The 120,613-nt window shown below is 43.3% G+C and overlaps 1 protein-coding gene across 4 annotated transcripts; it reads left to right on the plus strand.

Moving 5' to 3' along the window:
* The first annotated feature begins 31,278 nt into the window (after positions 1-31,278).
* On the plus strand, positions 31,279-101,989 carry LOC142138676 (lethal(3)malignant brain tumor-like protein 3). Of its 4 annotated transcripts, none has more exons than XM_075195520.1 (22): positions 31,279-31,362; positions 35,394-35,498; positions 35,671-35,800; positions 39,573-39,636; positions 56,528-56,696; positions 59,864-59,918; positions 60,057-60,145; positions 61,647-61,751; positions 62,399-62,534; positions 67,657-67,748; positions 67,915-68,066; positions 68,990-69,066; positions 78,169-78,254; positions 85,342-85,452; positions 85,540-85,654; positions 85,836-85,926; positions 86,014-86,178; positions 86,264-86,365; positions 87,642-87,697; positions 95,234-95,400; positions 95,741-95,803; positions 101,372-101,989. In XM_075195520.1, exons 2-22 carry the CDS (start codon positions 35,409-35,411, stop codon positions 101,498-101,500), a joined length of 2,244 nt encoding a protein of 747 aa, XP_075051621.1. In that variant the 5' UTR covers positions 31,279-31,362; positions 35,394-35,408; the 3' UTR covers positions 101,501-101,989. The 4 variants fall into 4 exon arrangements, with proteins under 4 accessions (XP_075051621.1, XP_075051622.1, XP_075051624.1 ...); XM_075195521.1 differs by having other exon boundaries at positions 87,645-87,697; XM_075195523.1 differs by having other exon boundaries at positions 31,299-31,335; positions 35,396-35,498.
* Positions 101,990-120,613: the final 18,624 nt, after the last annotated feature.

The following is a 120,613-nucleotide window of genomic DNA, read 5'->3' on the forward strand; positions in this document are numbered from 1 at the left end:
AATAACCCCAGTCCTGGGGTTAAAGTAGTTGCCAGAGGGGGAAAGCATCTGGCAAAATCAGTAACTGTGGGGACATGACCCTAGAATGGGAGTATCTCCCAGGTAGGGTAGACCTTGATGTGGAAGCAATAGAAGTGAGAGTTACTAGCGGTCTCCATCCACACGCGACCAGTCTTTCTGGGGTCTGGACAAAGGGGCTGAAGTAGCAGTTGAAGCTTGGATGTCCCAAGAAGTTAGTAGTTGAGTACCTTCTTCTACTGAAGCAATCACATTAGTAGAATTATTGTGTCGAATAATATGCTTAACCGGAAAGCCCCAGCAATACTGAATTTGGTGGTCTCTAAGTTGGTGAAATGAGCGCCCTTTAGCCACAGTAGCTGGAGAGAAATCTGGAAATAATTGGAGATTTTGAGGAATCTCTGCAGTCGCCGGAGTTCTGGCCACTCGTAGAATCTTTTCTTTGATATGATAGAAGTGGACCTGCATGAGTGTGTCACGAGGCGCCGACTCCAGGCCCACTCATGGTCTTGGAAGTCTATGGATGCAGTCCAGCAATAGATCAGACGCATCAGGAAGTAATTTTTTAAACAAATCTTTAGCGAAATCCGGGAGCTCCAACATGGAAACGGACTCAGAAATGCCCCTTAGTTTAAGATTGTTTCTCCGGGAGTGATCTTCCACGTCCGCCTGCTTGTCAGACATATTGAAGACGTACGTTTCTAATGTCTCATGTGAGGCAATAATCTCATTGTGAAATTCCACCAGCTCCTGTCTTTAATGTGGAAGGTCCCCCCCGCACACTGCCACTTGCGCCCTGACTTCTCGTATTTAGGAACGCATTTCAAAGAATACCTCGGCCTTAAACGAGTTGAACATCAGTTGCATAAATTTGATGGTAGTTGGAGCATCAGGGTCCATTTGTGACAGAGCTGAGGAAGATAGGGATTGGAACAGAGCCGGCGAATCGATTCTGTCTCCAGAGTCGTTGGGTCCTTTATTTTTGGGAACTACCCCCGCAGAAAGCACTGAGGCTTGAAGAACTGAACTGCAGAAGTCGCCTTTGTGGTCTTGTGTCTTTTAGGAGCCATAGCTGGGTCTAGGCCTAAGAGAGCTTGCAGTTGACACAAGATAGTTTAGATGGATTAGAAGAAGGTTCTAAGGGCTCAAGCATTCAACGTAGTAAGAGGCTAACCAGATATGGTCATGGTAGAAATATTACAAGTAATTATCGAAATCTGAGTGGGTCTCCCATTGCACAGTCAAGCAGGACGCATCTTAGTGCATGACGCGCCTATAGATGTCACATATATGATATAATCTTCGCTGGATGTGGGCTTCAGCAGTCAAGACAAATTTGCCACTTCTGCTTGGATGGGAACCAGCCCTCTCCAAGCAAGCAATAGGCCTGCAGTCGGCCACTCATCTCAGGGGTGAAGAAGGTGTTTTTAGGGTATCAAACGCTAGCTTGGCCATCACAGCTGTGTAGTAGATGGAACTCAAGATGGCAGTAGAGCCCCTCTGAAACCCCACAGATGCCAGAAGCAAAATGGCATGGTTCACTAGGCACTGAGCGCTGTAGGTAGTGGCTGCTCAGGTAGGGGAGGTTGAAGGTGTACCACCAGCACTGGACAGGTATGTATAGAGACAGCTCCCCTCACACTAGCGCGATGTGGCTCCGCCCTCCTATGGGTCCATCAAGCCTATTTAAAGCACATTTGGGTGTGGCTCACAAGCCAGCTCTTGCTAGATGTAAACCCCTATACCTGAGAGGTGCATCTGATTTTAACTTCATTTTAATGGTGTTTAAAGCATATAAGTCAGTGTAGGACCTGCATATATTGAGGTGCCCTTGACGCTGGGATGCAGGCTTAAATGTTTTGATAAAAATATGAACTAATACCTCATGTTTTCATTTTGCTAGATACACAGAGATATGCAGTTTAAAGGATAAGCGCTGACAACTGTCTTTTTTGTTTTGCATACATATATGGGCATTTATATTGCCACGCAGCTGGCACCATATACAATATAGGATATACCGAGAGCGGGCTTTTTGCCACGCAGCTGGTACCATATATACTATGGGATATACCGAGCGCAGGCTTGTTCTTTGTCTGGTTTTGTTTCAAAATATTGCCTTATTGTCATAACAGCTGTCCGTGAAGCCTATTTAAGGCACATTTGGGTGTGGCTCACAAGCCAGCCCTTGCTAAATGTAAATCCCTATACCTGGGAGGTGAGTGCATCTGATTTTAACTGCATTTTAATAGTGTTTAAAGCATATAGGTCAGTAGGACCTGCATATAATGAAGTGCCCTTTACGCTGAGATGCAGGTTTAAATGTTTTGATCAAAATATGAACTAATACCTCATGTTTTCTTTTTGCTAGATACACAGAGATATGCAGTGTAATGGATAAGCACTGACAACTGTCTTTTTTGCTTAGTATACATATATGTGCATTTATATTGCCATGCAGCTGGTACCATATACAATATGGGATATACCGAGCGCAGGCTTATTGCCACGCAGCTGGTACCATAGATAATATGGGATATACCGAGCGGGGGCTTGTTTTTTCTCCGGTTTTGTTTAGAAGGCCAAATGCCCGTTCAATGACCGATCTGGTGGCTATATGGGCCGAGTTGTATGCAACATCACGCTCTGTCTTTAGGGTTCAACATTGGAGTAAGGAGCCAAGGGTGTAAGAGATAAGCGTTATCTCCTATGTAGTGTGAGAAAAAAGACAAAATAACAACACGTTAATAAATCTTTAAATGTCTTTAAATTTTAAAAAAAAGCAAAATATTAGATTAAATTGGAATAATACACACATTTGAAAGCACCTTGACTTATGCATGACCTTGGAGAATTTACTAACTTTATATTGTGTATACAATTAGCTATTTCCTGGATATCATGTAACATTATATTTTATTTATCTGTTTTGAAGATAATGTTACATTAACCAGAGTATTTGTGAACGTGATAAAACTAACAAAAAATTTTAATAAAAAAATTCAAAAAATGTAACATATATCACCTAATATTTAAACATATCATCCGTGGACAAAGATCCCATTCATAGTACAGTCTCTTTGAAGTTAATGATTGACAAAAAAAGGTTGGCAATAAATTGAGTTAATACATTAAGCTAATTACTAGAGATGGACGGGCTCGGTTTCCCGAAAACCGAGCCCACTCAAACTTTCGGTACTTTCGTGATTTTTCGGATTCCAAAACGAGGCAAAACGTCATCATGACATCGTCGGACCTCGGATCTCGAGAGTTTTGGATTCTATAAATAACGCCCTCAACGGTGATCTAGCGCCATTTGAGAGAGGGATACAGAAGGGGTAGGAAAGAGTGTAGAGCAGTTGGGCAGGCAAACATACAGGAGTGAAAGAGGATGGTGGTAGCAGTGTTCAACAAAGCTCCATTGCTAATTATCATTGGTGAAATCCAAATACATGAGTCCTTGCAGGCTTTTTTTCTGAATTTGCACCAAAAAGTGTAGGGTGTTATACATCCAAAGACAAGAGCTCCATTGCTGAATTTGTCATTGCTGAAATACAAATATAATATACCAGACCTTGCAGGCAAATTCAGAAGTTTTTTTATAGGTAACAGACAAAGAGGAGTGCTCCACTGCTAAGAGTCATTGCTGAAATACAAATAGGAGGGTTAGCAGACTTGTCTTCTGAATTTGCAGGCAAATTCTACTGCGTATTATAGGTAACGTTATGGGTTAAAGAGCTTAAATCGACTCTGGAGCTGCTGGGATCTTTAGCTCCTACACTCCGCTGAACCAGTGGTCTCTTCAAACTTCTCTTCTGGAGGTCCCTGTGGTTCTTGATGGCAGTCGTATTTCTATTGGTACTATTCGTCATGGTACTTCTCATTTAACTCTTCAAATTTGATCCTTACACCTAGACCAGATATCCTTTCTTGTTTTACCTTGCACCACCAGTCCTTTTATTCTGTGCCTCCCCTGAATCCAAATACAGCCTCTTCATTTGGACTGGTCTTCTTCTCAGCTATTAGCCTGGGGTTATTCTTGAATATTGTTACAATCTAGTAAGAACTATGTCAATCCCAATTGACACTAGCTGACCAGAGGCATGGACTCTAACGAGTTCCCTGGTTTTTACCAAGAACCACCGCAAGGCAGGATGGGCTTTGCTGCTGGGAATTCGCAGGTTAAGGCCCTCTGGACTGCTTTAGAATGTAACAATAGAAAAAAGAGAGGCACCTTGTGATGTAGTCAAGCAGGGACTGGGACATGGAAAATTAGCAGCCGTAGTCCCAAACAGGCAAGGTTCGTTACACAAGAGATCAGCAGTACTTGGTCAGAAACAGGCAGAATTCGGTACACAGGCAATCAGCAGCACTTGGTCAGACACAAGCAGAGTTCGGTACACAGACAAACAGCAGCACTTGGTCAGAAATAGGCAGCGTTCGGTACACAGGAGATCAGCAGGATTAGATACACAAGGAGTAGTACAGGGAGTCAGTAGCTCGGCAAACTAGTTGCACTGACAATATGCAAGTGTCAGTGCCAGCGTTATATAGGAGAAGACATTTAAAAAGACCACCCCGACAGTGCGGTCATGTGACCCGCCACCCGGAAGTGTCGGGCACGGCTAGGAGAGGACAGTACAGGAGCGTGGGTGACGTAAGTCGGTTACAAATATCTTGCTGCTTACAGAAAGTCACTCCTCTTCGAGTGTTACCTATCCAGATGCAAACTGTTACTTCTTCCCTTCCTACTCAATATTCAAGTTTTGAGGATGTTTTCAACAATCAACATCAGGCATGGGACTGCCCCATTGATCTTCTTCCTGGAAACACCCCTCTGTGGGGACGTGTATATCCTCACTCCCTCCCAGTGCTAGCAGTAGTGGCGGTCGTGGGCACCGCCGCGACTCTGTTTGCTCCTGCTGGCGTCCCGGCTATTGCTATGATGACCGGGACGTCACTTCCGGTCTTTTCGTCCCGGTTGCCTGGGCAACAACTGGGAAGCTCGAGGTTCCCTGCCGTCGGGCCTGGCCAGCTGTCTAACAGCCAGGCGCGCGCAGGTCTGTTAAAGGATTAGCCATTCATGACTAATTAGATATGCAGCTGGCTCTCTGTTTCCTCATTGGCTGGCAGTGACAGTGATTAGTTAGGCAAGTCCTGAGAACACCTTCAGGACTCCCCCAATTGGCTCTTGGCACTACAACTGAGCCTCACTGCCAGTTATAGTGTCCTGTCTCAGTACTGCTGCCTGCTCCTGTGCTATTTTGGTGTTGAACCTTGGATTGATTATCTGTGTATGACCTCTGCCTGTCCCTGGACCCTGAACCATTGCCTGTGGCCCTGACCTTTTACATAGTAACATAGTAACATAGTTGATGAGGTTGAAAAAAAGAAACCAGTCCATCAAGTTCAACCTATTTTGGATCTCCTGCGATCCTGCACTTATATTTGAAATTGATCCAGAGTAAGCAACCGCCAATCTGTTTCAATTGTGAAAATACCCCCAGACCCAATCTTGCAGTCCTATTTTTACCCTATATCCAGTACTATCCTTCATTTTAATTAACGGTCGTATCCCTGGATACACCTTTCCGCTAAAAATTTGTCTAACCCTTTCTTAAACATATCTATTGAGTCTGCCATCACAACCTTCCCTGGCAATGAATTCCATATTTTGACTGCCCTAACTGTAAGAAACCCCTTCCTTTGCTGGTTGTGAAATTTCCTCTCCTCTAACCTTAGGGGGTGACCGCGTGTCCTGTGTATAGTCTTTGGGGTAAAAAGTTTCCATGAATTTCTCTGTTTTGACCTTAAATGTATTTGTACATAGTAATCATATCTCCTCTTAGATGCCTCTTTTCTAAAGTAAATATGCTTAAACTGGCTAACCTTTCCTCAGAACTTAGTGACTCCATACCCTTCATCAATTTTGTTGCCCTTCTCTGAACCTTTTCTAGTTCCCAATTATCTTTTTTATAGAGTGGTGCCCAGAACTGTACTGCATATTCAAGATGAGGTCTTACCAACGATTTATACAGTGGCAAAATTACACTGTCTATCCTTGCATCTATGCCCCTTTTAATGTATACCAATACTTTATTTGCCCTTGCAGCTGCTGCTTGACATTGACCACCATTGCTAAGTCTACTGTGTATGAGCACTCCCAAATCCTTTTGCATTATAGATTCACCTAAACTAATTCCATTTAATTTATAGATTGCGTTCTTGTTTTTGATCCCTAAATGCATAACCTTACATTTATCTATGTTAAACCTCATATTCCATTCGGCCGCCCAATCCTCCAGTTTATTTAAGTCCCTCTGTAGAGAAGCTACATCTTGCTCTGATTTTATTACCTTACACAGTTTAGTGTCATCTGCAAAAATAGAAACTTTACTCTCTAAACCATTACCAAGGTCATTAAAACATATATTAAAAAGGAGTGGCCCCAGCACAGAACCTTGAGGTACTCCACTTAAAACCTTTGACCAATTAGAAAATGTTGCATTTATCACAACTCTCTGTTCCCTATTCTCTAACCAGTTTTCGATCTAAGTACAAATGTTGATTCCTAGACCCAGTTCCCTTATTTTGTAAACCAACCTCTTGTGTGGCACTGTATCAAAGGCCTTTGCAAAATCTAAGTAGACCACATCTACAGTGCTGCCCTGGTCTAAGTTCCCACTTACTTCCTCGTAGAAACTAATTAGATTAGTTTGACATGACCTATCCCTCACAAATCCATGTTGATTCCCACTAATAATTTTATTGCGCACCAAGTAATCCTGAATACTGTCCCTTAAAATATCTTCCAGTAGTTTTCCCACTATTGATGTCAGGCTTACAGGTCTATAATTCCCTGGTTGTGATCTCGTCCCCTTTTTAAACAACGTTACCACATCTGCTATTTGCCAATCCCTTGGTACTGAGCCTGATGAGATTGAATCTCTGAAAATTAAGAATAGCGGTCTAGCTATTTCCGAAAAGGACCCTTGGGTGTATGCCATCTGGACCTGGAACTTTATTTATGCCTGCACCCGGACTCTGAACCATTGCCTGTGGCCCTGAACTTTTGCCTGTACCCAGACTCTGAACCATTGCCTGTGGCCCTGACCTTTTGCCTGTACCCGGACTCTGAACCATTGCCTGTCACCCAGACCCAGCTTGTACCTGACGTCTCCACCAATGCTCGGTCCAGTCCACAGATCTCTGGCCTGTCCCTACTTCGTGTATTACCTCCTGTACCTGTGCGCTGCCGTGTGAACATAAACTTGTACTACACTGAGTGTAAGTCCTGGGGGCATCCGAGTACCTGTGAGCATAACCAGTCTCTACGGGAAAGGCGGCTGCTATAGGTGAAGACCTCTTCTGCTATTTCTACAAGTTTATGCTGCACTGGTAGCCATAACATTATAACCGATCAGTGAATATTGGAGGTAATTGTGTCATGGACAACAGCGACCCAAACCTTTCTCCAGCCAAGGTCCTGGTGTTACGAAGCTGGTAGTTACAAGTCTGATAGTCAGAGCAGACCTGTACACGATCTGATGCTGAGTCTAACTAGGTTCACAATAAGGAGGCAAGACACAGATGTACTTCTTCAATACTTCAATGAGTTGTTAATAAACATATATATAAATTTGCACAGAAGATATCATGCAGGTGTCAATTAGCCGCGACAAAGCGTGGCAAGGATAAACACAATAACAGTCTTGTAATATGCACATGCAGATACTTGCAGCAGGCTATGTATCACAGTAGAGGCACACTTGAGAGAAAACAAGTCTTGTAATATTCACATGAAGATACTTGCAGCAGGCTGTGTCCCAGGAGAAGTGCTCCAGCACTAGGTAGAGAAATGGAACTCTTACACAAGGAAGACACAGGGTCAGGATACACAAGAGTCCAAGGAGTCAGGCTAGCAACAAGTTGCACTGACAGTGAGCAGGTGTCAGTGCTGAGTTTAAATAGAGCAGGTTAGAGTGACCCGCTCTGAGGGCGAGTCATGTGATTCACAGGAAAACAGAGCAGACAGGGAAAGTAACAAAACCTGGTCAGGATTGTTACAGTACCCCCTTCCCTAGGGGTGGACTCCGGACACCTTACGATCTTTTTTTAGGGAATCTTTTTCGAAACTGTTTGAGTAAGCGAGGAGCATGAATGTCTGAAGCTTTAACCCAGGAACGTTCCTCAGGCCCATAACCTTTCCAATCGACCAGGTATTGCAGTGATCCTCTGGATCTACGAGAGTCCAATAGTTGTTTAACTTCATACTCAGTTTGATCTTGCAAAGCAGATGGAGGCAAAGAAGCTGTCTGTCACTCACCGGACTGTGAGTGCTTCTTCCCGGACTATTAGGAACCGTGGACGTCCTCTATCCTGAGGGACTGCGCATGCGCAGCCCTTTCCAAACCTTCAGTGTATGTTCCTTTAACTTAATTGGCAGATCAGGCAACCTCCCTATATTAAGCACCTGTGGTCAACACCACGTTGCCTGATCTTGGAGTCTCATTCCCCATGAGTCTCTGAAGGTGTTCCTGTGTTTCCTTGTTCATTCAGCCCTGCTGATTCCTGTGGTTTCCAAACCACTTCTACCTCTGTGGTTTCCAAACCACTTCTGCTACTGTGGTTCCCATACCACTTCTACCATCTACTATATCATTGTGACTGTGAGCTGATTCCTATCCGCTGCCTCCGTGCACTACAGTCTTCTAATCACTTCAACTCTACCATGTATCATTGGGACTGTTAGCTGATGCCTATCCGCTGCCTCCGTGCATTACAGGCTTCAACCACATCCACTCACCTGTTCATGATTGTGACTGCCAGCTGATTCCTATCCGCTGCCTCCGTGCACTACAGGCTTCAACCTGCAACTCGTCTGTGTTTCATCATCGTGACTGCTAGCTGATTCCTATCCGTTGCCTCCGTGCACTACAGTCTTCAACCTGCAACCCGTCTGTGTTTCATCGTGACTGTTTAGCTGATTCCTATCCGCTGCCTCTGTGCGCTTCAGTCTTCAGTCCTTGTCTACTCTACCGTGTTTCCTTGAGTCTGCTGCCACTATTGCTACCCGCTACTCTCCGTGATCATCTGTTCCAGTTCAACTCTGCTCCGGTGTCCCATCGTTACTGCACCTGCTGGTTGCTATTGGTTACCTCCGTGTTCCCGCAGAGACCCGCTGCTGTTACTTCTCAGCGCTACTCTTCCATCTACTGCTGATCCGCTCTCCACGCCTTCCTGTGTTCCCTGCTGGTCTACCTACCTGTGCGCTGCACCTGCTAGACCCCTGCTTCACCCATCCAGGGACTCGTATCCTGCTGGCCTCCTGCCCTTCAGGTATCTCTGCACTCCTGTCTGACTGCCTTCTCCTGAACCACGGTATGCATACTTCCCATTGACTGTGCTGTGTATTGCATACCTTGCTGGACTGTGTTGGTTCTCCTCTGGAGTGTACTATCCGCTGAGTCTATTGCCATCATTGACTGTGTTGGTTCTCCTCTGGAGTGTACTATCTGCTGACTCTACTGCCATCATTGACTGTGTTATCTCATGCCGGATTACTTCAAGAGACTTTCTATATTGGCAGTGTTGTTCAGTCATTTATACATTTATATTGTGCATATTACTGTGGATCAAAGTCAAGGTGCCCGTGTATATATTGTGTTGCAGGCTCTCCCCGTGCACCTCCTCACATATATATTCAGTAGTACAACTTGCTAGTGGCAGACCACTGACTCCTGTTTACAGTTTCACCTGTTCCAGTATCCTCTCACATAGCAGTGGTACAACTTGCTAACGCAGACCACTGACTCCCCGGATACCTCCACTTGGATTCCATTCCTTCACTCAGACAGCGGTACAACTTGCTATCCGCAGACCGCTGACTCTCATCACCTCCTCGTTTCTGTTGGACATTCCTCCTCACTATAGCAGTGGTACAACTTGCTACCGCAGACCACTGACTACCTTCACGTGTCCTTTGTCCATACAGTTCCTCGTGTATTACTACCTCCATATTGCCAGTGCTGCTAGTCATAGACTTTCCTGAGCATCTCATCATCTGCTATTTCCTGTTCCGTGATCACCCTGCTACCAGAGTACCATATTACCACCTATACTGCTCTGGTAAGCCTATCACCTGGTGATCCCTGGGTAAAGACTCCTAGTGCCCGTGACAGTAAGATCAGGCCATGACAGACCCAGATACGGAACCTACTGCTAAAGAGATGCTGCAGCATCTGGTCAGCCGTGTGGAGCAACAGGATGCTCGCCAACAGCTGTTACTTCAATGTTACCAATCGTTAACCTCCCAAGGAACATCTGGACAGACTGTTACAGCTAGTATTGAAGCTCCTGTGCTTTCCTCCGTTTCCCCAGTGCCATCCCAGGTGTCTACAGCTCCTACGCTTCACCTGCCTACTCCGTCAAAATATGACGGGGACCCCAAAACTTGTAGAGGTTTCCTTAACCAATGTTCAGTCCATTTTGAACTCCAACCTCAAAATTTTTCTACCCATCGTTCCAGAGTGGCCTATCTTATCTCATTGTTTTCTGGACAAGCCCTGGCTTGGGCCTCCCCTCTGTGGGAAAGAAACGATCCAATTCTACAAGATAGTGCCAAATTCATTTCCACGTTCCGAAGTGTGTTCGATGAACCAGGTCGTGTGACCTCCGCTGCTTCCAGCATTCTTCGTTTGCGACAAGGCTCCCATACAGTAGGACAGTATGTCATTCAATTTAGGATCTTAGCCTCTGAACTTCAGTGGAACACTGAAGCATTAGTTGCCGCCTTCTGGCAGGGGCTCTCCGATAAAATTAAAGATGCACTGACTACCCAAGAGCTTCCTTCGTCACTAGAAGATTTGATCTCTCTTTGCCATCGTGTAGACATGAGATTTCGTGAAAGAGAATCTGAGAAAACAACTTCTGCTAAAGCACCTCTTCGTTTAAACCCTCAATTTCGTCCAGTTTCACCTTCTGTGATTCCCATGGAGATAGGACGTTCCAAATTATCTTTAGAAGAGAGGAAACGAAGAGTAAAGAATAGACTCTGTATCTATTGTGCTGATTCCACACATATGCTCAGTTCTTGCCCTAAGAAATCGGGAAATGCCAGGCCCTAACTAGTTCTGGAGAGGTGAAGTTAGGGTCCCTGGAGTCCTCTCCATTGTCTATGAAATCTAAAGTCTGCGCTTTCGATGTTACGATTTCCTTTGCTACCAAATCCTTTGAGTCACAGGCATTGATTGATTCCGGAGCAGCAGGAAATTTCATTTCTAAATCACTAGTGAATCAATGGTCCCTACCAGTGATCACTTTAAAAACACCCATTACTGTGACGGCTATAGATGGATCACGTCTCATCAATGGTCTCATCACCCAGAGTACGTCTCCAGTAACCCTTCAGATTGGTGTACTACACCATGAAGAAATTTCGTTTTTAATTCTTCCTGTTACGACAAGTCCGATTGTCTTAGGCCTTCCATGGCTTCAATGTCACTCTCCCCAGATTGACTGGCGCACCCCTCAAGTTACGTCTTGGGGGCCTGAATGTCACCATCGTTGTCTCTCTCAAGTTATTCCTCTTAAAGTACAGCAATCTTCCATCTCATCGTCCTCCCCGGGACTCCCTCCTCAGTATGCTTCATTTGCCGATGTGTTTGATAAAGCTCAGTCTGAACGTCTTCCTCCTCATCGTTCTTGGGATTGTCCGATCGACCTTCTACCTGGCAAGACTCCTCCCAGGGGTCGGGTCTATCCTCTCTCGTTACCTGAAACTCAAGCCACATCTGAGTACATACAGGAGAATCTCCAGCGTGGGTTCATTCGACCTTCCACCTCTCCCGCTGGAGCTGGGTTCTTCTTCGTCAAAAAGAAGGATGGATCATTACGCCCTTGTATAGATTTTCGTGGACTCAACGCCATTACTATCAAGAATCGGTATCCCATTCCGCTGATCACTGAGCTATTTGATCGCATCAAGGGAGCTCGGATATTTACTAAGTTGGATCTTCGTGGTGCCTACAATTTAATTAGAATCCGTTCCGGTGACGAATGGAAGACCGCGTTTAACACCAGAGATGGGCATTACGAATATTTAGTAATGCCCTTCGGGCTGTGTAATGCCCCCGCGGTTTTCCAGGGTTTCATCAATGAGATCTTTCGGGACTTATTATATGTATGTGTCGTTGTCTACCTGGACGACATATTGATCTTCTCACAGGACCTGCCTTCTCATCACCAACATGTGGCAGAGGTCCTCTCCAGACTACGGAAAAACTCATTGTTCTGTAAATTGGAAAAATGTTCATTCGAGTTACCCCAGATTCCATTCTTGGGGTATATAGTTTCCGGAGTTGGCCTGAAGATGGATCCAGACAAAGTAAATGCTGTACTACATTGGCCTCAGCCAACTACTCTTCGTGCCATCCAGCGTTTTTTAGGTTTTGCCAATTACTATAGACGCTTCATTCAAGACTTCTCATCCATTGCATCTCCCATTGTGGCCTTAACTCGGAAAGGGGCTAATACTAAGCAATGGTCATCTGAGGCTCTCCAAGCCTTTCAAATCCTCAAAGAGTCCTTCTCGTCTGCTCCCATTCTGCGACAACCTGATGTGACACTCCCCTTCTTCCTAGAAGTAGATGCCTCTAATGTGGGCTTAGGAGCTATTCTCTCCCAACGCTCGGAGCAACAAAAATTACATCCTTGTGCCTTCTACTCTCGGGGTCTTCTGCCCGCAGAGAAAAACTATACTATCGGGGACAAGGAGTTGCTGGCCATCAAAGCTGCATTAGAGGAATGGAGATACTTGTTGGAAGGAGCTCGCCATCCTGTGACGATCTTCACGGATCATAAGAACTTGTCATATTTGCAATCTGCTCAATGCTTGAACCCTCGTCAAGCAAGATGGTCTCTTTTCTTTTCCCGTTTTGAATTAATTATAACCTTCAAACCAGCTGCTAAGAACAAGAAAGCTGACGCTCTATCTCGAGCTTTTGTGACGTCCTCTGATGTAGAAGAGGTTCCCAACCATGCTATTCTAGACCCCAAATGTATTTCTCTGGCTGCGTCATCCACCAAAATGCTACCATTTGGGAAGACCCTCGTGCCTCCTACTCTGAGGAGGAAAATCCTTTCGTGGTTCCATGCCTCTCGTTTTTCTGGACACGCCGGTGAACATAAGACCTTTGAGATTCTCTCTCGTAGTTACTGGTGGCCTTCAATGAGGAGAGACGTCAAAGAGTTTATTGCTTCCTGTGATTTATGTTCTCAGTTCAAATCCTCCCGCAGAACTCCAGCAGGGTTGCTGCGACCACTACCCATTCCGTCCAAGCCTTGGACCCATATTAGTATGGATTTCGTTACTGATTTGCCACCAAGTAAGAATCACAATACTATTTGGGTAGTGGTAGACAGATTTTCGAAGATGGCTCATTTCGTCCCTCTGTCCGGTTTACCTTCCTCGTCTACTCTGGCTGAACATTTCATTAAAGAAATCTTCCGCATCCATGGATGTCCGTCTGAGATTGTGTCAGATAGAGGAGTACAATTCGTTTCCAGATTCTGGCGGGCCCTTTGTAAAACCTTGGGCATACGATTAGCACTCTCATCGTCTTACCATCCGCAATCTAACGGACAAACGGAACGAGTCAATCAAGATCTTGAGACTTTTATTAGGATGTTCTCTTCAGCCAACCAAGACAACTGGGTAGAATTGCTCCCTTGGGCTGAATTCGCCCATAACAACATGTACCATGAGTCATCATCCAAAACTCCATTCTTTGTGGTCTACGGTCACCATCCGTCTTTTCCGGAATTTCCTGCCCTCCCGCCCACCCAAGTTCCTGCTGTGGAGACTGCTTGTCAGACCTTCAAAAATATCTGGTCTCAGGTCAAAACCTGTTTAAAGAAGACATCTAACAAATATAAGTCTTTCGCAGATAAGAAGAGGCGGGCTATTCCACCACTAAAAATTGGAGATCGTGTCTGGTTATCTACCAAAAATATTCGTTTGAAGGTTCCATCTATGAAATTCGCCCCTCGTTTTATTGGTCCATATAGGATCATTCAAGTTATCAATCCAGTATGTGTTAAACTTCTTCTTCCTAAGAATCTTCGGATTTCCAATGCCTTCCATGTGTCCTTACTCAAACCTCTTATTATCAATCGTTTCTCGACTCCTCCCTCAGCACCGCAGCCAGTTCAAGTTCATCAGGAGGAGGATTTCGAGATTACTGAGGTATTGGATGCAAAAATTTCGCGAGGAGTCCTCCGTTTCCTCGTTCATTGGAAGGGCTTTGGTCCTGAAGAGCGTTCATGGATCAAAGCTGAAGATCTTAATGCTCCTGCCCTTCTGAAGAAGTTTTATTCCAAAAATCCGGACAAGCCCGGTTCCAGGCGTTCTGTGCCCACCTTTAAAAGGGGGGGTACTGTCACTCACCGGACTGTGAGTGCTTCTTCCCGGACTATTAGGAACCGTGGACGTCCTCTATCCTGAGGGACTGCGCATGCGCAGCCCTTTCCAAACCTTCAGTGTATGTTCCTTTAACTTAATTGGCAGATCAGGCAACCTCCCTATATTAAGCACCTGTGGTCAACACCACGTTGCCTGATCTTGGAGTCTCATTCCCCATGAGTCTCTGAAGGTGTTCCTGTGTTTCCTTGTTCATTCAGCCCTGCTGATTCCTGTGGTTTCCAAACCACTTCTACCTCTGTGGTTTCCAAACCACTTCTGCTACTGTGGTTCCCATACCACTTCTACCATCTACTATATCATTGTGACTGTGAGCTGATTCCTATCCGCTGCCTCCGTGCACTACAGTCTTCTAATCACTTCAACTCTACCATGTATCATTGGGACTGTTAGCTGATGCCTATCCGCTGCCTCCGTGCATTACAGGCTTCAACCACATCCACTCACCTGTTCATGATTGTGACTGCCAGCTGATTCCTATCCGCTGCCTCCGTGCACTACAGGCTTCAACCTGCAACTCGTCTGTGTTTCATCATCGTGACTGCTAGCTGATTCCTATCCGTTGCCTCCGTGCACTACAGTCTTCAACCTGCAACCCGTCTGTGTTTCATCGTGACTGTTTAGCTGATTCCTATCCGCTGCCTCTGTGCGCTTCAGTCTTCAGTCCTTGTCTACTCTACCGTGTTTCCTTGAGTCTGCTGCCACTATTGCTACCCGCTACTCTCCGTGATCATCTGTTCCAGTTCAACTCTGCTCCGGTGTCCCATCGTTACTGCACCTGCTGGTTGCTATTGGTTACCTCCGTGTTCCCGCAGAGACCCGCTGCTGTTACTTCTCAGCGCTACTCTTCCATCTACTGCTGATCCGCTCTCCACGCCTTCCTGTGTTCCCTGCTGGTCTACCTACCTGTGCGCTGCACCTGCTAGACCCCTGCTTCACCCATCCAGGGACTCGTATCCTGCTGGCCTCCTGCCCTTCAGGTATCTCTGCACTCCTGTCTGACTGCCTTCTCCTGAACCACGGTATGCATACTTCCCATTGACTGTGCTGTGTATTGCATACCTTGCTGGACTGTGTTGGTTCTCCTCTGGAGTGTACTATCCGCTGAGTCTATTGCCATCATTGACTGTGTTGGTTCTCCTCTGGAGTGTACTATCTGCTGACTCTACTGCCATCATTGACTGTGTTATCTCATGCCGGATTACTTCAAGAGACTTTCTATATTGGCAGTGTTGTTCAGTCATTTATACATTTATATTGTGCATATTACTGTGGATCAAAGTCAAGGTGCCCGTGTATATATTGTGTTGCAGGCTCTCCCCGTGCACCTCCTCACATATATATTCAGTAGTACAACTTGCTAGTGGCAGACCACTGACTCCTGTTTACAGTTTCACCTGTTCCAGTATCCTCTCACATAGCAGTGGTACAACTTGCTAACGCAGACCACTGACTCCCCGGATACCTCCACTTGGATTCCATTCCTTCACTCAGACAGCGGTACAACTTGCTATCCGCAGACCGCTGACTCTCATCACCTCCTCGTTTCTGTTGGACATTCCTCCTCACTATAGCAGTGGTACAACTTGCTACCGCAGACCACTGACTACCTTCACGTGTCCTTTGTCCATACAGTTCCTCGTGTATTACTACCTCCATATTGCCAGTGCTGCTAGTCATAGACTTTCCTGAGCATCTCATCATCTGCTATTTCCTGTTCCGTGATCACCCTGCTACCAGAGTACCATATTACCACCTATACTGCTCTGGTAAGCCTATCACCTGGTGATCCCTGGGTAAAGACTCCTAGTGCCCGTGACACTGTCACACTTGATTTTGTACCACCGGTTTTAGCAGAGAGACATGAAAACACAATCCGTAGTGAGGATGGAAGTTAGAATCTGAAAGCTGCTGGATTGATTATCTCTGTAGGGATCGATAAACTTGGGTGCTAGTTTCATACTAGCACCCAAGCACTTTTAAACGGATATTTTTTGTGGATAACCAGACCTTATCCCCTGGAAGAAGCGGAGGTGCAGGACACCTTTTCTTATCGAAAAATGTTTTGGCCCGAGCAGCAGAATTCTCCAGATTACTTTTGGTTTGAGTCCAAATGAGAGAAAACTTGCGTAGCAGGGAATCTACTGCAGGAACGGAGGAGATAGGAGTTTGAGAAAAGGTAGGTGGTCTGGCATGACATCCATACATGACGAAAAAGGGTGAATTACAAACAGCTTCATGGAAATGTGTCAGGCGCTGTCCCCGTACTGTGTCCGTCGCACAGGGACGGACGCCTGCTATTGCTGCCGAGAGCCCGGTTGCTAGGCAACTGGGCGCACTTCCGAGTCGGAATGCTTCCCATTAATTCCAGCGGTGGTGTTTCGCGTCACCACCGCCAATGATTGGCTGCTCCCTGTATATAAGGATTACTCTGGTGCCAGAGTATTAGGTGCCACCTAGCTCCAGCGTTCCTGTGATTTTCCTCCTGTGACTCCTGTGTATTACCCGGCTTGTTCCTGACTGCCCCTATTCTGTGCTCCTTGTGAATTGACCTCGGCTTCGTTATTGACCATTCTCTCCTGCGCTCCTGATACCTGACCCTCAAAATTGACGCCCGAGGAGCGCGAGAGACGGTTCAAGCAGAGACTGTGCCTATACTGCGGAGAGTCTGGACATGTGTTAAGTCTCTGTCCTAAGAGACCGGGAAACGCCTACTCCTAAATGGTAAGAGGGAGGCCGCCTTAGGAGTAGCTGTTTCCATTTCCTACTCATCTTCTAATCCTGAGTTTCTTATGCCAGTACTACTGGTCAGTTCTAAGGGACCCCAGCAGACCCTAGCCTTCGTGGATTCCGGTGCCGCTGGGAATTTTATCTCGGCCTCTCTTGCCTCACAGCTCCAGTTATCCATCCTGGACCTTCCCCAGGCACTCACACTGACTGCTGTGGACGGCAATCGCGTCAGTAACGGTACCATCTCCAGCATCACTAGTGCCGTTCAGTTGTGGATTGGAGCCTTACATCAAGAGTGGATCCAACTCCTAGTGTTACCACAATCTGTCAATCCTCTTATTTTGGGTCTTTCCTGGCTCCGGGCCCACTCTCCACAATTTGACTGGGCTCGTGCTGAAGTTATCTCCTGGGGCCCGCAATGCCTTAACCAGTGTATCTCCTCACCACGTCCTCAAGTTTGCCTTACTCAGACCAATTCCGAGAAAATCACATTACCCTCGGTCTACCAAACCTTTAAGGACGTCTTTTCCAAGCAATGATCGGAGATTCTTCCACCCCATCGCCCTTGGGACTGTCCGATTGATTTTATTCCGTGAAAACAGATTCCTCGTGGTAGGACTTATCTCTTATCTTTGCCAGAAACCCAGGCAATGTCACAATACATCTCCGAGAACTTAGCCCGAGGTTTCATCAGAAAATCATCTTCTCCGGCCGGAGCAGGGTTCTTTTTTGTTAAAAAGAAGGACGAATCCCTACGTCCCTGCCTCGATTATCGGCAACTAAATAAAATTACCATAAAAAAACGTTATCCATTGCCCCGTATTATGGACCTTTTCGATAGGATCAGCGGAGCACGAGTCTTCACCAAACTAGATCTCCGAGGGGCATATAATCTGGTGCGAATCCGTCAAGGGGACAAGTGGAAGACAGCGTTCAACAGGCGGGACGGACATTTTGAATATTTAGTTATGCCCTTCGGGTTTAGTAACGCTCCCGCTGTCTTCCAGTCCTTCGTTAATGAGATCTTCCAAGACCTTTTATATCACTCCGTCGTTGTCAACCTGGACGACATCTTGATGTTCTCCCGAGATATTACATCCCATCGCCTTCACGTTAAGGAAGTCTTATCCCGGCTGCGAGCTAATCAACTCTTCTGCAAATTAGTGAAGTGTATCTTTGAGGTTGATCAACTCCCTTTCCTTGGGCACATTGTTTCGGGCTCAGGACTACGCATGGATCCAAAAAAGGTATCTGCCATTACCAGTTGGCCTCTTCCCCAAGGCACTAAGGCCATTCAAAGATTTGTTGGGTTCGCCAACTATTACAGGCAGTTTGTTAAGGGGTTCTCCTCCATTATTGCCCCAATAACTGCTCTGACTCGAAAATCATCCAATCCCAGAGATTGGCCTTCCGATGCCCTGAAGGCTTTTAACCTCCTAAAGGTAGCCTTTTCGTCTGCTCCAGTCCTTTCCCAACCGGATCAATCAGAACCCTTTTTTCTGGAAGTTGATGCTTCCGCTATAGGTATTGGGGCAGTGCTCTTCCAGAAATCCAAACTTGGTGCACATCTCCCCTGCTGATTTTTCTCTAAAAGATTCTTGTCTCACAAGAAGAATTATGGCATTGGCGACAAGGAGCTGCTCGCAATCATGGGCAGCCCTAGAGGAGTGGCGACATCTCTTAGAAGGCTCTCGTCACCCAGTGACAGTTTTAACTGACCATAAGAACCTGCTGTATATCAGTGAAGCTCGGTGCCTCAATCCCCGCCAAGCTCGATGGGCATCTTTCTTCACACGTTTCAAGCAGACGCCCTGTCTCAATCTTTTGACAATACTGAGATTTGCACTTCTCTGAAGCCTCTGCCTATTCTAACACCCACCAGGATTATCGCCCTTACCAACACCTCTTCTAAGACACCCCCTAGGGGTTGTTCCTTCTTGGAGCCTAATCTACGAGTCAAAGCCCTACGGTGGGCACATTACTCCAAATTGGCGGGGCACGCCTGGGTGAAGAAAACCTACGAATTTCTTTGTCGAAGATTTTGGTGGCCGGCTCTGCATTCTGATGTACGAAGATTTGTGGCCTCCTGTGCTACGTGTGCTCGTTGTAAAAATCCCAGGTTGGCTCCATCAGGTCTCCTACAACCTCTTCCCACTCCAGACCTTCCTTGGCAAAGTATATCCATGGATTTCATCACTGATCTTTCCCCTAGCAATGGGTTCACCACCATTTGGGTCGTTGTTGACAGATTCTCTAAAATGGCCCACTTTGTACCTTTGCCCGCCCTACCATCTGCTTCTCAGTTGGCCCTTATCTTTGTTAAGGAGATATTTAGACTCCATGGCTGCCCTCGTGAAATTATTTCAGACCGTGGGGTGCAGGTTGTTTCTCAATTCTGGAGGGCTTTTTGTAAGACGCTTGGTTCCGACCTCAAGTACTCGTCCGGCTATCATCCACAAACAAATGGCCAAATGGAGCGGGTTAACCAGGACCTCGAAGTCTTTCTACGATGCTTCTCTTCAGACAACCAAACAGAATGGGCTAATCTCCTACATTGGGCAGAATTTTCTCACAATTTTCATCTGTCAGGCGCCGTCCGCACGGCCGCCTGACTGCCTGACCGCGCGTCTGGTTGCTATGCAACCAGACGCATCACTTCCGGATTCCCCCTGCCATCTGACCCCTTGCTGTATGACGCGCCCCGTTGCTAGGCAACGGGACGCTATGTAGGATTCCCGGCGGCAGGTATGACAGCGCTGCAGCGCTGATGCTGATTGGATCACCACACTATTTAAACCTCTTCCTGCCCTCTAATCAGTGCCAGAGTATCAGGTCTTCCTGTCTCCAGCGTTTGTGTGTACCAGTTGCTGTATTTGTTCCTGACATTCCTCGTGCTGCTTGTGACCCTTTTGACCCGGACCGTTTGACCACCCCTATCTGGATTCTGCCTTTGTACTGCACTCCCTGAAAGTTACCGACCCGGCTTGCCTCACCATTCTTCTGGATTTCCCTTTGTACCTCCTCTACCTGAACGTTGCTGAACCGGCCTGTCTGACACCCCCTTGTATCTCGCTGTGGACTCTAGGAAGGACCGCGACCTGCGTGTCCCTGCAGCGGAGTCCATACTTCCTTGCGGGGGTTCCTGGTGAATACCAGGGGCACGTTAGACTCCGCGCCTTCCTCTGAGTTGCGCCAACAACAGCAGGTACCCACTACCAGTCATACACCCACTATCAGTCGTGACAGTATACTCTGGCCATGACAACGGAGGGGTCTGGTGAACCGTCTGCTCGTGACCTACTCCTGCATTTGGCTCAACGAGTGGAGCAACAAGAAGCAGCCCAAGCGCATCTTCTACAATGTGTCCAAGGGATTGCTTCCCGCTTCGAGACATTTCAGAATGCTGCACCTGCTACACCAGCCATAACCTCTGCGGCATCCACAGCATCCAGTGTGGTTACGGTCTCTACAGCGGCCTCCGGTGTACGCATCCCGACACCCGAAAAGTTTGACGGTGATCCCAAGAAGTGCAGGGGCTTTCTGAACCAATGTGCCATTCAATTTGAGTGCAACCCAGGGGCCTTTTCTTCAGAACGCACCAAAGTAGCCTTTCTCATCTCCCTCCTCAGTGGTCAAGCCCTTGCCTGGGCCTCACCTTTATGGGAACAAGGGGGTCCACTTCTTAATAACTCCAACTCTTTCATTGAAGCTTTCAGGAAAGTCTTCGATGATCCCGGAAGAGTTGCTTCTGCAGCTACCAGCTTGTTAAACCTCCGCCAAGGTGACCTGTCCGTGGGGCAATACGCAGTTCAATTTCGAACCCTGGCTTCCGAGTTAAAATGGAATAACGAAGCACTGGTGGCAACCTTTTGGCAAGGTCTGGTGGACCGGATTAAGGATGAGCTAATTTCCAGAGAACTCCCGGCTGAGTTAGATTCTCTCATCTCCATGTGCATCAAGGTGGATTTGCGCTACCAAGAGCGCACGCAAGAACGCTCTCCTGGCAAACGGTTCATACCACGGCTAGCACCCCAGTTCCAAAATCCCATCCTGCCAGTGGACGAGCCAATGCAAGTAGGACGCTCTAAATTATCCCTTGAAGAGAGGGAGAGACGCTACAAACAACGCCTGTGTCTGTATTGTGGAGATCCGGGACACCTGCTAAGAGTTTGTCCCAAGAAACCGGGAAACTCTTCCTCCTAAACGGTGGCGGGGAGGCCGTTTTAGGAGAATCCACAGTTGCTCCCTATTCTAAAGAAAATTCCCCAGAATTTCAGATGGCTGTCATCCTGAGCACCCCCAAGGGTACCTTTTCCACCACGGCCTTTGTGGACTCCGGCTCCTCCGGGAACTTCATTTCGGCAGATCTAGCTTCGCAGCTCCAAATACCTCTAAACCCATTGCCCCAACCGTTATCTCTGACGGCAGTCGACGGAAGTCGTGTCACTCACGGCTCCATCTCCTCCGTGACGTCTCCTGTTCGGTTGATGGTAGGAGTACTTCATAGCGAAATGATCCAACTTTTGGTGTTGCCGAGGTCCATTAATCCCCTCATCTTGGGGCTACCGTGGCTGAGAAAACATTCTCCTCAGATGGATTGGGACCACGCTCAAGTTATGTCGTGGGGTTCAGGATGTCGCTTTGAATGTCTGTCTAGAGTCTTGCCTCCAAAATGTCAAGTAATGGCTCATTCCGAGCTAACCCACCTTCCTGAGGCCTATATAGAATTCCAAGATGTATTCAGTAAAGTGGAAGCGGAGATCTTGCCTCCTCATCGTCCCTGGGATTGTGCTATTGTTTTATCTCCTGACCAACCCATCCCCAAAGGGAGGACCTACCCTTTATCTCGTCCAGAGACGTCAGCCATGTCTCAATATATTTCAGAAAACCTGAAACGGGGATTTATCCGCAAATCCACTTCCCCAGCGGGTGCAGGGTTTTTCTTTGTTAAGAAGAAGGATGGGTCTCTTCGGCCTTGTATTGATTATCGTCCTCTCAACCGCATCACTGTCAAAAATCGATATCCACTACCCCTCATCTCCGACTTCTTTGACAAACTCAGTGGATCTCAAATCTTTTCCAAATTAGATCTCCGTGGGGCCTATAATTTGATTCGCATCAAAGAAGGAGACGAATGGAAAATGGCCTTTAACACCAGAGATGGACATTTCGAGTACCTGGTGATGCCCTTCGGCCTCTGCAACGCCCCAGCCATCTTCCAAACCTTTGTTAACGATATCTTCCATGACCTGTTGTACACTTCTGTGGTAGTGTATTTAGACGATATATTAATATTTTCTAAAGATCTGAAGACTCATCGGGAACAAGTAAAGGAGGTCTTACGTAGACTCCGGAAACATCACCTCTACTGCAAGCTGGAGAAATGTGTGTTTGAGATTAGCCAGGTACCTTTCTTGGTTTCATTGTGTCGGGTCAAGGTCTTTGTATGGATCCCACCAAGGTGTCAGCTATTCTGGACTGGCCTCAGCCACAAGGCCTTAAAGCTATTCAAAGGTTCATCGGCTTTGCAAACTATTATCGCCAATTTATTCAGGGATTCTCCACCATTATAGCCCCCATTACAGCTTTAACCAGGAAGACTGCCAACCCCAGGGTTTGGTCCTCGGAAGCCATGTCTGCCTTCATAACGTTAAAGAAAGCATTTTCTTCAGCCCCAGTTCTGTCCCAGCCAGATCAAGAACGACCTTTCTTCTTAGAAGTAGATGCATCCTCTGTAGGCATTGGGGCGGTGCTTTTTCAAGAGTCTCCGGCTGGCTCACACAACCCGTGTGGGTTTTTCTCCAGACGATTTCTTCCAAGTGAATGTAATTATGGAATAGGGGACAAGGAGTTACTGGCCATCAAGGCGGCTCTGGAGGAATGGCGACATCTGTTGGAGGGGGCTATATTTCCTGTTACTGTGTTTACCGACCATCGGAACCTAGTGTTCATTCAAGAGGCTCGTTGCCTTAATCCTCGGCAAGCCCGCTGGGCATCCTTCTTCGCTCGATTTAACATGAAGCTCACATTCTGCCCGGGAGCCAAGAACGGACGTGCCGATGCATTATCTCGCTCATTTGACGATTCCGATCGTTTAAGACCGTTGGTTCCTCAGTATATTATTGATCCTTCTAATATCGTAGCCCTTACTAGGACCAAAACGTCCTCTCCTCCTCCAGGCCGGTCATTCGTGGAACCCCAACTCCGGCTCAAGACCCTGCAGTGGGCTCATTCATCCCGCATTGCCGGCCATGCTGGAATAAAGAAGACAACATCGCTGCTTTGCCGACGCTTCTGGTGGCCTAATGTACGTGCCGATGTTGGTAAATTTATTGCTTCCTGTACCACTTGTGCTCAACACAAAACTTGTAGAAGAGTTCCGGCGGGCCTTCTTCGTCCACTCCCCATCCCCGATGCTCCTTGGGAAAGTGTGGCCATGGATTTTATCACGGACCTACCCCTCAGTGCAGGGTTTACCACTATCTGGGTGGTTATTGATCGATTTTCGAAGATGGCACATTTTATTCCTCTAACTGGACTGCCCACGGCCAGTCGTCTGGCAGATATCTTCATCAAAGAGATATTCAGACTACATGGTTGCCCGAAGGAGATCATTTCGGACCGTGGAGTCCAATTCACATCCCATTTCTGGAGAACCTTTTGTAAGAGATTGAACATAGAATTGAAATTCTCTTCGGGATACCATCCGCAAACCAACGGACAGACGGAGCGAATCAATCAAGATCTCGAGACATTCCTCCGCTGTTTTACCTCCAACAACCAGAATAAATGGTCTCAATTCCTTCCTTGGGCGGAGTTCTCCCATAATCAACACATTCATGAGTCTACCGGATTCTCCCCTTTCTTTATTGTATATGGAAGTCATCCTGTGTTTCCGGATCCTTTTCCAGTGTCCTCTTCACCGGTTCCAGCCGTAGATACTCTTTATCGGGAGTTTTCTCTCATTTGGGCTAAGACTAAGATGGCTTTACTCAAGGCTACTCAGCATCACAAAATCTTTGCAGATCGTCATCGGAGGGCCACTCCTCTCTTAAAGGTGGGAGACCAAGTATGGCTATCCACCCGGGACCTAAGACTAAAGGTTCCTTCTATGAAGATGGCTCCTCGATTTATTGGCCCGTACACCATCATGCAAGTCATTAATCCTGTATGCTTTAGATTGAAACTTCCTCCTTCTCTGAGATGTCATAATACTTTTCATGTCTCATTACTACGACCAGTGGTACTCAATAAATTCTATCGACCTCCCTGTCGTCCCCCACCAATACAAACCTCTTCTGGAACTGAATTCGAAGTCAATCGGATCTTGGCCTCTCGCATTCTTCGTGGCAAACAGCAATTTCTTGTCCATTGGAAAGGATTTGGCTCAGAGGAGAGATCATGGGTGGACAAGCAGGACCTTCACGCTCCTAGAATTCTCAAAAAGTTCCTTCAAACAGGAGGAAGAAGAGGAGGGTATACTGTCAGGCGCCGTCCGCACGGCCGCCTGACCGCGCGTCTGGTTGCTATGCAACCAGACGCATCACTTCCGGATTCCCCCTGCCATCTGACCCCTTGCTGTATGACGCGCCCCGTTGCTAGGCAACGGGACGCTATGTAGGATTCCCGGCGGCAGGTATGACAGCGCTGCAGCGCTGATGCTGATTGGATCACCACACTATTTAAACCTCTTCCTGCCCTCTAATCAGTGCCAGAGTATCAGGTCTTCCTGTCTCCAGCGTTTGTGTGTACCAGTTGCTGTATTTGTTCCTGACATTCCTCGTGCTGCTTGTGACCCTTTTGACCCGAACCGTTTGACCACCCCTATCTGGATTCTGCCTTTGTACTGCACTCCCTGAAAGTTACCGACCCGGCTTGCCTCACCATTCTTCTGGATTTCCCTTTGTACCTCCTCTACCTGAACATTGCTGAACCGGCCTGTCTGACACCCCCTTGTATCTCGCTGTGGACTCTAGGAAGGACCGCGACCTGCGTGTCCCTGCAGCGGAGTCCATACTTCCTTGCGGGGGTTCCTGGTGAATACCAGGGGCACGTTAGACTCCGCGCCTTCCTCTGAGTTGCGCCAACAACAGCAGGTACCCACTACCAGTCATACACCCACTATCAGTCGTGACAGGTACGACCTGGGTGAGGGGGTTAGGAACCGCCCTCCGGTTTAGTCCGTGAACACCGGCTGGTGTTCCCCATAGTGTGTAAGTGAGCAGTTCCGTTGCACCACACCTAGTTAGTCATAGTGGTTTGACTTAGTTGCGTTGCTGACCATTAGAACGTTGTAAGGGTCGGGTCGCTGTTGTAGTCAGTTTAGCATTTGTGGGTGCCATCTTAGTCTCACTGACAGTGCAGAGGGAGGCTGTGTGTCCTTGTCATCCGCAGGTATCGGGGTGGTGCAGGAGAACCGGATCGGAAGTGGGAGTGTCCCGGTGAGTATTAAGCTCGATTCCCCCTTTCGGTTAGGCCCTCACCGGCAGGGGTGTGAGGTACTTGAGGCGGGATTAGTCCTCGGACTAGTCTTGGTCTTAAGTGCCTGTAGTCCCCCGCGTCTTGGCAAGAACAAAGTGAGGAGGCGGCAAGTGAGCTTGGGCTGACCGTGTCCTTGTTCTTTGCCGTAGTCTCGGGCAGCCCTTACCTGGTAGGCACGGCCGTAATCTCTGTCTCTTCCGTAGAGGGACGTGATTGGAGGTGGCGGGTTGCGGCTGCGGATCTGCTGGGATTGGATCGCAGCTGGGATATTGGAGGCGGACTGGAGGTGACCATCGTTTACAAGGTAAGTTCTTTTGTGTTGCGTCTGTCCCTGTCTTTTCCCGCAGGGGGCGTTACAGTTGCTAAAGATTATTCTTTCCTATCCAGTGTTCAGAATGCAATATACACACATATTATATCCTATATACTTACTGTCATTTTTCATACACAGGGCCCTCTTCATACCAGGCACCTCAGGCGGAGTCCCTGGAAATGTCCCCTGAGCCAGAGGATCAAACGACCATCAACCTGGTAACAGTGGATGCCCCTGTGTCTGGCCTCCAGGAAGTTTCACCTGGCCCTGCTGAACAACTAGAACACCAGCAACCTGCACCTCCAACTATGGACCCAGCCAGAGAAATGGCGCTGTCTATTGGCGCTTTCCAGCAGCAGCAAACAATATTTATGCAAAGCCAAACTCGCCACATGTCCCAAATCGCGGGCCAGTTGAGGCGAGTACACCGCTCCACTAGCCAAATCCCTGCTGCAATAAACCGTCTGGCAAGCGCTTTGGAGCAAACGAACGTACAGCTGGCCCAAATGTCTGGGTCTGTGGACGCCATGCATTCCTCCGTTCACGAGGGGAATGCCAATGTTATCCGGCTGGCAGGCCAACTCCAGCAGGAACTCATTGCCCGCTTGCCGGCACCTTTTTCATCGGCCTCCACCAGTACTGCTAGTACGCCGAGCAGATCGACACATAGCACTCCTCCAAGGAGAGGTGCTCGCACCAGGGGTGGGCGAGGGAGGGTAGAGAGTGGGGCTAAGCACAGTGATATGCCAGCGAAAAGACGGCGCTAGGGCAAAAAATGTATTATTGGGGAATGTTTTGTGTAAGCGTTATACTTTTTCTTTTATTATGTTGTAATGCAATAAATGCAGTTATATTTCATTCATTTCATTCTTTCTTTTCTTCCCATTAAACAAGAGTATACTGTTTTCTTTAAAACGATGCACTAATTTCACGTACACATTGACCTCTAACTGTCACTTTCCAGGGATTTTAACAATTACAACATTCACAGTACACACTATCCTGTTTAAAGGGTCCAATTTTATTAAAACATTCCATAAATAAAACCATTGCACTGACATAAAATCAAAAACCAATATGTTTTTTATTGTATGCACTTACATTTAAAGTAGTTTGTAATGACACGGTCTCAAATCTGCCTCCGCCCTGTGTGCTCTGCACATCACCAATGGGACACGGGCCCCTACTTGTTCACTGTGTACTGCAATAATCGGTGGGGTAAGTTGATGTAAAGCTAGATTATGTATCAGACAGCAAGCCAGGATAATATCAGACACCTTAACAGGTGCATACATAAGCACCCCACCAAATATATCTAGGAACCTGGTTTACATGAGTACAAACATTGGTACTACGTCCACATCAGGCAAAGATTCCAGATTCATACGCACTTTAAATGCACATGGAGTGGCCGGTAAACCTTTACATCAGTAAATAGGATTCAATAATACAAGATGGGAAAAAAAAAAAAAAAAAACCTCAAATTACATGCCAGTTTGCCCATTTCCCATATACAATCCTAAAGGAGGAAACTTTGCACAAAATGGCTCTTTATCTTATGTTAAAATTGGCAAAATAGTTCAAACAGCACACTGTTTGAACAATCTCGCTGCTCACAAGCAGCGCTTTCATTTTGGTCTATTGAATGGCGGTTTTCCGGCGGCTTTATAAACCCCCTAATAGTAAATCCGGCTGTTTGTATGTAGAACATTGTTGAAACCGTCATGGCGCTTTATACAGAGGCGGATTTGGAAACATCATTTCTGGCCGTTTGGACGGCGGCTTTAGCCTTAGTAAATCCGGCGATGGCTAAACCGCCGCCAAACCCGCCGAAAGTCGGCGGCTTTACAAACACGCCTGTTAGTAAATCTAGCCCATTGTCTGTTGATGCGGCCGCCGAAATTGATCCTCTACCATATTTCGCTAAAGTGCTAAAGTTTTACAGTTGACGAGCTTGGGGTCAAAATCTTTAATTCTGTTTCGTCTAATGGTACCAACAATAAAAATTCCTTTTGCCATCAAGTTTACTACGATAAGTATAGAGGTAAAATGATTATCCAGAAACAGCTTGTGGTTTTTATCTTCTAATCCGTCACATAGTCTTATCACAGTATCTCGAATTAAACCAAATTCTGTAATCTTGGATTTGGCTTTTTGGTACATTACAAATTTTGAGACATATCTGTCTTGATATGCTCTCACCCATAATTTGAAGCCTCACTTGTTGGGTTTGGATTTTAAGTAGTTTGCTTTTGTTTCTTTGAAAGGGATGATCATTTCTTCAATGGCCTGGAATTCCGTTGCAGTGGTGATGTCAGCAAATGTTTAGGAGAACAGTTCTAACAGTGGACGAACTTTGCTAAATAAATCGTTGCAGCAATCTGGCATGCCACTGTTGTTTTTATAATGTAAGAACTATTAGATTTCCTTGATACGTTTTCACATTGCTAGCTCTGTTTGGCTTTCACTTTATCATAGAGCCAATCAGAGCACAGCCCTGCCACAGTCTCACACTCAGTCAGCTGCCTACATGAGCACTGTGTGTGCAGCATAGCAGCTGCAGCAGTCAGTCACTGGTGGCAGGGACGGAGTTGTCCTGTCCTGCTCCGCCTCTTTCAGTGAGTCACCACTCTGCGGCCTGCCCCTATCCCGCCCTCTGTCCGATCACCAGCAGGCCATGCGGTAGGGTTATTGCGCATTCTCAAACAGGATTTTTTGTGCATGCGCAAATCATATGAATACTTTTTTTCATTAAATTCTTTTGCTTAGTTACCATCATATCGAAAGTTTAAATGGCGGAAGCCCAGCCATCATGTCCATCCCTAGCAAGAATCCACGGGAAGTGGAGACTCATGCTATGGACCGGGTGTGATGTCATCAATAGGCGCCGCAGCCAGACGCACTAGCACAAAACAAAGCTTATAGAATATACACTGACACAAAAAAATACATATGGAATATACACTGACACAAAAATACCCACAATGCCTAATGCCCACAAATGTGGACATTTACTATTTACGTTGAATTAAGTAGACACAATACAAAAAACCTGTAGATGAATACAATCACAATTTCTAAACATATCTAGAGTACGTGCCTGTTTTTTATTGCACAAAATTTAAATTATATTATGTTGACAAAATACACTACTTTACTGTTGCAAATTGTTGCTGAATATTTGTGGATGTGTCCCAATCGAATACACAGAAATTGTAAATGCTTTGTCTGTAAATAGATTTTTATAATTGATTATATTGAACGATTTAGTTATAAACATGTATTTAGTGGAAAAAGTGTAAATATCAACGCACTAGGTGATCACTACCCAGTCAAATCTTATTTAATCATTAGCTATCTCATTATTGGGATGGTGCACCTCTAACATGTGAATCTAATCGAAATAAAGACCAAAGGTACAAAAGGAGGAAAACATGTAATATGAGGGCACTCTGTGATTATGAGCTTATATTTAAAACATACATTTTATTATTCCATTTAAAATAATTGATATTTGTCCCTGAGGTGAAACCTTAGTACCACTAGTAGCGAAATAAAAGAAAAAGAAAATAAAGAAAGTGTACAAAATAACAAAAAATATTTCTAAAATGGCAGATCAACTGCCATGCCTCACTGTGTTGTGTTAGTTGATACACTAATATCTTATTGGTATTATAGTCATAAATGATTCTATTATATTGTGAATCAAATTGCTGCAAAATCAATAAAGTATATTGATAACTATGAGTCTTGTTGTTAATTCCAGACCTTATTGATACAGAGACATAATAGCCACTATTAAGTCAATCAATTTGAATAGAGGATCTAAATTACACGGAGTCACTGAATATCAATTATCCTTAGTATAATATCTTCTCACTATAATCTTGCTTCAGAAAGGTATGCTGCGAAGCCACTATCACGTCCTTATTAATAATGATTAATCAGTCTCCCTTATGGCATTTATCAATAAAAAAGTAACCAGAAATCAATTCAGCAGTTTCTTCAAAAAGATCCTGTCTAGCTAATCCATACCCCTGAGTGTTAGAAAGATCACTATACTCCTAGGTTGTTTCATTATTATATTGATCTAAAACCGTAACATCGGTGTTAGCTAATGGAGTCTCAGTATTTACGTAAAAGTACACATATGTGCCAGTATCCCAGAAGAGGTTAAAACCCAGCTGTTCAGGTTAGCCTGCCCTCCTCTATCCCTCTTCACAAACCATACTATACTATACTATACCTCACCCTCATTCTTTCTCAGCTCTCATGTTCATCTCTCAAGGCCCTCAATCCTTGTGTCCTGTTCCTCCTCTTTACCTTTGCCTTCAGCCTCTTTTCTGCACCTCAAGAGTTGACTCCTGCCCCTGTCTCTCCTCTACTCCCTTGCCTTCACATCTCCATCACTGGCCGGATCCTGTTAGTGGTGCCCATGCTTATGGACACAGGTTCAGCCTCCTTTAGTTCACTCCCCACCTTCCCTTCCCATTTTATCTTTGCCCAGTGCACCTGTCCTCAGCTGGGTTTGTACTTATTGCACTTTGTTATTGTATGGCCGTGTGTTTGTCCCATGCTCTATGTACAGCGCAAGGGACCCTTTGTGGCCCCTCATAAATAAAATATAATAATTTCATGCACTATGAAGAAAATATTTTTGAAAGTGGAGTAAAATAAAGCAGAAAATAAAAGTGGTGATATCTAGAAATTCCAGCCACAATTTTGGACTTCACAAAAATATATATTTTTTCACTTGTACATTTTATTTACCCACTCCCCCCCCCCCTTTTTTTTTTTTTTTTTTTAACAAAAGCCCATCTTCTTGGGACCACGCTGTAAAAGCCTCTTTAAACGTTGTAAGGTCAGAGTATAGAATTGAGTCAGAGTTTAAGCCAGCAGTGTGTTAGATTTGTAAATATCGAAATGGTTAAAAAATGTGAGTAAAAATGTCTATCCCTCAAACACAGAGGTGGAAAAATGGGAGAAAATAATGCATATTGCTGTGATAAACAAGTATCTTCCGGTTTAATGGCTTTTCATGAACATGATATTCCAATCCAAATAAACCGCTATTAAAACTGCAAACGTGCAAGTTTTAGTCACAGTCCGCGTGAGTAACACAGCTAGCCGGCATGAGTCCACGGGCCGTCCGTCACCGCATGTTGATAGGCTATACAGCAACCCAGCTGATTTGGAAGTAAAGGGCTTCGGAGTCGTTGCCGTGGAAATAAGAACAAGGTAGGAGGGGTGCATGCTAGCACCGCCCTTTGACGCCATCTTATGGTGGAAGAGGCGGCTCTGGGACGGCAGAGTGGTGAGGAGTGATGCCCTGCAAAGTGAAAGGGGAGTTTTGCTTTGCAGTTAGAAAATACAAAAATAATGTTTTGCATTGTCAAAGAGATGGGGTAGTGTTCTACACGGAAAAAGACTAGTTCTAGAGAAGCTAGGCTAGCGAAGTCTGCGGAGAGATTGGTGGCTACACGTTAAAAAGAACAATGTTCTGCCTTTAAATACAATAGGGAATTCAACTTTGCGAAATAGAAAGGGAGTGTGCATATATCCATATATGTTATGTGCACTGTATTTCAAATGTAACTCAGTTGCTACATCTTCTCACCTGAGGTAACTCCCGTACCCTAGTGGCCAGTAGTACGACGTGCAGAAGGCTGCCTGTATGGATGTGTGTTACCGTATGTTTAGTAGAGGCCAGAAAATACGGGCTTACGGCAAAGTAGATTTAGTAAATAATGTTGCAACAAGTGGAAGGTTTTACGGTTTTGAAAACGTTTTTGGAGAATATTCAATACATAAATTTAATTAAATGTGACTTTTACTAGTTTTGGTGCGTGTTCCTCCATTGTGTTTTTGTTTTCTTCCACTTTTCAGAATATAGTGCATTATATAGCAGAGTTGATCTAGTGCTTGTTTGCCACAATGCCTGCTTTTTGCGGCATATTTTTATTACTTTATAATATACATATAATGTTAATAAATGTATAGTGTACATAGTTGCAGACTTTTCTGACCCCCCCCCATCCCATCTCGGAGGAACAAAGGTTAGCACCATGAAGTCTGTATTTGGCAAGACTTCATAATGGAAGTCAGTGTGGTAATCCAATGGCGACATGTCATGGTTGGTGGACCATGATGCAAATACTGCTGCTGTGGACAGAGCCAGATGACCTGAACCTTGTGGTCATGCTGCTTCCACCCACTGCTTCTCTGTTGGGCATAGCTTCAGGGAGATTTCTAGGTTCTCTAAAATGACAACCAACTGTGTTTTCTCCTGGACATTCCAGGAGAGTTGATAAATATGATATATAGTGTATATATATGTGTGTGTGTGTGTGTATATATATATATATATATATATATATATATATATATATATATATATATATATATATATGTGTGTGTCAAAAAGTGCCAATTTGGAGCCACAGTGTAATGCCGCCATGGACCTCCCTCGGAAAGGCCGTACCTCTCTTATGACCACTGGCTGAGTTTGTCTGATTTTAAGGTCTATTTGGACTTGCTCTGTAATTGTTTTTCGCTTAACTGTTGGATTTCTTTACACGTTTACATTGGTACATATTTGCATTTGTAAGCATCCGCCTGCTATCATTGTATCCTTTAGTTAGACAATGTAACATAGTTACCGTATATGTTTGCACTATGTGGTCCTATCTTACTGATATACCCTAGTCCGTCACCCCCCCCCCCCCCTCCCCGCACCCACACACATGGGCCCTTTGGGAGGCAGGTAACCGCCTCCCCCCCCCCCAGATATCAGAGGAGTGGAGACGGGGTCTTTGGAGAGTAAGCTTTCACTGTTTGCTGACTATATACTCCTCACGCTCCAGCAGCCAAGAACATCTTTGCCCAACCTGTTCTGCCTTCTCATGAGATATGGCGACCTGTCCGGCTATAAAATTAACATAACAAAATCCGAGGCCCTATTTCTTAATGTGCCCTCACAGGACTGCTGTGATCTCACCTCCCATTTTCACTTTAGGTGGCAGAAGAAAAAAATTTAAATACCTGGGAGTATATATAACCACCTCATACGAATCCCTATATCAGGAGAACTATCCAGCTCTCTTTCACAAACTCAAATCAGACATCTTTTCCTGGTGAACCCTAATCATCTCGTGGCTGGGCAGGATCATTGCTGTAAAAATGACTGTTCTCCCTCAACTTATTTACCTTTTTCAGACATTGCCTGTGAGAATACCCTTAACTGAAATTTACTATATGCAGCAACACCTTTCTAAATTTGTGTGGCGGGGCAGGTCTCCCAGGTTTTGATTGGCACTACTCAAAAAACCTAAGGGCTGGTGAGGCAGGGGCTTTCCCGACCTCAAGGCCTACTACTGGGCGACCCAGCTTAGCTCAATAGTCTCCTCATTTGCTCCTCCGGCATCTCATGCATGGGCAGACTTGGAGGCTGCCTATCTCTCCATAACCGGCCTATCTGGCCTTTGGGGAGTTCCTTCTGATATTCTGAAGGCTCTAACCAAACGTTTTCCAACTCTGGAGTTTGCTGCTCGGATCTGGGAGACCTGCAAGGGCCATCTCTCTATCTTTCCTAACCCTCTGCACATTATACCCTTGTGGAATAACCCCACTTTCCCTCCGGGAATGTCCCGATCTTTCTCTCGGTTATGGACCAGGGCAATGATCCAGGGCGGGATTACGATTTGCGGGAAGCCTTCCTGAGCTAGGAAGGCCTATATCCTATGACGCCCTCTGTTCCAGAGTCTCTAACTTTCACCCGCCTTTCTACCAATATCTGCAGGTTCGGCATTTCTTCCTGTCACTCCTGTCGGACAATTCACCTCACTCCCCCTCCCAATTTGAATCTCTCTGCCTTTCTTCCCCTTTGCGAAGGGGTATGATCTCGTCCTTGTATAGTCTTCTACTGGAGGAATTGGTGCCTTCCGGGAACGCACATGAGTGGGAGAGGGATCTGGGCCCTCCCCCGGAGGAGGATTGTTGGGAGACCATCAGGCTGAATGTGGCCTCTAGTTCCATCTCCACATTAATTAAGGAAAATGGGTACAAAGTTTACTATAGGTGGTATCTCACACCGGACAGGCTCGCAAAGATGTACCAGTGGGTTTCTCCCGATTACTGAAGAAATTGTGGTCATCGAGGCACCTTCGTGCATATTTGGTGGTCATGCCCTTTTATTTCCTCCTTCTGGGATAGGGTTTCGAGACTTCTTTCCTCCCTCCTCCAATGCCCTATTAGGAAGAATCCATGGTCCTTCCTACTCTGTTATCCTATACAGGACCTAGACACCTATTCTGCAAAACTTGCTTCACATGTCCTGGCAGCCGCTAGATGCCTGATTGCGAAATTTTGGAAGCAGGCGGACCCCCCTCGCATCTCTTCTCTTAGATCATATATATGTTTCATTGCCAACATGAAAAAGATCACTTCGCTACTGCGAGACAAAGAAGACCAGTTTCATCAAATTTGGGCCCCCTGGCTTTATGCCTAGGGTCCCGTAGTTTCTTCTTCCTCCAAATAATCTCCCCCCTACACAATTCCATATAACATCGACCCTCTTACTACTTTAAAATACTCCCATGCAGACCTGATAGCGCTCCCTTCTGAAGGTAAACATGCTTTTCTTAGTATACCTCATGAGACGGCCATTCCCCCCCCCCCCCCTTGCCTACCCTACACCCCTTCAATGTCCACTACCTTTCCCTCCCGTCCCTTACCCATTACTATCTTGTTATACTGCAATACATTTTACTGTTGTGTGAGTGACATTGCTGAATATCTGCTTTGTGATTATCTCAACCAAAATGTTTGTTGTTTTCTGTTTGTCATTCATACTTTATTATGCAATAAAATTGAGTTAAAAAAAAAAAGTGCCAATTAATCAGTTTATATAACTCCCAGCTGCTCGCTGTTGACATTGTTACATGCCATGTGACACCACATACTGGCCCCAGCAGTGTGTGAGCGGTTTTTATTTACCCCCGAGCTATAGAATATATTTACAGCCTTGGAGTATTCGTGTGGTTTCCGGTGGCCAGTATGGAGTTTGCACACCATGGTGGAGCACAAGCACATCAAAGTTACATAGTTGCAAAGGCTACAGTTGGGTAGATTTATTGTAATGGTTGGCAGGTAATGTAAATGTTTGCTTGTCACTGTGTTGCTTCCTTGCTTCCTTATTTATTTTTAAATTAGCTTTATAATGCTCATGTTCAAATGTACGCCTAGAGTGAATTATTACAGATACTCAGTGTCCCATCAGAGTTCCAAGCCTGAAACCCAATACCGAGAAATATATTGTATTTCGCTTTTTACTTTGAAACGCTATGGTCTGTATAACAGTTTCTGTCTATCCTCAGGTGGCATAGGGAAATGTCTCAGGGATCTACTTCTGACTTTGACCTGATGAATGCACTAGATTGGAGTGACGGCATTGCGACCCTTCCTGGAAGTCATATACGGGTCAGGCTTGACTACACACACTACATATACTGCCAAACCATCTCTGGGAAATGAACTTTACTTTCCTTCACCTATTTATTATTCATTTTCCAAGCAGCTGTTTCCTGAATCTGTATTACTTCTGGCAAGAATCCTGTCTTGTCTCTCTCTCATAGTCTGTTTATACTTTTAGTTCCGGCTTAGTGAGTTTGGCACCCTGGAAATCATTACAGATTCTGACACTGTTCTGGCCTCCTCCTCTAACACCCAAGATCCAGAGAAATCTGTTCCAAACTCCTCCCTTCCTACCGCTGATCAAGAAGGTAAGTGTATGAGTTCCTCGTCATCATGTGTTAATGTAACTTCAGAAGTTTCAAATGAATGATGAATCACTGATCTTTTTTTTCTCTGTCGCCCTATTGGGGGCACTGCAGAATGTTGGGGTTTAGGGGGTGGTCCTGCAGTCAAAGGTACTTTAAACATTAAACTTGGTGAGTGTAGCTCCATCCTTACTATGCCGCTCATATAGGAAGGACTCTTCAGTTTATTTTTTAGCGCTCCTGGAGTCAGGAATGGTTTTTTTTTTGTTGTTGTTTTTTTTTTTCAGGGCTCCAGCCCTGGACTTTTGCTTTAATTTCAATTTAATTTATTTTTACACTTTTTTTTTTAATAAAAAAACAAAACTTTTAATGTGCTGGACTCAGGGACACTTTCCCAGGGGTAGATAGCCTGTGGTCTTTCAACGTACTGTGCAGGCTGACAGCCGCGACCACAGCATACCTAATGACCGATGCTGCAGTCGCGTTCCTCCTAGACAACGAGCATAGCCCAGTACCAGACAGGGGGAAAAACGGCAGCCACAGCAAATCTGGATTGAATTGGAGAGGACAGCTGTGGCTGCGCTCACTCGGACACAGAAAACGGACCAGAGTGCTGGTCACAGACTTCCTGTTTCTCCATGATGGGAACAGGAAGGGGAGGTCTCACCATCCTCTCTTCCTCCTGGCACTCTTCCTCAGCGGAGATGCCATTTTACAGTTTATACTGCATCTCTACCCTGCTGTGCTCCCCCTTACAGGACCATTTTTTACGTTCTGTCTATGCTCTTCCTGTATAAATACAATATGTTAGTGTTATGAGTAAGCCTGCTAGTATACATGTGAGAGGTATATATGTATAGAGTGACTAGCAATTGTAAAAAAATAATTTTGGGCTCCTGCACATAGATATATTAGTTATATATCAAATACATCTGTATCCATTTTATATAGTTGTGTGTGTATGTGTGTGTGTATATATATATATATATATATATATATATATATATATATATATATATATATATATATATATATATATATATATATATATATATATATATATATATATATATATATATATATATATATATATATATATATATATATACACACATATACACATACACATACACAGTAGGCTCAGGCAATAGATTCCACTTTTGATCGCTCTTCAGATGAAGAAAGTGAATTGCCAAGGAACTCCAGGGAGGAGTACTCGGATAGAGTGAAGGATTTATCCACAGCCCAGGGAATGGATGATCTGGTTTTAGGAGTTTGCCAGACCTTAGCTTTGCGGACCCAAAGACCACAGATTCAGCTGGGTTCTCCCCTTTCAAGAGGCAGAAAAAGCAGTTTATCTGTTTCTCTCCATCTCCCCAACTATTTGATTGATATCTGAGGCAATGAAAAAGCTTGACTGCCGTTTTCATATGCCAGGAAAGTTCAGATCCCTTGATCCCCTTGCCCTAGAGGAACCGGTGAAATGGGAGGCAATCCCCATAGCGGATCTGCCCATTACCTGGTTCACTAGAACTACCACTATCCCAGTGCATGGTGGGTTCTCAATTAAAGATGATACGGACAAGAAATGTGACTTCTTGCTCCGCTCAGCTTATGAAGCTACAGGTAGCTTTTTTTTTTTTTTTTTTAATAGACCTTTCAGGCCAGTCCTAAACCTAAAAACCCTCAACAAGGCTGGTTTATGTCCTAGGCTTCAAAATGGAGTCACTGCGATCCGTCATCACGGGCATGGAACCAGGGAGTTCCTTGCTTCCTTGGACATAAAAGATGCCTACCTCCATGTTCCCATACGGGAGGGGCATCAGTGCCTTCTCCACTTTGTTTTGCGCGACACCCATTACCAGTTCATGGCATTACTCTTTGACCTAGCTACCACTCCAAGGGTTTTCACAAAGGTAATTGCGGTCATGGCGGGTCCTCTCTGCTCCCAAATGGTAACAGTTGTCCCTTACCTGAATTACCTGCTGTTGAAGACACCATCCTCTTCAATCTTGATCTGCCAGCTGCAGTGCAGTTGCAACTTCCTGGAAGCACATGGCTGGACTATCAACTTTCCAAAGCCCTCCTTGACACCAGCTCAGAGGATGTGCTTTCTAGGCCTCAACTTCGACACCAGGCGCGAGGGAGTGTTCCTCTTGGAGGACAAGGTCCTCTCTGTCCAGTCCAGGGCCAAGGACCTCCTGGCAAGACCAGAGTTTTCCCTACTTCACTGCTTGAAGTTGTTGTGCATCATGGCCTCCGTGTTCGAATAAGTGCCCTTAGCAGAATTTTGCGGATGTTCCAGAGGGAACTACAGAGAAAGTGGTCGAAATTCCCTCCTCATCTGAACAAACAGATCATCAGATTGACTGAGACAGTGCACCAGTCCATCACATGGTGACTAAATCAGTTGCATCTCACAATTGGTCACTCCTTCTAGGTGTGATTGAACATTGGGGGCCACGGACGCCAGTTTGTCTGGGTGGGGAGTGGTCATTGACGCTGGGACCCCCAGGAGGTGCTTCTCCTCATAAATGTGCTGGAGCTGCGGTCGGTTCACTGAGTGCTTGTCCAGGTCCAGAGGACAATGTGACAGTGGTGGTTTACCTGAACCATTGGTGGAACACGCACCGCCATGGCCATTAAAGAGACATTCAAGATTGTCTTCGGCAGAACCTCATGTTCCGGTGATATTGGCCATCTTCATCCAAGAGGTGGAAAACAGGGAGGCCGATTATTATCGGTCCTAGCAGAGTATTCAGTTGAATGGTCCCTACACAGCGATGACTTTCTGGTTCAGCATTTGGGTCAGCTAGACATAGATTTCATGGCGTCCCATCTAAACTTCAAGGAGCCTCTGTTCTGCGTGAAATCCCGGAAACCTGCCACAGGATTTGTAGATGCCATAATGATTCCGTGGCCCTTTCATCTGGTGTACTTCTTGCAGGGCGTTCTTCATGTTAAACCCCCCCCCCTCTTTCATACACCCAGTTGAACCATTTGCACCTCTGGAATTGGTGAATCTCTGATATCTCACCTGGAAGGTTGTTTTCTAACTAGATGTTTCCTCAGCGCACTATGTGACGTAGTGCATCTTTCTGGTGTTCATCCGAACTGGGTGTTTTTTTTTTTTTCCTCCCTTCCCCTCCTGATTTGTTTGTGCTGTACGATGTGCAGAAGTAGGGTTGGCCAGTGCCTAAGCTGTCATTGGCTACGTGGATCTCTTCCACTATCCAATTAACCTATATTCACTTGGCTAAGCCAGTCCCGGGGGAACTGATCGTTCAACCACAACTGTTGGTGCTACCTGGCTGGCGCGTCATGGAGCTTCAGTTGATCAGTTGTGCCAGGCTGTTATGTGGTCTTCTGGCCACACTTTTGTGAAATTCTACAGATTGCAAGGCTTTGCATCTCATAATTCTAGTTTTGGCTGCAAGGTCTTGCCGTTTCAGAGCAGTCTACCTCTTAGGGGTAGCTTTGGAATGTCCCCAATGTTTCTGTGTCCGTAAATAGGGGGGCACTGTGCTCACCCTTGCTCTGCGATATGTTAGACCCTCTTTTTGGCTTTGTTATTAAAAAAAAAAATAACTGAAGAGTCCTTCCTTTGGTAGGTGCATAGTAGGGGGGGAAGCTACACTCAACTTTAAATGTTTAAAGTATCTTTGACTCCAGGACCACCTATTATACTCCAATGTTTCGCAGTGTTTTCCAATGGACTAAGAGAAAGGGATTTTTACGAGTACAAAATTCCTATTTTTGCTATGATCTCTCCTAGAGGTCAAACACTCGAGTGACGCAAAACCTGGCGAGATGGAGAATAAGAAAACCATAGAGGAGGGGTAAGTTCACACATAAGCTTTATTGATGAGTTATGGAATTGTTTCTCAACCCAGTCTGGCTGCAAGATTTTTATGGATGTTTTTAAGTGAACACAATGGTTTCGTCACTTGCATGCTTGTGCAGTAACTTGTTCAGGGCTAGTGCTGTGTTAGAGGGAGAAATATATGCTCACATATTTGTAAGAAATATAAACTTTGTAATGTAATCCTTTGGTGTTTTTTTGATCCAATGTTGGTCAGCAACCGCCAAATCGCCTCAAAGGAAATGATACAGTATAATTTAATAATTAAGATTTGTCACATGGCTTTCATATAGTGATTTTTGTTTTTTGTTTTATTCCCAGATTATCATAGCTTTGACCATTTCTTTAATTGTTCACTGTGTTAGTTTGCATTAGAGCTAATTGTTTTAGAGCAACCTTGGAGTGAGACTATTCCAGGGAAATAAAGATTGAAGATGTGGATGGAGAGAGAGACAGCCATAACTAATTATCATATGTAAAGTCATACAAGGAATATTTCGTTCATCCAATCTGGGGGACACTGCAACCAGGGGGTTGTATGAGAGTATAATGTAACTTGTTGACAGAACTCCTCTCCTTTGCAAACCCCTGTAGCTCCCCAGTGTTTTGTAAGTGCCTAAGGAGTTGGGCTTATTTGTGGGACTGCTCTACAATCTGTATAGTTATTTTTAGGTATGTGTGCTGCTCAGTAGCACACATCGATTGAGCAGGGTCTGCTGTGACTTTACAAGCCATGCGATGAGTGATCAGCGGCTTTAAAGCTGCAGTTGGATGATTGCCGCTGCCATTTGACAGAGTGTGCTGTGATTCCAAGAAGTCGGCGAACATCTCTGCGGCTCATATAAAGTCACCCCCCTTCAGTATAGGAGACGGGGACTTGGTTAGTACTTTATCACGGGAGTAGCAATAGCCTGATGGAAGCTCCGGAGATGCGGCTGTTGCGTGCTTAATATAGAAGCCCTCACAAATGGGCACACTTGAAATGTCAGCAGGTGGTGGAGCAGAGAGCATACTGTATTCTATATGCACTGTATATATTTTTAAAAAATACCTTTCCATGTCCACTATTGATATTATCGATATTATAGTTGTGTATATAGGAGTGGTGGGAAAAAAATAAAACGCACAGGTATATATATTTTTTTTTAACTATTTATTTTGAGAAATCGCAATGATATACAGATACAAATCAACAAATTACCATAGTACATTGCAGAAGTAGACAAAAACAAAACAGGAAGCAAAGGAAGACATGAATAAATAACAATGTAACAGAAAATTAAGTAATGGATATGCAAGACATCAACAGAATGCCAATGAGGAAATAGGTAAGTATACCAATGTTACTCAGGATATTCAAACATCAATAACATTTTATAATAGTATAGTGGGGGGTAAGGGAGTGGGGAGGGGGGGGGGGGGCACTGGTCGTCACCTAAAGAAAATAGATAAATAATAAAAATAAAAAGAGAACATTCTTCCCTTTATCTTCTTTTATTGTAAAAAAAAATAAAAATAATAAGTTCGGGAGAGAGTATTACCTAGGTATTTGGGACAGGGGTAACAGCTTCAGGAGTCAGGCCCCCTATGCCCATTACTTAATAGGAAGGAGTTGGTGCAGGAGCTAAGGCTTTATAAGTAAAGCCAAGGAGCCCAAATCTGGTGGAATTTATCGTCCTTATCGTGAAGGTGGTATGTAATCTGTTCCATCCGTGCAATGAACCAAATATAGGATCGTAAGGCCGCCATAGTGGGGGGTTCAACTTGTTTCCATGACTTAGCCACTAGGCATCGCGCAGCTGCAAGGACATGGGAAGCCAATTTCGCAGACTGTCTATCATCATCAATCAGAGGGTAACCGAGAAGAAAAGACCATGGGTCTTTCGGGACGGGGCACGGGAGGAGAGGAGGGCCCTAACTCGGTCCCAAAAGGAGGATATTTTAGGGCAGGACCACCAGATATGTAAGAAAGAACCCATCTGGCCACAACCTCGCCAGCATAATGGAGAAATAGAGGGGAACATTTTAGTAAGTTTGTCAGGGGTGTAGTACCATCTATAGTATATTTTATAAGCATTCTCCACACAGGGATATTTTGAAGTACTACTTTGGCTACAGCCAGGCATAAGTTGGTACTATCTGTTGCGTTACATCCTCACAAAAAAAAAAAATGCAGCCAGCAGATAATAGAATCTGTGTGACTTTTTTGTTTCTGCCTTCTATTGAGTCTGCTGGGTGTATTTGAGCTGGGTGTATTGGGGCAGCACTGTGGCCTAGTGGTTAGCACTTGTGCTTCGCAGCACTGGGGTCATGAGTTCGATTCCCGACCATGGCCTTATCTGTGTGGAGTTTGTATGTTCTCCCTGTGTTTGCGTGGGTTTCCTCCGGGTGCTCCGGTTTCCTCCCACACTCCAAAAACATACTGGTAGGTTAATTGGCTGCTATCAAAAAATTGACCCTAGTCTCTACCTGTCTGTCTGTATGTATATGTCTATGTGTGTGAGTGTGTGCCTATATTAGGGAATTTAGACTGTAAGCTCCAATGGGGCAGGGACTGATGTGAATGAGTACTCTGTACAGCGCTGCGGAATTAGTGGCGCTATATAAATAAATGATGATGATGATGATGAGCTGTAAAACCCTTTACAGGACAATGATTGACAAGAGAAAGGCATCCTGTGTAAAATATTTCACCTCTTCTAAGGGTAAAACAAAGCTTCACAGTAGAAAACAGGGCCCAGGTGCAATCTGTGCAGACTGTGATGCTGGGCCCCATGTAGCGTAACACCCCAGATGGAAGAACCTGTGCGGGCCATCCTGTAGAGATCCCTACACTTGCTGCAACTAACCCTCCTGTTCCAGTCCTTTCTGTGACTATTCTGTTACCGATTGTCTCTGAGGGGGATAGACTGGGCCCATCGTGCTCTCCCACCCTGTCCACCTCATTGATTAGGGGCTTGTACTGGTTGAATAGGTGCGGCACCCTCCACCCCCCCAAGGCATCAGGCACTACGCAAGCACCATAGATCCACCCATCCTCTCTTTCCAGTCTCTGATTTGAAAGGATCATCTGAGTAAGAGGGTGAACTGCTTGAGGACTCTGACTCCCCTCCGATTGAGGACTTGGAGCAGCCTTCCAGGATTCAAGGTGTCGCGGATCTGGTGTTGGCGGTGCGTCAGGCCTTAGACCTTTTTAGATTTAGATGAACCTCAGTCGGCTGACCCAGGTCTCTTCAAGTAACAAAAATGGTGGGTTGTTTCCGTCTGCAGAACTTGCAGATCTGCTGTCCTCTCCTTGGATTGCTAGGGCATGGGAGGCCTGTTTCGATCAACTGGCAGAGAGTCTGCAGGACTCTGAGTTACTTCCCCTGGCTTTGCATTTAAAAGAAGTATTGGGATATCTTTTTATAAGGAGGCGCAAAATGCAGCCTTTGTTTCTTTGTCTGTCTCGGCATCTGCCATTGTGGCCAGGAGTACCGTCTGGTTGCTTTCCTGGAACCACTTCCCTACTTCAGTCCACTTTGTGCCACACTTGGATGACATGGTCTGTCAGGCCACGTGAGGGAAGATTTCCTTCCTCTCGATGAATGCCCCTAGGTCCAGTGTCCCTAGCTCTGGGCTTTTCTTCAGCCTTTTCATTGTGTATTGTCTTCTAGGAGTCAGTGTTCCAGAGGTAGACCTTTTGCAACTGGGGACGCTCCCAGATAGGGGCAGAGCTTCCTATCCGGCAAGACGTACGGGGACCAAGCTCCCTGATATGCCTGCCACCTGAAGGGTCCCTTCCATCTCCTGGGAGTGGGGATTTGCTTACAGCTGTTTAGAGGCCAATGAGCGGTTTCCTCCCAGGATCGGTGGATCTTGGGAATCGTGCACAGAGGTTACATGGCCAACCTTCTCAACTGGGCCGCCCACTGCTTCTTTACCTCCATGCGACCCTGTGAAAAAATGAGCGATTCTCCAATCGGTCGTTTTGCATTTTTACACAGGTGTCATCTACCATGTCCAGGTGGGGCAAATGGGTTGGGGGTTTTCCTCTTTCTGCTTCCCAAGCTAGATGGATCTTTTCGTCCTATCCTCAATCTCGCAGCTCTCAACCTGCATCTTCGAGTGGACAAGATCCGCATGGATTTACTGTGATCTCTAATAAACGGGTTTGAGCTGGACGAGTACCTGGCCTCCATCTATATCTGTGATGCTCATCTCCATGTGCCTGTCTGGAAGAATCATCGGTCCCTTCTCAGGTTTGCAGTAGGAGACTCGCACTTTCAGTTACTGGTGCTTCCGTTTGGCCTCTCCATGGCGCCACAGGTCTTCACAAAGGTCTTGGCAGTTATGGCCACTTGGTTGCTACCACTGGGGATGATCATCTTCCTTTACCTGGATGATTTACTGATCAAGGCAGACTCAAATCAGCTCTTGAGGCGCCACCTGTCCCTCACCATCACAGTACTGGAACAACACTGATGGATTATCAATCTTCCAAACTTCAAATCTGTTCCTAGTCAACACATGGTATTCTTTGGCCTTAACCTGGACACCAAGGCACAGAAGGTCTTTCTCCCAGAGGGCAAGGTACACTCCCTCCAGTACACGGTGAGGAGAGTTCTGGCTGCATATCACTTTTCAATGCTCCTCTGCATGCGGTTGCTAGAGAAGATGGTATTTACCTTTGACACACTCTCCTCTGGCTGGTTCCTCTGCTTAAACTTTCAGTGGGACCTCCTTAAAGAAATGGTCAGGCTCTTATTTCCACCTAGATTCCCAGATTCAGAGGTGCCCTTTTGAACTGTTTCATTCTGCTGAGCTTCGGTTCCTGGTGCAGAAGGTGGTATTTCTCGTTGCCATAGCTTCAGTGTGTAGTGTTTCAGAGCTTGGGGCTCTTTCCTACCGTTCTCCTTATCTCATCTTCCACGATGACAGGGCTGTGTTGTGTACGGTTCACTCCTTCAAGCCGAAGGTAGTTGCAAGGTTCCACCTAAATTATTAGATTGTGGCTTCCTCTTTGGGTCATAGCTCCCCTGTGTCTTAGGATGTCATCCGTGCTCTCCTCATTTATGTGGAGCAGACATCTTGCAGAAGGACTCTTTGTTCTGTTCGATGCCCGTAAACTGGGCTGACCAGCTACCAAGCAAATCATTGCCAGGTGGATTACATCCACTATCAAGCAGGGCTATGTGAGTTCCAAACGCCCTGTGCTTAGTCGAGCCTCTTGGGCTGCGCGCAATGGAGTTTCGGCGGATCCGCTTTGCTGGGCTACCACCTGGTCCTCTGTCCACACTTTTACCCAGTTTTACCGGTTTCATGCTTTTGCGTCTTCGGATGCCAGTTTTGGCCGCAGTGTTTTGCTTGCCAGGATGTCAGAGTGTACCCTCCCTTGGGGCTGTTTTAGAACATCCCCCTGGTAGCAGTGTCCTCAAAATTGGATGAAAGGGTATTTTTATACTTGCGATAAATTTGTTTATCTGATTCCCAGATGGAAACAGAAATAGGGTTTTATCCCAAGCACAAAAATCATCTTTCTCTTTCATCCGGTCTGGGGGACACTGCTTACCATGGGTTGTGGAGGGGAGCTTGGGAGTTGGCACCTAACTAGTTAAACTTTAGTACTGCTGGCAGACCCCTCCCCTCTACAATCCCCCTGCCTCTTCCTGTCCAGTTTTTTTTTAGGTGCCCTGGAATTGGGGCAGTGTTTTAGTACTTTAGTGTAAATTTTAATGTATTTACTTTCTTTTATTTGTATTTTCAATTTTTTCTTTTCAGCAGTGGCAGCGCTGGAGTGTGTTCTACTATAGAGAACACACTCACAGCAGGGCAGCGCAGGCATTCCCTTGCCAGATGAGAGCCAGCGGCTCTCACTGGCAGAGACTGGAGAGATGGAAGATGTGTGCCTGATTGAAGAGTGACAAGCGGTCTCACGGACCGCTGTCACTCCTCCAGCCTCCCCGATAACCGATGCTGCCATTACAGGCAGAGAGTGCCGGTTATCGGCAACTGACAGATGCCGGCGGCCATTTTTTTTTTTTTTACAGTCGGCGCTACGGAGAAGAAGGAAAGGGGGCTATACCACGATTCCCCCCTCATACACAGGAGGAGGGTGTCTGGTATCTTTCGCTGCGGAGACCTCTGTCTTAGAGGTCTCCACTACTCTGCCACGCTTCAAGCCGTTAAAGGCAGACAGGTTCCTTTTATTTTTTGGAATAGCTGCAGAGACAGCAGTTACTGAAGGGGGGAGGGGGGGAACTAAAGCATAGAGTTCCCCCCCTCCTTCCAGAGAGAGTTGGTATTTCCCAGCCTTCTGGCGCCAAGAGAAGCCCGGGAAGAGTGAACAGAACTGAGGGAGCAGGCACAGGACAAACTGCTGTTGGACTTCTCCCCTTTTGTGGCCTATGGGCTAAGTATCACTTTTAATTGAACACTTATCTAATGCTTTAATAACTGGGCTAGTAGGATTTACATTATGGTCTCCTACTGGCTTATATAATTGGTGGTGTTTAACTATTACAAGTACAACTTTTATATAAAGATCAGTTGATTTCTTGTTTTTTATCTCTGTTCTTCTACATATATATACATATACAAGTTAACCCGTGCATGATACTCATGCATTCTAGTCAAATCAAGATACTTAAGGTCTTAAAAAGGTTCTTGTCATGCATTTGGGCCTAGCCCAGGCCTCCTCAGGGGAAGATCGTTACTTCCCGACGCAAGCGCCCTTTTTAATGTGTGTTCATGAGGTAAAATTACCTCACGAAAATGAGTTTGACCCCTCAACTCGTAAATTTAGCCTTTACTACCCCTCCCACGGGGGGAAGGGGGGATGATGGAAGTTAACTGACTTGACTATTCTAATTTTTTTTGTCAAATAATGTCAGTATACCAAATTTCAGGTCAATTGGATGAGCCCTTTCTGAGAAAATAGTTTTTTACACACACACACACACACACACACACACTAACGCACGCCTCTACACGTGTGTGTTCATGAGGTAAAATTACCTCACGAAAATGAGTTTGAGCCCTACCAAATTTCAGCCCTTTTTGAATTTTTTTCCCCCACACACACTAAGAATTTAGTAGGTCAGTGTATAGCTCTGCCCAGCAGGTGGCGCTGCAACTTTTTTTTTTTTTTTTTTTCACACACAGACGCCACTAAGCATTTATATATTGGATATATAGATATATATTCTCGCTCTCTCCAATTTTTTTTTTTTCTCTCTCTGTTACTCAGCTAGAGTTATATTTTACACTGTGTGTTTGGTGTGCCTTCCTTTATAAGAATGACATAAGGTAAAGGGCCCCATGGCAAAATACTTCACATGCTCAAAGTGTCATGTAAAATTACCTTGTGGCCAGAAGGACCTTTTGGCGCTCTGCTCTGCATGCGAAGCAGGGGTTCCCACTGCACATACCCAGCAGGTTTCAGCCCCACTGACGGAGGAACCGGCCTGGGTAGCCTCCCTGACACAGTCGGTTTCCTCCTTAGCTCAGATGGTTTTTCAATCAAATCAGTTGCTAACTACTGTAGCAACGTCGGTGGCTAATAATGCTAATCCACAGTCAGACCTCCCAGCTTCCTCAGGTTCGAGTGGATCGGGTTTGCCGGGACCTTCCTCATTACAGCCTGACCCAGCTCCTTTTCTTACAGAACCGGCATAGTCTACAGCTTTTTTTAAAGGGTTTGAACAAGCTTAACCAGTTGCTTGATTCCTCTAATACCCCGCCTGCTAAAAGAAAGAGACCTAGATCAGTAAATCCCCTTATGGTCCTATCAGACTCTGAAGAAGGCTCTGAGGAAGAGGGGGAAATTTATTCGGATCCTGACCAATTACACCTATTGGAACAGGAAGACAATCCCAAAAGCCAATTTGTTAATGATTTGGTTTTAGCGGTTGGACAGGCGTTGGACCTCCCAGAGCCGGAGGATCTTCCCCCCCCCCCCAGAGACAGAAGTCTTTTTAAGAAGGATAAGAGAAAGACCTGCCATTTTCCCCCTTCTGCTGAGCTTAGGGTTATTGCTGAAGGGGCATGGAAGCAGCCTGAAAGACGGTTTTCTATTCCTAGGAGATTCTCCTCCCTGTATCCATTACAGGAGGAAGAGGTGGTTCGCTGGGAGACTATTCCCAAGGTAGATATCCCTATTGCCCGCTTGGCAAAGCATACCTTGCTCCTGGTTCAGCGTCCCTTCCGGACGCCAATGACCGCAAGGTTGAATCCCAGCTTAAATCCATTTTTGTGGCTGCGGGTACTTCTTTCAGACCTACATTTGCCTCAGCTTGGGTGGCTAGAGCCATGGAAGCATGGGCAGACCAGCTGGCAGAGGCCTTACAGGGCTCCGAACTTCTTCCCCTAGCCCTGCATTTGAAGGAGGCTTCGGGGTACCTTTTATGAGGCAGCCCAAAACTCAGTGGCGGTTTCCTCTTCCATTCAGGCGGCCTCTATTTCAGCAAGAAGGACGCTATGGCTGAAATCCTGGGAAGGTGATGCGGAATCGAAAAGGTCCATTGAAACTATTCCGTTTTCTGCAGCAGGCTTGTTTGGCCCGGAATTAGATACCCTTATTTCACAGGCAACGGGAGGCAAAAGCACTTCCTTGCCAGTATATTCTTACAAAAGCCGCAACCCACGGGGCAGCTCTTTCCATCAGCCCTTTCGGGGGACCTCCTCTCATAGGGGACAGTCCTTTTAGAGGCAGACAATCTAATTCTCGAGGCTCCTCCACTAGGGGTAGATCCTCGTTTGCATCTAAGCGCCAGGCCTCCAAGACCCAGGAGAAGCCTGCGTCCTGACAACTACCCTGTACCACAGGGGGCCCCAGTGGGGGCACGTCTGTCTCTGTTTTGGGAACAGTGGGTAGCGTCTTCCCAAGATCCTTGGATCCGTGGAATTATTTCAGAAGGGTACATGATAGACTTGTTGGGCCCGGCTCCACAGCGTTACTTCCAGACCCCGCTACCCCGGGATCCATTAAGAAGACAGGCTATACAGGATTGTGTCGCTTCTCTCCTACTTCAAAAGGTCATCTGCAGAGTTCCAGATTGCTAGAAAGGTCGGGGTTTCTATTCCAACCTATTCCTAGTCAAGAAGCCGGACGGCTCCTTTCGTCCCATCCTAAGCTTAAAGGGCCTCAATGTTCACTTAAGGGTGGACAGATTTCGGATGGAATCTCTGAGGTCAGTGATAAACGGCCTAGAGAAGGACCAGTATATGGCGTCCATAGGTAGAAAGGACGCATACCTCCACGTTCCCAGTTGGATCCACCATCAGTCCCTTCTCAGATTCTCGGTGGGATCATTCCACTACCAGTTTCGGGCCCTCCACTTCGGCCTCTCAACTGCGCCAAGGGTCTTCACGAAAATTATGTCAAATATGGCAGCATTTATAAAGACAAGAAAAAGAAATGACCATATGGGGCACTCATATTAATGGATATAAACATATATATTATTATATTTATATGTTGGATGTAATAAAATCAATCTTTATTGGTATCTGATTAAAAACAATTATCTAGTAGCGAAATATTAAAAATGGTGATTGAAACATTTATTGATATAAACACAAATTCAGTTAAGATAGACAAAAATTGTCTAGCCGCGAGGCTACTCGTGTATCTTAGGACTAATTTGAATAAATTCTGTAATAGATCTACCCTATTTGGTATTGCAAAACTCCTAACTTAAATATAAATGCTTTGTATTGCCTCTGTTATTTCACCTTAATAATAAATTCTCATAGATAGAATCCAGCATTAGATGGTATAGAATCAAATTAGCCCTCTAACCCCTTTATGGGTAGGAATGGTTTTGACTAGCTCCTAATAGTCAGCTCGTAAATTGTAAGTATAAATGCTTAGTATTGCTTCTGTTATTATACATTTATGTTCTCATATATAAAATCCAGCATTAAATGGTATAGATTATAATTAACCCTCGGACCCCTTACTGGGTATTAATGATTTCAACAAGCTCATAATAGTCTGCTCGTGGATTTATAAGGTTGGATATCCTTTCCCATGGAACCTACTGACTGGCAACATATGAGGATGATCACTAATCATGACCTAACTCTACTCCTTTATATGATGCCAAATACAAGACATAAAAGGAGTTAAAGATTAACCTTGGGCTCTATAGTATTGCCCCTCAGGATTAAACTGTCTATATGATTGATCCTATAGGATGGATCTATATTGCTGTCTATAACACCCCTTAGACCTCTACTGCTGGCCGCTATAAATTGAGTTCTATCTACTGCTTCAGAGGCACACACTGAATGAAATAGTTGTGAGTTTGCACGAGTAGCGAGCGCGGCGTCCACCTTGACGCGCGTTTCGCTAGTAGCTTTAACAAGGCAAGCCAATATTACGGCTGGGTAGGATTTATAAAGGAGAGCCCTCCCCTAAAATGACGAGGTACTTGGCAACGTTGTAGCAACCAAAGGTTGCATTGAATGGACTCCGGGAAATGATTATTGAAGTTTACTCCCCTTGATGACAACTTCCTTAGTAACGCTATAGCAACCATCGGGTTTCTGGATATGGATCTTTTTATCGATATTGATTCATTGTTTAAGGAAAAGGAAAGAGGAAACATCGGGCTGCTAAGCCTCATATTTGATCACAGTTTAAGTGGAATACATAATACATGTAATAAGATATCCTCCGCAATAAGACAAATAGACTTGATAATTACGTAATTCATCTGAGGGTATGCAACGCTGATGGACCGGAATATGTCAAAATCCATATCGGAGGCTTTATACACGTAAGTGAAGAACATAAGTTTCATATTAGAGGTCTCAACTGACCCACACTATAATATGCAAACTCATAAGAGACCTACATTAAGTGTATAATGGGTGATTAAACTTAGGATTGAAGTTTTAATGATCCATAGAATTAAATTTATTATTAATTCCTCTATTATTCTCCAGACTTGAGCATTTAAAAATTATAAATATACATAATAAGGATAACTCCTGGAATTTCCATCCAACTCTAATGTGTGGGGACATATCTTCTCCATATTAAAATATAAATTAACCCAAAAGAGTAAGTGACACCTCTTATGTTGTGAAGTGTAAAATAAACTTTGTTAAAAACTGTTGTTAATACCAATCAAACTAATTTAATAATATGGTGCATGAGAAACATCTCACATACTGAATGTGAGTAATATATTTGAAATTTGTTATTTGTGATGGGATCAGATCCAAACTGACCCTAAAAATTGAGTGTCAAATCTTAATTCCATAGATTGTGTTAAGGGTGATAAGACGATCCTGAACCGGACCGAAGTTAAACATTGTTATTGGAAGTGAACACTGCATACATTAAACAAAAGTGAGAAGAGGAGTGAAAAAAGATTATAAAAAGATGCCTAAAGATAATACCATTTGGACATTGGTATTATTTAATAAGGGTTATTCCAGGTTTCTTTACTCTAAAAAAAGAAGGGGGATTTTTTAAAAAAATACTCAATCCAAAAATACAGAGTAATTACTGTGGTCATTCAAACCATACGGTACCATACTGCCCATCAGGAAAATTTATTTGGTCTCTTCACGTAGTGATTCACTATTGATATCACCTCCCCTCAGAACTAGATTTACCTGTTTCATCGCGAAGGCTGTTAAGACCTTTGGGTCACTGCGGTGATATTTTAAGAAATGTTTGGCCACCACTGTTATCTGCTTCAGATTGGCTTTATCATTAGCAGCCCTCCTGATGTTTCCTAAATGTTCCAAGACACGTTTTTTAAAAGGTCTGCTCGTCATGCCTATGTATATCAAGTTGCACGGACATGACAGGCAGTAAATGACATTGATTGAATTGCAGTTGAGAAATTTTGCGATTTTCCATGTCTTGCCAAATTTGTCCCTATACTCCTTGGTCTGCTGCATATTGGGACAGGCTTTACATGAACCTCATTTGAAGAAACCTTTGGGAATGTTACCCGGACTTTTTTTCTGAGTTAGGAAACTGTGTACTAATTGATCTCTCAAATTCTTAGATCGTCTCCAGGTAATGGAGACTCTGTCCTCTAATGACTCTCTCAGATCTTTATCCAATTTTAAAACATGCCAGTGTCTTTGTAATATCCGTGTGATAGTTCTCCATTCCGAACAGAATGTTCCTATTACTCGTAATTTGATGTTCCGGCTACTCGTGCAAACTCACAACTATTTCATTCAGTGTGTGCCTCTGAAGGAGTAGATAGAACTCAATTTATAGCGGCCAGCAGTAGAGGTCTAAGGGGTGTTATAGACAGCACTATAGATCCATCCTATAGGATCAATCATATAGACAGTTTAATCCTGAGGGGCAATACTATAGAGCCCAAGGTTAATCTTTAACTCCTTTGATGTATTTGGCATCATATAAAGGAGTAGAGTTAGGTCATGATTAGTGATCATCCTCATATGTTGCCAGTCAGTAGGTTCCATGGGAAAGGATATCCAACCTTATAAATCCACGAGCAGACTATTATGAGCTTGTTGAAATCATTACTACCCAGTAAGGGGTCCGAGGGTTAATTATAATCTATACCATTTAATGCTGGATTTTATATATGAGAACATAAATGTATAATAACAGAAGCAATACTAAGCATTTATACTTACAATTTACGAGCTGACTATTAGGAGCTAGTCAAAACCATTCCTACCCATAAAGGGGTTAGAGGGCTAATTTGATTCTATACCATCTAATGCTGGATTCTATCTATGATAATTTATTATTAAGGTGAAATAACAGAGGCAATACAAAGCATTTATATTTAAGTTAGGAGTTTTGCAATACCAAATAAGGTAGATCTATTACAGAATTTATTCAAATTAGTCCTAAGATACACGAGTAGCCTCGCGGCTAGACAATTTTTGTCTATCTTAACTGAATTTGTGTTTATATCAATAAATGTTTCAATCACCATTTTTAATATTTCGCTACTAGGTAATTGTTTTTAATCAGATACCAATAAAGATTGATTTTATTACATCCAACATATAAATATAATAATAATATATATGTTTATATCCATTAATGAGTGCCCCATATTGTCATTTCTTTTTCTTGTCTTTATAAAGGTTACTACAAATCTATGACCGGGTGCACCCCTCCTTATTAGTTTTTTTCACCATATTAATGGAGAAAGGTATTCATATTATAAGAGGAGGTACACCTAGTGCAGTTAACTTTTCTTTCTAATAATGGCAGCATGTCTTCACCTGCAGGGAGTTAAGGTCGTTCCTTATTTGGACGACCTACTCATCAAGGCTTCCTCAGAGAATTGCCTACTTCATCATTTATCCCTCACCCGGGCGGTTCTCGAGGGCCACGGTTGGCTGATTAATTCAAAGAAATCCCAGATGGTTCCATGTCAGCGCATGGTTTTCCTGGGACTCCTAATGGACACCAGCAAACAAAGAGTCTTCCAGTAGAGAAGATCAGCTCTATTCAGACTATTATTATTATTATTATTATTATTATTATTAATATTTATTTATAAGGCGCTACAAGGCATCCGCAGCGCCGTACAGAGACAAACAAAATCACAATACAATGGGAGACAGCACAGTACAGTAAACACAGCAACTCAGTACGCTCAATGCACAGCTAGAGAGGGCGGGGAAGGGGGAGGGAGGATCCGAAAATGACGGGGCCCAAGAAGGGGGGAGTGGAAGACAGGGGAACCCCCAGAAGGGAGGAGGGAGCGAAAGTGGATGTGGGCTGGAGGACCTTTGAGGAGGAGGGCTAAGTAGCTGGAGAGCAGAGTTAGAAGTGGTGGAAACAGGAGGAGAGATGGCCCTGCTCAGAGGAGCGTACAATCTAAGGGGAGGGGTGGACAGACAGAGAGACGCAGGGGAGAGAGGGAGAGTAGGGGGACAGAGGCAGAAGATAAGGTAGGAAGTTAAGTGGGAGACAGAAAGGCTTTAAGAAAAAGGTGGGTTTTTAGGGCCCGTTTGAAGCTGGATAGATTAGGGGAAGTTCTGATGGAGGGAGGGAGCTTGTTCCAGTGGAGGGGGGCAGCGCGGGCGAAGTCTTGGATACGCGCGTGGGAGGAGGTTATAAGGGGGGAAGAGAGGCGACGGTCAGAGGCAGAACGGAGAGGGCGGGATGGAGCATGAATAGAGAGGAGGGTGGAGATGTAGGGTGCAGTGGAGTTGGCGAGGGCCTTGTAGGTGAGTGTGAGGAGCTTAAAGAGGATTCTGAAGGGGAATGGGAGCCAGTGAAGGGCTAGGTAGAGGGGGGAGACAAAAGAGGAGCGGCGAGAGAGGAAAATAAGCCTAGCTGCAGCGTTAAGGACGGATCGAAGGGGATCGAGATGAGAGTGGGGGAGGCCAGTGAGGAGGAGGTTGCAGTAGTCCAGGCGGGAGACTACTCAGGTTTTGTCTTCTCCAAGCCCCTCAATGCATTTATGCATGAGGCTACTCTGAAAGATGGTGGCCTCCTTCGAGACCATTCCCTTCGGTCGAGCCCATTCTCCATGTTTCCAGTGGGATCTATTGTTGACGTGGTTAGAATCACACCTACACCTGGAGCTTCAGAAGATCTCCCTATTTCCGAGGGCGAGAGAATCTCTTCAGTGGTGGCTGGTTCAGGATCACCTGAAAGTGGGCAGATCCTTCGCTCCATGGTCGTGGATCATAGCCACGACGGACGCCAGCCTGAAAGGTTGGGGGGCGGTAATCCTGCACCTCCGACTCCAGGGACGTTGGTCGGTTCAGGAATCAGCTCTATCAATAAATGTATTAGAATTGAAGGCCATTCTCTTGGCCCTCAGGGGAGCACAGTCCCTTCTTCTGGGACACCCGGTCAGAATTCAGTCCGACAATGCCACGGCCGTGGCATATGTCAACAGGCAGGGAGGAACCAGGAGTGCAGCTGCCATGGATATTGCAGCTCAAATATTGGTCTGGGCAGAGCTATATGTTCCGGCAATATCTGCAGTTTTCATTCCAGGTATAGACAACTGGGAGGCGGACTATCTAAGTCGAATCCAGATGACGCCGGGGGAGTGGTCGCTCCACCCGGAAGTCTTCCAGTCTCTGGTTCGGAAGTGGGGTCTTCCGGACATAGATCTCATGGCCTCCAGGCACAACAGGAAAGTTCCAAGGTTTTGGGCAAGAGATCCCCTAGCGGTGGCAGTGGATGTAATGACTATGTCATGGGAGTTCAGGATGGGATACCTGTTTCCTCCAATTCCCATGCTTCCTCGCGTCCTCAAATGAGTAAGGCAGGGCGGTCTGCCAGTAATACTAGTAGCTCCCTCTTGGCCGCGCCGAGTGTGGTACGCAGACATATTGTCTATGGTGGAAGGACCAGGGGTCCACCTTCCACATCGAGACGACCTTCTTCTGCAGGGTCCATTCCAGCACCAGAGTTTACCTCAGCTCAGTTTAATGGCATGGCTGTTGAAGCCAGCCTCTGGAGGTCTAGAGGTTTTTCTTCCAGTGTAGTTAACACTTTCATGTTGGCTAGGAAACCTGTTTCATCTCGCATCTATCACAGGATTTGGAGGGCCTACATTAGGTGGTGCGAAAACAGGACATGCAATTCGTCCGCTTTTCGTATTCCTCGCTTGTTAGCTTTTCTTCAGGAGGGCCTGGAAGCAGGTCTCAGATTAGGTTCCCTAAAGGTGCAGGTATCGGCACTTTCAGTATTTTTTCATATGAAATTAGCTGATTTGCCAGATATTAGAACTTTTCTTCAGGGAGTCTTGCACATACAGCCTCCTTATGTACCGCCTACAGCGCCATGGGATCTCAACATGGTACTGGATATGCTCAAGGGGCCTCCATTTGAGCCTTTGAGCGAGGCAGATTTAAAGTGGTTGACCTGGAAGGTCCTCTTTCTTTTGGCAATCGCATCAGCTCGTAGGGTTTCTGAATTAGGAGCCTTGTCCTGTCGAGAACCTTATTTGGTTTTCCACGAGGACAGAGCGGTGTTAAGGACCCTTCCTTCTTTTGTCCCTAAAGTAGTGTCAGCTTTCCATCTTAACCAGGAAATTGTGGTTCCGGTTTTCTCATCTTCTCATTCAGATAAACAATCTATGGATAAGTTAGATGTAGTTAGGGCTCTCCGCATATATGTCAAAAGAACTTCCCAGATTAGACGTACCTACTCTGTTTGTCCTTTATGACGCTAATAAGAGGGGCAGGCCAGCCTCAAAACAATCCATCGTAAGATGGATTACGTCTACCATCAGACAAGCATATATAAAGGCTAACCGTCCTGTGCCGGAGAGACTTACAGCCCATTCCACCAGATCGGTAGGGGCTTCGTGGGCAGCAAGGAATGGAGCTTCTGCAGACCAGCTTTGCAGGGCAGCCACCTGGTCCTCTGTCCACACCTTTACAAAATTTTATCAGTTTAATATTTTTGCATCAGCTGATGCAGATTTCGCTCATAGTGCTTTACGAGCGGGATTTTCAGAGTAGTCCCACCCTTAGGGGCCTGCTTTAGAACGTCCCCATGGTAAGCAGTGTCCCCCAGACCGGATGAAAGAGAAAAGAGGATTTATGTACTTATGTTAAATCCGTTTCTCTGATTCCGTCTGGGGGACACTGCGATCCCTCCCTTCTGTTTTTCTTGTGTGTGCTCTTGTTTGACTGCCTTTTTTATCCTGGGGCTTTTTAAAACTAACTGGACAGGAAGAGGCAGGGGGATTGTAGAGGGGAGGGGTCTGCTAGCAGAGAAACGGATTTAACGTAAGTACATAAATCCTCTTTCAATAAGCGGTAGTAAAGAAAAACGTTCACAATTTAACTTTTTTTTTAATTTTTTTTTTATTATTTTAGTGAATGGGTCCGTTGTACAATAGCATTATCTGCCCAACACACCCCTTTTTTTCTTTTTTTTTCTTTTGTAGTGAAAATGTTGCTCCCTCTCTAGAAGAGCAAACAATTGCACAGGCTCCGTCCACTGTGCCCACAGGCCCTGTGGCTAGTACAGAAAATGAGCGTCCTCAGAGGTTGCGAAAAAAGAGGAAGCTTCTTATGGACTCAGGAGATGAAGAAGAAGCAATTGAAGAAGAAGAGGTAAAGGACAAACCTTCTTTCTCTTCATGCCATGTCTCCCCAGAGCCTCCCTATGTGTTCTAATTTATCTATCCCTTTAGATTGTTCGCTCCTTTGAGCAGGGCTCTCCTACCTTCTGTTTCCATCACTTTTAACTGCGCTCTCCAGCTACTCAGCTCACCTCCTCTCAGTCCCTCTGCCCTCTGTCCCCTCTCGCTTCTCTCCTCTCCCCTCAGTGAATCTCAACCTGTCATCCGTGCCCACCCTCTTGGGCCATAGTTACCTGCCTGTACTCACTTTTCCCCTCCCTCCCTCTCTTTCATGCTGTGCCTGAGCCCCCAGAGTTATAGTGCTTACTGTTACTTGTACTGTGCTGTTTCACCTTGTACTGTGCCATTGTTTGTCCTTGTACGGCGCTACGGATACCTTGTGGCGCCCTATAAATAAAAATTTATAATAATAATAATAATAATAATAATAATCTATTATTGCCTCTTGTTTCTTTAGTTTCTGGCCAGAACTCCCCCTCACATTCACTGTCTGCAAAGAACTTAGGCTGGGTACACACTAGTGTTTTCAGCCGATTATCGACCCAATCAAATGATAAACGACCGTTTATCATTTGATTGGGTCGATCACATTAGTGTGTACACTGCAACGATGAACTATTATTGTATCGTTTGATTTTTAAACTGGACTAAAAATGTCCAGCGATGGTAGTGTCTTTCCAATTCTGCAGTGCGTATGCACTCATGACCAGCAGTGTTCATAGATATCTATGGAGTGTGCAGAGTCACCAAGTTTTCAGTCAATGGTTATTACAGACGAAGAGCACAGATCTGAAGGTGAATTGTGTAAGACGTGTATAGTGTGTAAACATGAATCGGCATGCTGATCGGTACTTTTTCTTTTTTTTTCTATTGGTAAAATCATTAAAGATGTTTCATCTGGAGAAATTTTCTGTAGTGTGTACCCAGCCTTACCCTTCTTTGCTTCTTGTATCTTCAGTCTGTGAAAAAACAGCAATGCCTGGGGATCATATATTCATCCGTTACAGCCACTCCAATTTCTCTAGCTTCCAATTGCAATAACAAGCAAATGGGAGCTAGAGCAGGAAAATGAGAGCAGATGTCTTTTAACACAGGATATGGTGCATAAGAAAGGTACTGCAAAATTGTGGCAGTCTAGTCATGCCCTACCGCTAGTTTAAACATGTATCTTGGCATCCATGATCCTTGAGTGTTGGTATAAAACTAGTGGCATTGCTGACCATTAACAGCCATACGAGTGATATGATTTGCATATGATGGCATAATTTTATCTGTTACTTTAAGGCAGACAAGCACACACTAGAATCCAGAAGGATTGGAGGCCATCACAAGTCAAATCAGTTGTGAAATTTGTTTTCATAAGTCAATTATTCATGAGCAATTGCATATTAAGTGGTAGCATTGATATTTTGCCACTTAGGATACTGAGACTCTGTGCTGGCTTGAAATCAATTGTTTAAAAGTCATAGATGCCTGATGGTTAATATATGTGTGTAAACGTGTTAAGCACAAAAGTTTTTGAGATCAGTTCACACATAGCTGGTTAGATTCCATACACTTGCATATTTGATGGAGTATCTGATTACAGCATAGCGACTATAAAAATTCACTGCTGTCCAACAGTATAATTTCAATGAAGTCTCATTTCTTCAGGCCCTGCCATAAATAGTATCCAGTAAAGGAGCAGAACCCACAGTGTCCTTTTTAAAGGATAATTCCACATGCATTCTATATTTTAGCTAATATTCCCCTTCCCTGCAGCTAGTAGAACTGTAGTGATTCCATGTCAGGCGTCTTCATACTTTGGGAAAATTCTCCCTTGCCAGCCCTCCAACACAGCTTCTCTTTTCATTGACAACAAAGAGAAAGGGAGCTATTTGCAGTCAATTCTTTATTTTAGAAACGGCCAGCAGGGTTTAAGTGTAAACTGTTCTCCGCTATCAGCTAAGGAACAGGTAAACATTTCCGACTGGCTGAGTTGAGTTCTACTGAACAGTGGAGATCACTAGCTTGGATTCTCAAAATACAGGGCTAGTTCTGGTTAGGGAAAATATTAGATTAAAAAAAACAAAACTTTGTATCGGATGGATTTGATATGTTTTATCATAAATACACCTAAATTTAAGAGGTGTTTACCTATAATCTTATTGGAATCGGTGTGATATCTAATGAAGCTGCAAATCTAATATACACACAAAAATAAGATATCTTTAAAAAGCTCCTTATATTTGCAGCCTAGTACATATGTAAAAGACCCCTACTATAATCTCAAATATATAATCAAAGACAAAATGAAATTACTCTGGCGCTTACAAATACAAACAGTATATCAATGTAGCTATATAGATATAAATTAAAATGTTTAAACCAAGATGGCTGTTAACTTTTGGGTATAAAATTCTGCAGGTTCTATTTCTGTTCTCCCGTTATTGAACTAAAATGAAGGCCTTGGTTAAGGAAAATCGAAGTAATATTTTACAAGGTTTGGAAGGGCACTTAAGCCATCTTATTTGTTCATTCCTTGTCTAAATAAAAATAAAAATGGAGATTATTGAACTACATATAAATTATTAGGAAGGATAACTATTTTGGCAAAAGTAATGCAATACAGTACAGATGGATGAGATTTAAACTATTGGGTTTCTTGTGCAAAAATTGGAAATGGTGGCTCAATGTTTTCAATAAAGAGTATTTTGGATATCGTCAAATTAACTGCCCAAGAACATGAACTTCTCAGCCCGTTTGAGTGGAAGTTGTGATACAGCAAAGGAGGTAAATCTCCCATTCATACTGAAAATCAGTTATCGCAAGTCATAACCATTTTAGAATATAAACTCATCACCAGAGCTTTTGGAGGAGCGGTCCCCAAAATAGTATGTATTTATTTACTGCTAGAATTGCTTTCACCTGGCTTAAATTTTAGGCTAATGAGTTAAGTAAGCTTTGATTCCTTCAAAAAAATAAAGCATTAATGAACTGGAAAGGTTCCCATGTTTTTCACATGGCACATTCACTGTTTGGTTTTTTTGTTAACGTCTTTTCAGTGAAACTTCTCAATTTAACCTGGGATGCCCACATTTTGCACGCAACTGTATTATATCCACTTTATTTAAATATTTTTTTACATTTTTTTAATAGGATAAAATCAAAGGGCATCCAAAGAGCCGAAAAACTACCAAGCACATAAAAGCAGGTAGAGTGGTGGAGCTTATGAAGTGTTTTGGGGTTTGCTTGTTTATTTCCTAATGTCTATATTTTCTCCTTGTGGTTTTTCTTTCTTTGCTTATTTTTCTAATACAAATTATTGTTTTTGTTTTTTAATTCAAATCAGCACCACCACCTAAGAAAAAGTTATGGAACTGGGTCTCATACCTAGATGAGGAAAAAATGCAAGCTGCTCCACTCAAACTCTTCAAAGAGGTATCAAAATTAGCAAAACGTTTTGTTCTGCAGTTTCCCTGTGATCACATTAAGCGCTAATCTGTATCTTCTCTGCCGTATTAAAACAGCACTGTGAATCCCTGTGACTCTACAACAGTATTATTGCTCTTTCCTGCCATTAGGGGGCCACTGCGACAATGGTGTATAGTAGGTGGACTTGGAGCAAGGGCAATTTAAACTGCTTAATGGGTCTCCCCCCCTATCTAGAACCATCCTCAGTTTTAGTTAAGTGTCCTTTGCAGTAGGATGTTTTTACTTAGAGTAAGGCTCTTGCCTTATATTCTTAATTGTTTTTCTCTGTAATCCAATCTGGGGGACTCTGCTACCATAGGTTGTATGTGGAGGGACTCAAAAGTTGATACTTACATAGTTCATTTAGTTGTTAATGTAACAGTTGCTCCTCTCATCGGCAACCCCTATAGCTCCTTAGTGTTTTGTTTTTTTACGTGCCCGTGGAGTTAGAATAGCTGCAGAGCATCCCAAAGAAAACCTACTATTTTTTTATTTTTTTTGAACTGTTATTTCATTTGTACATGTTTCATGTGTGCTGCTTTGCTTTTATAACTTATGGGTGCCTGGATTGCAGAAGTTACAGTAGCTTACACCGCTATATCTTTTCATTCTGTTCTGGACTGGTGCTGCTTTCTGTCTCTCTCTGTCTCTCTTCTTCCTACATGAGTATTGACAAGGGTACTGTGTCCTTTGATGAGACTAATGACCTTTTCATTCTGCATTCATTCTGATGCACACAAACATGGCTGACCAGCATCAGAGCAATCTATTGATCATTGGATTACCTCCACTATTCGTCTGTCTTATATTCAGTCATCTAGACTAGTCCTGGTTTGTGCTTCATGGGCGGCGCATCATGTTGCTTTGGTCGAACAGTTGTCCCAGGCTGCTACCTGGTTTTCTGTCCCCACCTTTACCATATTCTACAAGTTTCAGGGCTTTGCATCTTGGTATGCTAGCTTTGGGCACAAAATCTTATGCACAGCTGCTTTATAGCAATCCCTCCATTAGGGGCAGCTTTGGGATATCTCCATGGCAGTAGTGTCCCCCACTGGCAGGAAAAAGAAAAGGGTATTTTTACTTGCTGTAAAATCCATTTCTCGGAGTCCACTGGTGGACACTGCTCTTCTTTACTTTTTGCACTATTTGGTTATTGGTTGGTTATGTTCTTGGTAGTTTATTGCTACGCCTAGTTAGGCCTTCTCTTTTGGGCTTTGTTATAAAAATTGAGGATGATTCCAGATGGGAGGTGCATACTAAGGGAGGAGCTATCCATTGAACAGTTTAATATTAATGTGCCCTTGCCCTACTATACCCCATGGTCGCAGTGTCCCCCAGTGGACTAGGAGAAATGGATTTTTACAGTCAGTAAAAATCTCCTTTTACGTTCATTTGTGCTTACATTATTTTGCAACATCTATTCCGTATTCTCTGTTACACGCACACACACACTTTTCTCTGCTTTCAGCATCAATCTTTCCCGCAGTCACGGAATAGCTTTAAAGTGGGATTAAAGTTGGAAGGGATAGATCCAGAACATCCATCCTTGTACTGTGTCCTAACTGTTGTGGAGGTGAGTGACCAGTCTTATCTATGCAATGTTCTCTCCAGAAGATTTTGCCAGCCGAGTGGCTTTAAGAAGCAACCAAGTGGGGGCGGCTGTAATACTTTGCAATAATCATGAAAAATGTTGGCGGTTATTGCCCACACATTCCAGGACTGATCAGACTGGTGGTCAGTGGTCTAAACAGTGCTGGCTGTAGTGCTCACATAATGCTTGTTATAATAGAAAAACAATGGTTTATTCTATTAGAACGGGACTCTGTTGGGCTCCAAGAGCTGGATGGCAAATAAAAACAGCCGGGTAGAGCACCTGGGAAATAGGTGCTGGGGAGAACACTGCTATGCTACTCAACACTTTTGTGTGGTAGATTCCCCTGCCCATTTTGTTTCTTTTCAGGTTTCAGTTTATTGTTTTAACTGTATAATTTAAAGTCAACTATTGATTAACTTTAGTACATTTTGCACAGACAATCTCTTAAGAAAAAAAAAATAGAAAAGTGCTACAAAACCTTATGAATACTGTGTTTTTGTATATGATAAAATAGTTAGATGACAGGACAAAATATCCATTTGCCTCTTTTCTGCAACCAGCAAAGGTCAGTGGTTTTTTATTTTGTTTTGTTTTTTGTTTTTATACACATCCTCCTTTTTGAATAGATTCAAGGTTACCGAATGCGGCTTCATTTTGATGGCTATCCTGACTGCAATGATTTCTGGGTTAATGCCGATTCTCTGGATATACACCCAGTGGGATGGTGCGAAAAAAGTGGACATCGGCTCATGCATCCTAAAGGTGATAGACTAGCAGACAAATGATGATGGAATGTAGTTAGGGATGTAAAAGTTTCCATCTACCACAATTCGTCTTATTCTTCTAACCTTTAATAATAAAAAAAAAAATATTTTCTCTTTCCTGCCATTGGGGGACACTGTGAGACATTGGGGCGCATAGTAGTGGGTGTGGGATTTCAGGCACTTATTAACTTCTATGATTTTCACTCCCCTCCTCTACTATGTCCCTCCTCCCCTGTGGATAGCTCAGTTTTGTTTTTTTAGTGCCTAAGAGTCAGGTCACTTGGGTATAGACTCCTTCACTCTGGGTCCCTGCGGAAGGTAAGAAGCGGCTGCTGCCCTGTTGCCTTGCACCCCTTGCCGGCAGTCCATCCCCTAGAGACGAGCTCTTAGCCAGATTGTTATATTTTTCATGGCCATTAGGGCTTTAGGTGCCCGCATAGATATGCCTTTATGATAGGTTGGGGCACAGTGTATAGGTCGCGCGGGGGAGATGTAAGGATCCGTCTCCTCTCGCCGACGGACATGCCGGCAAGCCCCCTCCACCCTCCCCCCCCAATGGACAACGAGCAGCGGGGGTTCAGCGCGCTCCACTCTGTTAAGAGAGACAACGCAGCCTGAGGAGGAGATAGCACACGTGCTGCCTGGGCATTTTAATACAGCGTGTGTGCGGTAGCCACCGACAGCCATGCACAAGTATGCGCTGATCTTAGTTTCAAGGAGAAGCAGACATTTTTAAAGGGCCGGATCCGGAGGAGGAACTTCCTTCCCCCCCCATTTTCAAGTTCCTGCAGTGGTGATCGCCATTTCCAACAAACATCGTGCAGCTGCATGCTGCTTCTCTCCTTTCTCCTGCCTCTCCAGCGATTAGTATTGTTACTGTGTTAAAAAATACCTTGTTATTCCCACTGAAAGCCTATATAAGCATTCACTGGCAGATTATTTAACATTGCAGAGAGTTTAAAAAGGAGTGCTGTTACAAGTTTGTAACCTGGTATATAGACCTGGTATACAAATATTGCTGTACTGTCTAGAGAATTACTGTTTAGACAAGTTATATTGGTGAATTGTGTTATCAATTAATACTGTAATACTGTTCAGCTATGTCTAACAAAGGGACCTCTGGTAGTAAGGAATCCTCTGGAGTGTCTGTGGTGTATTTTGCTTGTGCCAAATGTAGAACAAAGCTTTCTGTTGGACAGCATGACAAGAATGCCCTTTGCACCACATGTGAGGCCGGAACTCAAGAGCCTCCTGCCCCAGGACAACAACCAGCAGCCATGGAAGAGCCGCTCTGGATTAAGTCCTTAGCCTCAGCCATGGAGAAGCTCACCAATGTGATGTTGCGGGCCACAGAGGTATGTGAACACACTGCTGCACACACACACATAGCCAGCGTAGGTCAGTCAGCAGAGCAGCAGGCATTGGACAGAGGTCATGGGTTTTTAACCCTATAGAAAACACAGGCACACAATCCCAGAGTTCAGTAACTCAGAGTGAAGAGCGCCTGCTCCCGATCCCCCACAGGGCCAAACGTGTCATTCTGGATGTGAACCAGGGTCGCAATGCAGACTCAGATCATTCCTCAGATGAGGAAGGGGGATTAGAGCTGGATACACAGAATGAAGACTCGCTTAGCATAATAGATTCTGCCTCGTCTAATAATGTGGATAGTCTTGAGTATCAGACATACCTTAGGCTTCCCAGACCCTGAACCCTCGGCTCCCTCAGGTTTTTCCCTGTTTAAAAGGGCAAAAGCATAGGTGCCAACTTTCCCACCGTCTCCGCAGATTGTGAAAATGGTGCTGGACGCTTGGCTTAGACCAGGTAAACAGTTTGTGGTGCCGGGCAGATTTAAGAGCCTTTATCCTCTTCCAGCAGAAGATTCTATTAAATGGGAGGCATCTCCCATGGTTGACACTCCTGTCGCCCGTTTATCCTCTTCCTCAGCCATCCCTACCCAGAAACGAGTGTCACTCGGACCCTACAGACAAGAAGTGCGATCTCGCACTCCGTTCGGCATACATAGCCTCTGGTAGCATGTTCAGACCCACGGTGGCTGTGGCTTGGGCCAACAAAGCAGTCCAGCTGTGGGCGGAGCAGTTAGTCTCGGGCATCCATAATAACACTCCGCATGTGGATCTCCTCTCCCTGGCCGAGCATATTCAGGAGACCTCTGACTATGTAGGGCAGGCAACCATGGATGCAGCGTCCGTCAATGCTAGAATCGCCAGTCTTAGCAATGCATCACGGCGTTCCATATGGCTACGCTCGTGGACCACGGATGCAGAATCTAAAAGATCTTTAGAGATTTTGCCATTTGATGGGGTCACTCTGTTCGGAGCAGAACTAGAAAAAGTTATTGAGGTGGCCACGGGGGGTAAAAGTAATGTTTTCCCCATGGGATCCCGCAAGCCTCGCCAGGCTCTCTTTCGTTCCTTCTCCTTGGGCCGGAGTGGTCCACCAAGTGGTCATTTATCTGCACCTAGAGGGGGGGTAGCAGAGGCAGGGGCGCGCCCAGCGATAAGCCCACAGCATGACTTTCCCGCCCCCACTCGGGTATCCGCGGTGGGGTACGACTCCTTTGCTTCAAACGCCAGTGGTGGACAGCCACTGCAGACGTTTGGACACGGGGGGTCGTGTAGCGGGGATATATCATAGACCTGGACCAGCCTCCCACACCGAGGTTCTTTTCGTCCCCCATACCCGCTTTCCCCCTCAGGCGTCAGGCGCTTCTGAAGGCGATGGTAAAGCTTCAGGGAGCTGGAGTCATTGTTCCCGTTCCAGCGCAGGAGAGAGGTCAGGGGTTCTACTCCAGCCTCTTCCTCGTGCCAAAACCGGATGGATCGTTTCATCCTATATTGAACCGGAAGTCCCTAAACAAACCGATAGTTACCCAGAGGTTCAAAATGGAGTCCCTTCGGACAGTCATTGCAAGCATGGACCAAGGAGAGTTCTTGGCTTCCATCGACATCATTGATGCCTATCTGCATGTTCCCATATGGGATTGTTATCGCTGCCTTCTCCGATTTGCTGTAGGGTCGGCCCATTTGCAGTTCAGGGCCCTGCCCTTCGGGCTTGCTTCCACTCCGCGAGTGTTCACCAAGCTCATGGCCACTATGGCGGGTATTCTAAGAAAGAAGGGAGTCACGATAGTCCCTTATCTGGACGATCTTCTCTTAAAAGCTCCGTCTGCAGAAATCTTAGCTCGCCATGTGCGAACCATGATGGAGTTTCTGGAAGCCCATGGGTGGATTCTGAACTTACCAAAATCCTCCCTCATCCCAGCTCAGCGCATGCGCTTTCTGGGGCTAGTGTTCGACACGGTTTCACAAAGAGTCTACTTACCTCAAGACAAGATCAGCGCAGAACCAGAACTTTGTTGGTTCGACCTCATGTATCCATGCTCAGCTGCATGAAGCTGCTGGGGACCATGATTTCTGTTTTCGAGGCGGTGCCATTCGCTCAGTTCCATTCCCGCTCTCTCCAGCTAGAGATTCTTCGGAAGTGGTCGGGGTCTTGGGAACATCTAGACAGGCAAACCATCCGTCTGTCGAAACCGACTCGACTTTCTCAGACGTGATGGTTTACCACGCAGAATCTGGACAAAGGTCAGACCCTCCAGTCGGGCCTCTGGACCTTAGTAACCACAGATGCAAGTCTGTCAGGCTGGGGAGAGGACACGGGATCCCTAAGGTTTCAGGGACTCTGGTCTCCCCAGGAGGCTACTCTTTCGATCAATGTCCTAGAGCTCAGGGCGGTTCACAGGACCTTAATAAAGGGCGCAGAGGTTCCTAGCAGGGAAGCCTCTCCAAATTCAATCAGACAATGCCACGGCCGTGGCATGCCTAAATTATCAGGGGGGACTCGCAGCACAGGGGCCATGCAAGAGACTGCCAAAATCATGCTATGGGCGGAGCGCCATGTGCCCCAGATTTCGGCAGTATATATCCCAGGCGTAGAAAATTGGAAAGCCGATTTCCTCAGCAGGCATAAGGTTCACCCAGGTGAATGGTCTCTATGCAAGGAGGTCTTTGCCCTCCTAGTACAATGCTGGGGTATGCCGGAGATCGACCTCATGGCCTCCAGGCTCAACCACCAAGTTCCCCTGTACTGTGCCAAGTCCCGGACCCTCTAGCTCACGCAACCGACGCCATGGCCACTCCATGGCAGTTCCGGCTAGTGTATCTGTTTCCCCCATTACCCATGCTGTCGCGGGTACTAAAGAAACTGAAAAGAGAGCGGGTTCCCACTATCATAGTATCCCCTCATTGGCCTCGCAGGGCATGGTTCTCACAATTTAAGAATGTCGACAGGTCTGCTGTTTCGTCTGCCCATGCGCCCAGACCTCGTTCAGGGCCCCCTTCTCTGCCACGATTTAGATCGTCTGGCTTTGACGGCGTGGCTATTGAGAACTTAGTCCTCAAGGCTAAGGGGTTCTCGTCAAGGCTCAACTATGATCAAGGCCAGGAAGTCATCCTCCTCAGCAATATATCACAGAGTCTGGAAAACCTACATTCTCTGGTGCGAGTCTCGGGGCGACCATACTTCCAGGTTTAGCCTGCCTAGGCTGTTGGCCTTCTTGCAGGAGGGCCTGGATAAGGGACTCCGACTGGGATCCCTTAAAGTCCAGGTGTCAGCGCTCTCTATTTATTTCCAGCGAAAAACAGGCGCCTCTCAGCGAAGTTCCGATGTTTATGCAGGGGGTTCTTCATCTTCAGCCCCCATCCGGTAGAGCCTTGGGACCTTAATCTGGTGCTCAAAGCACTTTGCCATCCGCCTTTTGGACCTCTTCACACGGCAGAGTTACACCACCTCACTTGGAAGACGTTTTTTCTCTTAGCTATCTATTCTAAAATCATAGAAGTTAATAAGTGCTTGAACTCCCACACCTACTACTATGCCCCAATGTCTCGCAGTGTCCCCCAATGGAGCAAGAGAAATTGATTTTACGGTGAGTAAAAATCCTCTTCTTTTATAATCATTTTTTTTTAATTTATTTTTTTAACTCCTTTCTGAACTTTAAATGTGAAAAATGATTTTATCAGTGAATCCTATTTCTGCATTGGTTTTCAAACTGGTTTTTATTACATGTTTTTTTTGTTTTTGTTTTTTTTTTTCAGGTTACAAGGATGGAGAGTTTAATTGGTCTACATACCTGAAGCAATGTAAAGCTCAGGCTGCTCCAAAAACATTCTTTAAAAGTTACAATACGGTGAGAATGAGCACTGAATACAGGCACTCTTCCCCTTCCTCCAGCATCTAAACTGAGTCTCCCCCTTTCTCTCCACATAAACACTTGTCCTCATCCATTTATTCATTCTTTGTTTCCTAGAGTCTATTTGTCTTACCATTCTCATTACTTCTTTATTTACCTGCAGCCTGTTACCCCCTCTGGCTTCCGAGTGGGTATGAAATTGGAAGCTGTGGATCGAAAGAATCCTTCATTGCTGTGTGTAGCTACAGTATCAGATATTGTAGAGAACAGATTGCTCATTCACTTTGACAGCTGGGACCACAGCTATGATTACTGGTATTAAGTTTGCTTATATTCATATAAAATGAGTGACATTAGTATTTGCATAAGCGTAATTTCTTGCCAGTGCTTCTGGAAGTCAATTCTTTGTAACACTTGTTTGTTAATAAGGAATACAAATGCAGATAATAAGGATAAAGCTCCTTGTCTAATTCCATATCCTCCAAGGACCTGCAAGCTTTAATTTGGGCAAAGCACTGCTTAGGGTTGTTCAGTCTTTTAGCCAAACAGGCCACATGCCTATTCACCCTGCACCATTTGGAGAAGAAAACTTGTTCTTACAAGCCTGGCTTATGTCCGAGCATCTTTCCCGATTCCAGTTTCGCTTAAGGCTCACTCTACCAGGGCGGTTGGCGCGCCATGGGGCTTTGGCGGAGCAGCTGTGCAAGGTGGCCACATGGTCATCTGTTCATACATTTGCTAAGTTTTACAGATTGCAGGCCTTCGCATCGTTAGATGCGAGCTTTGTCCGAAAAGTATTGCGAGGGAGGGTGAACAGAGCTGCAGTCACAGAAAACTAGAATATCCCAATGTTGATCTGAGACTGGTTAAGAACCAATTAAAAAATTGGCCTATTAGTTTTCCTATTGCTACTGTACAATTGCAAAAAAGAAACAAAATGGTGGTAGTTTGGCTTCTAATTTAACAGAATCATTATATATATTTATTACATAGTCATCATATCAAACAGTAGTGGCTACAGCTGTTTATCTCCATTTTGAAATCTCAAATTGGAAATCTGGATAGCTTTATACAAATCTATAGACTTGTGGGAAGAAGTGGTCTGCTCAGAGGTTCTTTTCCAATCTCTAGGAGACCACTTCACGGTCTACAAAGTCTTCTAAGAGCCTGTACAATTGTATATTTTTTATGCTAGGGATTACTTAGCTTGCGCGGTCACATTATGTGCTTTTTCTTAGGTGTGATGCTAGTAGTCCATACATACGACCGGTTGGACACTCTAAAGAGTCGGGTATATCTCTGACCCCCCCACCAGGTAAGATTTGGTTTATTTCAAAAATGGCTTTTATTTACAATTTTGGGGGAAATTAGTTCAGTCAAGCAACAAAGGACAGAAAACAATAGAGATACCTTTTTGCCTAATGCAAATATTTGAGATAAATAGGGAGAATTTTGTACATGTTGTTTTTTTTGTTCACTTTTAATTAGATTAACAAATAATAGTTATGTCATATATTTTAGCATTATGTATATCAATGGATCTCAAACTCATGTACAGATATTATAGAGTAAGCTGTGTTCACAGAAACAAATTATAATGCACTGAAGTTAAGTCTATAAAACACATCAGTATAATGCCTACGGCATCATATAATTGGTTTTTTTTTTGCCTGCCTGTTACTGCATTTTATCCATGTGTTTAGTGTGTCTGTAGGTACATACGCTTGCTGAGCATGCAGCTCATTTTATAGTAAAGTAAAAGAAATTAACACCTAAATCTACACCACTCACAATAATGATTTCCTGTATATAGAGCATAAATAAATATTTTTGAGACTTGTTAAAGTCAAGATCTGCTTTGTGAATGCTCTCTGATAAAAGGTATCATAGAGCATTCATATATTTTTATAATAGAGCTTTGTAACAGTGAATGATGGTTCCATGGAACAGTCCCCCAGCAGTTGTGGGATGGGAGAAACGTATGGCTTTGTTCTTTTTATATTTTAGATCGAACAGTCTTTACAAGGGGTTTAAACAACCCCTCCTCTTTGAATATACACTTTATTGAGAGGTTCCTTCCCTGAGACCCCCACCATTTGTGTGCCCTAGAAAACAATTTACTAGGAATCTGCATGCAGGTTGGAGAGAGCAGCTTTAGTTCTGTAAATTAGAAGTATTGGTATTTGAAAAATGCCGGAAATGTTTGCTCCTGATTTAGATGGTTTTGGTGCTTCTACATTCAGGAGCCAGCTCTCAACTGTGTACAACAACTCCTCCTTCAGATACCGTATAGTTCAGAGCCCAGTCTTTTTGAGAGTTTTGTAACTCTCAAAAAGAAATATATTAAATTACTAAACATTTTATTGGAGAGTAAATTGTATTGTTTTAACATCTCTGCTTATTCAGAAAATCAGTCAGAAGTTGCTCACTCTGGGCCTTATTCATTAAGGAACGCAAGACAAATGTAAACTGTTTTATTTTAAAATGCACGTAAATCAGGCATATGCACATCTGTTTTCAAACAAGGAGCGGATATGAAGAAAGGTCTTTTGTTGAATACTGGGTCCAGGTACACTGCTGGATAAATCCAATACATATGTTTAATATAAAGCTCCAGCAGAAGACAAAAAAAGTTCAATAAATATCACCTGGTAATAAAATATTCAGTAATGACAAAACATTTAAAAAAAATAAAAATGTTTTTCTCCTATCCAGAAAATAATTTCGTAGGATGTTTTCAATGTCTACTGCATATTAAATGCCTTTTTCTCTGACCTCCCTTGGGGGACATTGAGGTGTAGAGTAGGGACAGGGCGAACTGGCAATTTAAGAACTTCTGTTAACTAAGCCCTAGCTCCACTCTTTCTATTTCCCACTTCCTGTTTCCTCAGTTTAGTTTAAGTGCCCGACGAATGTGCTGTGTTTAGGCTGCGCAACAGCTGAATTCTGTGATATTCATTTTACTTTCATTAATTTTCATTGCCTTTACTATCGGAGGTCTTTTGCCTCGTGTTATTTGACAGCAGGCGCGACCACGGCTCTCAATCATCGCTGACAGTATGGACGGCTGTGCGCTGTCTTGACGGGTGTTTTTGAGGTACTGTGGAGATGCCTCTGCTGCCAGACCCCCCTCTCCCAATGCTGAATGTATCCTAGGAGATGGGCACAGTCGCCACAGGCTGTGCCCGTTGTACATTGCTGACAGTCATGCTGCTGCAGCCACTTTGTGGGGAGGGAAGGCAGCAGCAGGTAAGTGTACCCTCTCCCAGCACAGTGGGAGGGGTGTAGAAAATTGCAGGGTGTCCCCTAGGTTAGGCTGCCCCTTACTAGGGACAGCCATTGGGTTAATTTAAATTCCAGAAGTTCCAGGTGTCTCGTCTGCTGCAGTCGCGTTATCCCTTTCCCCCTAATTGCAAAATCGGAGGCGCCTTCACGTGTAGATGCTCCAGATACAGGGCTGACCAAAGTTGCTCAATCCCTCTTCCCAATGCAGCCGCTCTTAGGGACTGTACCGAGTGTAAGGTTTAGGCAGACCTTAAGACTATTTTCGTGGCAGCGGGTGCCTCTTTGCTGCTCACCTTGGCGTCGGTGTGGATCAACAAAGCTGTAGAATGCTGGTCAGAACAGGTGTTGAGGGTTTGTTGGCAGGTAGTCCATCTTCTGAACTGCTTCCTTTGTTGGAGCAAATTCAGGGAGCTACAGATTTTTGGGGGAGGCCACCCTGGATGCGGGACTGATGGGGGAACGAATATCTGCCTCTGTGGTTTCAGCTTGTCAGAGTCTGGTTTAAGTCCTGGGAGACTGATGTTGAGTCTATAAAGGCTCTTGAGACAATTCCCTTTTCGGTGGGTGTTTTGTTTGGGCTTCAGCTTGATTTTATTATCAGTCAAGCAACGGGAGGAAAGAGCACTTTTCTTCTTGTCGATGCTCCAAAATAAAGGATGTCCAGGTTCCGGTCCTTTTGCTTTCAGGCCGGTATTCCTCGAGCCAATCCTCCAGAGGTCAGTCGTCCGACTCCAGGGGTGGTCTACGGCGTGGGTGTCAGGCTAAGTCTGCTCACCGTCCAGCATCTAAGTCAGCTGACAAGCAGTTGGCTTGACGGGCATTCTGCTCCTCCACTGTGGGAGGCCTGTCTTATTCAGGGATCTATGGTTTCAGTCTATCACAGATGCCTGGTTCCGGAGAGCTATGAACTTGGGGATACATGATCGATTTGCCTGGTCATCCTCCCAGGCGATTCTTTTCCAAAGGGTTAATTCTGTGAGAGGTGATCCACTCCCTGATTTCTTCTAGAGTTGTTGTTCTGGTGCGGTATTCACAAAAAGGTTTGGGATTTTCCAAACTTCTGGTGCCCAAACCAGACCCATTCTGAATCTGAAATCGTTGAACACACAGGTCAGGCTGCCCAGATTCAAAATGTAGTCTTTGCAGTCGGTGATTCACGGCATGAAACGGGGGAGTTCATGGTGGCTCTAAGCATTCTTGATGTCCAGGGCCATCTACATGTTTCCATCAGTCCCTCCTCAGGATTGCTGTTCAGTCAGAGCACTTCCAATTTTAGGCTCTTCCCTTTGATCTAGTCACAGCCCTGCGGGTCTTTACCAATATCATGACAATCATGGCTGCTCTGTTGAGGTCTAAAAGGATTACGATCATCCCTTATCTGGACGATCTTTTCTGAAGTCAGATTCTGTCTCCTATCTAGGTTGTGATCCAGACTCGTGAATCCCACTGTTGAATTCTCAAATTCAAAAGTCCAAGTTGACCCCAATCCAGCAGATGATCTTTTTGGGACTTTTTTTTTTGTTGTTTTTGTTTCTTTTATTTGTCTCCCAACAATGGGTGTACTTATCTCTGGACAAAATTCTGGGCCTTGCAGAAGATGGTAAGATCTCTGTTGGCTGCCAAACAGACCTCTGTGCATTTCACCATGAGAGTTCTGGGCAAGATGGTATCGACATTTTAGGTGGTCCAGTGTGCTCATGAAATGGAACAAATCCTATCTGAATCTGTTGGCCAGGTATTCTGTCTGTCTCCTCGTGTGTATCAGTCGCTCCTTTGGTGGTTGCAGAAACAAAATCTCTGCAGGGGTTGTCCATTCTCGATCTGGGATTGGACCTGGATCACAACAGATACCAGCCTTCAGGGTTGAGGGGCCGTCGTCACTTTCGGTTTAAAGGTCTACGAACTATAAACTTCCGATCCATGTGTTGGCACTGCGGGCAGTGTTCCGTGCTCTGATCAATGAGCAACATTTACTCCAGGGACGGGCGGTGAAGATTCAGTCTGATAATGCCACAGCAGTGGCATACCTCGGTCACCAGGGCAGCACCAAGAGTCCCTTAGCCATGCGGGAGTCGCACCGTATTTTTCAGTGGGCCGAAGTTCACGTTCCAGCGATCATAGCCATCTTTATTCCAAAGGTAGAAAATTGGGAAGCCAATTTTCTCAGCAGGCAGCCTCTGCATCCCAATAAATGGTCCCTCCATCCAGAGATGTTTCGCCAATTGGTGGAGTCAACCGGAGAGCGACATGATGACGTCTCGGTCGAACTACAAGGTCCATCTCTTCTGTTCCTGGGCTCATCTGGCTGTCTCCGTGGACGCCATATCGGTTTCTTGGCAGTACCACTTCATTACCTGTTCCCAGAGGTAGCAGTGCTCCCAAGCGTGTTGAAGTGGGAGGATGTTCCAGTCCTTCTAGTGGCACCTGATTTGCCTTGAAGGGCCTGGTACACAGATGGTTTCTTTATGGCGGGGGGTCAGTTGTGGTTCCTGCCGCTTCCACCAGACCTGTTTACGCAAGGTCCCTTCTGTCATCCAAGGTTTGGAATGTCTGGCTGTTGAAGCAATGATCCTTTGGGCTAAGGGGTTGTCTGAGAGTGTGCTGCAGACCAAGCTTCGGGCTCGGAAACCAGGTTCGGCCAAGCTATATAATAAGGTCTGGAAGACATATCTTGCTTTTATGTGAAAAGAAGGGGGTTCCTAAATCTTTTCGATTGTTCAGGTTAACATAGTTGATGAGGCTGAAAAAAGACACCAGTCCATCAAGTTCAACCTATGTTGGATCTCCTGCGATCCTGCACTTATATTTGAAATTGATCCAGAGTAAGCAACCGCCAATCTGTTTCAATTGTGAAAATCCCCCCAGACTCAATATTGCAGTCCTATTTTTACCCTATATCCACTACTATCCTTCATTTTAATTAACGGTCGTATCCCTGGATACACCTTTCCGCTAAAAATTTGTCTAACCCTTATTTAAACATATCTATTAAATCTGCCATCACGACCTTCCATGGCAATGAATTCCATATATTGACTGCCCTTACTGTAAAGAACCCCTTCCTTTGCTGGTTGTGAAATTTCCTCTCCTCTAACCTTAGGGGATGACCATGTGTCCTGTGTATGGTCCTTGGGGTAAAAAGTTCCCATGAAAGTTCTTTGTATTGACCCCTAATGTATTTGTACATAGTAATCATATCTCCCCTTAGACGCCTCTTTTCTAAAGTAAACATGCCTAAACTGGCTAACCTTTCCTCATAACTTAATGACTCCAAACCCTTTATCAATTTTGTCACCCTTCTCTGAACCCTTTCTAGTTCCCAATTATCTTTTTTATAGCGTGGTGCCCAGAACTGTACTGCATATTCAAGATGAGGTCTTACCAATGATTTATACAGTGGCAAAATTACACTGTCTTCCCTTGCATCTATGCCCCTTTTTATGCATGCCAATACTTTGTTTGCCCTTGCAGCTGCTGCTTGACATTGAGCACTGTTGCTAAGTCTACTGTCTACGAGCACTCCCAAATCCTTTTCCATTATAGATTCTCCTAAATTAATTCCATTTAATTTATAGATTGCGTTCTTGTTTTTGATCCCTAAATGCATAACCTTACATTTATCTGTGTTAAACCTCATATTCCATTTGGCCGCCCAATCCTCTAGTTTATTTAAGTCCCTCTGTAGAGAAGCTACATCTTGCTCTGATTTTATTACCTTACAGAGTTTAGTGTCGTCTGCAAAAATAGAAACTTTACTCTCTAAACCAGTGTTGGCTAACCTGTGACACTCCAGGTGTTGTGAAACAAAAAGTTCCAGCATGCTTTGCCAGTATATAGCAGCTTATTGCTGGAAGGGAATGTTGGGACTTGTAGTTTCACAACACCTGGAGTGTCACAGGTTAGCCAACACTGCTCTAAACCATAACCAAGGTCATTAATGAATATATTAAAAAGGAGTGGGCCCAGCACGGAACCTTGAGGTACTCCACTTAAGACTTTTGACCAATTAGAAAATGTTCCATTTATCACAACTCTCTGTTCCCTATTCTTTAACCAGTTTTCGATCCAAGTACAAATGTTGATTCCTAGACCCAGTTCCCTTATTTTGTAAACCAGCCTCTTGTGTGGCACTGTATCAAAGGCCTTTGCAAAATCTAAGTAGACCACATCTACTGTGATGACCTGGTCTAAGTTCCCACTAACTTCCTCGTAGAAACGAATTAGATTAGTTTGACATGATCTATCCTTCACAAAGCCATGTTGATTCCCACTAATAATTTTATTGCGTACCAAGTAATCCTGAATACTGTCCCTTAAAATACCTTCCAGTAGTTTCCCCACTATTAATGTCGGGCTTACAGGTCTATAATTCCCTCGTTGTGATCTCGTCCCCTTTTTAAACAACGGCACCACATCTGCTATTCGCCAATCCTTTGGTACTGAGCCTGATGAGATTGAATCTCTCAAAATTAAGAATAGCGGACTTACTATTTCCGAGTTTAACTCAATAAGGACCCTTGGGTGTATGCCATCTGGACCTGGAGCTTTATTTATCTTAATATTCTTCAGTCGCCTTTGGACTTCTTCCTCTGACAACCAAGTATTAATTAATGGCATGGTTTCATTTCCATTTTTATGTATTAGTCCTACCATTTGTTCCTCTTTGGTAAATACTGAAGAAAAGAAAGTGTTTAATACCTCTGCATTTTCCTTACTATCATTTATCAATTCACCCATCTCACTTCTTAGAGGTCCTATATTATCTTTTTTAATCCTTTTGCCATTTATATACTTAAAAAACTTTTTGGGGTTTGTCTTACTTTCTTTTGCAACGTGTCTTTCATTTTCTAATTTAGCCAATCTAATTTCCTTTTTGCATGTTTTATTACATTCCATGTACCTACGGAAGGACTCCTCTGACTCTTCAGACTTAAACAATTTAAATGCACACTTCTTCCTTTGCATTTCTTCCCTTACCTTTTTATTTAGCCACATTGGTTTAGACGTAATTCTTTTACATTTTTTTCCCATAGGAATGAACTTATACATGTATGTTTCCAACAACATTTTAAAGACAGCCCAATTTTCTTCCGTATTTTTGCCTTCAAAGGCTTTGTCCCAGTCTATGCTCTTTATAGACTCCTTTAGCATATTAAAATTTGCCTTTCTAAAGTTTAAAGTCCTAGTTGATCCCTTATACCGTTGCTTCTGGAAACTAATTTGGTTGCTCATGTTCTTGTAGCCCAGCCTGGATGCTGATATGCAGCTTAGTTCCCGTAACGGTCAGGTGTTGGTACTTTCTGTCTTCTTTCTAAAAAGACTCTCTGTAATACCTGATGTGTAAACTTTCATTCAAGGGGTGCTTCATGTGCAACCTCCTTATGTTCCTATGTTCCTTCGGTAGCGCCTTGGGATTTAAATTTGGTGTTGAATGCTTCGCAGCAACCGCCTTTTGCACCCTTGGCTACAGTTGATTTAAAACATTTAACCTGGCAGACTGTCTTCCTTTTGGCCATCTCTACGACGAGAAGAGTTTCAGAACTTGCAGCCTTATTTTGCAAGTCTCCTCTTCTTGTTTTTCATGAGGGTAGGGCAGTTATTCGGATCAAGCCTTCATTCCTCCATAATGTGGTGTCTATATTTCACTTAAATTAGCATATCATCATTCCTGCCCTGACCACGTCTGTCTTCAATATAATATTGAAACGTCATCCTCCGATGTGGTCTGTGCCTTGCACATTTATGTGCACAAAGCTGAGGAACTTCTGATCCTCTATGATGCACACGTGGTCTTCTGTACACATGTTCTCTCCGTTTTACAGGTTTAATGTATTTGCATTCAAGGATGCAAGCTTTCTGAGAAAGATGCTTTTTGACGTTTCTTCTGAGCGTTCCCTCCCATAATGCGGCTTTGGGATGTCCTCAAAGGAGGCCAGATAAAAAGGATTTTTATACTTGCATTATAATCTGTTTCTCTTAGTCCATTGGAGGACACCGGGGGGCAAATGTATCAAGCTGAGAGTTTTCCAGCGGGTTTGAAAAGTGGAGATGTTGCCTATAGCAACCAATCAGATTCTAGCTATTATTTTGTAGAATGTACTAAATAAATGATAGCTAAAATCTGATTGGTTTCTGAAACCCGCCGGAAAACTTTCAGCTTGATACATTTACCCCCGGGTGTCAACCCTTAACTCTCTGGTTTCTCCTACTGTCTGGTTTTTAAGAGAATGATGTTTTTTTTTTTCGCTTTTCCTGTTTTGTTTTTTTTCCCCTCCATTTCCTCTTTTCTATGGGCTTGGTTAAACATAAACTGAGAAAATAGGTAGTGGGGTATAGAGAGGGAGGAGCTAGGTCTTAGTTAACAGAAGTTCTTAATATGCCACCTCACCCTTTCCTTCTCTATGTCCCCGGTATAGACTAAGAGAAATGGATTTTATGCAAATATAAAAATTCTATTTTTACAGTTGCTAATTACAAACATATATTATAGCATGCATACGCGACAGTCTTCGATATCACTCGACACTTGCACCGACTACAGGGCAGGTGTAAGTAATACGACGAAAAACACATACTTTTTGAGATGCCCAAAGCTTGAATCGTACGTTGAACATGCTCAAGCATGGCATACCCTTAATATAAGTAGGCTGTATATGTAGGCTGTCTTCTGCACATGAAGATGAATAAATGCCCATGTGTATGAATAGCCTTTTACCTTTTATACTTTGGAAATTCTTCCAGTTTAAATGTTTATGGTATATCATACTGTGGATAATAAGGATATTGGACCTGACCTCAGGCTTTTGGGACCTCAAAGCAAGAAGCCTTTGTCATTTTGAGGATTTGTAATTTTAATGTAGGGCATATAGAATCCCCTGTATTAACAACATATATTGGATAAGAGTAAATTGATGAAGTTTAAGAAAGTGGAAGTTTAAGAAATGACTGCTTTGTTGATGTTCTACTGGAAACAGAGAGACTCTGTAGAAATTGCATTGTCTAAACAAGAGAGGTCATCTTTTTGGGTTAAGGTTAGGTATAGTGGGAATCTATCTGGCAATGTTATCAAAATGTTTGTTAGCACGGTCTTCAGTTGCCTTTTACACATAATGGCTGTATTTGTATTATTTAGAATTTAAAGACCCTAAAAGTTTCTCCTGGGAGGCGTATCTGGAGAAGACTGGAGCCCAGGCAGCCCCGGCAAGGGCTTTCAAAGTGGTAAATGTGTACTCTCTAATCCTGATTTTTGCTTCACATTTTAAATGGACCAGTTCACCTTTCATAAAATACAGCAGACAATGTGTAAAAAATAAAATACCAATTTTCTCTTTCTTCCTATTTGGGGGACATTGCTTAACCTTGGGATATAGAGGGTGCTGGTATTTGAGTATTATTATTATTCTTATTATCATTTATTTGAAGATTTACGCAGTGCCATACACAGTACAAACAGTAGACTATACAGGGTGAAACAGTACAGAACAAAAAATACCAATGAGTAGGCACTAATTTTAAACTGTAAACTTTTTTTGAATTCAAGCTTCTCCCTTACTATACCCCTTCACCAAAAGCTCCTTATTTTTTTAATTTGTGCCCATGGAGTATAAGGCACCGATATTTGGAGCGGCTAGTACATGGAAAATGTTTTCATTTCTTTTCCTTTTCTTTTATTAGCAGTAGTGGTATTCGCTACATAGTGGAGCATGACTTGCCTTAATAGTGGTCCCAACTTGACCACTGCCCTGGCCACCAGAGGTGAACTGCTGTATGCCCCATTCCATCCTGAACGGTGCTGTTCGCCTTACTGCCGCAGGTTTTAAGACACTTCTGAGAGAGAAGACCAGGAGGTTGGCTCTTTAGGAGGCTACCCAGCTTTTTTTTTACCATTAGGACAGATTATTCAAGTCCTGAAAGAGCAGAAAGGCTTGGGTTATTACTTAAACCTATTTCTTGTACAGAATTTGAGCTTTCGGCCCAACAATCTATCATCAATGCTATGGAGCGAGATTTATTTCTCGCCTCCGTTTTACATAAAAGTAGTATCTCCCATAATGGGATATGAAAAATGACAGGCTCCTCACTTTTGCTGTCGCAAAATCCCATTATTGGTTCAGAGCTCTGTCTTTGAATACATATGGTGCTGGGGCCAGAATAAAGTTGAGGCATTCATGGTTGCTCTTTTGATTGTCAGAAGGGGTAACGGTCATATACTGTACTTGAATGACCATTTGATAAAAACTAAAATCAAAAGTCCAGTCTTGTCTCAACACAGCGCATTACTTTTCTGTGTCAGTGTTTTTACCAGCGGAAAATATTCTGGTCAATTCATAAACAGGTGAAACCTATGTTATATCTCAGGCAGGTATCCGTTCGCCATTGCATGAAGCTAATGGGGGGAAAAATGCTATTGTGATTCAAAAAATTGCAGTTTACATGCTTCCAATCTCGGACTTTCCAAAACCAAACTCTAGCCAGATGGTCTGGATCCAAGGCTCAGTTGGCTATACAGTTCTTCAAAGTTTCTCCACCCACTCGTCTGTCCCTTTTGTGGTGGCTGCAGGGTCTTAGAAAGGGTTGATCCCCTTTCCACCTGGGAGTGGATCAGTGTGACCACAGAAACCAGCTTGCAGGTATGAGGATTGGTGACTGAGCATCCTACTACAGGGACTTTCCTCCAAAGAGGAGGTATAACTACCTTTAAACATTAAAGAGCTCCAAGTGATGCTAAACACTCTGCTGCAAGCTCAGTCCCTCTTAAGGTTAAGACCCATTCAAATAAAACACAAGGGGTACCAGGGGCGCTGTGGCGATTGAAGGAAACAACCAATATATTACGCTGGGTGAAACTGTGTGTCTCTGCGATCTTGGCGGTATTTATCCTGGGATGGACAATTTGCATGAGATACATACATCTCGGGGAATGAACCCTACATCTGGAAGTCATCATCAGGATTGTGGAGAGGTTGGGTCAACCAGATGTTGAAATGATGGCCTCTTCGTTGAACCACAAAGTAGCTTGGTACTTTACAAGAACAATTGATCCAAAGGCATCTTAGGAGATGCCAGGACTGTCCCAGTGGACGCGATGACTGTCCCATGGAAGACTAGCCTATCTTTTTTCCTTTCTATACCCATGTTACCTTGGGTACCAAAGAAAATCAATAGTGGGTGTTCCAGTAATTTTTGTAGCACCAGATTGGCCGAGAAGTTCATGGTTTGCCTACATCTTAAGCATGTCGACAGAAGCACTTTAGAAGCTGCCCATTTTACCACTAAGACTTGGCTCGGCTGGCTTTATCGGTGTGTTGAGGCCATGACTAGTCGAGCATCCTAGATATTGGAGAAGTTCATGCAAACCATGTTCAAGCCCAAGAAACTGGTCTGGTCTAAAAATTAAAAAGAGCGTGTGGAAAACCTATAGTCTGGTGTGAGTGGAAAGGAGTACACACCTCATCTTTTAGGTTGACAAATCTCTTGTCCTTCTTACACATGGACAGTGGCTTGAGATTAGCCTCGCTTAAAGTCCAAGTTTCATCCCTATCTGTTTTCTTCCAGAGAAAATTTGCTAATGTTCCTGAGAGTCACAGCTTTCTTCATGCCTAATCGCCCTATGTTCCGCCGATAATTCCATGGGACCTAAACTCTATCCTTTTTGAAGCTATAGAAACTTCCATTTGAACCTTTGTACACCATTGATTTCACATTTCTTACTTGTACACAAAACCTTCGATCCAACCCAAGGTGGTGATTAGATTTCATCTAAACCTAGATTGCTCTTTCATCCACTCTGAGGGAAACTGCTGCTATGGGTTGTATGAGGGGACCTTTGTTGTATGAGGAGAGCGTGGAGTTGGCGCTTAACTAGTTAATTCTTTAATGTAACTTGCTGACAGAAATCCTCCTCTCAGCAACCTCCTGTAGCTCCCTAGTGTTTTTTAAGTGCCCAAGATGTTGGGCTTATTGTGTGCTTCTCTGCAGCCATTGTTCTTGCAAATATTTATTTTTATTTTATTACTTTTATTAATTTTACTATTTATGACATAATGTGTCTGTGTTGCAATGCTGCACATATCCTCTGCTGGTTTTGTGAGGGGACTAGCTTCTGTGGTTGCAGCCAAATAACCGTCTGACTCTGCACCTGCATCCCTGGACCTTAGCCAAAGTCCCTATTCAGGCTCAGTCCTCTTTGGGCCTGAATTAGACAATATCATCTGTCAGGCCAAGGTAAGTAAGAGCACCTTTCTCCTGGTGAATGTTCCCAAACCTCGGGTCCAAAGGTGTGGATCATTTCGCCAGCCTTTTCGGGGGGCTTCATCTGCCAGGAGTCAGTCGTCCAGGGGCAGACCCTTTGCGGCCAGGAGCCACTCACAAAGGGCAAATCCTCTTGCTCAATGAGCCGTCCAGACTCTGAGATCCCAAATAAGCCCCCCTTTCCCCACCTGCGGTGGTGGATGTTTGCTGCTGATCTGCGAATTATGAAAGAAGTTACATGACCGATCTTTTTGGTTTGCACACTCATTGTTTCATTGCCACCATGAAATCGCTCCACTTTGTGATCAATGGGTTGGAGTCACTAGTGTTCATGGCTTCCATCAATATTTTGCAATGCCTTCCTATTGTTCCCATCTTGGAGGGCCATCAGCCCCTTCTCAGGTTTGCAGTTGGGAACTCGCATTATCAGTTCTGGGAGCTTTCTTTCGGCCTCTCCACGGCGCCATGGGTCTTTACAAAGATCATGGTGGTCATGGCTGCTTGGCTGCACTCTCTGTGGATGAGCATCGTCCCTTACCAAAACCATTTACTCATAAAGGCACAATTCTGTGACAGCATTATTATCGATCTTCTAAAATCCCAATTGGTACCCTATCAACAAATGATTTTCCTGGCTCTTAGGGGCGTATTCAATTGTGAGCGTTAACGCTGAAAAACGAGCGCTCGAAAAATATTACCGTTTATACGGTAATATTGCGCGCGAAAAGCGTTAATACAGTAGTTTACTCGCAATTCCGCGAGTAATTACCATATTAACGCTTAGATTTTTCGAGCGCTCGTTTGTTAACGCTAACAATTGAATACGCCCCTTAAGATAGATACCAAGGCAGGAAATATCTTTCTCCTGGTGCACTCCCTGCAAGTCTCGGCGCAGAGGATTCTGACCATCCAACGTCCTTCCATGCTCTTTATTTCATTCTCGCACCTTGCAGTGGGGTCTCTTAAGCAAGTGGCCGTGCTCCCCTCTCCTTGGAATCCCAGATGAATAAGTTGTCACCCAAGGCAACTGTCTCTTCATTGGTGGCTGGGACAGGATCACTTGACAATGCGCAGGTCCTTTCCCCCGTGGTCCTGGAGCATATTCACCACAGATGCAAGCCTCCAGGGCTGGGGAGCCATGATCCTTCTCACCACCTTCAAGGCCTTTGGATGGTTAGAGTCCTCTACCGATAAATGTTTTGGCATTAAAGGCCATCGTGCTGGGCCTTTGGGGGTCTTGGTAACTCCTTCAAAGTTCTCCGGTCCGACACTAGTCTGACAGTGCCGTGGCATATGTAAACAAACACGGTCGGACCAGGTGCGCCAGAGTGATGCAGGTGGCTGTTCAGATATTGAACTGGGCGGAACAGTTCATCCCAGCGGTATCGGCAGTTTTCATTCCCGGCATAGAGAATTGGGAGGCCGACTACCTCAGCAGACATGCAGTACTGCCGGGGGAGTGGTTTCTCTACCCGGAGATCTTCCAGTCACTGGTCCAAAAGTGGGGTCTATCGGACATCTTGGCGCAATCGCCAGATGACAAGGGATCCCATAGCGGTTGTGGTGTACATCATGACCATGCCGTTGGGATACCTGTTCCTTCCCATCCCAATGATCTCTTGAGTTCTCCAGCGGGTCAAGCCGGGAGCACTTCCAGTGATTCTGCTAGCTCCCGATTGGCCCCATCTGGTCTGGTAAGCAGACCTCCTACCTGTGGCAATAGGTCCAGGGTGTCAACTACCTCCTCCTGCAGGGTCTGTTTTGACACCAGGACCTGCCTCGGCTGGCTTTAACATCATGGCTGTTGAAATTAGTCTCTTGAAGTCCAAGGAGTTCTCCTCCAAAGTAGCGGACACCTTATTGCGGGACAGAAAACCAGTTTCTGCCCACATTTACCACAGGGTGTGGCATACTTGCATCAGGTGGTGTGAGCGTCGGGCATGCCACACTGCTACATTTAGGCTTTCCCGTTTCCTCGCTTTTCTGCAGGACTGCTTAGAGGTGGGTCTTCGACTCAGTTCCCTGAAAGTTCAGTTGGCGCTTTTTTTTTTTTCCAGCAGATGATGGCTGATATGCCTGAGGTGCGGATATTCCTGCAAGGGGTTCTGCATATCCAGCCCCATTATGTTCCTCCTACAGCACCCTGGGACTTGAACTTAGTCCTTAAGGTGCTTCAGAGCCCTCCTTTTGAGCCGTTGAGTTCCGCTGAGTTGCAATTTCTCACGTGGAAGGTGTTTTTTTGGGCCATAGCATTCAGCGTGCCTGGTGTTGGGGAAACGGTGGTCCCAGTCTTCCAGAAGGTGGCTACCTCTTCAGACCTCGACTCTGTGGCATCCTTTGAAATGGTTTGTGCTCTCTGTATTTATGTTTAGCGGACATTACCATTACCATTCGACAGACTGACTCCTTGTTTGATGCTCATAAATAGAGCTGGCTGGCTACAAAGCAGATCATCGCCAGGTGGATGACATCCACTATTAAGCTGGCTTATGTGAGTTCCAATTGGCCTTTGCCTAGTTGTATTGCCACCCATTCCATCCTCCTTGTGGTGGCTTCTTGGGCTGCACTTAACGGTGCCTCAGCGAATCGGCTCTGCCGGGCGATCACCTGGTCCTCTGTCCACAATTGTTTTTGGGGTCAGGCTTTCAGAGTGGTCTTTCCCTTAGGGAGTTGCTTTAGAACGTCCCCATGGTAGCATTGTCCCCCAGAGTGGATGAAAGCGAAAAGAGGATTTTTATACTTACGATAAATCCATTTCTCTGATTCCATCTGGGGGACACTGCGTTCCCTCCTTTCTGCTCTTCTGCTGTTTCGTCTGTGGTTGTTTGACTCCCCTTACACTGAGGAGCTACAGAGGGGAGAAGTTGTGTCGGCAAGTTACAATAAACAAGGAATTAGTTAAGTGCCAATTCCATGCTCCCCTTATACAACCCATGATAGTAGTGTCCCCCATATTGAATCGGAGAAACGGATTATCGTAAGTATATAAAGCCTTTTATTGTTATCTCTGCACTTGGACAAGATTTTGCCTCAGGAAGTGAAGGTTCTCTCCACCTTTTGGATGTGATTAGAGCCTTGAGGATTTCTGGAGATCGATTGATACCTTCTGTGTAGGACTGATAGACGCCTTGTTCTTTTATGACACTCACAAGCAAACAGTTGCAAGATATATTATCACCACAATTCGACAGGCTTATTTCTCGGATTGAACTTTACAGACCACTCTACCAGATTTTTGAGTGTATCATGGGCAGGGTGGCGTGGAGCCTCAGTTGAACAGTTGCGTTGGCATCAACCTGCTCATCTGTCCATTTATTTTTTTATCAAATTCTATAGGTTCAATGTCTTTGTATCTAAAGACTGAGGCTTGTCATGAAAAGTTTTGCGCACACCTGTGTCCGAGCGTACCCTCCCCTGAGGGTGGCTTTGAAATGTCCTCAAGGTTAAGCAGTGTCCTCCACATAGGATGAAAGAGAAAAGAGAAGTTTTGTACTTTCTAATTTTTTTTTTTTGGGTTATTTCAGTCCTATCCTAAAAAAATCTGAGGAACTATTGATGGAAGGGATATAATAGGGTTTAGGAGTGGTGTCTACTCCAGAATCGATGCCCTCCATACAGTGCTCCTCCAAATGGAATCCCTGAAATGGCTTTAACAGGAAGTCCAAAAAAAAATTTTTGGTTTTCTTTTAAGAATTAACCGGTACATTCTGGTTTTGCCCTTTAGAAGTAGCCATGCTTCTTTTCAGGCTGCTGAAATGCCTTGGTGACATTGACTTTTTTTAAGGAACTTTACATAAAGAAGAGGAGACATATGGAAAGGGATAATTAATACATATTTACATTAATGCTATATATTTAAGTAGCATTATTTTTATCTATTGTGGCGTTGAAAATATTATTTCAGAGACAGATACTTTACCCAATAGCTATGTTTCTATAATTTTCTTTCCCATTTCTCTGAACATTCCTTGCCCTGCTGTACACATCTTCAAATCCCCTGTGTATTCCCTCCCTGTAGATAAGATTTCTAGAAAACATTTACCCTTTTTTTCAGCGCCCCCCTCATGGGTTCCAACCGAATATGAAACTGGAAGCTGTAGACAAGAGAAACCCCATGTTAATCCGGGTGTGCAGTATTGTCCAGAGAGAGGAAAACCGCATTAAGGTGACTCAACAAGTGGGAAAGGTGTTTTTAAAAGAAGAAATACATTTATTGGAATTAGGGTGACACAATAATGTATTCTTGTTTTAGCTACATTTTGATGGCTGGAGCTCTCTTTATGACTTCTGGGTGGACGCTGACAGTCCAGACATTCACCCAGTAGGTTGGTGTGCAAAAACGGGACACCCCCTCCAGTTGCCTCCTGGTAAGAGAAAGTGTTTGAATAAAATTTCACGTTTTTGACTAATTGCTCCTGAGTAAAAGAAATGAAATGTATTATTTAAATGAAAACCATAATTAACTGCAATGTAGCAGAGTCAGTAGGTGTACTTGGTAAAGAATGGATAACTGATGCTGCCTTTTTTTTTTTTTTCTTTGTTTTGCAGACACTGCTGCCGTTCCTGCACAGGGTTGTCCTATTGCTGGATGTAAAGGAATTGGACATGTACGGGGACCAAGATATGGCACCCATTATACGTGTGTAATTTGTTGAATGGATAGATGGAATGTGAATGTCTATGCATTCAGATGGTATTTTATTGCTTTTATTATCTTCTGTCACAGTGCTGTTGGATGTCCCTATTCGGAGGTGAACCTGAACAGAGAGAGTTTGTTGCAGGATCGTCTTAGTGGGGAACGACCTCCGCCAACCCACAATGCATTAAAGTCCCGTAGACCAGGGACACCCAACCTTATTCCTGACCACCCACCTGATTCTCCACAGTCTAGGTGATATATGTGCAAACTCACTGTAAATGGTTCCTCTGTATTTCATTATAATTTTGTCTCACAGTTCACATCTGATCCCTTTCAGAAAGTGTCCAACACCTACAGAGGAACAATGGGGACGTGGCAACGTGTGGGACATGGCAGAGTGGCTAGAAGAGGAAGCTGAAACTAAGCCGCAGATTAAAAGGCGAGTCCTTATGAACAATTCAGATCGTAGGGTAAAACAAGATCCTACAAAAACTTTTAGATAATGATAAAAACAAACACAAACTAAAAAACCTCCCTATGAAATGTGATTTAACATTTTTTTTTTTTTTTTATTTATTTGCATTAAGCATACATGAGACAATCCTACTGCACTCTATGCTCATCGTTTAACAAATTAGACCGGTTCTGATCGCTGATGAGCCAGTGGTAATGCCAGCAGGGGATATCACCTACACAAACCTACAGATATACCTACTTCTACGTGTAGTGAGGAATAGGGCATTAGATAAAAAAGTGCCAGTCCAAACCGAAATTTAGTGCAAAGCTAGATTGGCAAAGGTATCCATAGTAGATACAGATAACAATAGTAACAGTCGATTCCTTACATAAGTTGAAGGTGACGGCCTTCTCTTAAATGCACCTAGTGTGTGTGTGTGTGTGTGTGTTGTGATTTTTTTGCATTATTTATTTACAGATCTAGCGACTTGCTTAATAATTATCCAATTGAATTTGATTGCATTATTATCACAGAACATCATCACTGTGGGGTCGCATGTTACCATATCTGTCAATTACCCATTGCTGCTTCCTATAATGAAGTGTGTATGGCCAGCATTAGAGTTCACTTTATCTCAACCCTTACTTAATAAACAACAAAGCTATATGTCTTATCAATAAGTCATACCTCAAGGGAAATGGTTAGGAAAGATAAGCCGCCAAATTATATTCTGTTTCTTTTGTTTCTTTTTGCATAAATAAAGTACTGCATCAGTTTGTCATAATCAGCCTTTAAAACCCACCTGGATCTATTGACCATGCTTATTTTGTACATTTTTTACATACAAAAATGTATATAAAAGATATTTATGGATTGCATTGCATTTATGTATTAAACCCCCAAAAATAAAATATTAATAATAGCAGGGTGACATCCCAAGTAAAGGACTCCAATCCATCACCTGGAGTGGAGAGAGAGGAGAAGCCAATACTGGGACTAAGGCAATACTTTAGTTCCAATATTCAAGGAGAGCGGGTTAGTATCCTGCTGTGAAACCCTGTGCATGGTTTCTATTGAAGTATAGAAGGTTTCCCTGTATTCAGTGACATATACTTTTTGTGATGTAATTCAATGTTTTTCTTGCCTTGTATTTATTGCCTTTATGTTTGCATGATCATTATCTCTTTTGCTACAGTAATCAGTTTTGTCATTTCTGCAGATTTACAATACTTTTTTTTTTTTACATTTTCTGTACTAGTAGTGCTCACACGTATATCCGACTGCAGCTGATTAGACAAGATAGAGATGGTACAGGTATGTAGTCTGTTTACTATGAAGACAAAATGGTAACCGCTCCAGTAGTATGTAAATTAGTATATAATTATTATATTTTGTATCCTAGAGTAAAAATTGAGATCCTATCTGGGGGACACTGCTACCATGGGGGTTGTATAAGGGGAGCGTGGATCTGGCACTTAGTTAGTTAACTTGTTTAATGTATCAATGCTGACAGACCCCCTCTGCAACCCCCCTGTAGCTCCCCAGTTTAGATGAAGTTCCCAAGAGAGTAGGGCTTATTTTTTGTGCTAGGTAGTTTTTTAATTGTAATTTACTTTTTTATTGAAGCATTTTTATGAGGAGTGTGCTCTAGAGTTAGAGGGCACACTCCTATTAGGCCGCGGTACTGCTCTGTCTTGTGAGAGCTGGACGGCTCTCACTGACAGCGCTGGCAGTGTTTAACAGTGTTTAGAGGCGGCTTGGTGAAGCCGTTGTCAAACTGACAGCCTCCTGACATACCGGCGCTGCCTTCACAGGCATAGAGTGCCATGCCGGTACTCGGAGCAATGGCAGGAGCCATCTTGCCGGGGCATAACAAGTTCCTCCTTCAGAGAAAGGAGGGGGGGGATCTTGTTTTTTAAGCTGCAGGGTCTTAAGTAAGGAGAACTGAGGATATAAAATGCAGTGGCCTGTTAGAATAAAAAGAAAAACAGCCACCGATTCCAGAAGCAGGAAACGTCGAGGGGCGGAGCTAAAGCATATAGAGACCCCCCCCCCCCCCCACCTCTACTACATACTTGGACTCCCCGTCTATGCCCAAAAGAATTACCCGGGAAGACAGCAGACTCTCCTCAGCCTGACACTGCTGACTGACTCCTCTCCTGCATATCGTGCTTAGCTGGAAGACTAAGTACCATTATTATATACCTTTCTATTCATATTAAATAGAGCATTGGTTCCCAAAGTGTGCGCCGCGGCTCCCAGGTGTGCCACAGCGCTCTCACGGGTGCCGTGGCCAGGAAAAAAATTAAATAAAACACCAATCCGGCGGCACCTGGGACCCAGCATCCTCCTCCCTCCTCGCTTCTCATTGAATGTCGGGCGTGACGTCATCACGTCCGACATATTCAGTGAGAAGCAGCGGGAGAGAGGAGAATGCTGGGTCCCGGCCGCCTCCGGATTGGTAAGAAGACAGAAGAGAATACAGAAGAAATAGATGAAAGAAGGCCAAGTTTGGTAAGTAAACAAAGGGGAGGGGAAATAGTGACAGGAAACAGCAATGGAGAAGCAAAATAATGAAGGAGTTCATATTCCCCTCCCCCCTTCCTTTTTTTTTTTTTCTTTCTGTATCCCCTGTTGACCTAACAAATCTCAATAAAAACGATTGATGATTAAAAATATAATGAAGGAGGGCGCAGAGTGTGTGGATGAAGAGGGCGCAGAGTGTGTGGATGAAGAGAGCGCAGAGTGTTGATTTTTGTACATGTTGTTTTATTTTGTTTGATCTTATTCCTCTTAGTATTAGCTGTAAATTATTCTTTGACAGAAATATATTTGAAAATATATAAAAAGATTCTTTTCCCTTGGATTTATGTGTATTTATTTTTTATTATTAGTCCATTTATATATTTATTTTTGCAAACAACTTACTAAGTATTTCTCTTTCCTACCTTTGCGAGACATTGGGTTATAGTAGGTGGGCTAGGAGATTTGGCACTTATAAACTTGTTGGTTTGTCACACTCCTCCCCTGCTATGCCTGACCTAAATACTTACTACATTATTTTGACCCAAATGGGACTGCTCTGTAATTATTTTGGAGGGGTGCCTTGAAAAAATTATGGGGACTCTACGGGTGCCGCAAACTGAAAGTTTGGGAACCACTGAGAGCGAGAGGGATATTTTAGTCAGTGTGTGCAAGTAGTTTTTAAAACACTTTGTATTCTACTTGGCCAGCTTATACCCTTTCATATTGCTTGTTACAAGATAGAACTTTTACGGTTATAGATTAGTTGCTACACTTGTATTTATTTCAAGCTATATCTAGTGTGACTGAATTTCTATTGCTTCAGTGTGTTTTTCTTTAAAAAAAATGTCTGATAAGGGGAAAGCACTACTTACAAAATATTTCACTTGTTCAAAATGTAAGGTTAAGTTGCCAATTGGACAGTACTTTCTTTTAAACCCATGTTTTCATCGCCTGGGTTGCCAGAGCGATGAAAGCATGGGCAGAACACTTGGCCAAGGGACTGCAAGATCCGGAACTGCTTCCCCTTGCCTTGCATCTAAAGGAAGCCTCTGGATACTTAAATGAGCAGCCCAAAATGCAGCCTCTTACGTCCTCCATATCGGCTTTGGCAGTGGCAGCCAGAAGGACCCTTTGGCTAAGGTCCTGAGACGCAGATACAGAATCTGAAAAAACGCCTCAAACGTTGCCCTATTCAGGTGCAGAGTTGTTTGGGCCCGAATTGGACAATATTATTTGCCAGGCCACTGGTGGAAAAAGTACTTTTCCGCCAGTAAATGTTCCTAAGGTAAAACCACCTCATTATGGTTCTTTTCAGCAGCCCTTTCGGGGAGGCGCCTTTGCTAGGGGACAGCCGAGTAGAGGTAGACCGACCGGTAGCAAGGGACACTCTTTTATAAAGGTAGGTCCTCCCTCTCTATGAGATGGGCGTCCGCAAAAAGTTACAGAAAAACCAGCATCCTGACTGTCATCCACCCCTTCATGCAGCAGCAGGGATGGGGGCAGGGGCACGATTGAGTCTGTTCAGAGAACAGTGGATAGAGTCCCCCCGAGACCTTTTAGATTCGCAGGATTATGACTAGAGGGTATATGATAGACCTGTCAGGTCCAGCCCCTCTTCGCTTCTTTAAAACATCTTTGCCTCGCAATCCAGAAAGGAGACAGGCGATATGCTTCTCTTCTTTCTGCAGGAGTCATTTGCACGGTACCACGCAAGTAGAAAAGACTGGTTCTATTCAAATATGTTACTGGTGCCGAAGCCGGATGGCTCATTCCGACCCATTTTAAATGTTAAATCTACACCTAAGGGTAGACAAGTTTAGCATGGAGTCTCTCTGATCAGTAATCAATGGACTGGAGGCAGACAACTTTTTTGCGTCAATAGATATAAAGGACGCTTGCCTTCACATCCCCATTTGGGAGGGACATTAGTCACTTCTCAGATTTACAGTAAGATTAGCTCACTACCAATTCTGGGCACTCCCCTTTGGCCTTTTCACAGCGCCCAGAGTGTTCACAAAAATCATGTCAATGGTGGCGGCGTGTGTTCGTTCCAGAGGGGTCAAAATAATACCCAACTTAGACGACCTCCTCATCAAGGCCGCATCAGCAAATCTATTGCAACGGCACCTGATGCTTATCATCAGGATCCTGGAGCAACATGGATGGTTAATCTAAAGAAATCACAATTGATTCCCTGCCAGCGGACGACCTTCCTGGGGCTTATCGTTGACATCAGAGAACAAAAGGTGTTTCTCCTGAAGGACAAGGCCAGGTCATTACAGGAAGTAACTACACAGGTCTTGGTCACTCACTGTCCAACCATTCACTTATGCATGAGTCTCCTAGGCAAGATGGTGTCGACTTCGACATTTCTTTACGGTCGGTTCCATTCCCGCTGCTTCCGGTGGGATCTCTTGATGAAGTGGTCAGGTTCCCATCTGCGTTTTGGAGCGCCAGAAGATCCGCTTGTCTTCCAAAGCGAGGGTGTCTACAGTGGTGGTTGGTTCAAGATCACCTGGCAGTAGGCAGGTCCTTTGTCCCGTGGTTCTGGATCATAGTACAGACGCCAGCTTAAGGGGCTGGGGGCCTGTGGGCCTTCACTTACGGCTGCAAGGCCTTTTCTCGACTCGGGAGTCTTCCCTGTCGATCAATATTCTGCAGTTGAAGGCCATGCTAATGGCTCTTCGGGGTGCCCAGAACATGCTTCAGAGTTTTCTGGTCAGGTTACAATCCGACAATGCCACAGCAGTGGCTTATGTCAACAGACAGGGCGGAACCAGAAGTGCAGGAGCAATTACAATGGCAGCACAGATCTTCGCCTGGACGGAACAGAATGTTCCCTCAATCTCAGCGGTATTCATTCCAGGCATTCAGAACTGGGAGGCAGATTATCGAAGCCGTCATGCAGTAATGCCGGGGGAGTGGTCACTCCATCAGGAGGTTTTCCAGTCCCTGATCCTGAGATGGGGTCTCCCGCATCTTGACCTGATGGTGTCGAGGTACAACGGGAAGGTTCCAAGATTCTGCGCATGGGCAAGGGACCCCCTTGCAGTAGCCGTCGACATCATGACAATACCCCCCCCTCATACCCTACCCATGATTCACCTCGTTCTCAGACGAGTAAGGCAAGGTGGACTCCCAGTGATACTGGTGGCTCCCGCCTGGCCGCGGAGGGTATGATATGCAGACGACATCTCTATGGCAGTAGGTTACTACCACTGCAAGACTACCTCCTTCTCCATGGCTCATTCAGACATTCGGACTTGCCTCGGCTGACTTTAACAGCATGGCTGTTGAAGCCAGCCTTTGGCGGTCTAGAGGATTTTCTCTGAGTCCTGAACACACTGTTGCGAGCTTGTAAGTCAGCTTCGGCTCGTATCTACCTTCGCATATGGCCCACTTATGGCAGGCCCAATTCTCACACCATCTGATATGTCATTCTTTCATCTTCCCCGTTTCCTGGCATTCCTCCAGGATTGCCTGGATGCAGGTTTCCGTTTGGGCTTTTTAAAAGTACAAATATCAGCCCTTTTGGTTTTCTTTCACCTTCGATTGGCGGACATGCCGGATATTAGGACGTTTCTGCATGAAGTCTTGTTTATTCAACCGCCTTATGTCCCGCCTACGGCACCATGGAAACTCAACCTGGCACTTGATATGCTTAAGGGGCCTCCTTTTAAACCGTTACACTCGGCTGATCTAAGGTTCTTAACGTGGAAAGTAGTTTTCCTTCTGGCGATTGCATGGGCTCGCAGAGTGTCAGAATTAGGAGCCCTTTTTCTTGTTGTGAACCGTATTTGGTTTTTCACGAGGACAGAGCAGTTCTACGTACTATGCCTTCGTTCGTAACGAAGGTGGTTTCGGCATTTCACATGAACCAGTAGATTGTGGTTCCAGTGTTTTCAGGCAGGGGCATCGTCTTCCGGACAACATTCAATGGAGTGTTTAAATGTGGTCAGGGCGCTTCGAATTTGTGAGGAGGACCTCCCACGTTTGACGCACAGATTATCTATCTCTCCTTTTTGATTCTCATAAGAGGATGGCCAGCCTCAAAGCAATCCATTCAAGATGATTTACTGCAACCATTAGGCAGGCTTACATTAGTAGTAACCGACCTGTACCAGGTCGACTTACTGTCCAGTACACGCGTTCGGTGGGGGCGTCTTGAGCAGCAAGAAATGGGGCCTTAAAAGACCAACTTTGCAGAGCAGCCACCTGGTCCTCGGTCTATACGTTTACAAAATGCTATCAATTCCATGTGTTTGTCTCTACAGACGCCAATTTTGGCCGTAGTGCTCTACGTGTCGAGCTGTCAGAGCGGTCCCACCCGTAGGGGGGCTGCTCTAGAACGTCCCCATTGTAGCAGTGTCCCCCAGATAGGATGCTCTTCTGCTGTATGTTCCTTGGTTGTTTGGCCTAACTTCCTTGGGGCTTTATAATTAAACTGAGGAGCTACAGGGGGTTGCAGAGGGGGTCTGTCAGCATTGATACATTAAACAAGTTAGCTAGCTAAGTGCCAGCTCCACGCTCCCCTCATACAACCCATGGTAGCAGTGTCCCCCAGATTGAATCGGAGAAACTTATTTATCGTAGGTATAAAATTTCTTTTCTTTTTTTTTTTTTGTTGCAGATTATTAAAAAAAATTATTCTTTATTAGTCTGCATTAAAATTATAAGTTTCATAATTTTTAAGTACAAAATTAAAAACATGAACAATTATAATATAGAATAATTTAGAACCAGATATTGTAAGTGTAGTCTGTGAGACTGATCTTTCATTTGATACTGATCCTTTAGGGATTTTATGTAAAACATCAATTTCAAACAGATCATAGCATAATAGGAAAAAAAGCAAAACAGAGTATACAACCACAGGTGGCAACTAATAAATTATCCTATACACAAAGCTGTACAGATATATTATTTTAACACTTACGTTAACTATATATTTTACTCTTCACAATGATGTATCAACCTACATAACTGTTTCAGATAAGAGATCATCAGTATTGGGTGAAGAATGCACACAAGGAAGCATGGTTTATTCTATCTTATAGTTCTTATTGTCGTGTATATATACATGAAAGGATTGAGTATATAATATATTAAGGACATATTATAGTGTAATAGCAATGCATACATAATCAAAGAGAATACTTTGATCAAATTGTAATGTGCAAAGAATCATTTTTCTTTTTTTAACGTTCAAGATGAATTTTAACTACACAATAATCATTTAAGTTTTTATTTATTGTAACTTAATACAATTCACCCTGAAAATAGGAATGATAAAAACCGCACATGGAATATATATGGACCACATTATGAACGACATAATTATCTAACTAGTTAATTATTGCAGAGATCCACACACTGGATTTAAGCTGTGCAACCTACAGCAATATTTTAGCCTTGACAAAACCATATAACTTAACTTGTGTTGGCGTTTTTGCCGTTGGTGTTGCCTTTTTACCCTTGGGCATAGGTATGCTGTATGAATGAATGAAAGTCTCCTAGCAGGGCTTGTAATCTGCTATTGTGGACCATAGGATTAGACAGCCTGTGTGTATGTAGACTTTGAATCCTGAGACTGCATGAAGGATCAAAATAACTTCACTGCTGGAATGTGAAGCAGCGGGATCAATACTGTTTTAACTGCTATTTTGGAAGCTGTGGTTTAATATTCATTCAGACTCAGTGGAGCCATATCATTTATATTATGTTAACTATTTCAGCTTGGATGATAGACATGAAACTATCTGAGAAGGCAGCATATTGCTTAGTTAAGAGTGGAGATATAGACCACAATAGATTCAATCTTGCAAATTATATAGCATTGCAACATTGACTGCCAACTCATGACGTTTATAAAAATACATTTTAAGTTCGTTAATGAGGTATATAGATCAAAGAAGCACAATTGCAACATTAAGGTGCAGAGGACCGAATAAAATCAGCTATCCATTCTAATAATCTTGACAAATATATAGTATAAAATCAAAGAAAATAAAGGTAATACACGGCACTGCACAACTGACTAAAATTATATTCCATACTTCTTTCTTATACAATCTTGTTACTGTTTTTACTATTTGTACTTATAAATGATGATCTATACAAATTTGAAGCAGACCAGTAAAGAATAATACTTTATTTTATTAAAAGTTGGTGCAGCGCATTAAAAATTACCACTTGTCTTGTTCTATGAATGTTTTCTGTTTACTGCCAGGTCCTTACAGATCGTTCTAAAGTTGCTCACAACTGTCTATTGCAATGTTTTCATATGTTAAATGGTGACATCCAAATTGAAATGTTTTTCTCCAGACTGTGAACTGAGTTTGGAGCAACCTCTGCATCAATCAGTGTTCATGACATCATTGTCCTCAGACCCTGGTCATCGGATTCATCTTTGTTGGGAACAGCAATGCCACCTGCTTCCTGAGGTGTCTGCATATACTGCCAACACTGTCAGCAAGTGGAATGCCGAAGAAGTAAGACATGGGAAACAAAAGGAAATTTTATACTGATTGATGATGTAAGATAGATTAATGGACCATAACCTGATTGAAAAGGAAAGACATGTAATGGAGATAGTTGGTAACTGTATAGAGAGAGTCTGGAACTAAACATGTAGTAAAAACCAGAGGGAGAACATTGCTACATTGCAAGAGAAAGGTTATAATAAGTACATTGTAGCTAAATCGAAAGCATATGAGGGTACACTGGAGACAAATGTGTATATACCCGTGAAGACAATGTAACATTATCATGTTCCAAAATACTAGAAACTTTTCATTATTCATTTCCTCTTTCTTCCTTCTTATTATGTAGGTTTCTCGATTTGTCCAGCAACTACCAGGTTGTATGGAACAAGCCTCTATCTTCAGAGAAGAGGTAAGAGATTTCACACTCTTCTGGCCACATCTGGCTTACCCTATTTGTACCATGTACTTTCCAAATTTCTTTTGTCACTTTTTTTTCTTAAAATACCTCTACATAGAAACGTACATCCGTACACCTCTCATACATACAATAATATTTAAAGAAAGAGCTATCCCACGCATGATTCTCTCTTTTGGCTATTTATCCCATTCACGACTTTCCCTACCTCCTATTTTAAGTGAAGCTATTGATTGCAAGATATTTTCTCTTTATAACTCCATGATCAATGTATCATTTAAAAAAAAAATATATATATATATATATATATATATATTTGTGTGTGTGTATACTGTATGTAATATATATGTTTCTGTATATGTATGTATATAATATATAGTTACATCTATCAGCCACAACATTAAAATCACTGACAAGTGAAGGGAAACTCATTACAATGGCACATGTCAAGGGATGGGATATATTTTGGCAGCAAGTGATCAGCCATTTCTTGAAGTTGATGTGTTGAAAGCAGGAAAATGGGCAAGTGTAAGGACCTGAGCAACTTTGACAAGGACTAAATTGTGATGTATATGTGTCAAAACACAGTGCATCTCCACTTGCTGCGTAACCGCAGACTGGTCAGAGTGCACATGCTGACCCCTGTCTTATCGTCTAAAGCACCTACAATGGGTAAATGAGCGCCAGAACTGGACCATGGAGTAACGGAAGAAGGTGGCCTGGTCTGATGAGTAACATTTCTTACATCATGTGGATGGCCGGGTGTGTATGTGTCGCTTAACTGGGGAAGAGAAGGCATCAGGGCGCACTATGGGGAAGAAGGCAATCTGGCGGAGGCAGTGTGATGTTCTGAGCAATGTTCTCCTGGGAAACCTTGGGTCCTGACATTCATGTGGATGTTATTTTGACATGTAACACCAACCTAAACATTGTTGCAGACCAAGTACACCCCTTCATGACAGCGGTATTCCCTTTTGGCAGTGGCCTCTTTCTGCAGGATAATGCGCCCTGCCATACAAAAAATTGTTCAGGAATGGTTTGAGGAACATGACAGAGTTCAAGGTGTTGACTTGGCCTCCAAATTCCCCAAGAGGCCCCATCTCACCGCTTACAGGACTTGCAGGCCCTTTAGACATTGCTCTGTGGTACAGAGTTCTTTTTTCCTGGAGAACTATATGAAAATTGCTTTCACTCAGTCCAATGAGTGCAGCTTTTTCATCTTCAGGTTGTGAACAAAAAGAGGACAGTTCAATTTCCTGATTAATGCCATGGGGCAACAATGATCTGATAGTACTGATTCTCTTCACTTCTTGAAAGAAACAAATAATGAAATCTTCTGAGACTTACTTTGCTATCTAAGAATATTCTACAGGGAACCACGGATGGAGAGGCCAAAATGAAAGGATTGCTATCACTTCTGCCTTTTCTTTCCCGATTTTTATATTATTTTTTTTTAGCATACGACTGAGTGGTAACTGAGGACAGGGGTATCAAAGGTGAAATATCCAAAAGAATCCATAGAATTTTATTAGGGCATCTATTCCCTTTTGCCTCTGGAGCTTTGAGTCGAGGGAAGAACCTGGGAACTTTGGCATATCTGCTTATCATAACATTCATTTTAGGAAGCCCAAATCTTTCTAGCAGTAGTTGGAGCACTTCATGAAGAAGAGTCAATTCTCCTGGATCAGTCTGTCCTCGGTTGAGGCAGTCAGCTATTATGTTCTGCTTGTCTGCTAAATGCAGTGCAGAGTGAATACTGGTTTCTCTTTGGCCAAGACATGATTCTTGCTAATTCTATCATCAAGGTCCTGCTTCTGTTACATCCCTGGCAACCTATGAAGGCTACCACTTTTCTGTTTTGAGAATATTCTGAGACATATTTCCCATTTAGATGAAGATGAAAGATCAAATTATTTTCCAAAACACTTTATAACTAAGTGCTATTTGTCTCTGAAGGTCAGCTCCCCAGCCTGTGATACTGGCATCTGTTGTATTGTCCATTCTGGCCCCAAAAGTGACACTACTTTTGTCCTTTACTTTGGTATTCACCACCACCTGAGACTTCCTGGTGACTTTTGCTAGGGTAATCGCATGATTCAGAGAAATCAGTTTGTATTCCAACTGGAGATATCACATCTGCAATCTTGTCACAATGAGCCTGCAGCTGATGTTTCAGGGACTGGATCTTGATACACCGCTATTCTTACAGAGCCCCTTTGTTCTGTATGGTTGTCATGGGGTGAGAGGACTTTTTCTCCTTGTCCACAATCCAGCAATGTTCCTGTAGACAGGTTAGCGCATCGCGAGCAGTGCACTAGTTGACCATGCACTCTGAACTCCCTACCATAAGTCCAGATGGGATCTTTTCTTGACTCCTTGTTTCCTAGACTCTTACAAAATATGCTAGTTGCTCTGATGACAAAGTTCTCGGGGAGGTCACCAGCCCAGCAGTTAAGTAGACTGAAAGTGTTGAACTAAGACCCAGAACCTGACGATTTTCCTCTGACCAACTGTAACAGGGATATGAAAATGGGCATCTTGAAGACCAATGTATGTGAGAGAGGAGTCCCCTTTGAATACTATCCTCACAGCCATTGACAGAGACTTCACGAACAAATGTCTGGTATGGATAAACTTGTTAAACCTCTTCAAATCCAGGACCATGCTATAACATTTCCTGAAGACTGTTCTGTTTTGATTCTTTTTGTTGATGGTGCCCTATACCGGACAAAAGTTACAAGATAGTTTCATTACTATCCCAAAGTCTAGCAGCCACTGATCTGTGATGGAGTAGGCCCATTTTTCTGCATACTTGTAACTATACCCCCAACTGATAATGAGGACTGATCCCCAAAATAGTAATTGTCTTCTGATTTTGACCTCCATTATTTGGGCTCTGTCTAAATGTAGTAGGCATATTTTATTACATTTGCAATTTTTATTTCCAATTAGACTTGTCCCCAATGGACTGCTGTGTCCAATTGGTCTCCAAAGAGTAGGAACCCTTCCAATGGGTGACTGGCTAGATACTTTTTTTACTAAGCATTTTTAATATAGGGGCACAACCATAGAGATCTCCTAGCCACTGCTGCCAAGCTATTTATCCTTGTTGAAAAAGCAATGGTGTCCAAAGATACTTCACATAAAAATTCTATGTGGTATATTTACTAAACTGCGGGTTTGAAAAACTGGAGATGTTGCTTATAGCAACCAGTCAGATTCTAGCTGTTGTTTTGTAGAATGTACTAAATAAATGACAGCTAGACTCTGGTTGCTATAGGCAACATTTCTACTTTTTTAAATCTGCAGTTTAGTAAATCTAGCCCTATGACTCTCTGCATACATTTTTCAACATGTAATGTCTGACTTTTTTTTTTTTGTATCAAACTGGTCTAGGCACAGAAGCCATAGCTACGCCAGGTGTCAAAGTTGTTCCAAATGAAATACGAAACAATTTTTTTTTTAAAAAAATACCACTACCTGCTCCACCTTTCCAGCCAGGAAAAGTCATAGGCTAAGAGGAGGAGCTGCCTTATATACCTCCCAGTGGGGGGGTCGTTGTTTTTTTTTAAAGAGAACCTATCCATTGTAATGTTTGCTACAGAGTGTGTATATGTAGTCAGTCAGTTCTCTAAAAATTATGTGGCAATTGTATTGGAATTTACACAAAATGTCAGCAACAACCCTTGCAATCCACACGTGTAAAGAAATCAAACCATAGATGTCCATAATTACAGTTTTGTGCAACAATGTGAATTGACACGGGGAAAAAGTATTGAACAAGCTTCCTGAAATGTATTTAATACTTTGTACAAAAGCCTTTGTTAGTGATGACATCTTCAAGACGCCTCATGTATGGAGAAACTAGTTGCATACACTGCTCAGGTGCTATTTTGCCCCATTCTTCAACGCAAATAGTCTTCAAGTTTTGAAGGTTCTGTGGGCTTCTTCTCTGAATTCTGATCTTTAGTTCTTTCCATAGATTTTCAATTGGATTCAAGTCCGGTGATTGGTTGGGCCATTCTAGCAGCTTTATTTTCTTTCTCTGAAACCAATCGAGTGTGTCCTTGACTGTGTGTTTGGGATCATTGTCTTTTTGAAATGTCCACCCTCGTTTCATTTTCATCATCCTGGTAGATGGCAGCAGATTTTTATCAAGAATGTATTGGTACATTTTTCCATTCATCCATCCTTCAACGATAGGCAGTATGCCAGTACCGTGTGCAGAAACACAGTCCCACACAATGATGTTCTCACCTCAAAATTTCACTGTTGATATGGTGTTTTTGGGGTGATTTGCAGTGCCATTTCTCATCCAAACATGGTGTGTATTATGGCACCCAAAGAGTTCAATTTTGCTCTTATCTGACCACACTATATTCTCCGAGTATTTCACAGACTTGTCCAAATGTTGTGCAGTAAACTTTAAACGAGTTTCAACATGTTTTTTTCTTCGGCAAAGAAGTCTTGTGTGGTGAGCATGCATACAGGCCATGACGGTTGAGTGCATTACTTATTGTTTTCTTTGAAACAATTGCACCTGCTAATTCCAGGTCTTTCTGAAGCTCTCCACAAGTGGTTCTTGGACAACTGTTCTGATAATTTTTTTTCACTCCTCTGTCAGAAATCTTGCGAGATGCACCTGGGGAAATGATGTTCTTTCCTCTTCTGGATTATGGCCCCAACAGTGCTCACTGGAACAATCGGCAGTTTAGAGATCCTTCTGTAACCAATTCCATCAGTATGTTTTGCAACCATAAGGTAGTGAAGGTCTTGAGAGAGCTCTTTGCTTTTACCAATTATGAGATGTTTCTTGTGTGACACCTTCATAATGAGACACCTTTTTATAGGCCATTAGTTGTGGCTGAACCAGCTGGCAGGATTGCTTTCTAATGACTGATAGATTTCTTCATCATCATCATCATCTATTTATATATAGCCACTAATTCCACAGCGCTGTACAGAGGACGCACTCATCTCAGTCCCTGCCCCATGGGGCTTAGTCTAAATTTCTTAACATAAACAAACACAGACTAGGGTCAATTTTATAGCAGCCAATTAACCTACTAGTATGTTTTTGGATTGTGGGAGGAAACCAGAGCATCCGGAGGAAACACACGCAAGCACGAGGAGAACATACAAACTCAACACAGATAAGGCCATGGTCGGGAATCGAACTCATGACCCCAGTGCTGTGAGGCAGAAGTGTAACCACTAAGCCACTGTGCTGCCCAGATTTCAGGGGATGTCTTGTCTTTCCATGCCTTTTTGCACCTCCCTTTCTTCATGTGTTTAATGTGTACCTTTTCCCTGTGTCATTAAACATTATTGCACAAAACTTAAATTATGAATTATGGACCTCTATGGTTTGATTACTTTGCATGTGTGGATTGCAAGGGTTGTTGCTGACATTTGGTGTAAATTCCATTACAATTGCCACATTAAATATATATTTACTGAGAAAAATGTTGGTGTTCAATACTTATTTCACCCGATGTGTATGTTTTAGGGGAATGGGTAATCCTTCCTTCTGTAATGCCCTCTCCTTCTTCTTTCTCACAGCAGATAGATGGTGAAGCCTTCCTGCTGCTTACTCAGAATGACTTGGTGAAGATTTTGGGGCTCAAATTAGGACCTGCTCTGAAAATCTATAACTCCATCAGTATGTTCCACAATCTGTCCCAAAATTAATGTGTGACCCATCTGGATAAAGTTGAGGGCAATGAGTGAGTTGTATCTTGCTAGAAAAGGAGGAATAAATTAATGAGGGGCACAAGATGTACAACAAACTTTGAGCAACGAACCCCATGGATTGAAAACCGCATGTTGGCTTAGTCATAGGCCAGGAATGCACACATTCAGTAAGATTGCTGTGAAAACATGTGAACAAGGGATATCCTTAATGCCTAGTCTGAAACCTAACAAAATTTGCACAATTCCAAGATGAGATGATCCCACTGTTTGGATAATTCTCTCTATATGGAAGTAACGGCGTCTGTTTAATCCGTATGTAGCATAGGTGCACTCTGGTACTGAACAACATTCTTTAAGAGACGCATGGTAAACTTGCTGCGGTGGTGCCTTACTGCTTTTATTCCTAGTGATTCTTCCACTAGTGGTTTAAGGTATAGTAGAAATGAATTTTTTTCTCATACAAAAAGTAAAATGTTTTTTTGTTGTTCCTTCTCTGTGTCCTTATTTCAAAAAGTAAAATAATTTATACTGTTTATAACATGTTGGGAATTATATAATAAGTGGCAGACCAAAATAAATGTGTGTAAAATAGTAACAGTTTCTAAGCTGTTCATGTGTTGAGCACTCTATTGCTGCACCTTGAGCACAGTCTTTTGAAGAATACAAGTGGCTTTTGGATCACTCCTGTTCACATCTTAAATCAATGGGAGTGTTATATTGGAATGCATTTAGTCTGCATTTCAATGTGAATGGAGAGTATCAAAAAACATATAGATAACTTCTGAGGGCAGTATTTCCCTATATACTTTTAAACCTGCCTCCAGTTGTTGACCCAAGATTAACTCAGCATGGTTTATTCATCTCATTTTGGTGCATGACCCATGCTAAAATCCAGCATGTAGTAGGAATTTTTCATCTTAATATTCATATCACACTTTGAGTATTGCCTCTAGTTAAGGGCAAAAGACCAAAAAGAAATGGAGGCATGTCAATAAGTTCAACAGTGGGGCTACCTAAGCTCTTGTTTTTGTTGGTATTTTTTGTTAATTTACCAAAGGTTACCTGTCTATGCAATTACCCATAAAGTATAGTTCTGCCTATATCGAATAATGTAGCATCAAGCTATGTTGTTCGATACTTGAGTACCTGGCTTTTAAACTGTGAAACACTGACAATGGTGACTGTAATTTTTGATGTGGTAGTATCCTATCCGAGATGTAGTCAATTACGTATTTACCGAAGTCTACAAACTCTTTGGGAATGGTATCGAGGTACCAAGCATTCTTATATTTGGTAAGATCCAAAGTAAACATCCAAAGTAAATTTTCTATTTTCAGGATTCTTGGGAGAGATCTTTCATTTGGTAGTCCACAAGCTGCTGGAAACATTTCTTAGAGATTCTGGTCCATACTGATATAATAGCATCATGCATTTTCCGCAGACTTGTCAGCTGCACATTGTTGCTGTACATCTCCTGATCCACTTCATCATGTAGGTGCTCTATTGGATTGAGATCTGACTGTGGAGACCATTGGAGTACACTGAACTCCTTGTCATGTTGGTGGAACCAGGTTGAGATGATGTTTTATTTCTGATTTGGAGCATTATCCTGCTGGTAGTAGCTATTAGAAGACGGTTAGGCTGTAGCCATAAAGGAACGCACATGATCCGCAATAATACTCAGGTAGGCTTTTAAACAATGCTCGTATGGTGTTAAGGAGCCTATTGTGTACCAAGAAACATTCCCCCACACCATCACACCACAAACAGCCCTTTGACACAAGGCAGGATGAATGTATGGATTCATATTTATGCCAAATTCTGAGATTGGTAAAGCGCTAGGTAAAGCACACAATATAGATTTAATAACAATAATATACACAATTACATACACAGTGGTTATGGCCATAAACACCCCCACAGGGCATATAAATAAAAAAAGCATGCAATGCATATATATATAAAAACGACAAGTACACCTTATTCAGGGTATCAATAGGAATTTAAGTGCTAGTGAATAGAAACAGTCTTAACACATTTGTATCACCTCTATAATCTTAGCATATTTTGTAGAAGAGGTAATGTGTTACTATTGGTATGCTGAATCACATAAATGTTGAGATGGCAGCCACTTCGCGGTAGGGACGAGACCCTTAAACGTTGTATCAGCTGATATGCAGCCAATTGAGATGTATCATGGAATTCAGCCAAAATGTACAGCTGGAAAGTAGTTACAATTTCCTGCAGACAATAATCTTCTGATAGTATATTGTATTGACGTGATCGGCTGTTCATAAATATGCACACGCACCAATATGGATGCATTTAATAGCTGTATTGAAGAGCCAGTCCACATGGATTCAAATCACATCCACTAAATAGCACAACTCCATCTACTATGTAGTTTGAAAGTGTCAGAATAACATCCCATAGATACCGCATGTATTGGACACACTACCTTGCAACGATGTTTCTCCGTAAGAAGAGGTGCCTTGCAATTAATGCTGGGTGTAGTATAATACCAGCCCTCGTGATCAGCGTAAAGCTGATAGTCCTCGTCCTCGTACTCACAGATAAGTCTGCTGATTCTTTCTCCAAGCGCTAACAATCGTGAAACCCCGGGGTTGTCCTGTGCCAAAATTTAAAAGCATATACTCTCTGAAGCATAGATAATAAATAAATTAACTGCTTGACTCATTTCTCGGCAGATGCAGTTTCATCAGAAGCCTGTTCCTAATGTCCTCACGATTCAATATTTAACCCCTAGATCCAATGATCATCCAATTGGCAGTTTGTTTTCAAAGTGGTCATCTGACCTTGCAGGTTTAATTCATTAAGCCAATTTGTGGTGATTCAGAGATGCGTGAGGGCATCAATATATGGACAAATATATAAAAAAGAGGTCTCTGTTTGTAAGATACATTCACAATACATACTATATATAAACCTAATAGACAAAAGTATATAAATAAAAAAATATATATATATATATATATATCCATAATTTAATGAATATTAATCAGTGATAAAGTTCACATAAGATCGCACTATAAGATCTCTAGGAGTGCGGTTTTTAGAGCATCGCCGAAATATATTGAAAAATGTACAAACTCATACCCTGTCGGCACATGTGAATTCATGTCAGGGCAATAGCCTGGCAGGTTTGACTGTCAGAGCCATCGAACAAATGGACATCACAAATAGGGGAGGCGATAGATTCAACATACTCTGCAGAAGGGAAGCCTATTGGATCTTCAGGCTTAAAACTTTGTCACCATGTGGTCTAAATGACTGTATAGAACTTAACAACTTTTAAAGATGTCCAAGTAGCCTTGAATTATATTGCATCCAATATGATTTTTGTATGTCTGTATCCCTATAAATATCCCATTTTTTAATGGGTAGAAACATCTTTTGGGGGTGCATGATTTACTTTTAGGTATCGGAGAATATTTGCATTTTTGTATTTTTTATTAGCCTTATAAAAAATATGTATACATACATCTTTTTGAGATAATAGTATATCAAACTACTTTATTTTATTTAATTACTGTATACCGATATAATATAAAGTTTATCGTTATGGTTTAAGTACGGGTTAAGACGTTACATTTCCATTTATTCTACATGATTATTTTATATGTGTATTTCACATGTCTGGTTATCAATATGATAGGATTGATCCCGATTGGGGCTATAGAATGCTATATAGATGTATGGGCAAAGCGGAGTAAGATCTGTCTTTGTCTGAGATGGGACAAAAGACTGCTATAGATGGTCTAGTTTTTTTGAATAATCCAGTCTGAGTGTCTCTTTCTATATTCTGTGGACAACTAAGCTAATTGTGTGTTACTATTGATAGAAGTAGGGAGATTGAGTCAACTATGTGAACTTTTTCACTGATTAATATTCATTGAATTATGGATGGATATATATATATATATATATATATATATATATATATATATATATATATATATATATATATATATATATCTCTATATCTACTAATATAAATGCCTAGTGGCGTGTGTGGAAAAAAAAAAACAAGCTGCAGCGCCACCTGCTGGGCAGAGTTATACACTGACCTATATATTTCTTAAAGGGGAAGTGACAGTTGGGAGTGGTTGGTGGTTGCCAGGGGTGACAGTGGGGAGTTTTTAACACCTTAAGTAGCTTGATGAAGGATGTGGCGATGAAGATGAAGGATGAGGTGATGGAGAAAAATGATGAGGTGGTGACATGTGGACAAAACCATGTTAAAAAAGGGCGCTTGTGTCGGGAAGTAACGCTCTTCCCCTGAGGAGGCCTGGGCTAGGCCCAAATGCATGACAAGAACCTTTTTAACACCTTAAGTAGCTTGATTTGACTAGAATGCATGAGTATCATGCACAGGTTAACTTGTGTGTGTATATATATATATATATATATATATATATATATATATATATATATATATATATATATATATATATATATATATATATATATATATATGTATATATGTATTTTATTTATGTATTTTATTTATATACTTTTGTCTATTAGGTTTATATATAGTATTTATTCTGAATGTATCTTACGAACAGAGACCTCTTTTTTTATATGTTTGTCCATATATTGATGCCCTCACGTATCTCTGAATCACCACAAATTGGCTTAATGAATTAAACCTGCAAGGTCAGATGACCACTTTGAAAACAAGCTGCCAATTGGAGGATCATTGGATCTAGGGGTTAAATATTGAATCATGAGGACATTAGGAACATGCTTCTGATGAAACGGCATCTGCCGAGAAACGCGTCAAGCAGTTTATTTATTATCTATGCTTCGGAGAGTATATGCTTTTAAATTTTGGCACAGGACAACCCCGGGGTTTCACGATTGTTAGCGCTTGGAGAAAGAATCAGCAGACTTATCCGTGAGGACGAGGACTATCAGCTTTACGCTGATTACGAGGGCTGGTATCATACTACACCCAGCATTAATTGCAAGGCACCTCTTCTTACGGAGAAACATTGTTGCAAGGTACTGTGTCAATACATGCAGTATCTATGGGATGTTATTCTGACACTTTCGAACTACATAGTAGATGGAGTTGTGCTATTTAGTGGATGTGATTTGAATTCATGTGGACTGGCTCTTCAATACAGCTATTAAATGCATCCATATTGGTGCATGTACATATTTATGAACAGCCGATCACGTCAATACAATATACTATCAGAAGATTATTGTCTGCAGGAAATTGTAACTACTTTTCAGCTGCACATTTTGGCTGAATTCCATGATACATCTCAATTGGCTGCATATCAGCTGATACAACGTTTAATGGTCTCGTCCCTACCGCGAACTGGCTGCCATCTCAACATTTATGTGATTCAGCATACCAATACCGTGTTTCCCCGATAATAAGACCTAGTCACTTTATAAGGCCTACCCTAAATTCCCTTCCTACAGCTAAAATAAGCCCTACCCCGAAATTAAGCCCTATCACGAGCGCCATCTTCCCGACGCTCCGATACGGTACACACTGGTACCCTATTCGCCCACCTTTCCTGACATGGATGCCGCGATTTTGCGCCGGCATCCAATCACAGGCTGCAGCAGTGAGCGTGCTCCTCTTCCTTCCCCCTGACGGGCCAGCGCCATTGTTGAGAGCCGTGGAGGAGAGCTGAGACGCGAGGCAGGAGGCAGGACACAGAAAAAAACAGGTATGCAGCACTGAGAGGGGGCATGATGGGGATAAAAGGAGCACTGAGGGGGCATGATGGGGTTAAAGCAGCACTGAGGGGCATGATGGGGATAAAAGGAGCAATGTTAATTATAATAAGCCCTACCCTGAAAATAAGCCCTATGGTGTGTTTTGGACCAAAAAAAAAAATAAGACAGTGTCTTATTATCGGGGAAACACGGTAGTAACACATTACCTCTTCTACAAAATATGCTAAAATTATAGAGGTGATACAAATGTGTTAAGACTGTTTCTATTCACTAGCACTTAAATTCCTATTGATACCCTGAATAAGGTATACTTGTCGCTTATATATATATATATATATATATATATATATATATATATATATATATATATATATATATATATATATATATATATATATATGCATTGCATGCTTTTTTTATTTATATGCCCTGTGGGTGTGTTTATGGCCATAACCACTGTGTATGTAATTGTGCATATTATTGTTATTAAATCTATATTGTGTGCTTTACCATTTTTTTCTTGTTGTATATCTATCTTGTGGGTCTGGAGCCCATTTAAAGCTGCTGGTATTCACTCTATAGGTCGCATTAGCGTCCGGTTGTGTTTGTTTTAAAAATTTTGAGATTGCCTGGTCTGACAAATCTTGCTTTCCTCTGCGACGGTATTCCAATCTTCACGAGCATTTTGACGAGCATGTGCCCACTGTAACCTCCGTTTCCTGTTCTTAACTGGCAGGAGCAGAACCTGGTCTGGTCCACTGCTGCTGTAGCCCAACTACTTCAAGGTTTGTTGTGATGTGTGTTTAGAGATGGTCTTCTGCATACCACTGTTGTAACACATTGATTATATGAGTTACTGTTGCCTTCCTATCACCTTGTACCAATCTGGTCATTCTCCTCTGCCTTCTCTCTAAAAGGTTTTTGCGCACAGAACTGTCATTCACAGTTTGTTTTTGTGTGTGTATATTATAAAATGTCTTTGTGTCAGATGCCACAGGACACCTTCAGAGGTCTTGTGGAGTCGATGGGTCAAAGCTGTTTTTGTGGCACGAGGGGGGTTCTACACAATGTTAGGCAGGTGGTTTTAATGGTGTGGCTGATCGGAGTTTGCGTGTGTGTATATAAGGGAGTGGTTTGCCACTGGCTTCTAAATGAGGACTTAGATATTTAGCTTTCAATCTGCAGAGAGAGAGAAAACAGATTTGCTCATTTGTGCAGTGCTGCACCCAACATAAATAGATATAAGTGTATGACATGTATGGCAAAATAATAGAGCGTAATTTAATTTACATATTTTGAAGTGGTTTAAAAGTATCTTTCCACAGCTGACAGTCAGCTGACAGGGTATGTCTTCATTTGATCAGAGCATTTGCAAATAACTCCCTTTTTAAAGGCAAGGTGAGAGTGTCATCTGTCCATCAAGTTAGGTCTGTGGGAGGTGTGTAAACTATTTAAACCTATCTCTTTCACGCAAGGTGATCGATTCCAGACAGTGGCTGGTGCCTAGGGAGAAAAAGCATAGCGAAACGCGCGTTGTCGCTGTGAAGCTCTCTGATTCAGCTCTATTAATTGAGATTTAATGGCACTAAGAATAGGCTCCATACACCCAAAGCTAACAGAGCTTAAATAGGTCGTTAGCAATGCACTCCCTGTAATTCTCTCCATTTTTTAACTTTTTAGAACCGATTTAGTGGATACGAGTGTCTGAGTAGACTGCAGAGAGATTTAGACCAGCAGGGACTCAGTATTCCACCAATAGATACCGACCCGATTGGGGGGAGATCCTTAATATTGAGTGAAGAGGGTGAGACATTATCTCCAGCCAGATCTTTAAATCGTTTTGATGAATTAGAATGGGCAGTGCTGACAAATTATAGCCATATAGCAATACACTTCCATTGCAGGAATAGTATGGGTTATTGCTAGAGCCAATAGTCTCTCTGCATGAAAATCAGCAGAGACTCTGATACATATTTTATACTTTGAATATAAAAGCTCATTTTATTTATTGCACATTAGACTATATAGTGCCATTGGATTCCACAACCTCAGAGTGGTCTTTTTTATTATCAGACCTGTTCTCTCCCAGGACAGATAATTGTAATTATGAAGAGATTATAAAAAGGGAGAATCCTGAGTTAAGTAGGAACATATAAAGATATATATAGGACCCACTATTATATGGGGTATCTCCACATTGACCTAACTATATACATCAAAAACAATTCTGAATAAAGAGTGCTTCCAGTGCATTTAATTTCACATTCACTTTATGCACAATAGTCACTTTATATTTCGCTATCTTCCTTTATTTTAGAATGCAATAAAAGTTAAGTTTTATAATTCCAGGTACAATACTATATATCTCCTACGACGCTGGAGAGTTGCAGTGCATCTTTTTAAAACACCAACCTTTCTTTTCTCTTTGTATAGTTACTACATTTTGGTGTCACTAGATTAGCACCCCCCATATCTCTATTAAGAGAAAAATATAAAAGAAATACATATATGAAATAAAGGAGGGAAACTTCCAGTAATCTGTGCGATTGAATTTCTTCTTAAGAGAACTTTCTTTGTGACCAGATTAACAATGCAACTTTAGAACATGCATTTAAAAGTGTGACTGAGGTGAATAGTGTAGTGAAAGCCGCCGAGCCTCCAGAAGGTATACCATATTTTGTAGTTAAAAATAATTTCCGGAATGGAGTTGGTATTATACAGGTGAAAAAGATAGCACAGTTAATGGTTCCTCATGCTCACTTTACCAAAGGGTGAGAAGCAACACATACACATGTCTAGGAGGTAGATGAAACACAGGAACTTGTTCTGCTCGGGTTTTATTGGCCTGGTGTACACATGGCAGTGAAAATATAATGCCAGTGATGTCCCTTTTCGCAGAGAACCTGTCACAAACCCATGTACACGGCACCTCTCATACAAGTACCGATAATACAAGTTCCCTTTGAACATATAGCTATTGATCTTGTGTGGCCACTGGAGAAATCTGCTTGTGGTCACCAGTATACGATAATGGTGGTGGACTATGCTACCCAATTTCCAGAGGCAGTTTTCCCTACAGAACCTAAGTTCCAGCACCAGAGCTAAGTAGTTTCTATGATGTTCACACGCTTGGGCATTCCCAAGGACATTTTAATGGACAGGGCACCCCATTCATCTCAGCTGCTCAAGGACGTGCCTGTTAGGGGTGACGGCTCTTCGCACCTCGGTGTACCATCTACAAACAAAATGGACTGTTTTAACTTCACATTAAAGCACATGCTGAGAAAAGCTGTGGCACAGAAAAAAGATGGGGACACTCATCCCATATTTGATGTTTGCCATTATTATTATTATTATTATCATTTATTTGTTGCCATCCATAAGGTACTTCAAGCCTCAACAGGGTTTAGTCCCTTTTGAGTTCTTGTTTGCCCGATAGCCCAGGGGTATCTTGAATATGTTGGAAGGGAAGGGTCAGAGCAGCAAGGAGTCAAATGTGGTGAAATTTTTGTCCCAAATGATAGACTGGGAAAGATGGGGTCATATTATACAACATCATGTAAAAGAGGCTCAGGAACGGCAGAAGAGAACTTATTTCAAGCCTGGTGACAAGATCTTCATCTTGGTTCCAACCCAGAAAAGCAAACTTTTTGCCCCACTGGTAAGGTCCGTGTGAAGTCCAAGAGGCTGTTATTCCTGTCAATTACAGGCTCCGTTAATTGGGAGGGAGAAGGGAGGAACATATACATCTTGTCAGTCTCCTTAATCCTTGGTATGATGAGGACACCTCTCCTTGTGTAGTGAGTACTGTCATTGAAATGTCTGAAGTTTCCATAGAGTCAGCTTCATCTGCTAGGCAAAAACAGAAGACCGAGGAAATGATAAACCGGAACAGGGATGTCTTCTCTTGCATTCCTGTGTGCATTACTTTAATTAAACACTACATTGTCCCACCGCTGGGAGTTGTCGTAAAGCAGAAGCTGTACTGCAATCCCGAAGCCAGACGAGCTGACTTGAGAAAGGATATTGAAAAGATGGCCCAGCTGGATGTGATTGAGGAATCCACTAGTGAGTGGAACAGTCATTGTGCTTATCCCGAAACACAATCGGAGTATTGGGTTCTGCAATGACTTTAGGCAGCTAAACAGTGATTCCCAGTTCAATGCCTATCCAATGACACGTGGACAAACTGGTAAAAACTCTAGCTGGTAATAACTATCTGACTACTCTTGACTTAACTAAGGGGTATTTGCAAGTTCCCCTTACTTCCTCAGCCAAGCCAAAGACTACATTTTACATCCCTGATGGTATCTTCGAGTATACTACCCTTTGGGTTGCATTGGGCACCTGCCACCTTCCAAAGGACCATGATTATGTTTCTATGACCCCATACAGCTTATGCAGCTCCTTATTTAGATTACATAGTTATTTACACCGCAAAGTGGAAGTCACAGCTGTCAAAGTCGAAGCAGTCTTGGCTTCACTGAGGTCTGTGGGATTTTCAACTAATCTAGAAAAGTGTGCCATATCTATGAAAGAAGCCAAATATTTGGGGTACATTGTTGGGCGAGGGCAAGTAAAACCCCAACTAAAGGTGGAAGCAGTCAAAAAACTGGCCAAGTCCGGAAAATAAATCATAGTTAAAACTTCCTAGACTTAGTAGGTTATTACAGGTGATTCCTAAACTATTTCACTTCTAGAGCTGCTCCACTTACAGACATGTTAAAGAAAAGTTGTCCAGACAGGTTAACCTTGTCTGACCTTGCAGAGGCTGCTTGGTCAGATCTTCGCTTAGCCCTCTGTTTCTCTCCTGTTCTACAAACACCTGACTTTACACAGATGTTCTTCCTCCAAACCAATGCCTCCGGTGTCTGCTTATGTGCAGTCTTATTACAGGAGAAGGATGAACTAGGAAATTGTCCTGTATCTGAGTCAGAAGTTACTTCTGACCAAAGAAAAACGTGCAGCTGTGGAGAAGGAATGTCTTGACATAAAATGAGCTACAGAAGCTCTGCACGATTATCTCCTAGGCTGAGTATTCTCCTAACAGATCATGCACATTGCGGGAGATGCAGAACAACCGGTAGGTAAATGGTTCTTTTCACTGCAACCTGTCACGGTCTCAGTAGATGCGCTGTTAAGAAGATTTATGCTGCTCGCGAAATCCACGCCTCCCTACTTGGTGACTCTAGGTGAAGGGATATGTGACAAATGGAGTGGTTTGCCACAGGCTTCTAAAAGAGGAGTTATGTATTTAGCTGGCAATCTGCAGAGAGGCTGCATACAGAGTTACACATATGTACAGTATTGCACTTAAGTTAGAGATACAGGTGGAGTACATATGTGTGACAAAATAATAGTAAAGAGCTTGGTTTAACTTACATATTTTTAAGCGGCTCTTTCCAATGTTTTATCAGCCTGCTGACACAATGTGTCTGCTATTAAACAGAGCATCTGCAAATATCTCCATTTTTAAAGGCAAGGTTGGAGTGGCATCTCTCGATGAAGTTAGGGCTGTGGGAAGAGTGTAAATTATTTAATCCTCTTTTTTTTTTTTTTTGCAAGGTGACCGATTCCAGATAGTGGCCGTTGTCAAGGGAGTTGTCCTCATACACTCCTCTCCTCCACAGTTGTAGTGCTGGTCCTTGTGAGGTCCATTGATTCCATCTTCATAATGGGATACTTTGAAAATGGTTGTGCAGAACTGCCATTTTATGTCCTTGTGTGGTAGCATGTGGAGTTACAGATGGATCATTCCAATATTTAGCTATAGAGGTATTAGCTACATTTAAAATATAGTAGGTAAATTTAGTAGATTGTGCCCCAAAACCAGGAATAGGGAGGGCAGACCAAGGATGGTCTCGAAACTCAATGAGGTAAGAATGTTTTAAATATGAAAATAACAAGATATGTGATTTTATTTTTTTTATTTTATTTTTTTTAAATTTATTATTTTAAGGAAAGGGGAAGATGTATAAATACCAAAGGTTCCAGGTTTTGGGAAAGGTTTTAATTGTGTCATTAAGTAGATTGGAAATATAGCTATTTAGAATTTGACTGCTCTGCATATATGGAGAATTAATCTATCTGTTAAATATTTGTTCGAGCATTGCATGAATCTGGCACCTAACCTTTTGAAATCTTGGGTTAATGCCTCTATCTCTGGATACAATCTCCTCTATGTTCATGGCCCCTCTAACATTAAAATGCAAATTTTATGTGGTCTCATGGGAACATGGTACCAGCTGGAGTAAATTTTGAAATAATTCTCCTTTACTAGAAGATAACCAAGGCTTAAAGTTCTAATTCTGCTCCACATTTCTTCACCCAACTCTTTCCCAGTCAAGTTAATGTTTTAAAGAGTTTACATGTGCAAAGCATATGGTAAGGGATATAGGTTATACCCTTTCTATTAGTACTATAATAGCCTAACTGCTCAAATTGGGTAAACATTTTGTACTCTTGGCAAAGATTGTAGAAAAGGAAAAAATAATCTCCAACTCAATTCATCAATGATATTGTATATTATTTTTGGGCCTGTGCTAATTTTTCACCAGTGCTGAGCATATAGAGGAGGGGAATGAGGTGGACAATATCAGGATTTTCACAAAAGGGAGTTATTAGTGAAGCCCTTGTTGTTCATTTAAATTTCCCGATGGCATACAACCATAATGATCTAGAGAAATTTATAATGGGATCTCTATCGTCTGCAATAGATTTCAAGATCTTGGGTGTACATAAAATTGAGGCCAAGGACGTTACCCCAGTAATGGAAGTTTCAATTTGAAGTCAACTGGAAGTGTATGGTAGGGAAAACCGGTTCACTAGTTGACCTAGGTGAGATGTGTAATAATATTTTATTTTTTTTTTTTTAAATATAATTTTTATTATTTATTTGAGCAAGTTTACAAATATAGAACATCAGAGAGGAATTGTATACATAAAGTAGTGCAAAAATGTAGAAGAGTGCAGTGGGTACAATATTTATGATAATGTTATAAGTATGGGGAAGCGGAACACAAATGTTGCATTGGCATATACAATTCAAAAAGGAGAAACTTGGAGGTATGGGGAGACAAACTGGGGGTTGAGGGGAAGAGAGAGGGGGAGGGGGGTGATCAGATGGAGGCCTAGAAGTAGATGGATTCGACAATGTTCACGGTAAAATGTTGCTGATATATTTAGTCAGTCATCTCAAAATAGGGCCCTCCTGTCTCGCTACCTTCTTTTCTGCTCCTAGTTCAATATATTTGCCTTGTCTGGAGCCTCTGAAGTTTTGTTACTACTCGTTTATTGTTTTGTACTGTTATTCCCTGTACTGTCCATTGTTTGTACTGTGTACGGCGCTGCGGAAACCTTGTGGCGCCTTATAAATAAATTCTAATAATAATAATATGAGAATGTCAAATGGTAGATAGGGGCAGTTATGCTCCATGAAAAGATGTCCAAGGGGTCCACCCAGAATGAAATTGTATTGGAGTATCATTAAGAGTAGCAGTGATTCTTTCCAAGCGGTATGATGACCAAATAGTTTATGGTCGCAGTAAGTGTGGGTGGGATCATTCTCCAGTGCGATGCAATCAGACAGTTGGTAGCGTTCAATATATGTCTAATTAGCTTTTGGGTTGGGCGATGTAGTATAGAAAAGAGAGGTGAATCAGGCATTTGAATATGCTTACTGGAGGATATTAACCTATGAACTTTGTTGCCAATATGACGTTATCTTGGGACAGGACCACCAAACGTGCAGCAGAGAGCCCCTACAGCCACATCCCCTCCAACATCTGTCCGTGGAGGTTGGAAATATAGAATGAAGATGAGATGGAACCAAATACCATCTACTATAAATTTTAAAAGAAATTTCTTAAACTCGAACAGAAATAGAGGTTTTGGGTTCTAATCTTAGCCCATTCTTTGGGATCTATAATTTCCCCTGTATCTTTCTCCCACGCAAGTTAATGGGGTTCCTTAGATGGGAGGCCAAAATTATTGATCAATTGGCATAATGTGGATGAGGCCTCTCGTTGAGATTGGATGTCTGCAGAGATTCTAGGGGAGATCACTGATCTGTGAGGGATGGTTTAGGCAGGGAGTCGTAGAAGTGTCTAATTTGTAAATATTGATAAAATATTGTGTTGGGAACATTATATCTTTTTCCAAATTCCGCAAATGAGGGGAAAATGTTCATGGGAGCTATGTCCCATGGGAAGAGAAGGTGATGATGGGTCCAATGATGGAAAGTTTTATGATTTAATCCTGGGAGGAAATTGAAGGAATTCCATAATGGGACTAGCTGTGGGTAACGGGAACGCAGTTCATATTTTCGAGTCACTCAATCCCAAATGGATAATGAAAATTTAGCCGTGGGGACATGGTTTAGGCGTTTAGATCTGTGGTGGGATTTGGTCCAAAGTAACGAGGAGGGTGAGTACAGATTAAGTAGATCAGCTTCCATTTGTGTCCAGACATGCCATGATGGGCGAGAGTGCCAAAGGACACATTGTGCTAAATCGGGCAGACTGAGACCGCCTATAGTTTGGTGCTTAAATGAGATCCGCAGATGGATTCTCTTTTTACGGCCGGCCCAAATGAACTTTGAAAGGAATTACTGTAAATTTTTAAGTACATGCATGGGGACATGGATAGGGAGGGTCTGCCATAAGTAGAGGAGGCAAGGTTGTATATTCATTTTAATAGTGGCGATACGACTGAACCAAGAGACCATTCGTTTGGACCATTGCGTTAGGTCCACATTTATTGTGGTAATGAGTCTTGGGGAAATTAGCAACATAAAGGCAAGAGTAAGATATGGTTAAGTATACCCCTAGATACTTGAGTTGCCTAGCTTGCCACCTAAAGTTAAAGTTAGTTTTTAGTGTCTGAGTTTCAGTAGGCGCAATATTTAAACCTAATATTTCAGATTTGTCAGCGTTAATCTTATAATTGGATAGGCAGCTGTAGGCGTTAATCTCTTTTATAAGGTTCGGGAGCGCGGGGATTAGTCAGCGATTAGATAACATCGTCCGTGTACAAAGCTATTTTATGGTCTCTAATGATAGTTGGTATATCTGTAATGTCAGGGTTGTTTCATATGAGCGCGGCAAGAGGTTCCATAATGAAGGCAAACAGAAGGGGGGAAACCGGGCATCCCTGCCTGGTGCCATTACGTATAATGAAATGGGTAGAGGTGAAACCATTGGCTAACACTGAAGCTGTTGGGTTATGATATAATGCTGAAATACCACGACAAAAATCCCCCTGAATTCCCATACAAACTAACGTTTGTTGCATGAAAGGCCAAGCGACCCTATCAAAGGCCTTTTTGGCGTCCAAGGTGACCACCAGCGCAGGAAGAGCCTCCATATTGGCTATATGGATCAGGTCGATCAGTCTTCTAGTGTTATCCGAAGGTTGTCTACCTTGGACGAAACCCACCTGGTCAGGGTGAACCAGTGAGGGCAGTACCAAACTTAATCTATTGGCGAGAACCTTAGCAAAGATTTTTAAATCAACATTTAAAAGCGAGATGGGGCGGTAGCTGCCTGCCTCTGTTGGGTCCCGCCCAGGATTGGGGATGACTACAATCCCTGCCCCCAGTGATCGCCCCGTCGAACTTGCCCCCAGATAATATGAAGTTAAACCCGATAGCATCGGTGCCAGAGGGTTAATGAATTTGTTATAATAAAGTGATGTATACCCATCAGGTCCAGGTGCGGACTGACGTTTCAAAGATTTAATAACGTCAACGATTGTGATGTTGTGATCTCTGCATTGAGGGAGATGGTGTTTTTTTTTGTTTGTTTTTTATATGCTGGATTTTAGAAGACGGGGATCTGTGCTGTGTATTGTATAAGGATTCATAATATTCTCAATCTATGTGCTATATACTTTGGGTTATAGTGCAGTGAACCAGAGGAAGGTTTTATAGAAGTGATTATTTTTCGCGTTCGTCTGGCTTTTAATTTACGTGCTAAAATCTAATTGGCTTTATTGCCCTTCTCATAGTATTTTTGTTTCAGCCAGAGAAGGGTTTTGGCCGCTTTTTTAGAGAGAATTTGATTCAGTTGGCATTTTAAGAGCCAACCATTTTAAATGGATTCACTTTTTAGGGTGCTGTTGGTGATGAAGTGTGATGCGATGAATGTCTGATTCTAAGGATTTTATGCATTCATTTTATTTTTTTTAATTTTTATTTTTTTGTATCGAGGACATATTAATAAAGGCCCCCCCATATTGTGGCTTTATGTGCCTCACACAGAATAGCTTGAGGTTATATCTGGAGAAAAATTGAGGGCAATATATTCTGTAATCGCTTGTGTTATCAGATGTGATCTTTTTTTTTTTTTTATCATCAATCGTATTTATTGAAAAAAATTTAAGTAAATGAGGGGTACAAAGGAAAAAAAAAAAGGGGGGGGGGAGTTCGAACACACCAATATAGCATTTGCAAGTTACAGACAGTATACAATTTATAGTATTCAGTTTACTGTGGAACTTTAAACTAACTCACCAGACCTGGCCTAGGTCTTGGAAAACCCGACATAAACACTCAATCAGCGTGCAACTATTGACAAAGAACCACCAAGTGATCTTTTTTTGAGTATAAGGGTTTCGTTGAGTTTCCATTTTGGACGTGTATCGTGCTGGCATATACGCAGTATCAATTCCACCGCGTCATGGTCTGACCAGAAAACAGGTAGTATCTGGACCTCCTCTATTTTCTGTGTAGTCAGATGGTCTACAAAAAAAAGTAGTCAATTCTTGTGTACAAATCATGAGGAGCTGAGTAGTGTGTGTATGATTTGGAAGAGGGATATGTTAGATGCCAACCGTCAAACAGATTATGCAAATGAAGCTGCGTTTTCACTCTTGTCGAGTCCCTGTATTGTATGGAATGTATTTGCTTAGAACGAGATCGGTCTAGTGAATTGTCGAGGATGACATTAAAATCTCCCCCAACAGTGGTAATCGTACTAGTGATAAGGAGAGCTGCTGAAATAAACCGGAACAGAAGGCTCCCTGCCGCACGTTCGGAGCATACACTGAGGCTATCGGTATAGTAGTTTGGTTGAGCAAGCCTTTAATAATGTGGAATCTACCGTGCGAATCTGTGATCTTGGAGTCTATAGTTAGGGGTACTCTGTGATGTATGAGAATAGCGGGGCCACGTCACTGTAAGAGGAGTAAAAAGCATGTGGATAGGATTTGGATGGGAGTGAGGGATGGGGATATTTGAAATGTGTCTCTTGAAGGAGGACTATGGCAGGGTTCTGTCTCTTAGTAAATTGGTGAGCTATTGTCCGTTTGGTGGGGGAATTATGTCCGTTGACTGTGAGAAGTCTAAACTTCAGAGGTTTAAAAAAGTATAGGCTGCTGATATAAGTCACCACCTCCAGTCATTGTGGTCCATGATACCGAGATCAAAATGGCTTAGGGGACATACATAGAGGGATGAAAGAGAAAAAAGGACTAGGGTTCTGAACTCAACTCGAGTTTTAGGAACCGGTATGGAAAGAGGCAGAGAAAAGAAAGACGTCTCTGTGTTAGGGTTAGGCATGAGGCAAATACAGAGCATCCTAAGACACATATAAAAACTTTAATACAAATGTTCATAGATGAACAAGTGTGTGAGGAGGGGGGGGCTAAAGTGTGTGGAGCAGTGAGTATGTGTATGGTGTAGTAGAAAAACTGTTAGAATGGTGTCATTTGTAGGAACAGGGAAAAATTATGAAAGAATGGTAATAAACAGCGGGGGAAACAGTAGCGTTGTGGATAATCAAGCTTTCAGCAAGTAATCGGGAGTGGGCGAGAAGGAACAAAAGAGTTCATGGACAATCCATGACCCATGAATAAAGTATGTTGTAATACTTAGTATCAAAACTCCCACAGGAGTTCAGCAAAAGTAAGAATGTCGAAATTTGGAAATCGTTCCTCCCCGTCACTCCAGCAAACAAGTGACTAATATTAAAGAATAGAAACAGTAATGTCAAAACGTTATAGGTTATAATAAATGAGCATGTCTAATTAGCAACAAATAACATGAAATATAACGACAGTATTTGTAACAAGGTAAACAACAAACTGGTACCAAAAAGGTTGGGGGTAGTGGTCTCCAGAAAGAATCCAGTGTTCAACACCAATATCCGTATGCCAAAAATATGTATGGTTGAACCATGGATTTATCATCCCAGGGGGAAGCGGACACAGAGAACCTGTGAGAAGCTTTAGTGTAATTAGTAGAACCATGTCTGAAGTCATAGTGAGAAGAGGTATGAATGAAACTTGAACCTGGGAGGGAATGCTGTAGATGAAATCTAGATCTGGAGACCGTTTCCCGAAGTCCTCTATGCCCACTACCAGACTGGTGTCTGGGCAGGTGATCTCTGTAGTCGGCAGAGGTGCTGCCAACGTTTCAGCATCTTGAATACCGAAGCGTTTAAACAGGTCGATGCCTTGATCGGGTGTTTTTATTGAATGAGTGCGACCATCCTTCAAAACTATCAGCTGGAAGGGGAAACCCAATTTGTATCTAATAGAATGGTTGCGTAAAGCTTTCGTAACGTTGATTAGGTCCCTTCTTTTTTGAGTGTAGAGGTGGCCAGATCTTGATATAACTGAAGGTGAGTCTTCGCATAGGGAATAGACTGTACATTTATCACATATGTCATAATCCTTTCTTTTGGTTCTGTAATAATGAAATCTAATGATTACATCTTGAGGAGGTTGATCCAAAGTGGGCTTAGGTCGGAGGGCCCTAAGCGTATCTGAGGACAATTCAGGAATCACTTGTAAGAATAGACCTTTTAAGATATTCTGGGAGAGCGTCCGTGGTGACAGATTCAGGTACATTTTTTAATGCGAATATTATTACGTCTATTGTGATTTTCTAGATCCTCAAGCTGGTCTTTGTAAGTATTGAATTCATCAACTTCCTTGTCAGTTGACTGTTGATGTTGCGTAACTGCATCCAGTTGGTGTTCAATCTAATCTGTGCGAGTATCAAGTTCAGTAATTTCTGAACGTAATTCAGCCACTGTCATCAGCATCATCTATTTATATAGCTCTACTAATTCCACACCGCTGTACAGAGAACTCACTCGCATCAGTCCCTGCCCCATAGGAACTTACAATCTAACTTACCTAACATACACTCACACACACACACACACAGAGACTGAAGGCAATTTGATAGCAGCCAATTAACCTACAAGTATGTTTTTGGAATGTGGGAGGAAACCGGAGCACCCGGAGGAAACCCACGCAAACACGTGGAGAACATACAAACTCCACACAGATCAGGTATAGAACGTAATTCTGATTGGATGGTTTTATTGACAATATTCACGACCTCTTTTGGAGTCAAAGGTGAATCTGTAACAGAAGTAT

The sequence above is a fragment of the Mixophyes fleayi genome, chromosome 2 (genome assembly GCF_038048845.1).
Source record: "Mixophyes fleayi isolate aMixFle1 chromosome 2, aMixFle1.hap1, whole genome shotgun sequence".
Lineage (NCBI taxonomy): Eukaryota > Metazoa > Chordata > Amphibia > Anura > Limnodynastidae > Mixophyes > Mixophyes fleayi.

Coding starts and splice junctions, on each gene's coding strand:
- LOC142138676 (XM_075195522.1), top strand. CDS start 31,588: ATGTTATGTGCACTGTATTTCAAATGTAACTCAGTTGCTACATCTTCT. Junction 35,801..39,572: donor TCCTACCGCTGATCAAGAAG/GTAAGTGTATGA, acceptor GATCTCTCCTAG/AGGTCAAACACTCGAGTGAC. Junction 68,067..68,989: donor GACCACAGCTATGATTACTG/GTATTAAGTTTG, acceptor GCTTTTTCTTAG/GTGTGATGCTAGTAGTCCAT.